Source organism: Saccopteryx leptura, chromosome 3 (genome assembly GCF_036850995.1).
Source record: "Saccopteryx leptura isolate mSacLep1 chromosome 3, mSacLep1_pri_phased_curated, whole genome shotgun sequence".
In the NCBI taxonomy this organism is placed as follows: Eukaryota; Metazoa; Chordata; class Mammalia; order Chiroptera; family Emballonuridae; genus Saccopteryx; species Saccopteryx leptura.
This window is the reverse complement of record NC_089505.1, coordinates 149,075,779-149,219,957: the sequence shown is the minus strand read 5'-3', so window position 1 is coordinate 149,219,957 and position 144,179 is coordinate 149,075,779. Positions and strand designations below refer to the sequence as shown.

Genomic DNA, 144,179 nt, shown 5'->3' with positions numbered 1-144,179 from the left:
TTAGATGGAAAAACATGTGTTTCGCTCACAATCTTGTCTAAGGGAAATGTGAACTCACAGCCAATTGCATTCACATGCAGTCCCTTTTTTTTTCCTGCTGAGATTGCTTTCAAATGTAAGTATAACATATGTTGTTCTGTTAGAAAAAAAAATAATAAAGTGAACTTTTACAATGTAAATTCCTAATATATAGGATTATGGGAAAGAGTCATATTGTATAAAACAATGCATAGTTTTCTATCGAGGTCGATGCCCAGGGATGGGGCTGAGAGAGGAGTGATTTGACCCCCACATAGTTTACATTACCCCACGGTGCCTGCCTCTGTGTCAGAACAACTTTCCTCCGTCAGGGTGGAGAGAGTCAGGCTCAGTAACCACATTAAGAAGAATAATAGGCCAATGGTACATGTGTTGACAGATGTTTCTTACCCAGTGGAAGAGAGATAGAGGAAATTAGATGATGAATTTTAAGGACTAAAGCATACATTGGAGTTTTTCTAAATCTCTAAGTATTGTGTTCTTCCTGAGGTCACCAACTATGTGTTGGCTGCTTTTGGTGATGCTGAAAGGTCCTCAGAGGCTAAATAAATGAGCTCTGGAATTGCTCCCATGATGAACCACTAACCAATTTGTCTCAATTGGCACTTGAATGTAAAATTAAAAATAAAGGTCTTCTGGACTGCATTGTGGCTTGTGGAGAGGACTGAATGATTTATCCTCACTCATTTTCTCCACTTTCCATGCTAAAATATTTTTACATGGTCAATAAATTATGAAGGCTGACATTAACAAGATGAACTGTGGATGAAAATATGTAAACCTGAATATTTATAAGAATATGGAATTGATATTTTAGTTTTTCTCCAACCAGTTCTGGGCTGTGGGATTTCAGTTAAATAAGGGCATCTAACTTAATTCAGATTAATTTAGGTAGAGGCTCTGAAGGTTGATAAGATATGGGTCACTAATAGTGGGAAAATGGGTGCTTAGGTACTTTGGATATTTTAGTGAAAGTTGGAGGTGACATATTTGGAACAAACAGGAAGAGGCACTCTCATTTTGTGATGTTGACTTGGGGCCATGTGTGAGTTCTAACCTGCTGGTGATGTCTACTTACCGTTCAAAGGATCAGGTTGGCATTTGGTAGAGGTTGCTGAGGGCTGACACTGCAAGCTGGCTCAGTGATGGAGACATAGTCTAAAAAAACAAATAGAAGGAAGATTCATTAAGGTATAGTCCTTTAGACAGTGGAGGGAAGCTAAAATAGTCTACTTGAAGAAGGCTATATGACTTACTACTGAGAAAAAAACCCCAAATATTTTGAAAAATCAAAATATTACAAAGGGATCATTAAAAAATGCCTGTTTTAGTAGATAACAAGGAATAGCAGTGCAAGTAGCTAATATTTGGAACTTTAAGTTTATAAGCTTTGTCTTCTGCTTGTTATATTTCAGTTAACTCTTGAAACTACTATGCGATGAGCATGTCTCAGGTCCTCTCTAGGTTTTGGGTTATGGGCTCTGTCTGGCATTTGTGGAAATAATAATAAATATGTGTTGAGCCTCTGTAAGGCACAGTCTCTGTCCTATGTCTTCAATTCAGTATACAGCAGGCAATTAAAAATGTCCGGGAAGAAAATTATTGCACACTTCATACTATATTGACTTATACCTGGATTTTGCATAATAAATAATATGAAAGCTCTAATGTTTTACAGTTCTGAGCAGATAACCTAATATACTTCCTGGAATCCATTAGTATCTAAATACTTTTTATTTTTTAGATACCAACTTTCTAAGCTCAAAGAAACTTACATAACAAACACTTGAAATGTGTTAGATGGTTGTGACCTCATGAACATTGAAATAAGAGATAATGAAACTTATTTTTAGCAGAGTACTGAGAGGGGCCCCATGGACTAATTTTTGCTAATGGCTGCTCATATAAAAATTGAAGGTGTGCTAATACGGCATATTCCAAAGTCTGATTGTTATTTAGCACTTTATTTTAAATGCTTCAAACATCATCCAGAAATATTTATTAAGTGCATATATGTGCAGGGCAAGGCTGTCTGAGTGTTAGATAAACTTTGTAGATCCAAGAAGTGAAAGAAGTGAATAATTTCAGCCTTCAGCACATAGTGAGTGAAGGCCACTGTTCCCTAGTATTGAACAGAACTGAGCATGATTTGCTTAGTTCTTTCCACCAAATGTTTTCAGAGTTTTAAAAACTGGGGATTAAATTTTTACTACCTAAGTCACCTTCTTACACACTACAGTTTAGATATACAAAATTGAGAATATAAAATGACCTAAGTAGTTTCATGACTGTGGGAAGATAGCCCTAGATCAATGTAGTGCAAATTCCTTCCTTTGCTGTATAAAAGTTGTTTGGTGGGATTTGTTTGGTAGGATATGTTGGGTTGTATGGACAATTTTTTTTGAGGCATGTAGTAGACAATTTTATTTGCATTAAAATTTATTAATTGAATTTATTCGGGTGACATGGTTTGCGAAATTTCAAGTGTACAATAAAACATCATTTGTACACAGCATGTATGCCTTCTGCCCCAAGCAAAGTCTCTTTCCATTCCCCTTTTTGGCCACTTCCATCTACTCACATCCCCCTTTCCCTCTGACTATCACTGCACTCTTGTCTTTGTCTATGTGTTATGTATATATATTTATTAACTAATACCTTCATCTTCTTTCATCCAGTTTTCTGACTCACCTCCCCTCTGACCGTCGTCAGTCTGGTCCATACATCCATGCCTTTGTTTCCATTCTGTTTATTAGTTTATTTCATTCATTAGATTCCACATATAAGTGAGATCACATAGTACTTGTCTTTCTCTGACTGGCTTATTTCACTTAGCATAATATTTTCCAGGTCCATCAACGTCATAAAAGGTCAGATTTCCTTCGTTTTTACTGCCATGTAGTATTCTATTGTGTAAACATACCACCTTTTTTTTTTTATTCATTCCTTTACTGATAGGCACTTGGGCTGTTTCCAGATCTTGGTTATTGTAAATAAAATGGCAATAAACATAAGGGTGCATGTATTCATTCAAATTAATGTTTTGGGGTTCTTAGGATATATATCTAGAAGTGTAATTGCTGGATCAAAAGACAGTTACATCTTTAATTTTTTTAGTATATGCCATACTGTTTTCCACAGTGGCTGCACTAGTCTGCATTCCCACCAACATTGCACAAGGGTTCCCTTTTCTCCAGACCCTGGCCAGCACTTGTTGTTTGTTGATTTGCTGATGATAGCCATTCTGGCAAATGTGAGGCGATATCTCATTATGCTTTTAATTCTAATCTCTCTGATGATTAGTAACATTAAACACTTTTTCATGTATCTATTGGCTATCTGTATATCCTGTTTGGAGAAGTGCCTATTCAGATTCTTTGGCCATTTTCTAAATTAGATTGTTTTTATTCCTGGTGTTGAGTTGTGTAAGCTCTTTATATAATTTGGAATACTCCTTATTAGATATTATCATTGACAAATATGTTCTATCACTCAGTGGCTTTCCTTTTCCTTTTGTTGATGGTTTCTTTTTTGTGTGCAAAAGCTTTTTAATTTGATGTAATCCCATTTGTTTATTTTTTCTTTGCCCAGTAGACATACTGGCAAAAATATGGCTATCAGAGATGTTGGAGAGTTTACTGCCTATATTTTCTTCTAGGATTTTTATGGTTTTGTTACTTATATATAAGTCATTTTAAGTTTATTCTTCTGTATGGTGTAAATTGGTAGTCTAGTTTTATTTATTTATTTATTTATTTATTTATTTATTTATTTATTTTTGCATGTCTCTGTCCAATTTTCCCAACATCATTTATTGAAGAAACTGTCTTTACTCCATTGCATGCTCTTACCTCCTTTGTCAAATATTAATTGACCATAATGGTGTGAGTTTACTTCTGGACTCTGTTCTGTTCTGTTGATCTGTATGCCTGTTCTTATACCAGTACCAGGTTGTTTTGATTACAATAGCCTTGTAATATAATTTGACATCAGGTGTTGTGATATCTCCAACTTTGCTCTTCTTTCTCAAGTTTGCTGAGGCTATTTGGGTTTTGTTTGTTTGGGTGGTTAGTTGGTTCTATATAAATTTTTGGAATATTTATTCTAGATCTGTGAAATACACCATTCATGTTTTAATTGGAATTGCATTGAATTTATAGATTGCTTTGGATAATATGGACATTTTAATGATGTTAATTCTTCCTATTCATGAACAAGTATATGCTTCCACTTATTTATATCTTCCTCAATTTCTTTTTTTAATGAACTATAATTTTATATTGACACTTTTTATTTCTGTACTTTATTGTGTGGGGTAGGATTTTCCCAACTAAGAGAGCTACCCTCTATAGACATATAGTATTCTGGTTATTTTTATTACATTGGGATAGAAATACCAGGATATCAAAAGATTAGGCAAAGGACTTTATATGTCCTGAACTCTTAATCAAATTTAGTGCCCTGTAATTTCATATAAAATGTGGAAATCTTAATCATCAGAATAATCTGACATTGTCTCAGAGCTGGTCAAGGTTATTAATGATGATATTGGGGGCAAAAGGTTTTTAGCCATGTATGATAGCCAAAACCCTATAAAAATTTCCTAGTGACCAAAAAGGAGTGAGATGCTCTGATTGTTCTCTGACTTTTTTTTTCTGAGAGAAAATAAAGAAGTCTGTAGAAACATTTGTTTATAACTTCTTTTAGATTTCCTTGGAGAAAGGACAGGTTTCTCCTTCTTCTATCCATAGTTAAAAGCATAACTAAAAAAAGCAAAAAAATAATACACAGCAAAGGGCTTTCACCAAGATATTTGCAGGTATTGCTTTTTCTTCTTCTCTGAAAATAGGCAACTTAAATTTAGGAAAAGGGTTAATGGTTTCAGCATACCTTAAGAATGATGGTGATAATTTAATAGACTCATTATAAAGGGGTGTCACAGGTGTAAAGTCTCAGTCTCTGTACAATTAGTTTCATAAGTAATTTGGCTAAAGTTCAGATGTGTTCTAATCACCAAAAGTAATCAAAAAAAGATCACATTGTCCTTACTTTGATATTTATTTTATTTACCCAATGATTTATTTAATTCTTCTCTAGTAGAGACCCTTAACAGTATATATAGAAAAAAATACATATTTATTCAACAATAAGCCATGTGAACAAAGAATAAGCACAAGCATGCATTATTATTGTACCAGATTTTACTTTTAGTATTACATAAAATAAAAACCAAAGCCATGAATTAAAATAGTTACATTAGAAAAATTTTATAATAATTAAATAAGGTATTTCTGTAAAGCCTTGCATAGTGCTTGACATATGTAGATGCTTAATAAATCTTTAACAAAATCTTTATTTGTAAATGGTATTGATTACCTATTAAGGGACAGTGAACTGCTTCCCTATCTATAATATTTCTGGTGGTAGGGGTTGCATTTTATTAGTCTTCATATCCACTAATGTCCAAAGCTGTTGTTTGAAACTTCCCTCATTTCCCTCTTGTGTCAAAGCCACTAGTTGTTTGATTTTATGACTTTCTTTTTCTTATTTTACTCTATTGGCTAGAACACATACATAATACTTTCTTTTTCTCCCTTTTCAAAATTGTTAATGAATCTCCACCATTCAATTAATTAACACATTCCTGACCTCATATATATATGCATTTGTGTGAGAACATTTAAGTTCTACCCTCAGCAAATTTTAATTACATAATACTGTGTTATCAACTAGTCACCATGTTTTACATTAGCTTCCCCAGATCTTATTCATCTGATAGCTGAAATTTTGTACGCTTTTAACAACCTTTCCTTAGTTCACCCATCACTCAGCTCTAGCAATCACTTTTTTACTTTGTTTCTGTGAGTTTGTTTTTTTTCTTTTAGATTTTATATATAAATGATACCATGCAGTTTTTCTCTGCCTGACTTATTTCAATAACGCCTTCGTAGCTTGTTTCCAAAGCCAAAGCTTTAGTGAATAATGTACAATGACGTGGAACTGCAGATATCTTTTGATATTTTGTTTTTATTTCCTTTGGATAAATACCCAGAAGTGAAATTGCTAGATCATAGGATAGTTTTATTTTTAACTTACTGAGGAACCTCCATACCTTTTTCCATAGTGGCTGCATCAATTTACATTCCCAGCAGAGCACAAAAGTTCCCTTTTCTCCACATTGTGGGAACACTGAAGTGTTTTTTGTTTTATTTTGTTTCATTTCCTTTGCTTTATGTTGTTTTGTTTTAAATAATGGCCATTCCAACAAGTGTGAGGTAGTAGATACCTTATTGTGGTTTTAATTTCCATTGCTCTGCTGGTGAGTGATGTTGAACATCTTGTCCTGTATCTGTTGGCTGTTTGTATGTCTTCTTTGGGAAAATGTCTCTAAAGATCTTCTGCCCAATTTTTAATCAGATTATTTATTTTTTTACTATTGAGTTGTATGAACACTTTATATATTTTGATTATTAAGTCTTTATATATTTTGAATATTTACTGAATATAGAATTTGCAAGTATCTTCTTTCATTCCATGGGTTCCTTTTCATTTTGTTGATGGCTTATTTTACTATGCAGAAGTTAGTTTGATGCAGTCTCACTTGTTTTTGCTTTTGAGAGAAAGAGAGAGAGAAATGTTGAATTGTTGTTCTACTTATTTACATATTCATTGGTTAATTCTTGCTTGTGCCCTGACTGAGGATCAAACTCACAACCTTGGCGTTTCAGGATCACACTCTAACCAACTGAGTTATCCAACCAGAGTAGCTATGTGTCCCTTTTTATGCCAGTGTCATACTGTTTTGATTTCTTTAGGTTTGTAATAGACTTTGAAATCAGAAAGCATTATTTATGCCTGCAGATTTGTTCTTTCTCAGGATTGCTTAGGCTATTTGGGGTCCCTTGTGATTCAATACAAATTTTAGGATTGTTCTATTCTCTGTATAATGTCACTGGAATTTTGACAGGGATTGCACTTAATCTATAGATTGCTCTTGGTAGTAGGGACATTTTAGCAATGTTAATTTTTCCAATCCATGAGTTTGTAATATCTTTACATTATTTGTACTGTCTTCAATTTTTTTTATTAATGTCTTATAGTTTTCAGAGTACAAGTCTTCTATCTCCTTGGTTAAATTTATTCCTAGGTATCATATTCTTTTTGATGCAAATAAAAATGGGATTGTTTTTTAATTTCTCTTTTTTTATTAGTGTGCAGAAACACAACAGATTTCTCTATATTAATTTTGTATTCTGCAACTTTACTGGATTTTTTATTAGTTTTAATAGTTTAGCTTTCAGTGGAATCTTTGGGGTTTTCTATATATAATATAATGTCTTGGCTGCCACATTTAATGGTCTTCCTAAAGCTCTTTCTATTTTTATATTTCCTTTTATAATATCATGTTTTTGTGTAGAAAATATATCTTCAAAAGCCATTCCAAAGGTACCTATTAGAATTAGGTCTATTTAAAAAAATACTTCTTGTTCTTTAAAATAACAACTTTCTTTAGCATTGTTTTTTTTTTCCTTTTTCTGTTTGTATATCTTTGTTTCTGTTTTATGTTCTACAATTTCCTTAAATGTCTGTGGATCCTTCATTGAAAATTTATATCTAAGAAAGAGGTAATAAATAGCTACAGTAGAGCTCTAGATTAAAAAATAGGTCTTGTCAACTATTATGCTTCAGGTTATTGGCTAAGGACCTGTTTATTATATCAATGGATCTCCAAATGTAAGAGCACAGAGTCTTTGCGCTGGAGCCATTCAACTTCTTCAGTGAAGAACCCTTCCAAACCTGGACCTCCTGGGAATGAAGGCATGAGAAGAAAGATGCTTGGCTTCTGGGAGTTCTGTGCCATGGGGGTATAAGAATTTGAAGGCATCACACACAGAGTTTAAATTAGTATCCTTGTTTTCAGTGCCAAGTCCCAAGTCCTGAGCCTCTCCAGAGTTCCGGAAACGATGATTTGCTTTCTGGCTGTATTCCCATCTCTGCATACTCTGTGCTTCATCTATGTTGCTTAATCAGATACCACTGCTCTGTTTCTGTTTTCCAACAATTTCATTGACAACTTGCAACTGTTAAGGGGTCTCCCTCCCCAATCCTCTGTCCTTGTAGGATTATTCTGCTTATTTATTTTTTAAAATTTCTTTACTATGCTTTTACCAGGGTCTCAAAGAATGAGGATATTAGCATGCAGACACCGTACAGTATTGATACAGAAGTCTCAAAAAGGTTTCATATAGTGCACTTATTTTAGTCACTTAATAGTAGATACCTAGGGCACTATGTTTAGAAGAATTTTAAAACAATATTTGGGCTACCTGATGGGGCACAGAAAGCGAGAGAATTAATACCTGTGCAATGTAATGCTGTCCTTATATACGTCATGATATGTACAAAACTAATTACTCATAATGTACATTTCTGCACAGGATGTATGTAAAAAGAAAATTTGAAGCTAGAATAGAATAGAAAATAATTAAAATGTGCAGAGTGGACATACAATCTCATTTATAAGTTTATAGCTTTTTATTATAGAGAGATATAAGCTGAATGAGCAATCAAAAGTTTGTAAGTACCCTTGTAGTTTGAAAGACTTCCTTTTAAGTGAAAAGGTACTGCCTTTTAGAATTGGTGATTGTCCCCAGAACTTATACAAACTTAAAAAATAAATAGAATCACGAAGGGTTTACATAAATTTATGGACTGTGGGTTTTTAGCAGTGAATAAAGGAAAGTGGGGTACTTACTGATTTACTTACTTCTAAGATAAAAGACCTTGTAATTATGAACATGATATATTGATATCACTGTTAATTTTATAAGAATGGGTCTAATCAACATGACATTTTTTTGTAATTATTATCCAGAGATATTAACTTCTTAATGCATCTTTTACCCAGGTAGAAAACCATACAAGCTTTGCAGTGATCTTAAGAAACCATGTAAGGTAATAGAATGGGTACTGAGGTAAGTACTAGAACACGTGGATTCCTGTCTTGGGTAAACAGACAATTCACTAAAAGCCTGGGCTAGTCATTTAGACCCCTCAGCAGGACTTAATATTTAATAAGTGATGAGATTGTTACAATTCTATGACTTTAAGACTTACAGGAAAAATCATACATCCCACCTTTCTTGTCTACAGGCTGCATACCTCGTAGCTAAAAGGCTACATTATACAGCATAGACCTAAGTACTACTAAAATTTGCGAGCGTAACCAAATGCCCCAAATACTTATTACAGTCACTTCTTTATTACCCATGTTAATAGACAGAACAAAAAAAAATACAGTATAATCTTTTTAAAGCAGATGAACTTTTAAAAATGTACTTGGCTTGAGATAGCATCACACTTAATAATATTTTTTATGAGAAATTTCTTTCCAGGTTATGTTTTACTTTGGCTAATATAAAAGTTGGTGGGTATTTCCCGAGAACACAATTTCAGATTTGGAGCAGGCAACCTTAGAATCACTTGGTATGAAATGTTTTAGATTTGCTGTTAATAATCCCCAGAGAGAATGATCTGCAGCTGGATAAAATTAATAATAACAATGCCTATGTTCTATAGCAATTTGTGGTGGTTTTAAAAGATTTCTGCAATTCTTTGACACTCTTCCCATGAATGGGTAGAGTATGAGCCCCCCCATCAATTGGAGGAGGGCAGTGAATAAAAGGCAGAGGAAGTGAAGCTGTGTAACTTCTGAGTGAAGGTTAAGAATGGCTATGCCTCTTCTGCTAGTTTTTCTTGAGATACTATTTGCTGAAGCTTAGTCATCATGTAGAAAGTACAGCTATCCCAAGGCTGCCATGTGGAGAGTTGGATTGGAGTGATGACATTTGCAGAGAGACAGACCCAGCACCCCTAGTCCCAGATGTATGCATCTTTCCAGCCCAGGCATCCTTAGTGAAGAAATTCTAGAGCCGACTGAAGCCCTAGTCCAGTAGTGGGATTCAGCCGGTTCACACCAGTTGGGCAAAACCAATACCTAATTTTTTATTGAGTTTGGCGAACTGGTTGTTAAAGTGGCACTTGTAGTCAGGGTTCTCTCTAAGGTGCGGCTTTTCAAAGATGAACATAATATGTTCAGAGAAGAGAAGCTGCCTGTTTCTAATATATCAAACACAATGACTAGTCTAATCGGCCTACCTCTAAAGGAATGGGATCCTACTAGTACAGTGAAAAAATGGTTAAGGATAAATCACACAGATGATGATGCTCAGATAAAAGCAAAGAAAATTGCAAGTGAGGGTGCCACTCAAGAAACAATATGAAAATATCTTAAATAACATTTATTGCTGTCAGGTATTATTTAATATTTTTTCATTAATACTTTGAAACTCTTATAGCAAAATCTAATTTTGTGTACCTCTTTTATTGTTCTTATTTAAGTATTAAATGCATGAAATCATTAACTACCTTTCAGTATATTGCTTTTTTTTATACTTAAAACAGTCATTAGAGCAGAGAACTAGTTGTTAAATTATTTGAATTTCACCACTGCCTTGTCCCTGTCTGACTTCAACCCCATGAGATAACCCAAGCAAAAATTGTCTAAGTAGGCCTTATCAAAACAAAGATTATCAAAATAAAAAATTGTTACTGTTTTAAGTCATTGTTTTAATGGGTTGTTTAGCAGCAATAGTTCACTAGAAGACTATTTAAAAATTTCTTTTATCTCCTGATTTTTCCTGGACAGGCAAGCTTACATTCCTATTTCCTAGATAAGGAAATTGAGACTCATCTCAAGGGGCTTAAAGGGACTCATCCCAGAGAAATTAAATGGATAGGTGCGCTAGTCTGGTCCAAATTCCTCTTTCCACCAATGAGGACAGTGAGGATCAGAGAGGTGAGATGATTTACAAAAGTCACAGAGCCTGTCAGTGGAAGTACTGAGACTTTTTTCAGTCCTCTTTCCAGTATGTAATTAGCTTTGTGTCCCCTGCTCTATAACAACCACAGTCGCTTTTCTTCCAGGGAAATAGAAGTGGCCAGGATCACTTTTATATTCAGGTCATGTTTTCATCAAATCCTTAGAAATTGTGGAAAGTGCACAGGCCGTTTGGTGACAGAAGAATTTAGTTTCAAATCACCTTGCTGGCTGCGTGCTCACAGTTACTTAATTTTTCTAAACCACATCTTTATTATCTATAAAGTTGGGGTTAACATGCTTCCTTTGAAGTATTATTAGGAAAACAAGATATAATAAATATTAGTTGCTTGGCACAATATAAGTATTCAATAGATGCTTCTAGTAAAAAGTGTCTTATAAAATAATTTTTATTATCATCATTGTAGTGATAATAAAAAAATTTTAGGCCCTCAGAGGGCCTAAAATGATACTATTATAGTATAGTTATATAGTAACTGTGGTTTAGTTTATTTAATCTTCACAGTCAGCACAGGAGGTAGGTGAGGAATTAAGCATGGAGTGGTTAAGTAATGTATCACTGTTGGTTGGGATTGGAATCTTGGCAGAGTAGTAAGGAGAAGAAAAATGATATCTTAGCATAGTGGTAAAACTATATATTTTTGTTAGTGTTTGACCTCCCCTTAAGCCCCTTTTTGGGAAATTAAGATTAGTATGCCTGATAACAGCCAAGTCTTTCACCAAACCAGATCATTTGCCAATCTTGCTGGGAAGTAAATCAGATTCTATGTAATTGCATCTCATATTCATGTTGTATTAGAGAGGGTCTTTCTGGGATGTGCTGTCTAAGGTCTTCGGTGTAATTTTCATGCTCCAGATAAGGGCCCCTAACCTGAAGTGTGCAGACTCTAATAACTTTAGAGGTGTGTTTGCAAACTGAAGCAGCAAATACCACCATTAGGGGCTATTCAGGCTCAGGGTAAACCTGAAATATCTGAATTGCACTATAATTTTTAGATTTATGATCCAAGATTTTTTAGTAACTTGTCTTTATTGTGATATTACAGCTGTCTAATACATGTAGATTACATTACTTTAAAAAAATCTTGTGGTCTTTCTATTATTAAAAAACCCAGCCATTGGTCAATGGTCACATTGTTCTTTAGTACATAATGTAATATGGTTATTATTCTAGTGCAAATTTCTAGTATGCAAGTATCTTATAAAGTTGTATGTTGTCACAAAGTGATTCTAATAGTTTTGATCATTTCTTATAGCAGCTTACCAAGAATTGCTCTCTGGAAAAGAGTCTGGGAAAATCAATAATGTACATTTTACTTGCAAGTTCTTGATTACTCAGAACTCAATTATTATAAGAACTTATAGATTATCCTATATATCCTGCTTTCCATAAACATATTCAGACCCTTATTATTCCCTGTAGCTCAGATTGTAAATAAGAATCCATTGCTTGACTAATAATGTGTATGCTTTTAATTCAGGAAAGGGAAACTTATGATTTAGCATGTCTGTAAATCAATACCAGCCTGTTACTTTGCTAGAAACAGTTGGTGTTTATATGATATCATCTAAGAACCCTGGGAAGCTAAGTGTTCCCCTCTAAATTATTTCCCTAAATAATTTAGTCATGTCAAAAATTTTGTTAATGAAAATTAATTCCTACAGTTTTGACAACACAAACACATAGAAATACTGGGTAAATAATTTAAATACACAGAAAACAAGAAGAGTAACATACATGTGTTAGAATTAAGAATGAACAATAGCCATCATGATAATCCGGTGACCCCATGAAGCCATGAACCAGGAGGACATAGTACCTAGAGGACCTAAAATCTACTCATTAAAAAAAATGTTGACTACACAAAGAAATTATTCATCAAAAAATGGAGAAATAACAAAACAAAAAGGAGAATTTGTACCCTAAAAACCTAAAAAGAAAGAGCCATTTCAAAAATCCTATAATTAAATATATTTAAAGTGATTCAAGAGATAAAATAAGTAAGGATTTTTATAAAATTATAAAACACTACAAGAACAGAACAATAGTATTTGGAAAAGGTCATTTTGGAAGTTTATTATTATTTTTCCATTGATTTGAAAGAGAGAGAAAGAGATGAGGGGACAAGAAAGAGGGAGAGGAGAAAGAGAGAGAGAGAAGCATTAACTTGTTGATCCACTTAGTTGTTCCATTTAGTTGTGCACTCATTGGTTGCTTCTCATATATGCATTGACTGGGGGTCAAACCCACAACCTCAACTTCAGTGCTCCACAAAATGTTCTGTCCCTGAGCTACCTGGCCAAGGCCTAGACATGGAAATTTAAAAGTCAATGACCATCCTGTGAGGAAACTCACACCATCATCCCCTCTAACAGAGAAAGAAACTAAGACTCAGGTGGTTAAATAATTTACTCAAGTTCACATAGCTTATAAATGGCAGAGCTAGACTTGAACCCAGATCTCTCTGACTCCAAAGTTTATCTTTGTAACTATCATGCTAGAGTGCCTAACAAAAGTATAAATTCTATAACCAGCATAAGAGTGTATATATAGAAATATAACCATATGTATATATATATCTTTATATGTTTATCTATATAAAGATGTACATATGCAGACACCAGGACATAGTAAAGTAATAGTGGTTGATTTATTTGTGATTTTTCTTGGAATGCAGAATTTTCTACATTATACATTATAATAGAATAATATACATACCTTAAATTTTCCTTCGGTAGATATATTGGATGAAGCAAACAATAAAAATTGAAATAAAACAATAAAAACTCAATGATAAGGATTAAAAGCAGATTGGATTCAGCTAGAGAAACAATGTGTGGTACAAAAAATAGACTTAAGAAATTATCAGGAGGAAAGAAAGGTAGGTTATGCATTCTACTTATAAGTTTAGTGGCTGCCCTTATACTTTTAACATGTGTGCGTGAATTTTACATAATTTAAAGTTAATATCCTTAGCTTTTTCCCAAACAACACAAGTTCCAACTTTTAATTCTGATTATTTTTTTGTTTCACATATAATTCTTGCAAGCATTTTATTTCTACTTTCTTAATATGGCATTATTGTTATTATTTATATTTCTTATACTGTCGATTCTTGTTTAGAGTTAATCACTGCTTAAAAAATATAAATCACAATTTATATTTTCACTTTTTATTCTCTTAAAATATACTGTAGAAGTATTTCATAGCAGTGTAACAAGTAACAACAAACATAGTAGTTTAAAACAGTAGTATATCTGCCTGACCAGTGGTGGTGCAGTGGATAGAGCATTAACCTGGGATGCTAATGTCTCAGGTTTCAGATCCTGAGGTCACCGGCTTGAGTGTGGACAGGATCATCAACATGATACAAAGATTCCTGGCTTGAGCAAGGAGTCACTAGCTCAGCCTGAGCCCCTCAGTCAAGGCGCATATGCAATGCAATCAATGAACAACTTAACTGACACAACTACTAGTTGATGCTTCTCATCTTTCTATTTTCTTGTCTCTCTCTTTCTAGCAAAAAAAAAAAGTAAAGCATACATCTGTCATCTTTGCTTCTGCAGATGGGGAGTCCAGACACAGGCCAAAAAGGCTGAACCTCTGCTCACTTTCTCAAAAGGTTAAAATCAGGTTATCAGCTGGGTTGCACTTCTTTCTGGAGACTCTAGAAGAGCGTGTACTTCCAAGATACTTTAATATGTTGGCAGAATTCAGGTCTTTGTGGTTATAAGACTTAGATTTCTATTCTATTATAGATGTTGGCCAGGGGTCACTCTTAGCATGTAGAGCAGGGGTAGTCAACCTATTTATACCTACCGCCCACTTTTGTATCTGTTAGTAGCAAAATTTTCTAACTGCCCACCGGTTCCACAGTAATGATGATTTATAAAGTAGGGAAGTAACTTTACTTTATAAAATGTATAAAGCAGAGTTACAGCAAGTTAAAGCATATAATAATAATTACTTACCAAGTACTTTCCTGCAGATTTTCGCTATTTTTGGCAGAATAAATCTTTATAAAACAACTTACTATAGTTAAATCTATCTTTTTATTTATACTTTGGTTGCTACGCTATCGCCCACCATGAAAGTTGGAACGCCCACTAGTGGGCGGTATGGACCAGGTTGACTACCACTGATGTAGAGGATGCCCACAATCTTTTGTAACATGTCATTTCCACATACCCTTGCATACTTTGACTGTCTTTGACTTCCTCTGTCTCTGACCCTGGGCCCAGATTTTAAAAACTCATGTTATGTTCTCCATATCTTAAGATCAGCTAATTTGGGGGATGACAGTACATCAACAAAATTTTATTTATTCATTTATTTATTTATTTTTGAGAGAGACAGAGAAAGGGAGAGAAATGAGAAGCATCAACTAATAGTTGCAGCACTTTAGTTGTTCATTGATTGCTTCTTATATGTGCCTTGACCTGGAGCCTCCAACCAAGCAGTTACCCCTTGCTCAAACCAGCAACCTTAAGGCTCAAGCCAGTGATCTTGGGCTACAAACCAGCATCCTTAGGGATCAAGCCTGTGCTCAAGCTGGAGACCTCAGGATTTCAAACGTGGGACCTCAGTATCCAAGGCTGACACCCTATCTACTGAACCAACCAAGCTCAACAAAATCTTTTGACAGAGTACTTAATTTTTTTCTTATAATATTTTTCTTATATAATTTGTATAATGTTATGTTAACAAAAATCAACCTTTCAAAACATTCTTTAGTCACTAGTTTTAGGCATCTTTGGATTCAATAACTAGAAGGTGTGTTTACCACAAGGATGAGTAGCATTGGGCAAGTTTAGAATTCTACCTACCACATAACCTTTTAAAGTTTCTTTTATAAAAAAATAATTTAATAGTAAAATCTCTCAGTATTTTCTTGTCTTAAAGTCTTCATAGAATTGCACTCTTGAATGATTATTTAACTGGATATAGAGTTTTAGGTTGACAATTTTTAGCTTGAAAATATTATTCCATTGTCTTCTGAGTTCTGTTGTTGCTATCTGAAAGTGCTGTCAGTTAAATTTGCAATCATTAGCAAATCTGTTCTTTTTTTTTCTAAAGACTATTCTTTAAGTTTGTCTTAGTTTTTGATGTCCTGAAATTTCACTAAGGTCTAGCTAGTGTGGATTTAGTTTTAGTTATCTTGCTTGTTACATTTCCTGAGTCTGGGGATATGTGCCTTTTAACAACTTTGAAAAATCCTCAGCCACTAGCTATTGAAAATTCTTTGTTTTTCTTTTTTTCCTTCTAAAACACTGTGGAGTGAACAGCTGTGTTAAGCTTGCTCACTGATTTACCAGTTACAAGCATTTGCCTGATTAGTGCATGAACACATGGCAGCACTGTGTGCTTATAATCTATGTAAGGCCATGGGTGCTTTGCCTTCCATCAGGGGCAATTCTCTCAGGTTGCTCTCCTGCCACTGCGTGGTGCAGTTTTCCTGATCCCTTGCCCTTCACTGCAAAAAGCATCTTTTCCTTTGTTTATTTGCTCGCCTATCTTTGTGAGTCTTCAATAAATGGGTAATGGCCCAATGCTTTCTGGCTCTGCAATTCCTCTATCATCTGGCCAAATTCAATGCAAACCAGCCTGGCCTCAACCACCTGGCCTCAACCACCTGGCATTACCTCTGGCATAGTGGGCAGGATTTGGAGCAGACTGGTATGGAGTCACTAACACCCTTGAAGGGGTAGGTTAGAAGAGTGGTCATTGTTCTCTAGAATATGGTTCCCTGAGGCTTTCCTTTTTGTGGCCTTGAGCTGGGTGGTTTTTTTGTTTGTTTTACAGCCTTGCAAGAAGAGACCGAGCACTAGCAAGGGTGTGAACTGGAACAAGTACTGGAGAAGGAGGCCAACCGGGTTTGAGAGTTGCAGCATGAGATGCAGGCTGAACATCAATGGTACCTGGGACTGGGGTGATCTGTGGAGAAGGAATTACAGGTTTGCAAGCTGCAATTTGCCCTTGAAGCTGAACATTGGCAGTAATAGTTTTCAGAGAAACAACTGAGGGTTCAAGAGCTCGAGTGTCAACTTCAGGCCAAGAGCCAGCAGCTACAGGAGCTAAAAAGGTTGCTGAAGAAGGAGCAGCATGTGTGCTGGCAGAGTGACTCTGAGTCAGTGGTAGCAGGCATTTCCAACTCCTCTTCTTCTGAGGAGAAGGTTCGGGCTAAAACTGCCATCCACAGACCCAGAGCCTGGCCAGCGGTCACCCAGCAGGTAAAAACCCAGCAGCCAAGGGTTCCTTAGGGGCAGGCACAACCCCCTCCACAGGTAGTGGAGCACTCTGTGGTCTGGCCCTACATGCAGGCAGAACTGATGGAGTTGGGGGATACAATTCAGGCAGAAATTTACAGAGCCCCTGACAGATTGGTTACTGCAGTTCTGGGACACAGGGGTGGATGACATCATGCTCTCCAGAACAGAGATGGAGAAATTGGCTGTCATCACCACACACTCCTCCTTGAGGCAGCGTCTTCAGAACTGCCATGACAGCCCAGGAAACCATACCCTATTAGAATGGTGATGGCTGCCATTCAGATGGTCTGGTCTGGCAGAATGCTGGGGACTTGCTGGGGGCAGTGAGTTGGTGACAGTCCTGTAGAGAGCTGCCCCTGATCCTTTGGGAACTAGACATGAAAAATACTGCTTTCAACCTGAGGTCTCATGGGCCAGATGAAGGTTTTAGGGCATGAAGGACCTTATTCTCTGTAGCACCCTGTCAGCCCTTTTGGGTCACTAGTGGATATCTTGAGCCCCTGTGTGGGGTAGCCCGTCAATGCAGTTATACAGATGGTAGCAGATTTAGGGAAGCTGGAGGCAGCACAGAATCATAAAGCTGTGAGGGCTGCTGCCCATGCTGCCCCTCCTCCAACTAGCAAGAGGAATGGGCCTGTAAAGATTTCTCGAATACAAATGTGGTTAGATTTTATTGTAGCTGGGGCAGATAGGAAGAAATCAGATGGTAGGTCTAACAAAGTTTTTTTGGAGCTTTGACAGTGGCTTAAACCAAAACAGAGGTTCCAGGCACTGAGAAGAACAGCCCCAGCAGCTACTAATAAAATGGTTGGTGCGCAGGTGGCACGGTTACAAGATTATATGTTGGAGACAGCTGAGGGAGAGGAGGATCCCCAAGACCCACCGTTCCAGTTTGAATAGGGAGAAGGCTGAGGGACCCATCTAACAGGGCTGGGCAGGGACCGAAGGCCCCATGTGAAATTGGGAATCCACTGGTCCCTTTAATGTACAGTGGGTGCTGGTCTTGGTGGGTACAGGTGCACAATGTTCCCTCCTCTATGGGAACCCAGAGTGGTTCGCTAGGACCTCAGTGGCCTGGCATCTGCTGAGTGATCTGGTTACAGTTTCCACAGTTGCATGCAGCACAGGAGGAAAAGCAAGCGATGTTGTGTGGGCACACTCATCTGGCATCATCGAGGGCAGATGTGAGAGGCGCACTACAGCAGTGGAGGGCTGTGCTGCAGCTGCTGGAGCTCTGTGTGAAGTGCTGACGTAACTTGCTGCCCTATTAGAGCTTGACCAGTTTAGAGCACATATTAGCGAAATCACACAAAGAAAAACTTTAAAGAAGACTCATCTAGCTGTAATTCCTGGGGGTCTTACCAGCCAGTTGCAACCTCTCGACATTTCCATCAACAAACTGTTTAAAGTCTTTATTTGAGAAGAGTAGAGCAAATGGATGGCTGCTGGTAATCATGATCTGACATCAACTGGACGAATGAAGAGACCCACTATCACTCAGGTTTGTGAATGGGTGGAAACATCATGGCAGTCAGTGAAGAATGAAACCGTGGTACGGTTATTTAAAAAATGAATGCCTTAGATGGCATTGAAGATGGAATCATACATGAAAATAACAGAGAAAGTGATACCAGTTGATTGTGAGCAACTGAGTTTCTTGAATTCTGACACTAGCAATGATGAGTTCCTGGGGTTCCCGGACAACTAGAAGAGTATTTGAACATTAAAGTATCTTCTCATTTGTTTATAACAGTGCTAATGGTTGTTAATACTGCTGTTGAGTTTACATTGTTGAAATATTATTATGGTATATTTTATTGAATATTTTAACACACCATTTGGTTCAGAATATTTTTTTTCTTATTAAAACCCTAGGTGTGTCTTATGGTCAGGTGCATTTTATGGAGCGAAAAATATGGTACCACTTTGTGGCAGATTTGGCTAACACCTTTTTCTCTATTGATGTAGCTGTAGAGAGTCAAGACCAATTTGCCTTCATTGGGAAGGGTGGCAATGGACCTTTACAGTATTTGCATAGCCCCACCTTGAGTCATGGACTGGTGGGTGCTGACCTGGCTAAATGGAAACAGCCAGAGGCAGTTATATTATGTTAACCGGTGACTTACTTCCAAAATTGAAGCAAGCAGTCCCTACTCTGCTATCCCATTTAAAAGCGTGTGACTGGGTGGTCACGAGGGCAAATTACAAGGGCCTGAGTTATCTGTTAGGTTCCTGGGGCTTGTCTGGTCAGGTAAGACAAAAGTTATCCCTGATGCAGTTATAGATAAGATCCAAGTGTTCCCCATGCTTGCTATGGTAAAGCAGTTATAGGAATTTGTAGGGCTGTTGGGGTATTGGTGAGCATTCATACCCCATTTGGCTCAGTTACTGTGCCCCTTACATAACCTTATTGAGAATGGGGGTCGTTGGGATTGGCCTGAGCAGGCACAAGGTGCATTTGCAGCAGCTAAGAAAACTGTCAAACAGCACAGGCCTTGAATGTGTTTGATCCTGCCAGGCCCTGTGAGCTGGATTTTCATGTAACCCCTGAGGGGTTTGGATGGGGCTTGTGGCAATGGACAGAGTGCTTATGGCAACCTATTGGGTTTTGGTTCCAATTGTGGAAAGGTGCTAAAGTCCATTACTCATTAGTGGAGAAACAGTTGGCAGCTGTGTATGCTGCCCTGCTAGCCACTGAGAGTATTACAACCACAACTCCAGTTATGGTCAAGACAACATACCCTATTGCAGGATGGGTGAGAGACTGGGCAACCAAACCGCATAGTGGTATGGCCCAAACCCCCACCCTGGCCAAATGGGGTACATACTTGCCACAACGCTGTGCTCTGAGCACCAGACCATTGAGGGCAGAACTGCAGGAAGTCTTGGATCCAGTCTCCTATGTGACCTTAGATTTAGGTGCAGTTGGGGCTCAAGAGGCAGAACCTGAAGTCAGTCCCTACCAGGAGGAGTGAATGCCCATCCCTGAGGATGTCTGGTATACTGATGGTTCTAGCAGGGGCCAACTTGCCAAGTGGATGGCCATAGCCTTCCATCTGGCCACTGAGACTATTTGGATACACACGAGTACAGGCCAGAGCAGCCAATGGGCAAAATTAAGAGCCGTAAGGCTATATGCCCATAATGAAGTTTCACCTCTGGTGATTTCCACAGACAGCTAGGCTATCTCTCATGAACTCATCCTTTGGATTGCTACTTGGCACATTAATCAGTGGGTAGTAATGCACCATCTGCTATGGGGTCAGGCCATGTGGCAGGACTTATGGATAATAGGACACTAGAAGCAGGTGACAGTATATCATGTCACGGGGCATGCCCCTTTAGCCCATCCTGGGAATGATGAGGCAGATACGTTGGCAAGGGTGCAATTGTTGGAGACTGTGCCTGCAGGTGACATAACATAGTGGCTCCATCAGCATCTGCTCCATGTGGAACAAGTAACTATGTGGGCTACTGTTAAGTCAAGGAACTTGCCTATGTCCTATGCAGAGGTACTTGCAGCCTGTGAGCAATGTGCAGTGTGTTCCAAGAGCACCCTCAAAGACAACTGGTGTCACCTGGACAGATCCAGAGAGGTTGTGTTTCACTGACACAGTGGCAACTAGACATCATTAGACCCTTACCAAAGCTGGACGAGTACCAATATGCGGTCATCTGTGCAGATACTGTCACCAGTCTGCTTGCTGCTTACTCTGCCCATAACCCAGACCAGAGGGCAGTCATATGGGCTCTAGACTGCCTGAGTGCTGCATACAGGTGGCTGCCGGTCCTTGAAAGTGACAATGGTACCTATTTCACTGGTTCTGTGTTAAAGCAATGGGCTCATTACTTGGAGTGAACTAGAAGTACCATGTCCCCTACCACCCTCAGGCTGCTGGTATCATTGACCAGCATGGGTCAATATAATGACCTCTTAAAGCAGGGACTGCAACAGGAGAGGGGTACTGCTCCCTTAATGGAAGAACACACTGCTTGTGGACGGTGCTCTAGATTTTGAATGAGAGACCTCAGTCGGGGGGTCAGCCCCAGTAGAGGCCTTCCTGCACCAGGCAGATGCTCCCATCTGGTTGCAGATATGCACCAAGGATGCTTTACTCATGCCGGGTTTTGGATGACAGGGCAACGTGCTCCTGCCTGCCCCAACAACCCTCCTTAAAGGTCAGCACCTTCAATGGACATGGCTCTGGACAGTATAGGCCCCTCGCCTGCAATGGGTGGCCTTGTTGGCACTGTGAGGTAAGGGGCTATAGTGGGTTTCCAGTTTACTCCCTGGGCAACCAACATGTGGCTGCCTAAGGTAGAAGTGTATTATCCCTTGAGTGCTCAGGAAGATAGCACCTTTTTAATTTTTTTATGGCCAATAATGAGTTCTCTCATTTTATTACACACAGAACCAGCAGGTCCTGGTGTATAGGCCAATAAGCTTTGGTCCTACCTGGGGCAGCCTCTGGTATCAGCTACTGTGCTGTCTGTGGACAAAACTCTGGTCTGTATTCTGCCAGAAGGGTGAGATTTGCCTCTCTTGGTGCCACTAACCACTCTCTCATTTCACTCATAACTTGTACTTTGTAATTCTGTTGCTTTAGTCTGTACTGTTTATGTAATATACCTCACACCTTGCACAGGGACCATCACAACAGATACTTATCGAGTAGATTAGGAGGCGAGCAACACTAAAGGGATGGTATGTGGGGAAAACAACAGTGTTAGTCTTGCTGGTTTACCAGCTGCAAGCACTTTGCCTGACTAGTGCATGAGCACATGGCAGCACCACGTGCTTATAGTCTATATAAGGCTATGGGTGCTTTCCCTTGGAGGCAACTCGGCTAGATTGCTCTCCTGCCACTGCGAGGTACGGTTTTCCTGATCCCTTGCCTTTCACTGTAAAGAGCAGGTTTTCCTTTGTTTATTCGCTCCTCTGTCTTTGAGAGCTTCTAATAAACAGGTAATGACTCAATGCTTTCTGGCTCCACAATTCCTCTACTGTCTGCCCAAATTCAAAGCGAACCTGCCTGGCTTCAACCATTAGCATTACAAACACCTATCAAACTTTTGTTTGAAAACATGTGTAATCCTCTTATTCTATCTTTCATTTCTCTGCATTTTACTTTAAATTTTTCCATCTCACTGGACTGGGTTATGAATAATTTCATTGCTCTACATTCCAGTGTATTAATTCTCTTTTCAGCTGCACTTAGTATGTACATAATTCACCCACTGACTTGTGAATTTAAATGAAGTTGTCTTTTATTTCTAGTCATTCTTTTTGGTTCTTTTTCAAATCCACTTGATATTTTTTCTGTTTATTTTTTTTAATGTTCCTTATTTTGGATCTTAATAAATTAAAATATACTAAATTATTATCACATGGAAACTAATGTAGTAACAATTGTTTCAGGCAAAAATTATCAATCGATTCTAAAACAAGTCAGTAAAGTTTGATAAGAAATTAGATATTTGCATAATCTTAGACTGTCTTCCCATAGAAAAATTTTAATTGATTTTAATTTATTGTGTTTACATAGATTCTAGTGTTCCTCTAAATGCACCCCCCTCCCCCACTTTTATATCCACATCCCCCTTCCCCCCCTTCCCCCAGAGCCCTCCCCCTTCCCTCCAGGATTTGCTTTTCTGCTCCCTATTAAAGCTGTGTTATGTATATATAATTTCACCAATCTCTTTCTCTTCTCTGATCCCATCCTATCATCTCCTTTCCCTCTGTCCTCTTTTCCTCTGGTCGCTTTGATCCGGCCTCTGTCTCTATTCTGTTCCTCAGTTCACATTGATCATTGGATTCCTCAAATAAGTGAGGTCATATGATATTTTTCTTTCTCTGCCCGGCTTATTTCACTTAGCATAATAGTTTCCAGGTCCATCCATGTTGTTGCAAAAGGTAAGATTTCCTTCTTTTTCATGGCCCCATATTATTCCATTGTGTATATGAACCACTGATTTTTAATCCACTCATCCACTAATGGAGACTTGGGCTATTTCCAGATCTTGGCTATTGTAAACAATGCTGCCATAAACATGGGGTTGCAATTCTTCTTTTAAGTCAGTGATGTGGTGATCTTGGGATACATTCCTAAAAGTGGGATGGCTGGGTCAAAAGGAAGTTCCATTTTTAATTTTTTGAGGAATCTCCATACTGTTTTTCACAGTGGCTGCACCAGTCTGCATTCCCACCAGCAATGCAGGAGGGTTCCCCTTTCTCTACATCCTCGCCAGCACTTATTTTGTGTTGTTTTGTTGATGAGCGCCATTCTGACTGGTGTGAGGTGGTATGTCATTGTGATTTTAATTTGAATTTCTCTAATAATTAGTGATGTTGAACATTTTTTCATCTGCTTATTGGCCATCTGTATGCGCTCTTTGAAGAAGTGTCTATTCATTTGTTTTGCCCATTTTTTGGTTGGATTGTATATCTTCCTGGTGTTGAGTTTTTTTTTATAAATTTTGGTTATTAACCCCTTATCAGATGTATTGTCAAATAGCTTCTCCCATTGTGTGGTTTGTCTTTTTATTTTGTTCATATTGTCTTTAGCTGTGCAAAAGCTTTTTAGTTTCATATAGTCCCATTTGTTTATCCTGTCTTTTATTTCACTTGCCCATGGAGATAAATTGGCAAATATATCGCTGCGAGAGATGTCAGAGAGCTTACTGCCTATATTTTCTTCTAAGATGCTATGATTTCATGACTTACATTTAAGTCTTTTATCCATTTTGAGTTTATTTTTGTAAATGGTGTAAGTTGGTGGTCTAGTTTCATTTTTTGCAGCTGGCTGTCCAATTTTCCCAACACCATTTGTTAAAGAGACTGTCTTTACTCCATTGTATGCTCTTACCTCCTTTGTCAAATATCAATATTAATTGTCCATAAAGGAGTGGGTTTATTTCTGGGTTCTCTGTTCTGTTCCATTGATCTATATGCCTGTTTTTATGCCAGTACCAAGCTGTTTTGAGTACAATGGCCTTGTAGCATAACTTGATATCAGGAAGTATGATATAACTGGCTCTATTCTACTTTTTCAAGATTGCTGAGGCCATTTGTTTTCTTTTCTGGTTACATATAAATTTTTGGATATTTGTTCTATATGTTTGAAGTAAGTTATTGGTATTTTTAATAGAAATTGCATTGAATTTATAAATTTCTTTGGGTAATATAGACATTTTAATGATGTTTATTCTTTCTATCCATGGACATGATATATGCTTCTACTTGTTTGTATCTTCCTTGATTTATTTTATCAATGTTTTATAATTTTCCAAGTACAAGTCTTTAACCTCCTTCATTAAATTTACTCCTAGGTACTTTATTTTTTTTTGTTGCAATAGTGAAAGGGATTATTTTCTTAATTTCTCTTTCAGTTAGTTCATTGTTGCTGTATAAAAATGCCTCTGATTTCTGAATAATAATTTTATATCCTGCCACCTTGCTGAATTCATTTATCAGGTCCAGTAGTTTTTTGACTGAGACTTTAGGGTTTTTTATGTACAGTATCATATCATCTGCAAATAATGATAGTTTTACTTCTTCTTTTCCAATTTGGATACTTTTTATTTCATCTTGTCTGATTGCTCTGGCAAGAACTTCTAGAACTATGTTAAATAAGAATGGTGAAAGGAGGCACCCCTGCCTTGTTCCTGATCTTAAGGGGATTGCTTTTAATTTTTGCCCATTTACTATGATGTTGGCTGTGGGTTAAGATAACCTTTATCATATTGAGGTATGTTTCCTGTATTCCCACTTTACTGAGAGTTTAATAATAAATGTGTGCTGGATTTTACAAATGCTTTTTCTGCATCTATTGATATTATCATATGATTTTTTTCCTTTCTTTTGTTTATGTGATGAATCACATTGATTGATTTGCTAATATTGCACCAGCCTTGCCTCACCAGAATAAATCCCACTACATCATGATGTATGATTTTTTTTCATGTATTGCTGGATCCAGTTTGCTAATATTTTGTTGAGAACTTTAGCATCTAAATTCATTAGGGATATTGGCCTAGAGTTTTCTCTCTTTGTATTGTCTTTGCTTGGTTTTGTAATCAGAATTATGCTTGCCTCATAAAAAGAGCTTGGAAGTTTTCTGTCCTCTTAAATTTTTTGAAATAGCTTGAGAAGGATAGGAGTTAGTTCTTCTTTGAATATTTGGTAGAATTCACCTGTGAAGCCATCTGGCCCAGGGCTTCTGTTTGTTGGAAGTTTTTTGATAACCGTTTTGATTTCATTTGTTATAATCAGTCTGTTTAGGTTTTCTGATTCTTCCAGATTGATTTTTTAAAAGATTGTATGTTTTAAGAAATTTGTCCATTTCACCAAGGTTGTCTAATTTTTTGGCATACAGTTCTTCATAGTATTTTCTTACAATCCTTTGTATTTCTACTGTGTCAGTTGTTACTTCTTCACACTCATTTCTAATTTTATTTATTTTAGTCCTCTCTCTTTTTTTCCTGGTGAGTCTGGTTAAAGGTTCATCAATCTTGTTTACCTTTTCAAAGAACCAGCTCTTGGTTTCATTGATCGTCTGTATTGTATTTTTAGCCTCTATGTCATTTATTTCTGCTCTGATCTTTATTATTTTCTTTCTTCTACTTCCTCTGGGCTTTACTTGCTGTTCTTTTTCTAGTTCTTTTAGATGCTGAGTTAAATTATTTATTTGAGTTTTTTCTAGCTTCTTAAGGTATGCCTGTAATGCTATGAACTTCCCTCTCAGGACTACTTTTGCTGTGTCCCATAAATTTTGAGTTGTATGATCATTTTAATTTGTTTAAAGAAAATTTTTTATTTCTTCCTGATCTGATTGTTAACCCATTCATTATTTAATAACATGCTATTTAGTTTCCAAATGTTTGAGTGTTTTTCAGTTTTCCTATTGTAGTTGATTTCTAATTTCATGCCATTGTGATCAGAGAAGATGCTTGATATGATTTCAATCTTCTTAAATTTATTGAGACTCGTTTTGTGTCCTAGCATGTGGTCTACTTTAGAGAATGTACCATGAGCACTTGAAAAGAACGTATATTCTGCTGCTTTAGGGTGAAAGGTTCTGATGATATCTATTAAATCCAGTTGATCTAGTGTGTCCTTTAAGACTGCTGTTTCTTTGTTAATTTTCTTTCTTGAGGATCTGTCCATTGATGTTAGTGGGGTATTGAAATACCCTACTATTATAATATTGCTGTTGATCTTGCCATTTATGTCCATCAAAGTCTGCTTCATTTAGGTGCTCTTATATTAGGCACATAGATATTTATAATGGTTATATCTTCCTGTTGGATTACTCCCTTTATCATTATGTAGTGACCTTCTTTATTCCTTACAATAGCCTTTGTTTTAAAGTCTATTTTGTCAGTATAAGTATTGCTACCCCAGCTTTTTTTCATTTCCATTTCCATGAAATACTTTTTTCCATCCTTTTACTTTCAGTCTATTTGTATCTTTTGTTTTGAGGTTGGTCTCTTATAGACAGCATATGTATGGGTCCTTTTTCTTATCCATGCAGTCTTTGGATTGGAGCATTTAATCCATTTACATTTAAGGTTATTATTGATATGTAGTTTTTTATTGCCATTTTATTCTTTAAATCTACATTCCTCTTTTACTAGATTTCCTCCTTTGTTCTGTTTACAACAGGCCCCTTAACATTTCTTGCAGCAATGTAATGAATTCCTTGACTTTTTTTGTTTTGTTTTTGTCTGGGAAGCTTTTTATTTCTCCTTCAGTTTTAAACAATATCCTTGCTGGATAAAGAAGTCGTGGTTGTACGCTCTTGTTCTGCATTACTTTGAATATTTCTTGCCATTCTCTTCTGGCTTCAAGTGTTTCTGTTGAAAAGTAGTATGTCATCCTTATGGAGGCTCTTTTCTTTTGCAGCTTTTAGTATTCTTTCTTTATCTTTTAGCTTTGGTATTTTGATTATGATGTGTCTTGGTGTAGGTCTTTCGGGTTCTGCCTTAATGGGGTTCTCTGTGCTTCTTGAACTTGTGTGACTTTTTCCTGCATCAATTTAGGAAAGTTTTCAGCTCTGATTTCTTCATACAGGTTCTCTATCCATTGTTCTTTCTCTTCTTCTTCAAGAACCCCTACTATGTGGATGTTTTTTCTCTTTATGTTGTCACAGAGCTCTCTTAGAGTTTCCTCAGACTTTCTGATTACCTTTTCTTTTTGCTGTTCTGCTTCCATGATTTCACTTATCTTGTTCTCTAAATCACTGATTCGATCCTGTGCTTTATCCAGTCTGCTATTAATTCCTTCTAGTGTAGTCTTCATTTCTGATAATGTGTTTGTCATTTTTGTTTGATTCCTTTTTATGATTTCAGTGTCCTTTTTGGTGCTTGCAATTTCTTTATTTAAGTGTTCATTAAGTTCATCCATTGTAGCTTTGAGATCCTTAAGCATCCTAACAATCATTATTTTATACTCTGCATCTGATAATGTGATTACTTCTATATTATTCAGTTCTTTTTTCTGGAGATTTTTTTGTGTGTGTATTTTTCTGAAGTTGGAAACAGGGAGGCAGTCAGACAGACTCCTGCATGCGCCTGACCGGGATCCAGGGGGCGATGCTCTGCCCATCTAGGGCATTGCTCTGCTGTAACCAGAGCCATTCTAGCACTTGAGGCAGAAGCCATAGAGCCATCCTCAGTGCCCAGGCCAACTTTTGCTCCAATGGTGCCTTGGCTGTGGGAGGGGAAGAAAGAGAGAGAGAGAGGAAGGAGAGGGGGAGAGCTGGAGAAGCAGATGGGTGCTTCTCCTGTGTGCCCTGGCCGGGAATCAAACCCAGGACTCCTGCATGCCAGGCCGATGCTCTACCACTGAGCCAACCAGCCAGGGTTGGAGATTTTTCTTGTTGATTCACATGGTTTACATTCCTCTGTCTTCCTATTGTTTCTGTGTTTGGTTTGCAGGCTTGTTAGAGTTGTGGGTCTGAGGTTAGTTTATTTAATTTGGCTTCTCCTCCAGGCCTTTTTCCTCTGCCTCTAACTGGTTGCTTGGATTTTAATTATCCTTAACTAGTAGAGCCACATTAAAGTCTTGACTTCTCTGCTCTTTGTTTGCTGAACCCAACAGGGAGCTTCTTATGTTTGTTGATCTCAGCAGGGGCCTTCTATATTTAAGAGGGGAGAGGTGGACATATCTTGTTTTTTGTTGTCTTTGCTTTTGTTTTTGGCTCTAGTTGAAACTGTATCCAGAAATGCAGTGGGTGTGACCTCTGAGAATCTGAAGGTGTATTCTGCCCAGTTACTCTCTGGGGGCAGGGTGCGTTCTCTGTATGAAGAGGGAGGTGTAGCTCAGGTTTTTCTGGAAATATGAGTCACTGCCCCTCCCCCTTACTTCCTTCTTTCTGGCCTTTTGTGCTGGTTGGAGCTGAAGAGCTTTTTGGAGGTGGGTCACCTGGTTCCACTCTTGGCTTGTGCTGGGTAAAGGGAATGATCCCTTCCCCAGCTATGGCTGCCTTGGCACTGGAGAATGAGTTAGCTCAGCTCAGTTAGCTCAGATGTTCTCCCTGTCACCATTTGTGTCCCTGTGTCTCACTCTCCCCACTCTCTTCTCATGAAAGACCCGTCCTCTCAGCCCTCCTCACCCTTGGAGCCCCAGGCAAGTGGCTGTGAGTGATATTTTCTGCTCTTTTCTTCACTAGTCACTTCCCACAGGCAGAACTCTAGTCCGTCTCCCCTCTCAATGCTGTCTCCTCTGGCTGTCTCCTCCAGTCCCTGGGTTTCTAGGCTGGGTCTCCAGTCCTGACACTGAGGACTCCTGCCTCTCAGGATCTCTCTGCTTGTAATGAGAGCCATTCTGGACCCTCAGCCTCAGCTTTCCCTTGCTTCTGGGAGTGGGGGAGCCCCCACCATGTCCCCGCACTCCCTAGCAGGGTCAGTGTAGATTCTTCTGTGCTCCTTGGTTTTCAAGTCCTGTTCTTTTAGTCCAGAGTTGGTTTTTCATGATGATTGTTCTTAAATTAATTTGTAATTCTATTTGGAAGTGGGAGGTGGCAGTCTGTGCATCCGCCTACTCTGCTGACATTTTGGAATCTATCTAGGAGATTTATTATGAAGGAGAAATAGTAATTTTATGGTGAAGAAATTTGGCATACATTACTCATTGCTGAAAGTTAACTTTCACAATAATAGGAAAAATAGAAATGTTATCCTCTCTTTTGTATAGAGAAGGATTCAATATTACCTTTGTGGCATTACAGCCAAAAATGCCTAACCTAACTCTAGTCATAAGGATTTGTTCCCTTCCAATTGTAATTTCCCTTTTGAGGGCTATCAAGCTCTATTAATCTATCATTATGTAGTATATACTGCCTACTTATTCACAGTACATGACTTGAAGTTGTGTGGGCCTGATTTTGAGATCTTGAGCTATAACTGACCTTAAAGATATACAAAATTGAACATGAAATTGCCCAGAGAGGGAATTACTCTGGAGAAAGCTGTTGATATGTTGTGAATTTCCACTCCTGTGGTATTAAAGGGGTGATTCCTCTTCCCTCTTGATCTAAATGAGAAAGATGGGTTCAAGAAAATTATTTGAAAGGAATGTCCTATCATCCTTGGGCTTGGAAGCACAGAAATGGCAAGAGAAGCTGGAAAAAGATTGGCTCAAGGCAGCAGAACTGAGAGAAAGAGGACTGCCTTTTGAATAAAAATTCCTTCTACCAACAACTTGGTAGGACAAGTATATATGAGTTTTTCTTATGGATCAGACACAGGCCACTTGGGAGCTACTAGAAATTCCACCCCCAACCCAAGAAACTTCATGGATAACAGAGTTAATTGCCACATGCTCAGAGGCTGAAAGAAGAACTTTAAGCAGCCAGCAAGCAACAAGTAAGCATCAAATAAGTTGCAGTTGAAAAGATTCTGTGAGATAACATTGAGGAACTCACAAAAACATCCTACTCAAGAAAGAATCAGCTGTGGAACACTGCCACACTCAGAGGTACCATCATAGATGACTTCCACACCACTCTGGTAGGGAGTTTTTGTTGCTTACCTGTCTACTCTCATCACCCCACCTCAACCCCAATGGACTCAGAGAAGGACTAAAAATAGTGAGACCAGGAGAAAAGAGAAACCAAGCATGCCCTTCTGCCATTTTGGACTCTCAGCCTAAAACAAGACCAAGATGGGGTAGAAAGGTGAGAAAAAGGATGTGGCAGTGATAAGAATAAGAAGCAGTGATGACATTTTTAGTCCTATAATGAGATTATGATTATGCATAAAAGTGACTGGAGTCTTTGCATTAGCTGAACATACTGAAAAGACAATTTTACACCCTGGCCAGCTGCCTCAGTGGTAGAGTGTTGGCCTGGCATGTGAAAGTCCTGGGTTTGATTCCAAGCCAGGGCCCACAGGAGAAGCACCCATTTGCTTCTCTACCCTTCCCCCCATTCTTCCTCTCTATCTTTCTCTTCCTCTTCCACAGCCAAGGCTCCATGGGAGCAAAGTTGGCCTGGGCACTGAGGGTGACTCCATGGCCTCTGCCTCAGGCTCTAGAATGGCTCCAGTTGAACCAAAGCAATGCCCCCAATGGGCAGAGCATTGCCCCCTGGTGGGCTTGCCGAGGTGGATTCTGGTTGGGCGCATGTGGGAGTCTGTCTCTCTGCCTCTCCTCTTCTCACTTCAGAAAAATACAAAAAACAAAACAAAACAAAAAACCAATTTCACTGAAGCAATGTGGAAAAACGGCTGTGAAGTGGGTTTAAAGAGATAGCAGTGAACAAAAATAAAATTATATTTTTCTTTGTTTTATTTTGGTTTGTTATGTTTTCTTCTCATCTATTGAGTTCAGTCCATTCAATATCCAGATATTATTCTCAACTTGTTCCCCTGACCATGTGGTGGTTAACTGGCAGAACCAAAATGGAAATAACTCAGGTATTACTTACACTATATGATCTGACTTCCTTTTTGTTTTCTTTTTCCCAGAGAGAAAGAGAGAGAGCAAATGATTAAATATTTTGTACTTATTTGCATAATTTGAAAGCTTAGTTTCACTTCTGTATAATTTTGACCTAAACACATGCTAAGTGCTGGATTCGCAAAATCTCTCTAAGAAGGACAAGCCAAGTCCTGACTAGCTTGGGTATGGAATTCCCCAGACATGAGGCCAAGATTTTGAGAAGCCAGAATTTCCCTGGGGAGCCAATAGTCATGGAAAGAGCAGATGGTTTCCAAAGTAAAGCCTAGAGAGAGAGCTCCCCAAAGGGGACCAGATCATAGAATTTTGGCAGAGAGGAGTTTGTTTCCCTAGTAGAGTGAAAACATCCCCACGCCCCCAAGTTCACTTCCCTGCATACACACACTTGCAGAACATTTACTCCACCATGACAACACATGGTGTGGTGTTCACCACTAAAGGATGATCATATTTTCCTGTTGAACGCAGTGGGATTTTCAAACCGATTATAAGGAGTCTGCATTTTGTCGATAAACCTCTAGTAAGACCCAGAGGGAAGCCAGAACACAGACCTGGGGTTTGAGACTGCAGCTTGGCTAGTGACAGGAACCAGGCCTGGACCGCCCTCCACTGTTGAGGGGCTGGCAGGGAGGGGGAGGGGAAGCCAGGTGCAGCATGGGAAGGGGATTTTGTGCAGGATCTGCTTTCAGCTCTGCATCAGTCGGAAACATCACTCTCACTGGAAACCGTGTTAATGAGGGGCAGTCACAGCACACAGGGGTGTACTGGTTTATAATACAGTGTTTGTTTCTCAGAGCTGCTGGCCCAACTATTTGTGTGAAATTTGTGTTTTAATGTAATATGGCCCCTATAAATTGTGAGGGGCAGGACACCAGGCATAAATTGGATGTGAGTTTTCTGCAAGAAATTTGCCATCTGAGCACTTTGCCAACTATAAAGCTTTGAAAACCAGTATGTCAGTTCTCTTCAAGCAAACTGTGAGAAGCTGACTGGAAGATTAAATATTGACAGGAGGCTTTGAAATTAGGGTAATTATGACTCCCTCTCCTTTTTTAAATTTTTTTACAAAAGTTACATCTCTGCCTCACTTCTCCAAAAATACCTGCAAGTAATTTTTATCTATTTGTAGATATTAGGAAGGAAAATGAATAAAACTGATAATAATAGCCAGTGTTCTTTTTGTTTGAAACTGTAAAACATTCTTCAAGAACACCTATTCCCAGCAATCATTCTTCATTAATGGCAACCTTAATTACTTGGATAAAATTTGATAGAGGTTCAATGTTTAATTACAAAAATCTACCAATAAAGGTATTAATTATGACATAGAAAGAACTATAATAAACTATAATAATAAATATTTGTTTGAATAATGACCCAAAATATATAATCTACTTAATAATTTCTTTATAGACTCTTTTATTTTCAGCACTCGATATAAAGAATCACCAGTAAAAAATGTTGATCTTTTTTTCCATCCTGATTCTGACTTTATTATTAAGATAGATGGTCAAATAATATTCTTTCAGTTTATACAGATTTGATGTAATAAAATAGGAGACTGATGGAGAGGTTGATTGAAGACAATTTCACTGAAATAGCCTTTCCTCTCAGACCTGAACTTCGTGTGAATAGTACATAAAAATGATCATTTATGTACATGGGATTCACACAAAATATTAAATGTGAAATCTTGCTTTTTCTTTCCTTCTTTTCTCAGCCATTCTCTGAAGGTATCTACAATTAGTGGACTTGCCTCTCCTAAGTCTAGGAAAAGTCAAAGTGCTATGCTAAATCAAAGAAAATATCTGATGAGAATATGAACTATTTTAATATATTGAAAGATACAAAAATGCATTCATGCCTAACATCTATCAAAAACAATACCCCATTTTCAAATATCTGAGAACAAAAAAATATCACTTCTACACAAACTCAGAAAACCAAAACAGAGGGGATATTTCTCAGCTCAGTTTATGAGGTGCACATTACCCTGACTCTAAAAGTAGAAAAAGTTTTAAAGTATAAAGCAATAGTCTTTTTAACAGAAACTCAAAATTCTTTAACAAAATATCAAATTATATTCAGCAATACATAGGAAGATACTAAAGCATGACTATGTTGGTTTTATCACAGTTATGCAAAGTTGGTTTAACATTTGAAAATCAATCCATGTAATTCATCATATTAATTGAATTAAAAAGAAAAATATATTATTATTTTAATAGATATTAAAAAAACGTTTGACAAAATAAAATTCCCATGACTGTTCTCAAACTAGGAATGGAAAGAAACTTCCTGAGTTTGACAAAGTATATTTACGAAAAACCTGCAAGTAATATTATACTTAATAGGGAAGGACTGAATGCTTTCCTCCAAAATTTTTTTCAACATAGTACTGGAGTTCCTAGTCATAGGAATAATAAATCAATTTAGCAAGTTCTAAGGACATTAGATTAATATACAAAACAAAACATATTCTTATATACCAGGCAAACAATTAGAAATAACATGTTTAAAGTTTTACTTACAGTCATGCCAAAAAACAATATACCTAGGAATAAATATATGATGCCCAAGCCCACAAAACATTGCTGAGAGAAATGAAAGAAGACCTACATAAGCATAGAGGTATACCATTTTTATGAAGTGGAAGACTTGATCACATTGCAATTCTCCTCAGATTGATCTATAGATTCAAGTTTGCAATTCTAATCAGAATTCTACCAACTTTGATGTAGAAATTAACTATCTGATACTAAAATTTATATAAAAGCAAGAAAAAACTTAGAATAAGCAAAGCAATGTTTAAAAGTAAGAGCAAAGCGGAGGACCCGGGTTCGATTCCCGGCCAGGGCACACAGGAGAAGCGCCCATTTGCTTCTCCACCCCTCCGCCGCGCTTTCCTCTCTGTCTCTCTCTTCCCCTCCCGCAGCCAAGGCTCCATTGGAGCAAAAGATGGCCCGGGCGCTGGGGATGGCTCTGTGGCCTCTGCCTCAGGCACTAGAGTGGCTCTGGTCGCAACATGGCGATGCCCAGGATGGGCAGAGCATCGCCCCGTGGTGGGCAGAGCATCGCCCCATGGTGAGCGTGCCGGGTGGATCCCGGTCGGGCGCATGCGGGAGTCTGTCTGACTGTCTCTTCCTGTTTCCAGCTTCAGAAAAATGAAAAAAAAAAAAAAAAGTAAGAGCAAAGTTATATCTTATTTCAAGACTTTCTATAGCACTGTTTAAAAAATGTTTCTATGATAATGAATATGTTCTCTAATTATGTATTGCCAATATATAGTCCCTAGCTACATGTAGCTGTTAAGCATTCAAAATGTGGCTTTTATACCTAAAGAACAAAAGTTCTCATTATATTTTATTAGCTTAAATTTAAATAGTCAAGTTAATGACTACTATATTAGACAGTGCAGACATATTTTAAGGCTACACTAATCAAGACAGTTTGGTATTATTGGAAAAAAGAAACTTAGAACTCAATAGAACAGATAGAATCTAGAAATAGATCAATGGATATATGATCAATTGTCCACAAAGGAGCCAAGGCAATGCAATGGAGAAAAGACTTTTCAACAAATGGTGCTATATCCACTCAATATCTTCATGGAGATTAAAAAAAAAAAAAGAATGTTGATCTAAAGCTCTAAAATTTTGAGATAAAACATAGGAGAAAATCTTTGTACTCTAGCATATGCAAAGGTTTTCTAGATAAAACAAAGAAGCACAAAACATAAATGAAAACATTAATAAATTGGACTTAGAATGTGAAACATTTGCTCTTTGTAAAGCATCATTAACGAAACAAGAAGGCTATGTAAACTCGTCGAACCAATAAATATGAGCAAAATATTTCAATAACACTTTACAAACAAAGCAAATAATACTAATATCTAATTAACACATATATATGTGCCAAACATTGTTTCAGGTGCTTTGTCCTTATTAATTAATTTAGTACATTTACTGTATTATTTAAGGGTACAAGCTCCTGAGTCAAAATGCTTAAGTTCACATTGCAGATCCACTCTTTGCTAGCTTTGTAACCTTGAATAAGTTTCTTAGTTACTCAGTTATACAGATTCCTCATTAATAAAAGAAGATAATAATATATAGTACCTCCCTCATAAGAGTTCTGGAAGGAGGAATGACACTATAGCTAGAGTGCATTTAGAATAATGCTTAGCATATAGATACTAAGAGCCCAGTAATGTAAACTGTTACTATTTTCTTTGAAAGCAGACATCGTTGTTTAAAACCTGGGATGAACATTAGTTCTTTCATTTACTTATTTCTCAAATAAGAATACTTTAATATCAGTCCTATCTCATAAAGTTGTTCTTTCATTGATTCACTTGTTCATTCAAGAAACACTTACTTAGCACCAGCTCCTCAGTAGTACTGTGCTTGATAATAATCATATAATAATAAACAAGATACATGAAGTCCTTGCCTTCATGGGAGGTATGGACAACAAACAGACAAACATGCAAGCAAATAGAGATATATATATATAATTTTGGGGACTCTGAAAAAAATAAAACAGAGTAAGAGCATGGAAAGTGACTGGGAGGAGGTGCTAGCATAGTTAGATTAGGCCTCTTCGAGGAGATGACATTTGAACAGAGATATGACTGAAGTGAAGGAACGAACCATGCCAGGCACTGGTGTAAATACATCCTAGGCTGAGGGCATAGCAGCATAAAGACCCTGATGTGGAAACAAGCTTGCAAAGTTTCAAAGACAGAAGAAAAAAAAAAGGCCAATATGTCTATTGAAAGACAGGACCTGGGAAGAGAAGATGTCAGAGAGGTAAACAAACCAGATAACATAAAGGCTTGTAGATTTTTTTCTAAGTGTGGGCACTTTTATGTATGGATGCACCATTCTCTATTTCAATATTAAAAAGAATTTCACTGACATAGAAGGCAGGGAAGTTGGACTGGGAGCAGAAAGACCTAATAGGAGGCTTCTGCAGGAACCCAGATGAGAGTTAATGATGGCTTAGAACAGGATTAACAGTGGAAAGGAAGAGAGGAGGTGACATTGACATATATTTAAAGATACATGTAATCAGAAGAAGCCAATGAGAATTTTGGTACAGGGTATGAGTGGGGAATCTTCATGTTTCATTTGAGAAACTGGGTTTATGGTGGTGCTATTTTTTATGAAAAGATGGGGCCCTGGCCGGTTGGCTCAGTGGTAGAGTATAGGCCCCGTATGTGGATATCCTGGGTTCGATTCCCAGGACAAACATAAGAAGTGCTCATCTGCTTCTTCACCCCTCCCCTCTCACTTCTCTCTCTCTCTCTCTCTCTCTCTCTCTCTCTCTCAATTTCTTCCCCTCTTGCAGCCATGGCTCGATTAGCAAGTTGGCCCAGAGCACTGAGGATGGCTCCTTGGCCTCCACCTCAGGCGCTAAGAGCTTGGTTGCTGAGCAACGGAGCAACACCCCAGTTGGACAGAGCATCACCCCTTAGCGTGCTTTCCCAGGTGGATCCCATTGGGGCACATGCAGGAGTTTCCCCTCTCTGCCTCCCCTCCTCTCACTGATTTAAAACATCACCAAAAAAAAAAAAAAAAAAAAAGGAAGATGGGAAAGAAATATCTTGTAGTGAATAGTCAAGAGCTCTGTTTGAATATCTTAATTTTGAGGTCCCTACCAAACATCAGAATAGAAATCTAAATATCTATTATAACAGTCAAGAGAAAATTATGGTAGCTTGGATTGGGTGAGCTTATAAGAAATAAACTAACTGAAAATATTTTTATAAATTGGTAAATATTGGTGATATATGGGTTGTAGATATGAGGTATATTGAGATGTCATAGATAATACTAGCTTGCACAGCTAGATGAATGGTGGTGCTTTTGAATGGAGAAAGACAAGATTTGGAGGAAGATCATGAATTCCATACTTGAACATCGAAAGTTTAAAATGTTTGTGAGACATCCAAGATATTATGCCAAGCAAGCAGTGTATAGATACCTCCGAAGATATAAATTTGAGTATTACTGGGGAATGTACTAGGTAATTGAAACCATGGTCCCCAAAAATGGGAAAGAATATAAAGATATGAGAGAAAAGGATCTAAGGCTAAGCCTGAAGGGATTCCAGTATTAAAAATGTAGGTAAATCAGGATGAACGTAGAAAATATTGAGAAGCCCAATGACATAATTTATGTACAAGGTATTATACAAGTTGTAGAGTTCCAAGCAAATAATAGCTTTAGTAATTAAATTAGGCCCACACCTCTCAAATGGGAATATGAGTGCCTTCAGATGTAATCTGACTGAGTCAAGGGGCTCTCAAACCCCAAAACAAATAATGATGCTTTCCTTGTACATTAATTTTACTCAAGAGTAGATAATTGTAGGTATTATTTTTATATGGAAACAAACAGTTGTCTGTTATGGAGTAAAATGGAAAATCAAGTCACTTGAAAGATTACAATATAAGATTTCAAAGAAATTTTATACTGGAGATAGGATACCTTTGCTTAAACTCCCAGAAATTCCTTTCACTTCCTACCTCTTCCTCATGTCGCTGTGTTCCTAGGAGTATTTATTGAGAGCATTTGACAAGTACTTGGTGAATTAGAGGTAACACCCTGGGAAGACCCTAAGAGACAACACTAGTATGTTTCTAGAATGGCCGTCAAGGGCTTAGAAAAAGTGATAGCCCACATTAAATGAAGACATAGCCCCGTTGCTATGGGAGGTGGTAGGAAAAGGATGTTCTGTCAAAGCAATAAGGAATGTGCTATTGAAGGGGGAATGAGCATCTTTGACAAGATGAATGGTGGTTGTCCTCTGTGATTCAGGGCTTTTACAGAACTAGGCTCCCTAGTAGCAATGGGGATAAAAGGATTCTGAAATAATAGAAGCAAAGTGGCAGCACAATGAGTAGAATCATCATAAGTAGCAATTTCAGAACGACAACCAAGGAGCCTGACCTGAGTAGAGCTACTAAAGATCATTAACAGAGCATGGTGTTTCTAAAGGGATGATAATGAGCAGCTGGTAAAGGTTTGCTTAATTTATTTAATCATAAGAAATGAAAATGGTTGATTAGAAGGCTGAGGGCCCAGCCTTGGCTCGTGGCTCAGTAGATAGAGCACATGGACAATCCCAGGTTTGATTCCTGGTGAGGGCACATATGAGAAGTGACATCTGCTTCTCTCCTCTTTCCTCTTCCTCTTCTCTTCCTCTTCCCCTCTTGCAGCCAGTGGCTTAATTGGTTCAAGCATGGGCCCAGGCGCCGAGGATAGCTTGGTCTCCAGCATGGGCCCCAGACAGGGGTTGCTGGGTGGATCCTGGTCAGGGCACATGTGGGACCCTGCCTCACTGTCTCCCCTCCTCTCACCTAAGAAAAAAAAAAAAAGACTGAGGGCCCAAGCCCCAATTCATGGATCATGATTTAGACCTGAATGAGGCCGCTCTCAGAATTGCCTGAAAGAGAGGATTTGGCTGATAAAAAAGGAAGCTGGAACAGCATGGCAAGAGTTTACAGTAATGATTTCCCCATCCTTTTCCATAGGAACTTAAGCCTTTTACTTAGTTGGCCATATTTTGAGAAATAGGAAGTATTTAGACATTTGAAGGACTATTGGACATAATTGTACAAGGTGACTTTAAAGGAAGTGTTACAATAGCCCCTCCCATTAGAGCCAAATAGAGTCTTTATTGTTCACATTGGGTCCATTGTGTTCACAAACCTATCCAGTGGCCATTATGGGCACATAATGGAAATGCACACATCCTCTTATGGGTTCCTTGACCTGTGTGATAAGGAGCAGCACAGTGACAACAACCCCATGGGAGCATTTGAAGCTGCTCCCTCCCCTTGGCCAAGGAATCAAAATTATCAAATTCTGGGTTGGATTTTTAATGGCCTTAAATATATATAGTAACTTTGGAATAAGTGACATTGTTATGATATCCATCCTTCAGTTCCCAGAGAGATAAATACGCCTTTCCAATTAATCAAAGTTTCTTTATGTTTCAGTAAATGTTGTTTTCTACATATAAATATCACATTTCTTGAGAAAGTTATTTCTAAACATTTTACAGATTCAATTGTCATCACAAATAGGATAGTTCATTATATTTTCTGAATGTTTCTGGTTTCTGAACTGCTATCCAGCTGCCATTTTAATTCTTTCGTCCAGGATGGGAATTGTCCTCCAAGATTCAGATAAACACTCAGATAAGGAACACACACAAGGACATTTAATTTTCTTTTATTTTAGAGAAAACCAATATTTATTCAGCAAGTATGATATTTAGTGAATGAACTAGTTGTTTTTTAGGTAAACAAGAATGAGGCCCTGGCCAGTTGGCTCAGTGGTAGAGCATCGGCCTGGTGTGCAGGAGTCCCGGGTTCAATTCCCGGCCAGGGCACACAGAAGAAGCGCCCATCTGCTTCTCCACCCCCCCCTTCTTCTCTGTCTCTCTCTTCCCCTCCCACAGCCAAGGCTCCAGTGGAGCAAAGTTGGCCCGGGTGCTGAGGATGGCTCCATGGCCTCTGCCTCAGGTGCTAGAATGGCCCTGGTTGCAACAGAGCAACGCCCCAGATGAGCAGAGCATCGTCCCCTGGTGGGCATGCCAAGTGGATCCTGGTCGGGCGCATGCGGGAGTCTGTCTGACTGCCTTCCTGTTTCCAACTTCAGAAAAATACAAAAAAAAAAAAAAAAAAAAAAAAAAAGAATGAATATGTGGACCTTGTCCTCAAGCAACTTATTAGTTTGTAAGAGATGTCTTCATAGCAATAATAATAAAAATAAAAATGACAACAACAACAAAGATAAGGAATTATTAGGTAAGAGATAAAGGGAGAAAGGAGAACAGAGGGAAGGAGAATGATGAGAATTGAAGGGGAGGGATTTGTCTTCTGAATGATGCGATTGCACGTGGCATCAGGCACAGGGCACACTGTCAACTTTAGGTAGGAGGTTCTTTTTTGACTGATAGAAAGAGGAGTTGCAAGAGTAATTTGGGGGAAAATAGAGACATTCTTAGTGGTTGTCAAGGGATAAAAACTGAAGAAATTTAGTTACCTTGTTCTCTGTAAAACAGTATGCAAGATCTATAGATAGTGGATATTGGGATTTAAGGAGAAAGGAAGAGGTGTTTTTACTTATTTATTTTTAGAAAGAGAGAAACATGAATTTGATTTGTTGTTTCACTTAATCATGCTCTCATTGGTTGATTTTTGTGTGTGCCCTCCCTGGGGATTGAACCTGCAATCTCGGCATGTCAAGATAATGCTCTAACCAACTGAGCTATCAGGCTTTTTGGCAACATGGGAAGTAGTATTAAGATTAATGAAAGATGAGTGAAAGCAGGATTCACCAAGTGTGATTATAGAGTACTTGTGGGTATTTGGTAAAAATGAAGTATCCCTAGTCCCACCCTAAATCAAGTGTTCAGATGAAGTTAGGTGACTTGAATTTGTATATGAAATAGTCAATTAGTACAAATTTTATTTAAGACTAAGGAATAAGAAACAAAAGCTATCTTTAATGCTGATGGCTAATAATAAATATATTCTTAATATTGGGATAAAGCCCAGTTAATGACTTGTGGGACAGTGACAAAAAAACAGGAGGTGGGTGGGCAGAGACATAAGAAATTAAAGAAAAATGGGAGAAGGAAAAAAAGGATGACAAAAGAGAAATATTGGAGAAAACTAGAAAAACACAAGAAAAAAGGAATTGGAAGCAGAAAAGGAAAATAAGTACACAGTTACATAGGAAGAAATTTTAAAATGTGGGAAGAGGTTAAGCATATTTTTGTTTAGTAATAGCATTGACTGCTTTTTAACTTAGACTTCAGAATAAAGTATTCATTCCCATCATCTTTGAAATTCTGATTAGTAAATTTGCTACCTTTTCTCCTACATTAGGAATTTTGGCTAGCAATGTGTTGGCTAAACTGTGGAGTTTCTCAGAGGGAGGATGTTTTTGTGTAGCACTTTTTACCACAGATTGGTAAAATTACACCCAGATCTGGTGCTCCTGGAGATTTCATAATCTGATTAGCCCTAGGACTCAAAATAACAGGAGACTGGAAGAAATCTGAGATAGGAGCTATAGATGGTTATCATGGTTGGTAACTCAACCTTTGGTTCCATACAAATCATAGGGTCAGTACTTTTTTCTGTTAGTAACCACAATCTGGATGCTATACTCCAAAAAAACATCATCACATCTGATTTAGAGTCCTTTACAGAATAAATTGAAAATAACACTTTTGTTATCACAAGCCTAGCAATCTTGTGTTAGATCTACAACCTAACAGTGGTTGGTGCCCATCACAGAGAACTTAGTGCCTATGGTGACTTTCTCAGAAAATTTCTAAATGAGGATTTGAAGAGCAGAAGCAAAATTTTGAGATAATTTTTCTTTCAGGTATTATAATTTGGTATAAATAAAATTGTGTATTTATGTTATGACCTTCTATGGAGTTGAGTGTAATTCAAGAGGAATCTGCTGGAGTAAAAAGGAATTTCTTTCAGCAAAAGGTAGGGAAGGCCTTTGGCCTCTACAATTCACAACCATCTCAGCATTCTTAATCCACCATCTTCATGACCAAGGCATTTCCTTCCTCCCCTAAGGCTTCAGAGTATTCTTTCATGACTTTCCTTTCCCACAGTTTTAGTGTCACCTAACTTCATAAAGATGCTTCCAATGCTACAGGGCAGCTAGTGCAGCTTGTTTCTCCCAGAGATGGCTTCCTTAGCCCCTGAGCAATGGACTCTGTTAAGAGAGTTTTTCTATAGAAGAAACAATGTTACTTGAGTGTTTTATTTGTTTATTGCAGCATTTAGCCTACTTTTACAAATAAATACACTACCAACACTTTAAGCATTGAGAAAGAATTCATGAATATTAGAAAGTAGAAAAAAATGGTTATGTTTTTGCTGATGTAATAGTCTCTATAGAATATTCAAGAGAGCTGCCAAAGTATTAGAAATTATAGCATAGTTCAGTTAGATTGACAGAATCAAGATTAGTTTTCAACATTCACTTATGTAATATCCATACTCAATAGTCAAACTATAAAATAAAGTTATAAAGAAGGTACTGTTTATGATACCAATAAAACCTATATGGTACTCAAGAATAAATCTAGCTCCTGACCTGTGGTGGCGCAGTGGATAAAGTGTCGACCTGGAAATGCTGAGGTCGCCAGTTCAAAACCCTGGGCTTGCCTGGTCAAGGCACATATGGGAGTTAATGCTTCCAGCTCCTCCCCACCTTCTCTCTCTGTCACTCCTTTCTCTCTCCCTCTCTGTCTCTCTCTCTCCCTTTCTCTCTCCTCTCTAAAATGAATAAATAAAATTTAAAAAAAATAAATCTAGCTAGAGGTTTTAAAGAAAGAGTTCAGAAGAAAAATTAGACAAGATCACCTGAATAATTAGAGAACTACACCTTGTTTGTTAGTTATGCTTTTCCAGAGTAACAGAACCTATAGGATATGATATATATGTATAAGAACTGGAATTTTTACACACAATTATGGGAGGCAGCCAGTCCAAGATCTGCAGGGTTAGTTGGCAAACTGAAGACTTGAGTAAACTGATGGTTGTTCCCGTCCAAAGGTAGGCTCGAAATCTAAGAAGAGCTGACGTGTAAGTTTTGAGTCTGAAGGCAAGAAAATAATTGATGTGCCAAGTGGAAGGCATTCAGACAAGGAAGAATTCTCTCTTCCTCAGGGAAAAGTCAGACTTTTTCTTCTGTTCAGGCCTTCAACTGATTGTATGAGGCCCACCCACATTAGGGGAGCAATCTGCTTTATTCAGTATACTGATTTAAATATTAATCTCATTCAAAAATACCTTCACAGAAACACTCAGAATAATGTTTAACCAAATATCTAGACACTCTGTAGCCCAAACAATGTGACACATAAAATTAACCACTACACAATGTTTATGGATAGAGTTAATATTATAAAAATGGCAGTTTTGCTAAACTGGCTAGACTTTACTACAGTTCTTTCCAAAATTCCATTTTTCAGACAATTTGATAATCTACATGGAAAAGTGAAGGGCCCACAATAACCAAGGCAAGTTAAAAAAACAAGAGAATTGTTCTTATACTTTTATTAGCTGTAAATAAATAGTTGTTTGCTATAGCAAATCTGCAAAAATCAGTGGGTTAAAATAGCTCAAGTTTATTTTCTTACATTTTGTAGATTAGAACCAATCTGGGTCGATTAGAACCAATCTGGGTCTCACTGGGCGTAAGCAGGGCATCCGCAGGGCTGTGCTCATTTCTGGAGGCTTTGAGAAACAGGTTCCTGGGCTTTCTCAGCTTCTAGAGGCGGTTGGCATTCCTGGCTCAGGGCCTCCATCTTCCATCCTCAAACACGGCAATGCTGTGTGTGTCTCCCTCTCTCTGTGCTCTCAGCTGGGAAAGGTTCTCCCCTTTCGAAGGATGTGTGGATTAGATTGAGACCACCTGGATAGTCCAGCTAATCTCCCCCTATCAAGGCCCTTGGTTTAATCATATCTGCCAAGTTCCTTTTGTGATGCAAGGTAACATATTCACAGGCTTCAGGGATTAGGATGTGGACGTCTTTGGTGAACCATTTTACTACCTATCACAATGCTTGTCGAGTTTAAAATTGTATTATATAAAACAGTTTGATATAGGTATAAGCCTATAGGATAGAGACCTAGAAAGAAAAGATATATATATTTAGAAAGTTAGGGTTTTAGCTTTTTATTGAAGCTTTAGGCCTTCCATAAGAAAGGAGACTTGCAAGTAATCTCATGAAGAATAAATTATTTGATACTTGGCACAGGGACAGGCAAAAACTAGATTCCTATATTTTATTTTATGCATAAATAAGTTTTTAAATAATAAAAAAGTAACTGTATACCTTTTAGAAGAAAATATTAGAGAATAATTAGAGACTACCTTCACAGAATTTTTAAGGAGAAGCATTTCTTTAACAATGCAAAAAGCAAAAATCATAAAAGAAAAGATCAATAAGTTTGAACACTTTTAAGGTGAAAGCAATTTTCATAAAAAAGACATCATAATTAAAGTGAGAAGACTAACCCAGACAGGGACATATTTTGTAGCTGATATCTTAAAAAACAGTAAGAAGAAAAGGACATGTAAGCCAAAAGAGGAATAGGTGAAGGATATGAACGGACAATTTGCAAGAGTGTAGAGTTGATAAAAATATTCTCAATATCAGTAGTCAGGGAGATTAAAATCAAAACCTCAATGAGATATAACAACTATTACATTGACAAAAAAATTAATTAGTGAGATAACATCAGTATTAGTAATGATGTAAGGAAACAGTAATTCCTTTATTAACGATGGTAGTGTTAACTGTTACCACCATTGTAGAGAGCAGCTTAGCTATACTTGTAAAGGTGGAAGATGGTCATTTTATAGGGTTTAGTAACTTGATTCCTAGATTTTTCCCCTAAGAAAACTCTTACATGTGCTCAAGAGAACATGTACAAAACTGTTTGTTTTAACGTTGTTTATAATAGCAAACCAATCAACAAACAATAAATCCTGCCATCAGCAGTCATATTTTTCTGTGAACTCCCATACATATATCTGTTAATGAAAACAATTAATTAAAAAAACCCTGCCATCCTTTTAAAGGAGACCAATCTAACAGGGACTGAGGACTTACTTGGACTGGTCTCTCAGGAGAGGAATGGGTTAAGTACACATAAAGGAATGCTATGTTGTTACTAAATTGAATGAACTAAGTCTACATATGTTAATATGAATAAATCTTAAAACTATGTTAATTGGAAACTTGCAAAAGGATAAATGCAGAACAATGACATGTATAAAGATTGTTAAATAAAATGAAGTGTATACTGTTTAGGAAGACATACTAATATAGTAAAAGTACAAACACATGTGCAAAAATGATACAAAACAGTTTCAGATAAGTTTGTACCTCTGGGGAAGAGTGAGGAGAAAACGATAAGGAGGTGAGGATATATTTATGTCTATAAAAGAGGGAGATAACAAGCATTTGGTGAAAAGTGTTAACATCTGCTTAATTTGGATGGAGGAAAACAGAGATCTGTTATATTATGTTCTGTACTTCCCTGAGTATTTGATATTTCATATGGAATGTCTCATATTTTTTTTATAAAGGAAAGAAAAGCAGAGATGTGCAAGAGATGAGAGAAAGACCAAGCAGTGAGAGAAAACAATTCCTTGGACTGCATATTATTTATTACTTTTTTCAACAGGTATTTATTACAGATTTGCTCTGTGACTTATTTTTTTGTGTTAAGAATTTGAACAAAATCCCATTTTTTTTTCCAAAAGTCATGCCAGTAGTAATTACACCGGTGTTATTTAATAATGGAACACGTTGCCTATGACTTCAGCCAGCTGAAGTCAAACCCAATAGGGATGCTTTACAGAGTTTATTACAGACCAGTCCAAGAGTTTAGTAACTGCTGGATTGTTCCTGTGTAATTGGATGGCTGCTGAATCTTTTAAGGACATACTGCTGTTCATTCACTCAGCTTCTTCCTCATCGTTCAGTGAAAACTAAACCATCTGGTGTAATGAATATAAGGCTTCCTGCTTTCAATTCTATCTTCTGATTCCCCCACTAAATGCTGGTTGTCACTTTCAATTTAGAAAAACATCATTATGCTCTCCAATTCCTCCTTCAGAATTTTCCTGCGAGGATCTCAAAGCACTTTATCCGTTCAAGGGAGGCATTGCAGTTTGTCCAGGGGATTCAGTGGTGGTGTTAGCCTCGTTTTTAGACTGGACAAATGAAGATTTGAGGGAGTCCCAGGGTTTTATACCTGTCACTTTGAAAGTGAGTGCCAGTCAAGAGGCAAAGTATGAGTTGCTCCTCCTGCACCTAAAATTTCAACACCAGGCAGTGCTCTGTGGAAAAATTTCAGAAAACTTCCATAGCATTAGAATCTAACCTGATGGAATCTGTGTCAGCTGGAGCTGACAGGTTTTCAGCACTTTGCTGCTTGTAAGCTGTGGGTGGTCTCCAGGCCTCAGACCCTGGTAGAGCCAGCTAATGAGTTGTATGCAAGCAGAGGAGAGAAGTCTACAGGGAAGAGGTCTATGGATGGTGAGCTGGTGATTAGGGAAGGCTTTTCCCAGTGCAACTAGACATTAGAGTGGAAAGTCTGGACCTTAGAAGGGAAAGCATGTTTTTTAAAAACAAGCCATTAGTGAACGAAGGAGCTTGTATTTAGAGTTGCAAAAGAAAAGGCAGAAAATTCTCATTATAGGAAATGGAAATTTTCACCTTAGTGTTTATATAGCAAGGAGCTGAAAAGTGAATTAATCCGTTCTCCTAATAAACATGTTTCACACCTTCCCTCCTTTCTTCTCCTCTTTCCTTCTTTCCTTTGTTTTTAGAAATCTCTCTACTACTCATTGAACACAATCCATGCCATGTTGTCAAGAGACAGCTCAGCAGTCCCACTTCTCTGATCCTGAGCCATGAGCTGCTCCCATTGATTGTTCTTTGAGACCCCAAGTTAGATGATTCATTCCACTCAATTCGGAAATGTAGCTTCTCATCTTCCACTCTGTATTAAAACAAAAAACAAAAATCTCTTAGCAATCAGGGACACAGCTAGATTGTGACAACTGAATCCAACTCACTGTTTTTCAGAAAATATAACCTGCATATCATGTTTAGATGTTAACCTGATTCAAATTAATGAGAATATATAAAGAACAAAAGAATTAGTGGCTTCACTGTGCAAGCAAAATCTTCTGATTTGTTAACAAACTTTTCATTCTGAATGACCAAATGCCCCTCTTCTGGGATATCCTAATCTAGTTTCTACTCTAACTATGGCCACTCGGTGTAAACCTTAGGAGGTTCTGGCTTGCCCTTTTTATTGACAGATTCAGATCTCAACTAGATCAGGCCTGTATCTTAAGTCTCTTTGTTAAGGACCAGCAATAAATTACCTGAGGTCAAGTTCTGTTTATATAGTGGACTGTTCAGAGAGAATTACCTTCTTGACTTAATAGCTTCCTTTTGGGTGACATTTCTCCCTGAAAGAAGACAAATTGTCTAAGGTCAGCTCGCAGATCAGCTCCGAGTGTAGGAGGAAATTGTAGTGGATCAGCCAAATTGCCCCAGCTCTACCCACCAGCATCAGGCAGCACACGGCCAGGCCAGTCGGGAGGCCGCCCTGAGGGACCACAGCCCGGGGCTCCTCCCTGAAGAGCAGAGTTTTCAGGTTTTCTTTCCGGGCTGCTCTTGAATCTCATCTCTCCCCACCCCACCCCATCAACAATGAAACGGTTCAGAGCTGAGTTGCTTTAAACTTTCACTTCCCTCCATCTACTAAGGCTGACTTGGGAGTCGTAGGGAAATCAGTGTGTGTCAGACTGAACTTGAGCTTGAATCCACTGGCATGATGGAGCGAACTCCAAACTGTCATTTTTAGAAATGAACTCAAAGTAATTAATAAGTTTCAGGGCACTAGCAACAGGGTAAGTTACTCTTAAAAGTAATTGCCTTGTCCAGGAAGCAATTCAAAAAAACAATTTCTTCATTCATATTCACCTACAGAGGAATTGGTGGCTTTGCCAAATAAGTGGGTTTTTTACTCCTCTTTTGAAGGAAAAAACACAGAGAAAGGGAGAAAAATAGAAATACAAGTCTCTTTTTAATTAAGCATTTTATCCTTTGAAGTTATTCTGATTTTTTTCACATTGATGATGTAATTTATGTAAATAATCATCTATCTATGAAAGGAGTGTGTCTGTCAAAAGCCGAAATAAAAAACATCCGTCATTTTGAAGTGATTAACATTCTCCAGATGTTTAAATCATCAGATTTCAGGAGTTTCTCTTTGTTGTGATAATGATATAGTATCCAGAACAAGAATGTTTACTTTTTTGTATGGGTCAAACGCAGATTTTTCACAATCCTATTAAGGCATGCAGTTCATTGTAATTGTATGTGCAGATGAAAGCATATTCAGTTATTATTATTCCCCTTAATTGTAAACTGCTGCTGGTAATTTTACTGTAAAGCTCAAACAAAAGGAGTGTACTTGAAAGGACCACCACTGCCCACTTATGTAATCAATTTATATATGTCAAGTTTGTACTGGGATGGTTATCCCCTTCTGTTACCAGACATGTGACACGCTACCACCCTGCAGCTCGGGGCCATGCACGCATGCCGCTGGCTCCCTTTGCAGGCTGCTTGTAAATACAGTACATGTCGGTGATAATGTTAAATGACAGGTTCCAAACTATTTCCCCTAGGCCTGTTTGACCCTTGGGTTCAGGGTAAAACAGGAATGGTTCCGCTTACCTTCGAGGCCTGAGCATCCTCACTGCTGGCAGATTTAACTCGGGGGCTTGGAGAAGCTCCCTGGAGGCCCAATTACCCTTGTTAGGGAACCTATTGAAACATTAATGACATGTAGGAACTTCATTCATAAAATTGGGCTCAACTCATGTCTAGCATTACCCCACACACACCCTTGCCGGCTTCAGATCTGAAATGCTTGTAGGGATTTATTAAAACCGCTTGACTTGGGCACAAACTGACTACACGCTTATTATGTGCTACCTAAATGCAGACAAAGCTGAGAGGGGGAGGGCATCTCTAATCTCCATATGCCCAGCTCTAACCTGTAGAACTGCATTAATTAAGAACAAGAGATACAGAATAATTTCTCAAGAACGGTGCATTAGTAATAATATCCGTGGCCTTTTGTTTGTTTGTTTGTTTGTTTGGTCTATGGAGCTTTTAATACGTATGTTCAGGAATTTAATGCACCGTTGTTCTATCAGTGGCCACACGATTCTCTCTTGAACATCAGAGAGATCTCTTGGCATCAACAGAGGGAGGAAATGTCTTCCTTTACTGTTCTTACAAGAAATCAAAGCATTACAAGGGTTAGATGATAATGAGTCAGACATAGAATACCTTCTTTTTTACTGCACTAAGCTTTGGTAATAGGCTAATAATTAATAGTTACCATCTGCTATCCCTTGTGCCCAACCTTCAAATCATTCTTTATTTGTATTTGAACACACACATTCCTTTTCATCATCCCATGACCATTTAAGTACTTTGATAAGCCTTGGGTCCCTAAAATGTTTCCAAATCATCCCCATGTGACATAGACCCTTGAATTAGAACTTTATTAAAGAGGAAATATGTATAATAAGTGACAAAGGGCTGTAGCATTAGGCTGGGAATCGGGTAACTTCTGCTCTCCTCCTTGTTATGTTCAAGCATCAAAGCCAGTGCCAAGCCAGTCCATTAGCATTCTTGTCCCTGCCTTTCCCAAAGAATTTTAATGGCTCCTCTGTCATCTAAAGATGAATGTTTCAACCCTTCTTCCAAGGAACCTCTCATCTTTACCCCATCTACAAGGATGTTGGGCCTGGGATCATCTCGGGACCTGAATATAATTTTTTCTTTAAATTAGAGAAAAAGATTAGCTTCAAGATGTATATACCTCTATTCTGCCTCTATTCTGTTTCTTTTGGATAGTCAAAGGATCCAAATTTCCTGGGCAAATGAAAAAAAAATGTGCAAAAGAAATCTGGGTGCATCATAATACCATTCTTCATTCATCACCATCATCACATTGAGTCAAAGTCAACATCATTCATAATAGTGGCAAAGCACATTTTATCTCTTTGTATCAAATCAAAATAATAGTGTAAAATAATATTATTTAGAAATTTAAAAATTGATTCAAATAGGGTAAATGACTTATCCAAGGTCTTAGCTTTGTTCACTCATTTACTGAGCACCTGTCATTGCTGCTTATAATAGAGCAGAAATAAAGTTAAAACCCCCTGTCCTAAGAAGGGAGTAGAGCCAAGACCAGAAATTTAGCAGCAGGAAAAACTGTATTTGATTCTACCTCTGACATTTTACCCTCACACCTGGACTCATTATTGTTTTTAAACATTAAAAGGGTTTTCTGTCATGTTCTGGTTCTATTTTGACAACCTCATAGTGTAGGGGGTAATCACAATTCTGCAAGCAGATGGGTGGTAACCATAGAGGGGAGGAAGTATACACAATTTATTTTTTCAAAGTAGTATCCCACCATATTCTGATATTGTTTTTACCTGAGACCCACCACTGATATCTTTGTTGGCACTAAAAACCAAAGCCTAGTATTGCCACAACAGATTTTTTTAAATAAGCCAAGAATTCCTTACCCAATTTTAGGCTCAATGAACATTTTGTGACAATTTGCAGAATAAATCTGAAAAGACTAACAGCAAACATTTTATCTTCAGCAATTTCTCACCAACAAATTGGTACCAAAGGCCAACGATGCTTAAGAGCTTCAAAGGTCATGAACAGGTGAAGTTGGACAAACAATGGGGAAGATATCAACAAGATGTTCTCAGACTAGTCAGTCCTCCTAGAATCCCCAGGAAGTAATGCAACAAGAGAGAGAAACAAACTTACTTATTTTTATAGCAATACTATACTAAATGTTTCTTACCAAAAGCCTGTAGGTGTCCCTTTCCTTGGCTTTTGAGGCTCATAAATTAATGTACTTGAAGTCTCAGTCAATCTTTCCTGTTTCATTTCCTTGATCAAAAAGTGTGATGTTCAGTTTAAGCCTAAGTATTTTTAAAATTTCAGTGTGACTCACTATAGCCTGTTAACATAATAATCTTTTTGGTAAATGAATCCAACAGAATTTATCTATCTCTCCCTCGCATTCCTTTCTCTCTCATTCTCAGATTTTCTTTCCTTTCCTCCTCTCACTCCTTTCTCTTTCCCACCATTTGTTTTCCTTGCTGTGCTGCTCATGAAGACCCACCCACAGCCTCTTCCTCCTTACTCCGTATTAGACCTGTTCCTATTAGCATACCCAGGCTCTAGCACACTTCTTAGCTCTTAGCTTAAAGTTTGTTTATTTTCAATCCACTGAATCACTGCCAAATTAATCTTCCTCATATTCCATTTTCATATTCACTAGCTATTATACAGCCCAAAACCTTACAAAGTTTTCCATCACCTCACCCTCTTAGAACTCATTTCTAGGTAAGTATCAGGTAGCGCTTTACTGTTTACAATGTATTTCACATCGGATAGCCCATGAGAGCCTCATAAAAATCTTAGTTATAGCTCAAAGAAGTTCAGTAACTTTCCAAGGTCTCAGAGATACTGAAAGAGAGTGCTCAGGCTTGAGCCTTGGCTATGGCATCCAAACCCTACATACGTGTAAAAGGGTTGGCAAACTATGACCCTAGGGCCAAATACAGCCTGCTGTTTTTGTGAATTAAGTCTCATTGGAACATAGCTATGACCATTTGTTTTTCCTATACCATAACAGAGTTGAGTAGTTGCAAAAGATACTGTGTGTAGCTCACATAGCTGAAAATGTTTAATATCTGGCCCTTTATGGAAAAATCTTGCTAACCCTTGGTCTAAAATATCAGAATCTCATCTTTCAGATAAAAAATATACCCCCAACTTGACTTGGAGGGAGATGAACACACAATACAGTGTGCAGAGATGTGTTGTAGAATTGGGTATCTGACACCTGTATAATTAATGTTAACCAGTGTCACCCTAATAAATTCAAGTAAAAATATACCCCTAATACCATCCTTTAAAAAGTTATAAAAGTAATACAGGTTTATTATCAGAACTTTGCAAAATATCAAAAAAAATTTATTCTTATCCTGTTTTTCTTTTTTTTTTTTTTTTTCTCTTCCCTGACCAATTGGATCTTAGAGCCATTGTGTGGGGCAGAGCAGACATCTGCACCTGGAAATGGAAAGTTGCAGTGGCCTAGAGCAGGGTCTCTCCATACTCCATCGTCTTGGAATCCTAGAGGGAATAGGAGGGCATCTTCATAAGAGGGCTTCCCTGTGTGGGGAGTCAGCCCAAGCTAGGTGAGTAGGGCATCGCTGACGATGGGCAGTCCAACATGAGCTCCAGTGGGCTGAGGAGGGGTGGGACGTGGGTGGGTTGTCATAGGGAGTTAGAACCCTATGACAGATATAGAACAGAATATTAGTTATATTACAGGGGTGTTAGTCATATAGGTAAACACACTAGGAATAGTGAGAGCTAGGTTCTCAATGTCAGAAGGGATTTGAAAATATGAAAAGGGAAGGAACTGGAAAGAACCTTGTGATGTTTGGAATTCAAGGCACTGTTGTGATTTCATAGATTACAATAACTATGATAGATAAACTAGTATATATAAATGTAAATGTGTATGTAAATACCTTCGTCCCCCAGCTCTGTACTCTGATAGGGCCTGACAACAGTGACACACAGTAACAATGAGCACATTTAGCTTCAAGATCTCGGCTTGTAAATTCTATTCTTCACTAAAAGAATCCAGGGTTTCTTGGAGAAATGACTGATTCTAAGACAAGGGCAAAGAAAGTAAAAAACGAACCCAGAACCGGTTGTAACAGAAAGCAAAGAAGTACTCAGTGGATGATGGAAGAATGCCAAAACACACACAGAACCAGCTTGAAGAAGCCCACTGCTCAAAAGGAGACAAACTAAGCATCAAAACAGAAATATTAATGAATTATTACAAAATAAGAACAGTGAGTCTTTGGTGATATAAATTTAAAAGTTGAAGTTTCATGAAGGACAGGATATTTGCATAGCCACAATATATCTCCCTACAAAAAATACTGTTAAATTATAAATGAGGAGAGAGTAACTTTACAGTGGAGAAACGAGAAGACACAATCTTAAGTGATCAAAGGAAACATCCTTGTAATGATGAGAAATCTAAATCATGAGCTACCTGGTAGGATGCAATGAGAACACATCATCACTTTTCAAAATTGTTTCCACAGACACTTAACCAAAATCTGATTATGAAGGAATACCAGGCATGCAGCAACTGAGAGATACTCTACAGAAACACTGGTTAATAAACTTCAAGTGTCAATGTCATGAAAGTCAAAGAAAGACAGAGGAACTATTCCAGAACTAAAGAGATTAACGGGAAATGAGGACTAAATGTTACATGTGCTTCTGAACTAGATTTATTTTGCTACAGCATGTATTTTGGGACATTTAGTGGAATTGAATGAGATTGAAGATTAGATGGCAGTAACGTATCAATTTATTTCTATGATTTTGATAGTTTTATTGTGGCTGTGTATACGAATTTTCTCATTTGTAGGAGATACACCCCTAAAGTATTCAGGGGTGTTGGGGAAACGTGTTGGCAAGTGACGCTCAAATGGTTCAGAAAATAAAATTTCTTTTTGTAAATTTGAGTATTTCAAAATTAATAAGATGTTTTAAGTTAAAAAAAAAGAGAACAACAGTTACCTGTGAGTTCCTTAGATGAAGACATACATTTATAATCATTGGTAACCTTGATTTATAGCTTTCCAGCTTTTGCTTCTGTATCTATACTTAAAAATATTATTTCATTGTTTATTATTTTAGTGAATCTGATAATACCATTCTTAATTTTTTATAATTTTCTTTTTCACTTAACAATAGCATGATCATCTTCTTTTTTTTTTAATTTTAATTTTTTATTTATTTTTATTTATTCATTTTTTTCAGAGAGGAGAGAGAGAAGGGGGGAGGAGCTGGAAGCATCAACTCCCATATGTGCCTTGACCAGGCAAGCCCAGAGTTTCGAACCGGCAACCTCAGCATTTCTAGGTCAACGCTTTAGCATGATCATCTTCTTATTAAATGTTCTTAATATTAAATAATATAAAATGTCTGCTACTGTTTTATCATTTTTATTACAGGTCATCTTCTCATAGATCTTTTAGGTTGTTTTCAATTCACCTCTGGTTGTTTTCTTATGGAAATTTATGGAAATAAAATTACTGAGTCAAAGAATATTGATAATTTTAATTTTTTAAAATTATTATTATTATTACATACTAATAATTATCTTCTAGAAAAGCTGAACCAAGTTACGTTATAATTATCAATTACTAGTGCATATTTTTCACAAGCTCAGCAGTGGTGGCGATTATAGATCATATGTCTTGCAGCAGAGTCACACAAAATATAATATTAATTTTATTTTAAATGGATTATATATTTTATATATATACTGTTCACAAAAATTAAGGGATATTTTTATCACTTCATATTCATTTTGAAATATCCCCTAATTTTTGTGAGCAGTATATTATTAACCATTTGTATTTCTTCTTTTGGATATTTTTCTTTTCTTTGCTTATTTTCTGTGACAGTAACCTTTTCTATTGAATATATTTATAAATATTCTGTATATGGAATGTCATGCAACTTTTATCTCTCACTTATATTGTAGGCATCTTCCATTTATATCAGCATGTTCTTTCTTTTTTTAATTAAGTGAGAACAGGGGAGGGAGAGAGACAGATTCCTGCATGTGCTGGACTGGGACCCAATGGGGAAGCTCCCTATGGTGCTATACTCTACCTATCTGGGGCATTGCTCTGTTGCTCGGCAACCACTAGCACCTAATGTCAGGAGGCCAAGGAGTCATCCTCAGCACCTGGCCCACTCCCTCAAATCAATAGAGCTATGGCTGTGGAAGGAGGAGAGAGAGATGCCAAGAGAGAGAGAAGGGGAGGAGAGGGGGTGGAGAAGCAGAAGGTCTCTTTTTCTGTGTGCCTTGACTGAGAATCAATCCCAGGACATCCACATGCTGGGCTGACACTCTACCACTGAGCTAGTGGGCCAAGGCCTTATTGGCATTGATTCTGTTTTCATTATTCTTATAAAAAAGACCTTCTCAACTGTAATTTGTCTTTCTTATGTTGCCAAATCTATTTATTTTGTTTAGAGTCAAGTTTAGAAAGGCATTTATCACCTAAAGATCATATGGATATAAATATGGATACAGGAATCTGCAGCTGTATGTCAGGTATCTTATTTCATTTAGGACAGCTGGCCTTTTAAAGGAAGATTTAGACATGCATGCAGTGTGAAGAAATCACAAAAGCAAAAACCTTCTTGTTTAACATCAGAAAAACTAATTTTGAGTCTTGGTTATTCTCTTGAGCCTAATTTTCTTAAAAGAAAACAATATTACTTATTTCACAAAGTTGCTGTGACATTTCAAAGGATAACACATACTAACTGTATAGCATGGGTAGATTACTAATTTAAGATGTCAAATAGAAACTTTACCTGAGAAATCTGTCCCTTAAGACAAAAAAACAAAACAAAACAAAAACAAAAACAAACACCACTACAATAATCAAATAGGAAAACAATTAACAAACTTCAAAATCTAGCAAACACGAATAAGAACTTCACAGTCTAAAGTGTGTTGATTCCCAAACAACCACCCTCTACCTTCTACTCTGCTTGAAGACCAATCTGGTAAGTGAACTGATATGGGCCAGACCTGAGGGTGTTTCTTACACAGGATGGCACAATCCCTCCCACTCCCCAACTAGTTTAGTAATCCCTATGCAAAGCATTTCATAAGATCTCAGAAAAGAACTAATGTTCAAATTATTTTCCTTATAGTAGACAGTCCAATTAGAATAATTTAGCAAGATAGAAAGCATGAAAATGTTGCTGAATAAACTAACATTTGAGTTGAGTGAATAAAAATTTTATACCTGGTTACTAGTTTGAGTAGTATACATCATCAGCACTCTTAATGGAGAGTTTTCATTTATTTAAACCACTACTCTCGCCTGATCAGGGTGGCGCAATGAATATAGTGTCAGACTGGAATGCAGAGGACCCAGGTTCGAGACTCTGAGGTTGCTTGAGCGCGGGTTCATCTGGTTTGAGCAAAACTCACCAGCTTGGACCCAAGGTCGCTGGCTCGAGCAAGAGGTTACTCGGTCTGCTGAAGGCCCTTGGTCAAGGCACATATGAGAAAGCAATCAATGAACAGCTAAGGTGTTGCAATGAAAAACTGATGATTGATGCTTCTCATCTCTCTTTGTCTGTCTGTCCCTATCTGTCCCTCTCTCTGATTCTCTCTCTGTCTCTGTAAAAAATAAATAAATAAATAAATAAATAAATAAAATTTTTTAAAAAGTTAAAAAAAATTTAAACCACTACTCTCATGTTATTGTTATACAGTGTAAAATTTTTGATTGAGAGTTTCCATAACCCAAAAACATATTTCCTGATGCCCATGCTATAAATATTTAAGGCTAATTGTGCCCTTGCTTTTTTTTTTTTTTTTTTTTTTTTGCTACAGGTTAAATACTGTGTATACTCAAATTCACTTTTGCTTGTCCCCAAGCTGACCATGACAATCACCTAAATAGTATATAGGCCTATGAAATATGATAGTGAAAGAACATTATTTTTGTCTCTGAAAACGAAGTAGGACAGATTTCTGGTAAAGAAGTAAAAAGTTATATGAAAACGTTTTTCTCTACTAAATTACCAAAACAAACTGGATAAGATTTAAAATCATTGTAGAGTTGAGAACACAAAGAATTTTAAATTACCCATATTCCAGAAAGTAGCATGCCTTCATCAAAGAGACACCTGGCTGCTCTGATACCTATTGAAACAGCTGGAGGAGGAAAAATTTATCAGAGATAAGGATAAGGAAAAAACAACCAAACTTCCAAAGAACTTATAATGGCTATAAATGGACAGGTATGACAGTAAAATTCCAAGGGGCCTCAAACACAGACACATCTGCATCCACACTCCTGGTCTTTGCAAAGGTCTTCACTAACTGGGGGGTAAGAGGGGAGTCTGCAAAAGCCTGAGGGTAGAGCAGGAGAGGTGACAAAATGCCAAGTCATGCAGCCACCTGAAAGAAGAGGACAGAGCAATAGCATAGAAGAAACCCAGTCACGAAACTCTGGGATTTCAGCGACCCACACGGGGTGAGGCAGGAGAGCTAAGCTAACAGGGAAGAGAGAAGTCTGAGGTGCATAAATCCTTAGGCAGGCCTAGAAAGCAGAGAACTTCCAAGCAACTCCCAAATCTAGCATTTTTGCTGTAAGCAGAGAGAAGGATCTCCTATAGTTCAGAAATCAGAGGCATTTCTGTAAAGCACAAAGAGATCCAGGAGTCTTATCAGCGCTCAAAGCCTAACTCCTACTGATGGGAAAATCTTGATCCCATCCTCAAAATATTTAAAGCCAATAGTGAACTGAGTTCAACTAACACTGCTAAGAAGATGAGCTCCACCTCAACCACTAGTCAGAGTCACTCAGCACCCCTCATTTCTCATGCAGTTCGGCAGGAAATAGGGTGTGCACTGTTTTCTAGAGGTAAATATTATTTTCTTGTTCACATTTCTCTTTCATTAAAAAATATCTGGAATGCACTAAGACATTACCAGGTACACACAGAAGCAAAGAGAAAGCAGTCAGTAGAAGCAGATTCAGAGGTGACTCAGTGGGAATGGAATGAACAAATCAGAACTTTAAATAACAATGACACAAATGATACTAAAGGATCTCATAAAAAAGGTGAAAACCATGCATGAAGAGATGAGAAACTTAAACACAGACATGGGAACTATAATATAAAATTGAGTCAGACTGGGATAGAGGAGCAAATCTGAGCAGACTGGGTGTGGTGCTTGGCACTTAAATCTATACCCAGATAATCCCTATGGAGAGAGGGCTATAAATTAAAGAAGAAGGAGGAGGAGAAAGAAGAGTTAGTGATGTTTGGTGTACACTATGGTACCTAACACCCCATGGGAACAGAAGTGCAAATTTCTCAAGATCATTAACTTAATTTATTCATAAACACACAATATCGTCTGGGGAATCCCAACAACAGGTACTGAGGCCTTTACAAGGCTCTGAGGTCTTACAGATTATGTGTGGGCATAAAACAATAAAGTCTCAGTGAATACTGTTAATATTCCAGCTGTAAAATAGGTTGATGAGCCTGACTGTGGTGGCGCAGTGGATAAAGAATCAACCTGGAACGCTGAGGTCGCTGGTTCAGAACCCAGGGCTTGCCTGGTCAAGGCACATCTGGGAGTTGATGCTTCCTGCTCCTCCCCCCGTCTCTCTCTCTCTCTCCTCTCTATAAATGAATAAATAAAATATTTTTTAAATAATTAAAAATAAAATAGGCTGATGAGGTTTGCTCAGATTTTGAGAAATTATAACAAATCTATTTCCATTTTCCCAGAATTTTCATGATAGACAAAAGTGGCTTAATACCTTCTTATGAAAAGTTGCTTAGTTGATATAACACAGTCTCTTGAGACATCAAAGAATATTCACTTTGTTTTACAATAAATCTAATGGATCTAAACTACTTCTTCTACTAAGGTTGCATTTGTTCCTAGGAGAAATAACGGTCTCTCCTTCTATTTGACATTGTTTTCTTTGCAGAGCACAGCTTATTGCATGGGGCTATGCCTTTTATATTTGCATTTTATAAAAGCTACAGGGAACTGTTTTAGTTACCTGACATTCATGTAGACAATTTCTTGTCCTCAACTCACCTGTTTTAATTTCTGGTGTAAGTTGACTGTATTTAATAGGCCTTTCTATTTTTTTTCTAATTAATTACTTATTAGCACTGCATTTCAACTTCACTAGGTTGATTGCAATCAATAACCTTAACTTCACCATCCTTCATTTAGTTATCCATGTATTAATTTGAACAAACATGCAACTCTGTCAAAAATAGGTTAACTATGTCCTTAGGAGTCAGTTATATTTTTAGAGGAGTCTCAATTGAAAGTCTCTTTTTTAAAAGAGAAAACCAAGCGACATGTGGTAATAAATTAAGCGTAAAAACAATATAGATAATGACTTCTTGCTTGTGTACAAGAGAATTTGATGGAAACTGTTTAGGCCATACAACAGTGGGCATTTTTAACACTATATTTGCAACAACATTTGCATCTATATGTAAAATGTAACAACAGTTAACCAAATTCTTAATTATATTGCATTTTTATTTTTAAAAAATCACACTGAAGTTTACTGTAAAATCAAATAAGAGTACTCCTCAGTATTTTTGAAATTCTTTGCGCTTATTAAATATTGGTGGCTAAATCCATAATAGTACAAAAAGTGGGAAAGAAGTAAGAGGCAACCGAACTGCATTATGGGTATGTCTTGTTTATGACACACAACAAATGCCAGATAAAAATCTGGACTTGCAAAGTCAACTTATTAACAGTTAATTATTTGATTTTCTGAAGTTTTCATTGCTAGGTACTTGTAAAATGTAGTTTCTGGAAAATGTCATTTTATTGCTAAAAGCAAAGCACACACACCTCTGCTGCGCTAGAACTGAGCTGTAGGTATTACACACAAGTTTTAGGTCTGCCTTCCAGGTAGGATTCTTTACTCTCCCCCTCTTTCTTTTTAAAGAAACTTCTAAATGAATGAATTTATTGATAATAGTTATATCTACATCTCTATATCAAATTTGTCTGGAAAACTTGGCCTTCGGCAGTGGTAGTCAAATTGCTGCTGTTATTAATCGCTTATGTGGGTGGACTTAAGACGAAGGCATTTTACAAATAAGGTAAAACCATGGGCCTGGGAGGGCAAAAATCAGGGTTTGTGCCTAAGAATAAGCTTCTTTGCATCCTGAATTTTTCTTCAACCATTTACCATCACTCAGAGGTGGATTTACAAGGACTAGAATTTGTGGCTTAGGGTTCATCTATATATGTGCATTGTTCAAAACCATTTGTATCCTGGGCAAGGCTGAATTTTGAATTTCTGGCATCCTAGTTAAGAAAAGATTCAAATAACCCATGTAAAGTTAGCAATGATGAATTAAAAACCAAACAAAACTGTTTCTCCTGGTGAAAGCTTTCAGATTATTTTAAAAGGATATGAAATAGTGAAACAATTATTTTTCTTTTCTCACACTGACCCAAATATAATTATCGCTTTTGTTTTTCACCTTTTACTTCTCTTTTTCTCTGACTCTTTCAAGAATTACATTCAGAACTGATGGAATGTTGTGCTTCACTAAGAGTTCAAAAGAGCCTGACCTGTGGTGGTGCAGTGGATAAAGCATCAACCTGGAATGCTGAGGTCACTGGTTTCAAACCCATGGCTTCCCTCATCAAGGTGCATACGAGAAGCAACTATAGTACTACAAATTGGTGGGGGGTTTTTTTGTTTCTTCTCTCTAAAACTTTTTCTATCTCTAAAAGTCAATAAATAAAATCTAAAACAAAATTTTTTAAAAAAATTTCAAAGCAGGCTTGCTCAAAATTAAAAAGTTTGTTCAAAAACATTAGCAAGAAAGTGAAAAATCAACCCACAGACTGGGAGAGAAATAATTGTAAATCAGTATCCAATAAGGCACTTGCAGCCAGCATATATAACGAACTCTTACAGGTCAATAACAAGAACATAATCCAATTAAAAATGGGAAATGGATTTAAATAGATACAGTATTTCTTAAAAGAAATATTTAAATAGCAAATAAGTACATGAAAAGATTGTCATCATCATTAGTCATTAAGAAAATATAAATTAAAACTACCATGAAATAAGTTTTTCACCCACTAGAATGACTATAATAAAAAAGATGAACCGTAACAAGTGTTGGCAAGAATGCGGTGAAACTGGGACTCTCACACGTTGCTGGTGGGAATAAAAAATGATGCAGCCATTTTGCAGAACAGTCAGTTTCTTAAGCCAAACAATAGATTTACCATATGACTCAGCAATTCTATTCCTAGGTATCTTAAAATTCATTTACACTCGTAGCAGAGACTATAGACCTTAAATTTGGTGCAAAACTTATGAAATGCCCTTCAAAACAAAAGCAAAGAACAAAAGCCCTTATTTCTATTATCATTTCCCAGAGAACAAAGACTAGGGTAGTGCTATGGCTAAATGTGTCCTGGAATGCCTTAATATCACCTCTGTATACCTACAGCTATCCCGCCCCCGCCCCACCCCCCGCCTAGGATAAAGAAATGGAAAATAAGCTTTAACAAGCAAGTTTCAAGTCTCTGCCCAAACTTATTTATCAGGTGTAGAAGTTCCAGTTCCAACATGATTGTTATTGAGTAAAAAAGTTCTCTCTGAAAATATAAAATAGGCATGAGAAGCCAAATGTACATTAGTTATCTGCCCCCATCCCCCACATCCTTTTTTTAAAGAATATATTCTGCATGATGGAGGCTAAAAGGTGGCAGCTGTGCCAAAGTAGTGGACCCTAAATCGCTGAGCAAAAAATGAGAGGGGGAGGCTCTGATTGCTCCCAGTACAGGAGTGAATGTGCACTCTCAACCACAAATCAAGCAAGCTGAAAAAAAAAAAAAGGCCCAATCAAGGCAGTAATGGCCTCCACTTCACAATCAGACAAGTGCTTCTTACTTGAAAAATCCTACCATTTATAGCTGATTGCTAACCCTGGCCTCATTTCTAATCTAAAGGGCGAGTAATAATTTGGGAAAGGAATTATAACAACTTCCCAACAATTTAGCAAATTGTTATTATTTCAGGGGGAGGGAAGAAGGTGGAAAGGAGCTGCTTTTGTAATATGTTTCTCTTGGGGGCCACCATTTTTATGACATCAAATCCTGTTGCTGCTATGCTAAAATAGCAACTCATACATACTGGAAATATGTTTTTTAATGATGATATTTTATGCCATGTCACATGTTCCAAAATGGTCAGAGTTATGAGTCTCTAAAGAAAAAGGGAAAAAGAAGAGTTGTTGATTTTTTAAAATACACATTTACCTACAATATTCCAAAATAGGTGTGAGCAAATGTCCTTGACTATCATTGCTTTAGAAAGAATTTTGACTTTTTTAGAGAATTTGACTTTATAAAAAATAATACTGTTAAATACTCCACTGGGTTTTTCTTTCAATGTGGCAATGTTGATGGATTTGGCTCAGGTACGATATCTGTTACTAGAAATATAGTAATATATAGTTATCTTTTACATTCTTATTTTTGAACTTCTACATTAGAATAAATGTATCTGCTAATCACTTCATTAACAAGTTATGTTCATAAAATTGAGGTAGCTTTTATATAGGCACTGTTAATGTAATTATATCTACTGGGTAGGATACTCACACACATGGTGTGTATACAATATTCTCATTACAAAGCAACTGAGCATGCATATCTAATGCCATACTGTACAAAAGAGGTTAGGGCCATGCTGCTTTCTGAGAAAGTTAGCAAAAAATAAAAAATAAAAAAAAAGAAAAAGAAAATGAGCTGTGAAGAGTATAGGCCAGAAAAAGATACTGAATCACCAACACAGGAGATAGTAGGGACCACAATTTTCAGCTTCTTCATTATTATGTAAATGAGGAAACAAAAGCTGGGAAAGGCTAGGAACTTCGTAAAGGTCACACATTTGGTCAATGACAGAGATTAAATTAAAACTTGGCTGTCCTTACTCCCACCACCACACCTTTTGCATACTATCCTATTCTTCATCATCATTCTGCCAGACGGCTTTGAATTGTGGGCTTTTTTTAGGAATGTGGCGTGTTAGTCTCATATAGTACAGACATCAGTGGTTTCTGTAACAGGATATGCTTAACATCAGCATGCACCCTAAGCCTATCGTGTGAGCAATAATATTGTTTCTGCATGTTTTGCCACTTTCCATTAGCCTTGTAATAAAACTTCTCTGTAGTTTAGAAACCTTTTGTCCTTAGGGATGAGAACATGAAAACTTCACCTATTGAAAATATATTTTATCTTCTTTTATTTTTCAGATCAAGGCCAGTTCCTTGAAACAGAATGAATAATTAGGAGAAGAACCCAAACACAGTATGGTTCTTCCGTTTTTCTTTACAGGTAGGCAGGCAGCCGAAGGATTCTGCGGGCAGCACACAGCCTCCGCGGCTGCTGCTCTGAGCAGCACCACTGACCTGTCTGGAAATTCAGACCATAATTCTGATTCTAAGTTAAAAAAAGTGGAACTCCATGTCATTTGAATCCTTGTAAGCTTAATGGACATTTTTTATCATCTGTTCGTTTTTATTAAAAAAATAAATAAAAAAGTAACTTTCTTTTTGTATTTTCTATAGGTCTAACAAATACTAGAAATGGAAAACATATCTCTATTTGAATCAAAAGAAATACTTTGATTTTCAACTGTAAATGTTAAACAGAATATGCAATGCTTTCTGAAGCACAACAGATTTTAAGCAGATTTTTTAAAGCTGGATTTAGAAAAACAAATATAGCTATCTTTATTTATGTGTGTAACTAAAGTAAGAATGCTAAATTTCTCAGATACCTAAAAATGATTTATAGCTTGCAATTACACACTCCATTCAATATAAACAAAATCATAATTCATATTACATAATCTACAGTGCATTCTAAAATACAGAATGGTGCTCTGAAAAACACATTTTCCTTATATCAGCTTTCATGTCCAGCACTATGGCCTTAAAGTAAATTTTTACAAAGAAATAAGAAATTAATATTATTAAATCCCACAGAAGGAACACAAAGTACTTTTAGAAAGGAGCTTCAAATTTTTAAAACTTAAGAGTAGGGAAATCTGAGATAGCATAACAGAAAGTATTCATTTTGTTATGGGAAGGAAAAAAACTCTATTCTAATAGAGGCATTTGCTAAACTTAATAGCATTTTGAAAATTAGTGAAAAACACAGAAGAGTTTCACTGGGGCTCGGAAAGATTGCAATGTTGTCTGAAGAAAAGGACTAAGCAAACCCAAAAGCTGACAAAATATCAAATAGTGACCATAGATATTATGCCCTCAAAAGTAGCCTGAACATTTTAGTAAAATTAACAAAAATGAACTTTAGATAAGAAACCTAAAGCACACTTTAGTTTGACATTTTTAAAATTAGACCAAGCAATGGAATCTTATTCACAGTACAACTAGGAGTTAAACTAGGGATCTTAGCCCAAGAAAATGTTTTTCCAGGATAGCACTTTTCTAGGAAATATCGTATTCCTGACCTCCTCTTTTATTAAAACTAAATATCTTACAATACTCCCACAAGCTAAAATGACCCCTAGTGTTAGGAAATAGATTTCTTAGAGTGAATCATCAGCACCAAATATCGTTTATAAACATCGTAATGTCACACATACATTTTGTATCTAATGCTTAGATCCACTCAAGCAATATTAGATTTTTGTCATTTAGAAAGGAATTTTTTCTCATTATAAAGTGTATATTTATAGCTATGAGTTATAGCAGATGTAGCTACAAGGGAGGAAAAAAGCAGGCTTTTTTTTAATAAAAATTCTGGTAGCATCGTCAAGGACAACGTGTGTGGAACAATTTCAAGGCAGGCTTCTTGAGCAGTAAAGTTACCTATATATAGGGAATTCTAGCTTTTATGAACTAAATGGAAAAGTACTCAAGTTGTGTTAGCTGTGTAAATCATTAGACACCTTATAACGAGAATTGAAAATTTATAAGTATTTAAAAGCTTTTATATCATTAAACCTATACAAATGAATTTGGTAGCTATTTAATAGTTAATTTTTGTATTTTAAAGAGTAGATATTGGGGAGAAAATGTAATATTAAGGAATACAGTTCCCACATAGGCATCAAAGAAGCGCAACACATACGTTGTAAAGGGATCTCTTTACTAAGAAATATATTCTTGAAAAGGAGTTGCTTTGAGATTCAAAAATGAATAACTAAACCCTATTATGATTTTTTGTGTTTGTGACAAATAACTAAAACTAGTAAATACCAGTCTTTATAGAAGAAGCAAGGAGTAATTAGAACAAAAATTAACAGAAACCCAAACTCATTGCAATTACTACAAAAAGAAAAATTAAAATATGAAATCGAGGCATATGTTTAAGCTTTTTCGAAACTATTGATTGTAAATGATAGACACTTATTAAAAATAGGAGGTTTAATTTGCATTGCATTATTTATTAGTAAAAATCAGAAAAAAAGTGAAAGTAAGAGCTAATAAAATACAAATTTATAATACAAGTTGAAAAATAAAAGTCACTTACCTAACATCCAAGCACAATGTAATTAATATTGGAAAAAAAATTAATACTACATTTATATGCGTATTAAAAATATACAAAACTACTTGCAAATATATGTTTTGAATTCTACTCTGAGCTTAATTTGTATGTTTCCCTGGAAGAAAAAAGCACCATGCATCTTCCTACATGCTTATTGCTTCCAGTATAATTGTCTAAGAAGAATATGCCATGATAATAAACTTCATTACTCAATAACATTAGTAAACATTAAAATGTTTAAAGAATATTGTACTGCATTATGGATTATTCTATTTAAGTATCACAATTATAATAGCCTTTTTTCTTGTATTTCTCTAAGGATGAATTGCTGGGATTTGATAATCTGCTGCTAATGTGAGCTGATATTACAGTCATATGACCTAATTAAACATCAGGATTCATATTTAAAGTATGTAATTACCAGAATGTCATTTTTCAAAATGTAATTACTGGTTTCTACTTTCATAGCAAAAAATAATGTTCATGTCAACAGACTATGGAAAGTTTTCTGAAAAATGTTTTTCTTCTCTGATTGTAAAGAAACAACGGAAAACCTCAGTGTTGAAACTCATTATTAATATTATTTTCATGGGATAAATTCACTTGTCTTTCGTCATGTGGAAATTTCTGCTTCTGGGGGTATATTAATGTCATTTCTTACTGTCACTTATAATCTATTCATTTTTCTTTAGAGGAACTTATTTTCAGTTTGGCATTTAAGCTACCCATACACAATACTAGAATGATAGATAGGTAAGTAAAGCAACAAACTTCCATTTTTAAAACAAAATAGACTCAAAGATTTGGGGCTTTGGAGAGGAATTTTTTGTTTGTGAATTGCTCAAAATCATTCATAATTACCTCTTAGTGATTTCAATATCACAAATCCTTTCTGATTAGCCCTCTTTAAAAAAGAAAAAAGACAAACCCCCTTCAGAATTGTTTGGCCCTGTTGGAAGCCCTGTCTAAAAGAATGACAGATTATGTAATTAAATGGAATCATGTATTTTCCATAGAAACAAGGCATGATACTGGAACTGATGCAAGCTATATGCTCATTTCTATATTTAGACTGTTCAGCATCAACAGGGAAGCAACCCATTGATTGACCAACCAAGAGTTAAGGCATCATATGCAGCTTCTCAGTTTTAAAAATATGGAAAAGCAGAAAAAAGAAGTGACTACAGACACAGCTGATGAAATATAACCTCTTTAAAGAACTATTATTCATTCCTTGAGTGAAAGAATGTCCCCACAAATAGCTTTCCATGTAGAAGGCTTGATTTACTTAGAGTACATTATAGAGAAGTCTGGGGAAACAGTTAAGTTTAGGATCCAAAAAGGAGATCCAAGCAAGAAAGCCAAAATGTAAGTTCACAAAGAAACACATGCCAAGTACCTCCAGAAGTTTGTAAGTGAAAACACTAATGTAATATTTAAGAAAAATGTTCCTTTGTTTTTTCAAGTGCAAAGTGTAAACTAGAGATTACAAGGATAAACCGGAAGTTACTGCAACTGTATCTAACACACAACAACAGTAGCAGGAAAACAAATCGTTAAACTTTCTCAGCATTTGATTATCTTTATCTTTGTGTTAAGAGACTACTTCTTACCGGGCTTCACTTCCCTAGTCTCTTAATTTATTTTACTTTTTTCACCACCAAACCACAATGTAGTCTTAAGTACCCAGCTGTGCTGTATTTTGAAATCCTCAGCATGGCTCTCTAAATTGAATGTGTACTATTTACATTTTACATACACAATCATAAGGAAAATTCAGTGTCACAAAAGTCCCTCAAAATCAAGGGATCAAAAATAATCTGTCAACGATTGTACAAAATCAAGAGTTTGCTGTCATCAGAATCAGTGACCGCCAATATTAGAATGATTGTTTTAAAACAACTACAATGGATTATGTAAGGACTAGGTGACTGAATGTAGATATTTAAATTTTATAATGACTTGTCTAAGTATTGAACATTATGTTTAACACAAAGAACAAACAGGATGGCACGAGGAATAGTAACATTAAAAATTCTAAAGAAGCCCTGGCCGGTTGGCTCTCGGCTTGGCGTGCAAGGGGTCCCGGGTTCGATTCCCGGCCAGGGCACACAGGAGAAGCACCCATCTGCTTCTCCACCCCTCCCCCTCTCCTTCCTCTCTGTCTCTCTCTTCCCCTCCCGCAGCGAGGCTCCATTAGAGCAAAGATGGCCCGGGCGTTGGGGATGGCTCCTTGGCCTCTGCCCCAGGCGCTAGAGCGGCTCTGGTCACGACAGAGCAACGCCCCAGAGGGGCAGAGCATTGCCCCCTGGTGGGCAGAGCGTTGCCCCCTGGTGGGCGTGTCGGGTGGATCCCGGTTGGGTGCATGCGGGAGTCTGTCTCTCCCCGTTTCCAGCTTCGGAAAAATACAAAAAAAAAAAAAAAAATTCTAAAGAAAATAATTCTGATAAATTTAACTATATACGTAATTACTCACTCTTTTTCTAGGACAACTGTAGATTTCATACAACTATACAGAGGGAGAGACAGAAATTTGCTTAGAGCACTATGTACAAATCAATATATAGATTCATTTTTGGAATTTGTAAAAAAATGTTTATTATGAATTTTTTATGCAAACATTTTATTTACGTGTGAAAATATTTAAAGACATGACCATTCTAACTATATATAGGTTTTAGACTCAAGCCTATTAAAATTTGAAGTAAATATTGCTTCCAATACCTCTTTTATTTTACACCTTACAATCATTTTAATGGCATACTGAAACAGCAAAAATGAAACTTCTGGATATATTGTTTTTGTTATTAAAATGCCAAGAGACTAAAATATAATTTGATGTAACATGATTACATTTTTAGAAGAGTAAGTGGCAGAATTCTTTCTTTTTTCTAAATAGTACTTTAAAATAAAAATATCAATATATGCTGGGTGTGGTTTTTATAAAGAAAATATATCAAACCAAAGCCTACACTTACGGGCTCTATCTTAAATGAGGCTCAAACTGCATTACGGGTCTACTGTGTGTGGTGTTCTGCCACCTTGTGGCTGCTCGTGAAAAAATCCTGACAATGTGGGCATTCTGTCTCTTTCTTTACTCTCTATAGAACTAATAAATTGAACTTCAGTTTGACTACATGTCTGTTGCTGTGGGAAACACTGACTAGTTCACATGACCTACTAATTTTCTTTCCCCTCATTTTAAAGTATCAATACAATTTAGCTGAAGATTAACAGGTGGTTTGAATAAGTTACTGGCAATTGTTAAATAAAATAAAATTAGCTAGAATTTTTTTTCTCTGCATAGTACTTTTCTCCAAGGGGTTAAGAACAGTTTAGTTATGTCTTACCATATCCTGGAAAATGCTTAAGGGTAGTATTAAGTCGTGAAAAGCTGAGGAACAAACAATTCAATGCATTTCCACGTAATATGAACATTCCTGTGGCTACATCATAGAGAAATGAACTTAGTAGGCAGTCTTAGATGTCATTGCTGTCAACATATCTCATGGATTATGTAAACTGCAAGATCCAACCTTTGAATAATTATCTTGTACTGATTATTACACACTGATGAATCATCCCATAATTATTAAAAAAAATTGTCACGAACACACTTAGTGTTCAGAAAGAATTTCTAAATACAAGGAACTGAAGCTCTCTGACTGATTCTGTGGCTGGGATGAGCCCGAAACATCATGTGTGAAGTATTCAGGAAATGCTCAAAACCTGAAGGAGGCATGAAAAGAGCACACACAGGTGCCAATTTGAAGTGACTCCCACTGTCAATCTGGGACAATATAAGCATTAAAATAAAGAATGATAGCAATAGATTATAACCCACTGAATAAAATAAGAATTCATAAATCCATATTGATCACATACATGGTGAAGAGGAATCTTTCTCTAGAAATAGAATGTCATAAATGTAGCCTGACCAGGCAGTGATGCAGTAGAGTGTTGGACTGGGACGCAGAGGATCAAGGTTCAAAACCCAGGTTGCCGGCTTGAGCACAGGCTCATCTATCTGGCTTGAGCACGGGCTCACCAGCTGGAGTTCAGGGTTGCTGGCTTGAGGGTGGGATTACAGACATCAATCACCCCATGGTCGCTGGCTTGAATCCAGATGTCACTGGCTTGAAGCCCAAGGTCACTGGTTTAAACTCAAGGTCGATGGCTTGAGCAGAGGGTCACTCACTCTGCTGTAGGCCCCTAGTTATAAGGCACATATGAGAAAGCAATCAATGAACAACTAAGGTGCCACAACAAAGAACTGATACTTCTCATCTCTCTCCCTTCCTTCCTATCTCGCCCTCTTTCTGACTTTCTCTCTGTCTCTGTCAAAAAAAAAATTGATAAATGTAGAAGGGATAGTGAAAATAGCAAATTACTATTTTGCCATTAAAGCCATCATAGTAATAACTGTTTCAGACAAGAATTGTCAATAGATGCTAAAATTAATAAAAGTTTGATGAGGAACACATCATTTACATATTCTCAAAATATAGCATTCTACATATTTCTTTTTTTTAATTAATTTTTTAAGTGAGAAGTGGGGAGGCAGAGAGACAGACTCCTGTATGTGCCCCAACAGGGATCCACACAGCAAGCCCCCTATGGGGCGATGCTCTGCCCATCTGGGGCTGTTGCTCCGTTGCTTGGCAACTGAGCTATTTTAACACCTAAGGCAAGGCCATGGAGCCATCCTCAGCACTGAGGGCCAACTTGCTCCAACTGAGCCATGGCTACAGGAGAGGAGGAGAGGGATAGAGAGAAGGGAGAGAGGGAGTGGAGAAGCAGATGGTTGCTTCTCCTGTGTGCCCTGACTGGGAATTGAACTAGGGACATCCACAAGCCAGGCCGACACTCTACCACTGAGCCAACTGGTCAGGACCTACACATTTCATATTACTATAATAGAGAAAAATATTTTTTTTAAAGTGGAGAAATCTGGAAGAGACCACATTAACCAAATGATAAAAGTTAATGTCACCAGTAGTGGGATAAACTGAAGTTTTGTGCCTGTTGAAGTGATACATCGGCATGAACACAATACTTATGTAGTGTTCTTGACAAAAATGCAGAGCCTAAATCTAACTACAAATAAATACAAGAAAAATATGGTGATCCCTATTAAAAAAAAAACCCAAAATCTCTCTTCGTGTATTTCTTAAAATGTCAATATTATGAAAGCTAAAGGCTATCATTATTAATTAAATGAGACTAAAGAAACCTGAAAACTAAATGTAATTCATGTTCCTATAATGGATCCTGGAGTACCAAAACAAATTACTAAAAGCAGTATCATTGGCCCTGGCTGGTTGGCTCAGTGGTAGAGCGTCGGCCTGACGTGCAGGAGTCCTGGGTTCGATTCCCGGCCAGGGCACACAGGAGAAGCGCCTATCTGCTTCTCCTCCCCTCCCCTTCTCCTTCCTCTCTGTCTCTCTCTTCCCCTCCCACAGCCAAGGCTCTCGTGGAGCAAAGTTGGCCCGGGCACTGGGGATGGCTCTGTGGCCTCTGCCTCAGGTGCTAGAATGGCTCTGATTACAGCAGAGCAACACCCCAGATGGGCAGAGCATCACCCACTGGTGGGCATGCTGGGTGGATCCTGGTCAGGTGCATGCAGGTGTCTGTCTGACTGCCTCCCCATTTCCAACTTCAGAAAAATACAAATCAAATCAAATCAAATAAAAACAGTATCATTGGGAAAATTGGTGAAATTTGATAAAGATTGGTAGATTATATAATTGTGTTGTATAAATGTTGAATTTCCCTATTTGTATCATTGTGCTTAGACTAGCCTAATTCTAAGAGAAAAAAAAACACACTGACATATTTAAGAGTAAAAAGGCATGGTATCTTTAACATTTTCATTAAAAAATGTTTATACACATATGCAATTACTTTTCTGTAGATTTGAAATTATTTCAAAGTAAAAGTTATTTTTTTAAAAGAATTGATGTAAGAAAAACAACTCACTACCTTTAGTCACAAAGTATATCTTGGAATTTTAGAATGCTGGGCTTGAAAATTTGGGTATTTTGTCAGATATAAAGCATGATATTGTACACCCAGTGTGCCATGAACTTACTTTTAACACTACTAATTTTATCAACCATATTATGAATATTTTTCTAAGAAATAAATAGTAATAGAATTTGATTGGAAATTTTGTCATTTGTTTATAAAATAATAAATTAGATAATAATCTTGAACTCTCACACGTACAATGCATTTATGAGTGGAAATAGTTTAAGACGGATCACATGCCACGATCAAGTGGATTTTATTCCAAGAACACAAGAGTGATTCAGTATGCAAATCAGTATGATATACCACATAAACAAAATGAAGAATAAATAAAAATCATCTCAATAAATGCAGAAAAAGCATGTGACAAAATTCAACATCCACATATGATAAAAAGTGTCAACGAAGTGGATATAAAAGGAATTCACCTGAACATAATAAAGGCCATTATGACAAGCCCATAGCCAACATCATGATCAATGATGAAAAGCTAAAATCTTTTCCTTTGAGATCAGGAACAAGACAAGGCTGTCACTATCACCACTTTTATTCAACATAGTATTGGAAGTTCCAGCCAGAGCAATTAGCCAAGTAAAAGAAATAAAAGACATCAAATTGGGAAGGAAGAAGTAAAATTATCACTATTTGCATATGACACATTATATATAAAAATAAATATTTGAGGAAGGTATATGGGAACTCTCTGTACTTCTTATTTTTTTCTGTAAACCTATACTGCCCTAAAACAATTTTTTAAATTAAACAAATGAATGGTAACATGTACAATTTAAAGTTTAAATTGAACCATTTTAAAAACAAAAAGAGGCCCTGGCTACATAGCTTGGTTGGTCAGAGAGCATCGCCCAGATATGCAAAAGTTGCCAATTTGGTCTCCAGTCAGGGCACATACAGAAACAGATCGATGTTTCTATCTGTCTGTATGTCTCTCTCACCCTCCTCTCTCTCTAAAATCAATAAATAAATTTTTAAAAGAAAAAGAAAAATGGCTGAGAAATAAACCTTTTGCAAGAACCAAACACATAAAAATTCAGGACATTTCACTGTTGAGTTTAAGAGTGTTGATGGGCATCAAAATTCATTTTCATGAAAACAAGCTTAGGCCCTGGCTGGTTGGCTCAGTGGTAGAGCATCTGCCGAGCATCTGGATGTCCCAGGTTTGATTCCCGGTCAGGGCACGCAGGAGAAGGGACCAGCTGCTTCTCCACCCCTCCCACTCCCTCTTCTCTCTTTCTCTCTCTTCCTCTGCCACAGCCATGGCTCAATTGGTTTGAGTGCCGTGGCACTGAGTACGGCTCCTTCATGGAGCCTCACCTCAGGTGCTCAAGATGGCTCTGTTGGAAGTATGGCCCCAGATGGGGGTTGCCGAGTGGATCTGGGTTGGCGTGCATGTGGGAGTCTGTCTCTCTATCTCCATATCTCCCTTCCTCTCACTTGGGAAAGAAGAAGAAGAAGAAAAAAAAAAGACAAGCTTAGCCTGATCAGATGGTGGTCCAGTGGATAGAGCATGGACCTGGTATGCCGAGAATTCAGGTTCAAAACCCCGAGGTTGCCAGCTTGAGCAGGGGCTCATCCGGCTTGAGCACGGGGTCATGAGCTTGAGCGTGGGATCATAGATATGATCCCATGGTCACTGGCTTAAGCTCAAAGGTCACTGGCTTAAATCCCAAAGTCACTGGCGTGAGTAAGGGGTCACTAGCTCAGCTGGAGCCCCCCAGTCAAGATATTGTACATATGAGAAAGCAGTCAATGAAGAACTCAAGTGATGCAAATATGAGTTGATGCTTCTCATCAACTCTTTCCCTTCCTGTCTGTCTGTTTCTCTCTCTTTCTCTGTCTTTTTTTTTTTTTTGAAGAAGAAGAAGACAAGCTTTCATGTTTAGAGCAGTACGTTAGAGCAGAGAAAAGAGAGGCTTGAAGGTCAAAGTCCATTTTTAAGGGCCAAAAATCCTAACCAAAAAATATTCCTTATAATAAGCCTTATAAAGTGTGTTAGATTTATTCCCCCAGCTACAACCAAATTAAAGCCAGTTCAAATCCCAGCCAGAAGGACGACTGCCATCATATCTCATGGTTCCTCAATAGGTTCCTTAACTTAGGAACATAACTCCTGTCAAAATGAGGAAAGCCCTTTCCAACCATGGTGGTCCTCACTGCTTTTGCTCTCGTTTGAAATCAGGTGACTCTAGAGAAGACTCCATTTCACTTGTTCTAAGTTCAGCTACTGAGACTTTTGTCTTAGCTTCCAAAACAGCAGGAATGTGTACTCTGTCCTTGCAGGCTCCTAAACAGCTGCCATGGTCCTTGGGGCTGTTGTATGAGAGCAAGCATCAAGACCAGGCGCATCACAGAATCTATAGAACTCACTCCTTTCCTAATGGGGGGAGGGCCAAACACCCTGGCACCCATGCTCGCCTTTTGAAGAGCCAAGCCTCCAATCCAGGGCTGCTTCATGAGTGTTATACCCTGTGTAGTTGCACAGGGGCCCCATGCTTAGAAGTGCCTCTCACTTGACTTAATGCTATATTGTTGCCATTTTGTAATTCTTAAATGATTTTTTAACAAGGGCATTTTCATTTTGAACTGGCCTTTGCAAATTTTGTCACCAGTCCTGCTCAAATTTCTTATTGTATAATATATTAATTCCATAATGTAGTTTAGTTCTCCCTCAAGTTCTAACCAGGGTCTGTGAACACTCCTGCCCACATGACCCGGCAATGAAGGTGGAATCATTGTAGCAGGTAAGTCAGGGAGCCAGTAGAGGTGCTGTGACTGTGGCAAGCAGGAAAACAAGCCTTTTCCAAAGGGACAGCCAGTACTTGCCTCTGCTAAGTGTCGTCATGTGAGAATGTGGGTTTATTGTAGCCAGATCTTCCAATATTTTGAAGAAAAACTGAAGATGTACTTTGAAAAAAATGAAATCATCATATTTTTAAATATTGGCTCAATTAGGAAATATACTCTCTATGTGGGCCAGATAAAACACATCTGCTTGGCCACTAGTTTAGAACCTTGGCTTAAAAATTTAAAAACAAAAGCATGTTTCTTAGTTTCCCTCTCCATTTCTCAGCAAATATGACAACACTTTTTTTTTATCTTCTAGAGGACAAAAGTACAGCTGATCCTTGAAGATCATGGGTCTACTTTATGTAGATTTTTTCAATAAATACTATAAGTGTATTTTCTCTTATAATTTTCTTTTTCAAAAATATTGGTTTTGGAGAGAGAGGAAGAGAGAGAGAAAGAGACACATCAATTTGTTCCACTTTTTAATGCATTCTTTGGTTAATTGTTGTATGTGCCTTGACTGCGAATTGAACCCACAACCTTGGTGTATTAGGACGTTTTAACCAACAGAGCTACTCGGCCAGGGCCACAAAGAAATTTCTTGTGACTGGGATTTTTTCATATACAAAAGGACTCTTACAATTTTCTTAATAGCATTTTCTTTTCTCTAGCTTACTTTATTATAAGAATACAATATGTAATACATATTACATACAAAATATGTGTTAATCTACTGTTTAAGTTATTGGTCAGGTTCCAGTCAACCACAGACTATTACGTATATAAGTTTTGGGTGAGTCAAAAATTATATTCAAATTTTCACTGAGCATGGGTTTGGTACCCCAACTCTTGCATTGTGCAAGAGCCAACTGTAGTTAACTCACTGGTGATATGGAGAATGGAGTCAGGCCTTAGGAATAAAAATGACTGTCTCGCTCCTAGGGAAAGAAAATATTTTTTTTTTTTGGGGGGGGGGGAGGTAGATCAACAAGAAGAAATGTAAACCACAAGGTCTTTCTCTATAAATCAGCGGTTCTCAACCTGTGGGTCGCGACCCCGGTGGGGGGTCGAATGACAAAAATATGTATTTTCCGATGGCTTTAGGCAACCCCTGTGTTTTGGTCGTTTGACCTCCGCCGGGGTCGCGACCCACAGGTTGAGAACTGCTGCTATAAGTGATCTTATACATGAAATATTACTAAACTGCCCACTTTCAGTTATTAACATTTTTGATCAGGCATGTGGATTGAAGATGTAAATGAAATATATTTAGGGATGCTAAGGAATGAGTAGGAGTCAGTATCTTCTTGGTGTGCTGGCCGGCCCCTGGTTTCTCTTCTCTGCTAACCTAAGAGGGCCAGGGTGGCTCTGTTACCCTAGGCAGCGCCCCGCTTCCAGATTCTCTGGTGTCCACTCAGGTTATAGAATTTGGGAATACCTAGGTCCTTCAGAGATCAGTTTCAATGAAGGAAAGTCAATGAATTAAGAGCCCTTTAGAGATAGTTCTAAAGAGCAGAATGCAGTCATTCCGCCACAGACACCCCTCCCCAGCCGCACCCCACCACTTTGCCTATAGTTCCTATGTATGGATGGCTTATTTTTAAATCGACTCGCTTCTCTTTCCATCTACCTGTGTTGCAGGTTTTCCCATATTCTATTCATTAAATTAAGTTAAATGTTCCAGACAGTCTAAGACTGTAACATTTTCTTTTTCCTGGCCGAGTTCCCTTCTGGCAGCCCTGCTGTATATGTTAGTATATAAAAATGACTACTGCACAAGTTCACGGAGTGTTGTTCCTATTGTCATCAGTGGGGAATGTCCCCTCCTGGAGTTGTGCAGTTTAATTTACACAGCTGTATGTATTGTTATTTCTCCCGGCAGCTGCCTTAGCCCTAAGGATAAGGACAGTGATTTAACTAATTAATATATTGGAAGCTACTGCTTACCTTTCTATAATGTGTATGCACAAAGTCTGTGATATAGGTATGCTGCAACGTCTGATCATGTCCCTTTTTTTTTTTTAATTTAAAAAATTCCTCTTTCGTGCATTCAGGATTAAGTCTGTTACCAGTGGATTCTAAAAGTGCTGGGCTGATATTTTTCAGAATCACTTGGATGAGTTGTTTCAAAAATAAAGATTCCTAGATTCCAGACTGAAGATTCTGGCTTGAGAGATATGGGGTAGGCCCTATCTAAAACACAGGAGCCAGTGTTTTAGAATGCAGTCCCCCTTGCTCCATCCTACCCTGGGCTATCCTGAGTCACAGCCCTGCTTAGGAAACACTGGTCTACCTCCACCCTGGACTACAAAGCTTCCTCATTGGGCTTCAACCTGCTTCACTCACTTCATGCCACATATTGTACATCAGTTGTTCTGGCATGGTCGCCTCACTGAATGTATCATGCTATTTGGTGAACTGATTACATATTTCTTCTGCCTGCAAGGACTCTTCTTGGACTTCTATTGAGTGACCTTGTTTTCTTATTCTTTAAGACCTGAACAATAAGGTTTTCTCCCTGAATTGGACATCAGATACTTCCTCACCTAGAATAAATTATTCCCATGTCTAGGGTCTTATAACAGTATGTTTTATAGATGTGATCCTTAAGTTGTTCATTAGATAATGCCACAAAAGAATTTTTAAAACTTTGTACTTAACATCATAAATTTATTTGCATCATGTTTACAGCATGAGTTTAAATACCAATAACTTCTAGCATATTAAAAACACCAACCCCTTCAAATAAATGTATACCATCACTTTTTGTAATACATTCAAAGTAATCTCAATGCCCATCCTAGGTCAGTTTCTTCCAGAAGACACCATTGCAAACGATCTATTAATCAGGCATTCCCAGGAGAAACGGGTTAGGGAGTAGAAAAAAACATGATAGGATTCCAGTGACGTCCCAGCCTCCGCCTGATGCTGCCGGGAGCTCCAAAGGCAATTGCGCGTCCAAGTTTACCCATTTCTAGGCAACGGAGTTATTATCTTGTGAATCCGCACTTGCCCTTATTGGCTGTGAGACAGTGGGTGTTGGGAAGAGGACAGCAAATGGACTTCTAGGCTTCTCCTTCTCTAGTTTAGGGTGGAGAGGCTCCAGCCGTAGCAGCAGAGCTTGCAAGCTGGGAGATGGGGCAGCACTAACAAGAAGCGTCTGTGGCTACTTGGGTGGGTTCCATTCCAAGGTCTTCAACCTCGACAGGGGACATTATCAGTGATTAAGAACACCTAGACTTCTGATTCTGGGAAGAGGAGTATACTCTTTTCTGTTCCTTCTACTTAAGTGTAACTAAAAACTCAACACTATATAAAAAATGGAAGAGGACTGACTGCTGAAGAGAGGAAGGAGGAACAGCTAGGGATCTCAGGACCAGCGAAGACAGCGGAGAGTACTGAGTTTTCCTTTCACTTTGCCTATCCCAGACGGGACACTGGAAAAGCTGCCAACAGCCCAGAAATGCTGACGGACTCAGACAAAAAAAAAAAAAAAGTTTGCTTTCTAGCCAAAGAACTAGGAAAGGAAAAGTCTAACAAGAACACTTTTAGAAAATAACAGCTGTCCTGAAGAGGCCCCACAGCGAGCTGGAGCAGAGGAGTCTGGTCAGGGCAGGAGAGCTGGGAGTCACTTTCAAAGTGCAATAAATGTTGAAAACTGTTAAAGGGTTGGAGAGACAAAGAATCAAGGACTTGCTATAAATGGAAAAATTATTTGGAAGAAAGCTCTTAGGATGCCCAGCAGAGCCAGCTCCATGGGTTCGAGGGTGGTCGACAGCACCAAAGCTGCAGGGTGGCAAGGGGCTCGAGGACTCGGGGGTCTTTCGGGAACAGTGCAACGGAGGAGTATGTTAGAGGACTTCTTTCATGCTGTAGGAATTCCAAAATAAACTGGAAAAGTAAGTATTAGTCTTTTAAAAGCAAACGAGAGCAGTTCAGAACTATGACAAAAGTAGGAGTAAAGAAAATCTAATAACTCTGGAGCTATCTGGACACTATCTCTTATAAATTTTATTTGGGGGACAACAGATGTCTATAAAATCAATTGACTTTTAAAATGAGTGCATAAAATGATATGTCAGAAGGAAACAGAGATGCAGATCTAATCTATATAGTTAAGCAAATTATGAAAACATTAGGAAATGACCAAATCACAACTCAATGTTTACTACCTTCTATGTTTCCCACTTGACATTCTGGTATGTTTTTATAATTAGTTCTTGACTAGTAATTTCTCTTTAAATAGATAATTCTTATAATTTTATCTATTCTGAAAAACTAGTACAAAAAGCATTTTCATTTAAAAATGAAAATAAATGGGAAATGGTAACACATACACAAAATGATCTCTTCTCTACTGCTTTCAAATTATTTAACTTGATCCTGTCAAAACTCCTACTAGGGCTAGTATTACAACTATTATATATTATATAGGAGAAATGGAAATTCAGTAGTTTGCTCAAGGACCCCGCCTTCTGTGCAGCAGTCAGCACTGACACCCACGGCTCCTGACTCCTTGCAGTTCCCCTCGGCACACGTTCCAGGCCCCCGGGGTCTGCATTCGTCATTTCTGAGCAGGCTGAGAGAACACTATAACACTATGCCCACTGTGGTAGGAGGACTGTGCCAGTGGTGAGCCTACTATGAGAGAAATAAACAGGAAAGATGGTTCAGATATTTTTTCCTCAACAAAAAAGGTATCACTTGTTTCATCCACAGGTCAAAAGAAAACTTGTCGTTGGAGTCCACAGCAATGGGCAAACTCTTTTGACATGCCTTTAACGGCCGCAGATTTCAAAGTTAAAAATAAGTCAAAAGTGCTATGATTTTTCCCCCTAAATATTCCTAATGTTCAGATTCCCCTGAAATGGTTTAATGGTTTTCCTGTTTAGCAGAAGTATATATTATAACTTAAAAAATGGATGCATTAAAAATCATAATTTTCTTTTTGTAATGAACTTGTGATTTAAAAAATGGTACTTAATGAGCAAACATTATACACAGCTATTTTAAAAAGGCATCTATATTTACAAGATGGGTGTCTCTAAAATAGAAAAATTAAATCTTGCTTTTCTGAATGTCTGATACACTCAACAAACTAAAATACTCTTATAAAGAGCAGCTTTATAATTATTAGAAATATTCTTCTACAAAAACACTTCAGAATCAAATCTTAGTAATCTTCAGGGAAGATAAGAACACTGATATCTGGATCATCTTTTTCAAGTTCTTTATCATTTTCCTCAGTAATACATTTGCCACGTGCTTTTTCTCGGTTTCTTTTCTTCTTATGAGAATATGAATTATTTTTCTCATTGACTTTCCCTTTGGGATGTGAGTTAGTAATAGCTTCTCTTTCCAAAGCATGTTGTAGGCAATTATAAAACCTGTAAAGAAATAAGTACGACTGTTATTATCAGTGTGTTTTGAAACTAAATAACTGAAAGACAACTAGAGCTTATAAACTATATATACTTGATGTCTTATACTAACCTTAAAATATAAAGAAATAATATACTTCTTGCTTTTATTCTTGTTTAATTAGAAAAAGAAATACATTTTCAGTTCTTTAAGAACAGTCCTGAATTTGAGTTGGAATAACCTTCTGACAATTTCTATTTTATCTCAACTTCTATTACACATATAGGTGATCAAACTTAACATTTTTTTCTTTATATAAAAATCACACATGTAATAGAAGCTCATTTTAGAGAATTTGGAAAATATGTATATGAAGTTACAAATACAGATCTTCCACATAACTATGTAGAAATAGCCACTCAATATTTTTATTCTTTCTAGTTTACTAATGTATTCTGAATTAATGTATTTATACATGCACACATATACCTACTGTCTTTTACACAATTGTGATATTACATATACAGTTTTATACTATTTTTTCAAATTTAATGTTTATTGAAAACATTTTCTATATCAACAAATGAACTATGAAATAACCCTTTTTAATGGTAGTATGACATTATGTCATCTTATTTTCAAGTTTTCCCTAATACAAATAACAACGCGACATTTTTGAAAAGAATGTCATCTGAATTCCTAGCTCTTTCCGAATAGAGACCTAGAGATATGACGACATGGTTAATAGGTATAAACATTTTAGGGATCTTGAGAAATACTGTTTTCCAGAATGGATTTTAAAAATATATGCTTCTAAGGGCAATACCTGAGAGAGTACTTTACCCATATATTTAATATTATCATATAAAAAAAACTTTGTTTTTTGAGGTGACAATGGTATCTCATTATTTCAATTTTCATTTTGTTCGTAAGTGAAATTGAATTTTTTGCATTAGCTATCTGAATATTTTTAATGTAAATTGCTATTTCCCTTATTTTTCTACTGGAGTTTTAGTGTTAATTTTGTGGTACAATTAACTATTTTCTCGCTGAAAATTAGGCTTCATTTCTTTTTTACTCCCATTCTAACACCCACCACTAAGAATGTCTGTTCAACACAGCAGTGTCCGGCGTCGCCGGAAGGCACGGAGCGGCTGGCGTGGCGCCTGTGCGTCCCGCCGCACGGCACTGGGAACACTGGGATGGCCAAGTCAAGCCTTCTTCGTCCTAATTTCTTCATTTATAAAATTAGATATTATCCTGTACTAGCAGGGTTGTCAGAGGTTTAGGTGATAAGTGTAAGTACCAAGTACAGTGCTTGATACAGAATAAATTCTTTAAACTGACTATTGTTATAGATTATAAACTCCATGAGACCAAGGATCCTCATCAATCTTGGTTTCTCTTATATTCTTAGCATGAGTCCAATGCTGACACACTCGGTAAAAATATGCCAAATAAGTGAATAAATAACTACTAAGCAAAAAAGGCCACTTTTTAAAAATTATCTTAGGTCCCAAATTAGAATGAACTGGGGATTGAGAGCTCCCCTTCCATTGTAGGTATCCCGTCAGGCTTAGATAGCCTATTATAATAGGAAGCTATGACAGGAAATTTTGGACTTCTACAGAATAGATTGTTATTTAGACCAATTTTCTTCTTTCTTTACTTCAATAAACAGGCTTAATTTTTCTTGTAAAGACTCTACAACTTCTCTTAAGAAACCAAATATTCACTTATTTCCAAGTACTCCACACTACCCTAACACATACTTAAAATGACTACTACATATCTGTCCATATTTCAAGAACTTAACACACTCACCACTCTACACCTTGATACCCAAAACCATGCTTGGCATATAACAGGTGCTCATACACATTTCTTCAATGAATACAATCTCAAAGAGGGTGGTATCATAAAAGAAAAAAACTGTACAGCAAAAAGCTTTACAAAATTAACTGACATAGTTTTTTAGACATTGTAACAATTTCATGTAATGACCCCTGTACCACCTCACTTCCCTGAAGCTGCCTCTCCCTCCAAGACACCACCTGCCCTGCATTCTCGCAAGTGGGGACTGCCGGCTCTCTCATACCCCATCCACCGCAGGGGTCAGATGAGGTCAGAATTTAACTGGTTCACCAAGACTAAACTGCATCTGCCCCTTGTGTCATCCACCAGAATTCTATTCAGGTCCTGATATTTATGAAAACTACACTTGGTTTGATCTTTCCTCTGGGTCTTACCATCATCCTGGGTGACTTCAATGACAGTTTTTTTTTTTCCTCATTTACCAAAATGCCTGTATTTAGAATGGCTTAAGAGAATAATGCAATAGAATGACTCATTTTATCTAAAACTGTGATGGCGAACCTTTTTATAAAAACTGCCCACTTTTGCCGTGCTGGTCAACCTGGTCCCTCCTGCCCACTAGTGGGCATTCCAGCTTTCATGATGGGCGGTAGTGGAGCAACCAAATGGCACCGCAGTTGGCCCACCATGAAAGCTGGACCGCCCACTAGTGGGTGGGAGGGACCAGGTTGACCAGCACTGCAAAAGGCACTGCAAAAGTGGGCGGTTTTTATAAAAAGGTTCACCATCATGGATCCAAAACATAAATCCAAGCATGCCACAAAATGGTATGAACTGCCCGCCCTTTGCTGATCCTTAGGGGCTATCCACCTGCAACTGCATCTTCTATCATTCTCTACACAACCCTGCACTTTAGACTCAGGTAACCAAGGTTTTTTTATTTTTTTTTCAGGATTAAACTTTATTCCTAGAAAATTACAGATAAGATTATAGTGCTTTTATGATCACAGGGAATTAAATACTGTAAAATATTTTGTTAATCATACACCACAAAAAAAAAAAAAAAAAGGGAAGAGGAAGTGGAAGTGGAAGAGGTAGAACCTGAGATTTCAAAGCTACAGCCTACATCCTTGGGGAACCACAAAACAACTGGTAAATGAAACAAAGACCCTTTTGTACTGAAAGTCAAGAATAAAAACTTCAAATACTTTTCCTTTTTTAAGGGAACTTTTAAAAAATCCTTTGGGAAACTGTCATACACATGAAGTCAGAAATTTAACTGTCATACACATGAAGTCAGAAATTTGTTTTTCAATTGCATGTTCTCCCCTCATACAATTCTCAAAGTGTAATTTCCTTAGCTCTCACAGGCAACAAAAAGAGCTGGGACTGTAAAAAGAAATGTGTACTCAGGCAATTGTTTTTTTTCTGCCCTCAAAAGAAAATCAAATTGTCTTCAGTTTTTCTACCGCTCAGTCAAGATTATCATGCCATAAGGCAACTTGTACTCAGTTCTCTTCATGAGAGAACTTTTCAGGCCAGGACTGTGAAAATAAATTCTTGTTTTCAGGTCAGTTATAAGACCACTTGCAATAAAAAGCTGACATTTCTTTGACTTCTAAAATGAGAAGGAAAAATTAATGAAATCAAGACACAATTTCCTACCCTGTTAGGGCTTCCATTATTCACAAATAACAAGGAAGGCTGGTTTCATGTATTGTGTATTTAGATTTTAACCGATTAAGCTCTGGCATTTTTATTTAAAAACATGTATGTGACAGCCTGTCTCAGGTGCTGGAAACAGAGGTAAGAGACACGGCCTGTGCCCTCAAGGAGCTCAGGGTCCAATGGGAACTGCAGAGCTGTAATGACACATTCAACTTGCCACAGGAAGGACAGGGAGCTCATGGGGGTGGGGGTGGGGGGGCACTTTGCTCTAAGCAGATCATGAAAAGCTCTTCGGAAAAACCCAATGCCCAGGCTGATTGCAAGTGGATGGAAAGCTGGCTGGGTGACGGGGAGGATTTCTGATTGGAAAAACTGAAGAAAGGGGTATCCTGGGGGAGTTATCAGAATATAAAATACGTGTTTTCACTTTACATTATTTACTCTATTGATTTTAAGTATTGATATATAGGGAAATGTGCAAGTTACTTACTTGTTTTAGTTCCCTTTTTAAAAATAAGACTAGCAACTCTGAGGAGTCAAAGACACCTGTTATCCTTGACTCTTTCTCCTCTACCAATTCTAAGCTATTGCCACTTTGGTGGCTATTCTGCAGTATCACTCTCACTCATCTTGTCACTTAGGGGCCTTTTCACCTAGACTGTGCAGCCAGAGCCTACTCCTGCTCACCCCACACCTAAGCCATCTTACATGTGTTCCACAGTAATCAGTATAAGGCTTTGAAGCCTTCCAAGTAGCACACTGATGAAAAAGGTCAGCCAACTAAATACAGCAAACATTTATTAACCACTATTCTTATGCCAGACACAGAAAATAATGATTAATAAGAAATTGTCTTTGCCGTTGGGAAACTCAATATGTGTTAAATTTTAAGTTCCATGATTGTTTATGATTAATTATATAAACACTGGGTTTCCACTATGAGCCAGACACTATATAAGGTTTTAAGGTAAGATAAAGGATAAGAGATATTTAGAGTATGTGTGTGTGTGGTTGGTGGGGGCGGTGGAGACGTTAGTCTTATTTTCAATGGGACCATGTTACAGTGAAAATAAAAAGATACACATGCAATGAAATAACTGCAAGGCAGTATGGTTCATGTTTTTGCTCTGCACTGAGGTATAAACTATAATGATAATAATAAATGATAATGTGAGTTTGAACCAAGAAATGACTATGAGGTTGAGACTAGACTAGGAAAGACATTAAGGAAAGACTGATGGGATATTTTAGTTATATACGTTTAACAGCTTATTGAATATACTGACCCATGACTTGGGAAGGATTTGGAAGACCTACCAGTATATGAGGAAAGAGCTAAAGCTATAGGCCAAGGACAGAATCCTAGAGAATGATATTTAACCAACAGGCAGAACTGTAAGAGAAATGTGGAAGGAAGTAAAGAAGGAAGGGAAGCAGGCAGGAATGCAGGAGTGATATAAAGGAATTCTCATCAATTGGTACATGAAAAACTACTCAAATCACTAATCATTAGAAAAATGCAGATCAAAACCAAAATTAGGCCTGACCTGTGGTGGCGCAGTGGATAAAGCGTCGACCTGGAATGCTGAGTTCGCCGGTTCAAAACCCTGGGCTTGCCTGGTCAAGGCACATATGGGAGTTGATGCTTCCTGCTCCTCCCCCTGTTCTCTCTCTATCTCTCCCTCTCTCTCTCCCCTTTCTCTCTAATAAAAATGAATAAATAAAATCTAAAAAAGTAAATTAAAAATTTTTTTTTTTAATTAAAATAAAAAAAAAACAAAATTAGATATTACCTCACACCTGTCAGTATGGCCATCATAAAAAAAAAAAAAAAAAAGGAACCCACAAAAGGAAAAAAAAAGGCAACATATGTTGGCAAGGATATTAGGGTACCCTTGCTCATTGCTGATGGGAATGTAAAATTACCATATGATCCACTAATTCCATTTCTGGGTATATACCAAAAGAATTAAAAGAAGAGACTCAAACAGGTATCTGTACACTCATGTTCATAGCAGCATTATTTACAATAGCTAAAAGGTTAAAAAAAATTCAAATGTCCATTGACAGATGACTGGATAAATAAAATGTGGTAAATAGCCTGACCAGGTGGTGGCGCAGTGGATAGAGCATTGGGCTGGGATGTGGAGGCTTTGAGACTCCGAGGTCGCCAGCTTGAGTGCTGGCTCATCAGGTTTGAGCAAGACTCACTGGCTTGAGCCCAAGGTCGCTGGCTCAAGTAAGGGGTCACTTGGTCTGCTGTAGCAGGGCACATATGAGATAGCAATCAATGAACAACTAAGGTGCTGCAACGAAGAATTGATGCTTCTCATCTCTCTCCCTTCCTATCTGTCTGTCCCTATCTGTTCTCTCATTGACTGTCTCTGTCACACACACACGCACACACAAAAAAATGTGGTAAATAATCCAATGAAATATATTCAGCCTTAAAAGTAAAGGAAATTCTGATGCATGCTACAACATGGATGAACCTTGAAGAAATTATGTTAAGTGAAATAAGTCAGACACAAAAGAAAAACTATTGTATGATTCCCTTTTATGAGGCACTGGAATCGTACCTCATAGTGATTACTAGGGGTTGAGAGTTTGGGGGTGGGGGGGTTACTGTTTAAAGGGTACAGAATTTCAATTTGGGATGATGAAAGGTTCTGGAGATGGTGGTAGTTACATAACAATGTCAATGTACTCAATGCCACCAAACTGTACACTTAAAAATGGTAAATAATATGTATATTTAATTACAAAATAGTAAAAAAAAAGTAATAACAAAAATAAACACAACAAAACTAAAAGACTGAGCCACTGGAAATAGATTCATTTACTTTTTCTCTCCAATTTGCTTCATTTTTATAGACAATATTATATGCCAATATATTCAGTCTTTCCATTTTATATTTATTTAACATATATTTTCTTACTATACAATTGGTGAAAAGCACACAGCTACTTCGCTGTACTCAGAGCCAAATGGCTGTTTCATCTGACTCAGGTCAGTCCTATCTCTTCTAAAGACAATCAAAGAAAACCTTCCTCTTGTAATTGGTAGGGAGCTCTCCAAACTTTCCACTTTTCACTAGAAATCATTATGTATAAACTTATCTTGCTCTTTCCACTAAGAAGTGGGCTAGGAAATTGATTTTCACAAACAAGACCTTTTCTCTACTGAAAATATTTTACTCTTTGACTTTGATTTTTCATATTTGCATAAAATTTCTTATTGATGAAATGTTACTCATTTGGATGTTGACTTTTAAAAATTCTTATGATAGCTATTTTAATTGTGAAAGTTTGGTCCTATGACAAACCAATTTTAGTACTTAAATGTCTGATTGCAGAACTCATCACCTCCAGTATTTATTATTTTTTCTCTTTTCAACATCAGAAGAGTGACTCTTTCTCTGCGTTTGGTTGAAAGTACAGCTGTTCCCGAAGGAGCTCTCTAATTTGTACAGCCTTTCTGTATTCACATGCAATCTTCTAATCAGTATCTTAAGACACTTTTTACTCTTCTTTAATTTTTCACTGATTTTATATGATAAGCATGGCTCTTTTGATAGCAGAATGCACACTATAATCTCAAAACATATCTCTGAATCAATGGATTTAAAGCATAATTTGATTTTATAGTTAGTGAACGTGGCTCAATTAACTTCACCAGGTGTATAGTTTCTGGATCTTGGGCTATATTTAAAATCTTGCTGAAAATCAAGTAAGGTAACAGAAAAATTGATTTGTTACCTACTATGTTTTAGCAAATAACCTCTCTGGAATACTATGTAAAAAACGTGGTGAACTGTTGGATAAGCACCTACATATCGTCCAAGCTCTACAGTCTGGCGGAGTGGCAGGGTGCACTTCAGTTGCTTACTTGAAATCCATTACTTTATTTAGAATGTTTGTTCAAAGTACTTTATGGTCAGTTAACCTCTTGGCTTTTTACAACCACAGTTCTATTAGAAAATTCAGCCCTAATACCCTAAGACATCCACTGTATATAATAAATTAACTTCTCTTTAATGTATCTAGAATGGTACAAGTTACATACCACTGTTGGGAGAAATGAGAAATAGCCACTTGAATAATTTTGTGAATCCTGTTGTTTAAATGAGGAGTCCTGGTTGAGAAAGCCTGAAGGGTGATACTGATGTGATTACTGATTTGTTCTCTATATGCATCACTGAAGAAGGAAAAAGGCTATCTCAATCTGAGAGTCCATGGCATGACAAGGTCAGGGCTAATCAGTACACATATATTATCAAATGTATTCTAAAACTGTTCTTTAAGACAAGTATTTCCCCCTGGTTAGATAAAAAAAAAAATGAAGCCAAGAGTTAAGAAAGTTGTGGTAAAACCCGGATTTGAACTCAGTTCTAGCTCTGGAGCCTAGTTCAACTTCTTTCCACCATGCGACAATGCAGTCATTGGCACTTCTGCCCTTAACTGCTTCAAAAAAAAATTCTAGTCTGACCTGTGGTGGCTCAGGGAAGAGAGCATTGGCCTAGAATGCTGAGGTTGCCAGTTTGAAACCTTGGGCTTGCCCAGTCAAGGCACATATGAGAAGCAATCAATGAACAACTAAAAGGAAGCAACTACAATCTCACGCCCCCTCCCTCTCCCTCCCTCTCTCTCTCAAATCAATAAATAAAATCTTAAAAAAAAAAAAGGAGATCAGATGACGTCAGAGTAATGGTGGGGTAGGAAGCGATACCGATAAATCTCCCCCAAAACTCAACAAGATCTTCAACCAGAAACAGAAAAACCTATACTTGGAGCCTCCAGATGCTTCGCAATACACCCAAAGGTATGGTCGAGTGAAAAATTGGCTAAATATATAACCAAACCCCGAAGGAAATAGGGAGTAAGAAATGCTCCACCTTCCTTACTAACCTAAAAAGGGCGGCTTTCTCTGGTAACTGTGAATATAGAAACTGAGGCGGGCAAAGGGGGTGAATAGATCCAGGCCGCGGCACAAACGGCCAAACCAGGCTGTGGCACGGAGATCCAGGCCGAGGAAAAACTGATCCTGTGGCAACCCAGGCAATACAAGCTAACACTCGCGCCAAACCCAAAGAAAGAAAGACAAGCGGGGCGGCCATTTTACCCGGTCTCCTGGTCGGCGTGCGCGCAGTTAGTGGGCGAGAGATTACTTCCCAGGCCCCGGGAGTGGGTGCCCGTGTTGCCCCACGGAGAGGCAGGGTCAGAGGCCTTTCTGTGGGCCGAGGGCAGAGTCTCTGGGCAGCCCCAGCGCCCTGGGAAAGCCACGCACGGGAGGCAGTGAGAACTAATTCCAACGGTGGAGATTTTTCATGCTGGAGGGGGTTTCACTCAGAGGGAAACGCGGCCGGCCTCATATCCTGGTCTGTGCGCGCAGATAGTGAATGAGAGATTCCTCCGAGTGCCTCGGCAGTGCGCACCCGTGTTATCGCACAGAGGGGCAGAGTCAGGGTCCTTTGTGTGGGCCAAAGCGGAATCTCGGGCCGCCCCAGCGCCTTGCAAAAGCCGCGCACAGGGACGGAGCGAGACTCAATTCCAACGCTGCAACTTTTCCCTACGGTTGGGGGTTTCACTCAGAGCGTGAGACTGCTGGCCGGATATCCTGGTCTGCGCGCGCAGACAGTGAGTGAGAGTTTCCTCCAAGCGCCCCGGAAGTGGGCGCCCGCCTGTGTTACCGGACAGAGTGGCAGAGCCAGAAGTCTTCGAGTGGGTGGAAAGCCCACCTGATTATGCTAGCAGCTCTGACTGACTGAGCCTTACCCAGAGCCCTGTGCTGAGTGGAAATAGAATGGGGAGTTGCCAGCTCTTTGAGCCTCTTACTATCCAGGCAGAGGCAGCAGCAACCCCATAGCTGGATTATCAGGCTACTAATTGAGGAAGGAAAGACTAGGAGAAAGGCTCCAGGAACACGGACTCTCTCACTGTCGGAGCCTATAAAAGCTAATGAGCCTCGACTGCCAACGAGACTAAAGCACAATACATGACATTGCCATAGAGACTTATCAACTGCAAACCTCTACCTGAGCGTGCCAAAGGGGCAGAACCCGGGGTACAGAGTCACCGACCAGGAAGAGGGAAAGAAAAGAAAAAGCAAGAAGATAACCTCTCAAAATCAAGAATAATCTGCAGACTTTATAACCTATCCCATTTTATTATATTTGTTCATTTGTTTCTCTTATCTTCATTCTTGATACTTTTTTTCCTCCTCCAATTTGGCCGATTAACTCTCTGCCAGTCTTACTCTCTCCTCTCCTTGAACTACACTACCCATAAATGTTACATCTCCCATTATCTTTTCTCTTCTCTTCCTTTCTCTCTATGAGGGTTGCACTCCAAAACCCTTAACTCTCTCTCTCTCTCTCTCCTTTCTTTTTTCTTCTTTTAGTGGTTCCCTCTTTTTTTCTCTCTCTCTCTTTCTTTTCTCCCTCTATATTAGTTTCTTCCTTTCTCCTTTACATCTCCTCTCATTCAAACCTCAATAACAAACAAATTATCTTATCTGGGACTCAAACTTATGTTTGTGGCATTTTGGGGGGTTTTTACTTCACCTTTTTAACTCACTAGCAGTGTTCCCACCCCTGGCACTCCATTTATCTAGTTCTTGTTCCACTAAATACAATAGTAATTTTTTAATTTGTCACCCCATTTTTCCATTTTCCTCTTATTCCTCTCATCATAACTCTTAGACAACCAACACCTAAAAGCAAATCATTTTATTCTTGACCCAAATTTTTTTCCTTATTTGCTTTTTGTGGGTCCATACGCTCTTTTTTTTTTCTTTTTTTTTTTTTTTTTTGCCCCTTTATTACTTTTCCCCAATTCAGGCCCTCCATCACAGGCATTGTTTGTTATAATTCACAGTTCACCACAAGATTTTCTCAAGAAAGAGGGGAGAGGAGAGGAGAGGAAAAAAGGAGGGGGGGAATAATTTCCTTTTTTTAAAAATTTTTATTTTATTTTATTTTTCTTTATTTCATTATTAATTTTTTTTAAAAAAAAACAACTTTTCAATTTTTTATTTTTTTATTATTTTTTTTATTTTTTTTTAACTTTTTATTCTTTATTAAATCTCATTAATACTATCAACAAAACCACCCTCAGATGCCATTAAGGAAGAGAAAATCGAATATCATGGATACAAAAGAAAGAGAGGTAACAGATAGATGAGGAAAAATCTATGGAGAAAAAATTTAATATATTGGAAACCTTGGAGCTAAATGACAGAGAATTCAAGATAGAAATCCTAAAAATCCTCCGAGATATACAAGAAAACACAGAAAGGCAATTTAGGGAGCTCAGAAAACAACTCAACAATCACAAAGAATATATTACCAAGGAAATTGAAACTATAAAAACAAATCAAACAGAGATGAAAAACTCAATTCACGAGCTGAAAAACGAAGTAACAAGCTTAGCTAATAGAACAGGTCAGATAGAAGAGAGGATTAGTGAAATAGAAGACAAGCAACTTGAGGTACAACAGAGAGAAGAAAGAGACTCAAAAATTTAAAAAAATGAGATAGCCCTACAAGAATTATCTGACTCCATCAAAAAGAATAACATAAGAATAATAGGTATATCAGAGGGAGAAGAGAGAGAAAATGGAATGGAGAACATACTCAAACAAATAATAGATGAGAACTTCCCAAGCCTGTGGAAAGAACGAAAGCCTCAAGTTCAAGAAGCAAACAGAACTCCGAGTTTTCTTAACCCCAACAAACCTACTCCAAGGCATATCATAATGAAATTGACACAAACCAACAGCAAAGAAAAAATTCTCAAGGCAGCCAGGGAAAAGAAGAATACAACATATAAAGGAAGGCCCATTAGATTATCATCAGATTTCTCAGCAGAAACTCTACAAGCTAGAAGAGAGTGGACCCCAATATTTAAAGTCCTGAAAGAGAGGAACTTTCAGCCACGAATACTATACCCATCAAAGCTATCCTTCAAATATGAAGGAGAAATAAAAACATTCACAGATACAGAAAAGATGAGGGAATTTATCATCAGAAAACCCCCACTCCAGGAATTACTAAAGGGGGTTCTCCAATCAGATACAAAGAACAAAAAAAAAACAGAGCCACAAGTAAAAGCTCCAAGAAGAACACAATAAAACCAAATTTAAACTGTGACAACAAAAAGAAAGAGGGGGAGAAGATGGAGATTAACAGTAGCAAAGGACGATGGAGTGCAAAAGTACTCACAAAATAGTTCGCTACAATGAACAGGGTAGGGACCCTTTTCATTACTCAAAGGTAACCACCATTGAAAAAACCACCACAGAAGCACATGAGATAAAAAAGATAGCAACAGAGGAAAGATGTATGGAATACAACCAAATAAAAACAAAAGATAGAAAAACGAAAGAGAAGGATCAAACAAGACACAAAACTAACAGAAAGCAAGATATAAAATGGCAATAGGGAACTCACAAGTATCAATAATTACACTAAATGTAAACGGATTAAACTCACCAATAAAAAGGCACAGAGTAGCAGAATGGATTAAAAAAGAAAATCCAACTGTATGCTGCCTACAGGAAACTCATCTAAGTAACAAGGATAAAAACAAATTCAAAGTGAAAGGCTGGAAAACAATACTCCAAGCAAATAACATCCAAAAAAAAGCAGGTGTAGCAATACTCATATCGGATAATGCTGACTACAAGACAGGAAAAGTACTCAGAGACAAAAATGGCCATTTCATAATGGCTAATGGGACACTGAATCAAGAAGACATAACAATTCTTAATATATATGCACCAAACCAAGGAGCACCAAAATATATAAGACAGCTACTTATTGATCTTAAAACAAAAACTGACAAAAACACAATCATACTTGGAGACCTCAATACACCGCTGACGGCTCTAGATCGGTCATCCAAACAGAGAATCAACAAAGACACAGTGGCCTTAAACAAAACACTAGAGCACCTGGATATGATAGACATCTACAGGACATTTCATCCCAAAGTGACTGAGCATACATTTTTCTCCAGTGTACATGGATCATTCTCAAGAATTGACCATATGTTGGGCCACAAAAACAACATCAGCAAATTCAGAAAAATTGAAGTTGTACCAAGCATATTTTCTGATCATAAAGCCTTGAAACTAGAATTCAACTGCAAAAAGGAGGAAAAAAATCCCACAAAAATGTGGAAACTAAACAACATACTTTTAAAAAATGAATGGGTCAAAGAAGAAATAAGTGCAGAGATCAAAAGATATATACAGACTAATGAAAATGACAATACGACATATCAGAATCTATGGGATGCAGCAAAAGCAGTGATAAGAGGGAAGTTCATACCACTTCAGGCATATATGAACAAACAAGAGAGAGCCCAAGTGAACCACTTAACTTCACACCTTAAGGAACTAGAAAAAGAAGAACAAAGACAACCCAAAACCAGCCGAAGAAAGGAGATAATAAAAATCAGAGCAGAAATAAATGAATTAGAGAACAGAAAAACTATAGAAAAAATTAATAGAACAAGGAGCTGGTTCTTTGAAAAGATCAACAAAATTGACAAACCCTTGGCAAGACTTACCAAGGAAAAAAGAGAAAGAACTCATATAAACAAAATCCAAAATGAAAGAGGAGAAATCACCACGGACACCGTAGATATACAAAGAATTATTGTAGAATACTATGAAAAACTTTATGCCACTAAATTCAACAACCTAGAAGAAATGGATAAATTCCTAGAACAATACAACCTTCCTAGACTGAGTCAAGAAGAAGCAGAAAGCCTAAACAGACCTATTAGTAGAGAAGAAATAGAAAAAACCATTAAAAACCTCCCGCAAAATAAAAGTCCAGGCCCTGACGGCTATACCAGCGAATTTTATCAAACATTCAAAGAAGACTTGGTTCCTATTCTACTCAAAGTCTTCCAAAAAATTGAAGAAGAAGCAATACTTCCAAACACATTTTATGAGGCCAACATAACCCTCATACCAAAACCAGGCAAGGATGGCACAAAAAAAGAAAACTACAGACCAATATCTCTAATGAATACAGATGCTAAAATACTAAACAAAATACTAGCAAATCGAATACAACAACATATTAAAAAAATAATACATCATGATCAAGTGGGATTCATCCCAGAATCTCAAGGATGGTTCAACATACGTAAAACGGTTAACGTAATACACCATATCAACAAAACAAAGAACAAAAAACCACATGATCTTATCAATAGACGCAGAAAAGGCTTTCGATAAAATACAACACAATTTTATGTTTAAGACTCTCAACAAAATGGGTATAGAAGGAAAATATCTCAACATGATAAAGGCCATCTATGATAAACCATCAGCTAACATCATATTAAATGGCACTAAACTGAAGGCTTTCCCCCTTAAATCAGGAACAAGACAGGGTTGTCCACTCTCTCCACTCTTATTTAATATGGTACTAGAGGTTCTAGCCAGAGCAATCAGACAAGACAAAGAAATAAAAGGCATCCATATCGGAAAAGAAGAAGTAAAGGTATCACTTTTTGCAGATGATATGATCCTATACATCGAAAACCCCAAAGAATCCACAAAAAGACTACTAGAAACAATAAGCCAATACAGTAAGGTCGCAGGATACAAAATTAACATACAGAAGTCAATAGCCTTTCTATATGCCAACAATGAAACAACTGAGAAGGAACTCAAAAGAATAATCCCCTTCACGATTGCAACAAAAAAATAAAATACTTAGGAATAAACATAACAAAGAATGTAAAGGACTTATATAATGAAAACTATAAACCATTGTTAAGGGAAATCAAAAAAGATATAATGAGATGGAAGAATATACCTTGTTCTTGGCTAGGAAGAATAAATATAATCAAGATGGCTATATTACCCAAAGCAATATACAAATTTAATGCAATTCCCATCAAACTTCCAATGACATTTTTTAAAGAAATAGAGCAAAAAATCATCAGATTTATATGGAACTATAAAAAACCCCGAATAGCCAAAGCAATCCTAAAGAAAAAGAATGAAGCTGGGGGCATTTCAATACCTGACTTCAAACTATATTATAGGGCCACGACAATCAAAACAGCATGGTATTGGCAGAAAAATAGACACTCAGACCAATGGAACAGAATAGAAAGTCCAGAAATAAAACCACATATATATAGTCAAATTATTTTTGATAAAGGGGCCAACAACACACAATGGAGAAAAGAAAGCCTCTTCAATAAATGGTGCTGGGAAAACTGGAAAGCCACATGCAAAAGAATGAAACTGGACTACAGTCTCTCCCCCTGTACAAAAATTAACTCAAAATGGATCAAAGATCTAAACATAAGACCTGAAACAATTAAGTACATAGAAGAAGACATAGGTACTCAACTCAGGGACCTGGGTTTTAAAGAGCATTTTATGAATTTGACTCCACAGGCAAGAGAAGTGAAGGCAAAAATTAATGAATGGGACTACATCAGACTAAGAAGTTTTTGCTCAGCAAGAGAAACTGATAACAAAATAAACAGAAAGCCAACTAAATGGGAAATGATATTTTCAAACAGCTCAGATAAGGGCCTAATATCCAAAATATACAAAGAACTCATAAAACTCAACAACAAACAAACAAACAATCCAATAAAAAAATGGGAAGAGGATATGAACAGACACTTCTCCCAGGAAGAAATACAAATGGCCAACAGATATATGAAAAGATGCTCATCTTCTTTAGCTATTAGAGAAATGCAAATCAAAACGGCAATGAGATACCACCTCACACCTGTTCGATTAGCTGTTATTAGCAAGACAGGTAATAGCAAATGTTGGAGAGGCTGTGGAGAAAAAGGAACCCTCATACACTGTTGGTGGGAATGTAAAGTAGTACAACCATTATGGAAGAAAGTATGGTGGTTCCTCAAAAAACTGAAAATAGAACTACCTTATGACCCAGCAATCCCTCTACTGGGTATATACCCCAAAAACTCAGAAACATTGATACGTAAAGACACATGCAGCCCCATGTTTATTGCAGCATTGTTCACAGTGGCCAGGACATGGAAACAACCAAAAAGCCCGTCAAGAGATGACTGGATAAAGAAGATGCGGCACATATACACTATGGAATACTACTCAGCCATAAGAAATGATGACATCGGAACATTTACAGCAAAATGGTGGGATCTTGATAACATGATACGAAGCGAAAAAAGTAAATCAGAAAAAACCAGGAACTGTATTATTCCATACGTAGGTGGGACATAATAGTGAAACTAAGAGACATTGATAAGAGTGTGGTGGTTACGGGGGGGAGGGGGGAATGGGAGAGGGAAAGGGGGTGGGGAGGGGCACAAAGAAAACAAGATAGAAGGTGACAGAGGACAATCTGACTTTGGGTGGTGGGTATGCAACATAATTGAACGACAAGATAACCTGGACTTGTTATCTTTGGAATATATGTATCCTGATTTATTGATGTCACCCCATTAAAAAAATAAAATTATTAAAAAAAAAAAAAAAAGGAAAAAAAATCTAGGTATTCAAGAATTTTAAGCAGGTAAGTTAAGCAATTTACAGACAGGATTCTGAATGTGATATGGAAACTGGCTTAGCAGAAAGGCACACAAGAGGCATTCTATGCTGAGAAAAGCTAAAATTGGAATGGTCTTGAATGTAGAAAGTAGCAGTAAGGTTGGAGAGAGAAGAATAATTCAAGAGTTACTTGGACAGAGACTGACTGATTAAGAGGTGACCAAAGGCGTTAAAAGAAAGGCAAAAGGAAATTATAAATGATATCAAATTGGCCATCACCACTTGAGTAACTCAAAAATGTAAATCTTATTGTTGATGCTAGTCAGTGGCATTATAATAAAAGCAACATAACAGACTTCTTTATATCAAACACTAGTCTTAGGAAAAAAAAGCACTGTAAGAGTTTTATCTACTATGAGGTGAAATCTAAGACCAGGAGAAGAATAAAGATGAGAACTAACAGCCACAATCCCTTACTACTAGTACAATTCTGGCAATTCTAGATCTAATCCATAAAAGATGGGTTTGAACTCACCAAAGTGTAAAATAGTTATCAGGCTCCTAAAGAGGAGATCGTAGGTAGTCTACAGTAGATTACATCCAGGGGCCAGTGTGTACCTCTTCCGTGGCTGCCTTCAACTTGATCAGATATAGTCCCTGTGGCTATTGGATTCTCTGACTGAGTGATTATGTTTCTCTCCTGTATGCCTGTTGCTGGCAGTCATTTGTCCTATTCTCCTCCATGGAGCTTATGCTCCATTTAGTACTCATTACAGCCTGGCTTACTTTCATCTATTACTTTGAATATCTTTTTATTATTCATGATAAAGCTACAAGCAGAAAAACAGAAGTATAAACTGAAGATGATCTATTAATATATTCAAAGTTGATATAGGCATATAAAATTAAATGATACTATGCAATTAATATACCTTTCAATTCTCTTCTTGTTTTCCTCCATTTTTTGATTTGCTATCTTTAATAGGAAGTCGATATATTCCTCTGTCACCATCAGTTTTCCTTTATGGCATAATGGTACTTCTAAGCCATGCGTGCTCCGGACAGCCTACAAGGAACAAACAATTTAGATACATGACTTATGTAGAGACACTGAAGATAACTAAAGAAAATCCCTAGTCAGGGTTGTGTTTAAACACAGTACAGTTCCATTATAGCATTTAATTTGTGCTTTGATATAATTTAGCTAAACACAGTTGGATCCAAAAAGATTAAGTAGATTTTCCCATTATATACAGTCATTTCTAAAGAAAGTCATTCTACACATTGTCTTTCAGTGAAGCAGATACTGTCAAAGAATCCAATCATTTTCACAGTTTCAATCTCACTAAAGCTCTGAAAGCTTTAATATACTATTTAAGAAATAAATCTCAACAGAAGCTTCAAGGGAAAAGCACAATAAATCAGATCTGAAAGAACCTCTTAGCTCCTTGAGCAGTGTGGTTATAAGAATATACCACGCCTGTTTTATCTCTGAAAGTGGCTGTTTTCTCAATGCTTTAGAGCCAATCTTAGTAACCCTGCTGATGAAACAGTCAACATGTTACAAGTAAATCCAAACACTAGATATAGATTAAGAACAACAAAACTATTTCAGGAATAAAAATTAATTCAGTGAAACTTTACCAAGCATATGCAATGTAGGCCCTGTGTAAGATGTGAAGATATAGGATGAGTGTACCATAACATGGTCCCTTTAAGAACTTACACTTTATTTATTCATTTACTTAATTTTATTGATCTGAGAGAGAAAAACAGGAAGGGAGAGAGACAGGAGAGATGAGAAGCATCAACTTGCAGTTGCTTGACTTTAGCTATTCACTGATTGTTTCTCATATGTGCCTTGATGGGGGCGGGGCTCAAGCCGAGCCAGTGACCTTTGGGCTTACACCAGCAACCCTGATGTCATGTTGATGATCCTGTCTGTGCTCAAGGCAGCGACCCCATGCTCAATCTGGCAAACCTCTGCTCCAGCTCACAAGCCTGCACTCAAACCAGTGACCTTGGGGTTTTGAACCAGAGACCTCAGCGTCCCAGATCAATGTTCTATCCACTGTGCTGCCACAGGTCAGGCAAGAGCTTACACTTTAGAACAGAAAATAAACAAGTGAACAAAAATTTCTAATATAAAATAGGTGCCATGGCAGGAAGAACAGATATGTCTGTGTGCACATACACAAGCACAAAACATTAGGGAAATGTAGAAAGCTGTAACTAACCAAGACAGGCCTCAGCTTTATGTGAAAGGTGGCATTCGAGTTGGGATTTTAAAGGATAAGTGAAAATATACCAGATTGCACTTGTAATCTGTAAAAATGAGGGAGGAGCAACTTATCAATAGTCATGGAGACACGAAAGAGCACAGGAATTTGGGAAACAATGAACAGTTTCCTATCTGGCTGGACTATAAGTATGCTAGCAGGAGATGAGCATAAATGAGGTAGATGGAAAATAGTTTAGGGAAGGTCTTGAATTTCAGGGAAAATATCTGGTGACTCTGACTTTCTAAAGATGGACAGAGGAAGACCAGTCAGGAGGCCACCGCAAAGACTGAGCTGAGGGACAACGAAGGTTTAACCAGAGGCAGCGACAGAGGGCTTGGAGAGGTGGCTCAGGAGTGAGAGATCAGAAGCAGACGTGACAGCAGTTGTAACTGACGGATTACGGAAGACAAAGGAGAAATGAAGAATGGCTCTGTTCTCACTGGGCCACTAGACCCAGTGGGAAATGAGATGGGGACACAAACCAGTACTACGAGCTTTGTTTTTCCATTTAGTCATGTTTTACAGGAGTCTTCTTTTGTAAGCCACTTTTATTTGCAAAATAGGCTATTTGTTAAAAATATTTATAGATAGAAAATAGGAAAGTCTAGTCTGACCAGGTGGTGGCACAGTGGACAGAGCGTCGCCTGGGAAGCAAAGGACCTGGGTTTGAAACACGAGATCACCTGCTTGAGCACGGGCTCACCAGTTTGAGCGCAGGGTCGCCAGCTTGAGCGTGGGATCATAGACATGACTCATGGTCGCTGGCTTGAAACCCAAGGTCACAGGCTTGAGCAAGGGGTCACTGACTCAGCTGGAGCACCCTGGTTAAGCTTCTCATCTCTCTCCCTTCCTGTCTGTCCCTTTCTGTCCTCCCCCCGCCTTGCTTAAAAAAAAAAAAAAAGGAAAGTCTCAGGAGCTAGAATGGAGGACAATATGAAATTAGTTTAAAAGCAAATACACGCCATGCCACACAGTAAATATAATCAGAAAATACTACATCAGATCAGAATAGGGCAGTCACTGGGAGCTGGCTTGGCAGGAGAAGACAGAGGATACAGAACTTCAAAGTAGATGTAAAGAGCACCCAGTCCAGGTTCAGCAAACTGTTGCTGTGAAAGGATAGCAAACATTTTTAACTTTGTGGATCATACTGTATCCGTCACCACTACCCAATTTTACCACTGTAACACAAACCCAGCCGTAGACAGTAACTAATCGAATGGGTGTAGAGGGATCTGGTCCCTGTGCGCTGGGCCTGGCCCTAGGCAGTAGTTTGCCAGATAGGGTTGAGAGAATTCAGATCCTGAGGGATTAAGGAGCTTGCCCAAGTTCACACGGCATAGCTGGGGCCACCCAGTATTCATGCAGAGCACTTTAGACCTATCTGTGATTCTTTCCACGATATCATGGTGCTAATTCAATTTGGGCTCTTTAGGAGGGCTCTGAGAATCAGGTTAAAAGAGGAGGAAGAACTGTGGTGGTGCAGTGGATAAAGAGTAAACCTGGGACGCTGAGGTTGCCGGTTCGAGGCTCTGGGCCTGCCTCATCAAGGCACACATGGGAGTTGATGCTTCCTGCTCCTCCCCACTTTCCCTCTCTCTCCCCCTCTCTCTAAAAATGAATGAAAAAAAAAATCTAAAAAAAAAAAAAAGAGGAGGAGAATACGGTACTATAAGACCTCAAATGTACATCTAACAACTCTGGACTCTGCCCTGTAGGAAATAAGTCACTGAAGGTTTCTGAGCAAGGGAATGGCAAGACGCTCTGAGTGAGGAAAGACTAAAGGCAGGAGTCTAATTAGAAGTCTAAGTTATTTCAATAATCTGGGTATCTTCATGCTCAAAGAATTGCTTTCTGCCAACAGTTATCTTACCAACATGGTCTTTCCTCTCTTTCCCACAGTTATGCCAGAATTCCTGAAACCAGAATCTATCGCCACTGAATGCTGTAAGGAAATAAATTTGTTAAAGTCTGATAATCTGACAAATCAGATCAACTGTTAAAGCAGGGGTAGTCAACCTTTTTATACCTACTGCCCCTTTTGTATCTCTGTTAGTAGTAAAATTTTCTAACTGCCCACCAGTTCCACAGTAATGGTGATTTATAAAGGAGGGAAGTAACTTTATAAAATTTATAAAGCAGAGATACAGCAAGTTAAAGCATATAATAATAATTACTTACCAAGTACTTTATGTCAGATTTTCGCTAAATTTGGCAGAATAAATCTTTATAAAACAACTTACTACAGTTAAATCTATCTTTTTATTTATACTTTGGTTGCTCTACCACCCACCATGAAAGCTGGAACGCCCACTAGTGGGCAGTAGGGACCAGGTTGACTACCACTGTGTTAAACTATACAAGCTGCAAAAACACATATAACCCCAAACCTATAACTAAATTAAACACTAGTTCATTAAACTAACACCACATTAATTTTTGGTAGGAGTTTTAAGGCTTAAAATTAAATCCACACATATACCTTATTCAAGTATAAACAGTTTTACCAGAATCTGTGCATCCTGCAACTGTCGACACTGCACATGAAGAACAAAGGGTTCAAACTTCAAAACGGTGTCACCATTTGCTTTTTTCAGAGCTACGATCTAAAAAGGGAAAAAAGCTAGTATCAGACCCAAATATATGACCCTCTTCTTTGATGCCCTTTAACCTATGTAACTTCAGGTTTCCCCAGGAACCTTCAGACTCCTTCCGCACCCTTTTTCTAAAATAACTTTTCAATCTGCTTTCTTGGTCCTCTTTCTCCAAAAACTTATTAATCTTTTTATTTTTTAAAAAGACCTGATTTCTAATTCTCCCATATGATGTCTGTCATTCTTTTCAACCATATCTGAAAAAAGTAAACTATTATTACTGCATTTAATTCTGTAACAGAGTTTTCATTCAGGAATATTATATGTAAAGACTGCACTAGAAGGCCTGTTTAAATATTTTGTTGTTAGATTGAGGTTTGAGACGTGTACTTTTATGTCTGGGCTAGAATTCATATAAGGCAGTTGTTTTTTCCATCTGCCTAATATCCCTGGGCCGCATCCTCCCTCCTTCACGCCATTTCATTTTCACAGGACTATTGTCAAGGGGAGTGCTAACCTTCTCTCCTTTCATACAACACTTCATGGGACTATTAATCACAACCTGTCACTCATCACTCCCACTGTCATAATACCAGAGATGCCAAAATCCTGGGTCTGATCAAGGAGAGCGTTCCATCGTACTGCCTATAATAGCTGATCTTGGGGAAGGACGCCTAACCCAGACAGGAGGATTCAGAATCCTTTTTTTGGAAGAAGTCTTTTTCTGCTGGGTTTGCTGGTAGCTCTCTTTCCTGCCACAAAGATAATCAACAGTAGAAGAAAATAATGGCAAATATGCAGAGAGAACTAGCACTGAAAGAAGAGGATGGAGGGTGAATGAGTACTCTGAGGACATCTGAACACCTGAATCCTAGTATAAGTGCTTGACTAATACAAACTTCTATGAACTCATCTAAACATTTCAATTTAGGAAACTAAATAATCCAGCACAGATAGAAAGATTTTCAAGAAGCAATCCAGGTAAGAAATATATAATTTATTTCTATCAGTCTGTTGGTAATACAGATAGTGCTAATCCCTTATTCCTAGCTCCCTTTCTTCCTTTTCCTTCTGTAATTTGCACCAGGTTGCAGTTATAAAATGGCAGAGATGAAATTCAATCTCTGGATCCAAAATGTGTCCAATGTCCGTGAACTCTCTGCTATGTCCAAGAGAAAATGTTTTATTGCAGCTATAGTAGTTTTGCATACATATTCCTAGTTTTATTTCCTTTAACTCAAAAAGGCCATCATAATAAATTCTCTTTAGGCTTTATGAATAATCTTCAATCACATTATGCACATAAATCACCTTGAATTTTCTATTTTTTTATCTGTATTTAAAGTGATTGTAAATTAAAAACCTTCTTTAAATTTATATAAGAAAACTTACCACATCCTCTTTTATACAAGGTTTGTGTGTAACTAGTAGCCAGCAACAGTTTTGTTTCTGAACGTCAAGGCCACTTATACTCTAAAATAAAAAAATAACATAATTTAATTTAATCATATATTTACAAAAATATTAAATACAATGAATAACATATTGTAGGATTTTGTAAACCAATAATCTCAAGTGGTGATTTTTAAGTATTACTGAGAACAATTCAATAGGCTTTGGGATAAAGTTGACCAAAACAAACATGAAAACGAGGTACTTGAAACAGAAATAAAAATACCATATGATTTCTCTTATATGTAGAATCTAAAGAAAATAAATGAACCAAAGAAACTGAAGCGGACTCATAGACACAGAGAATAGACTGGTAGTTACCAGAGGGAGGAGGGTTGAGGAACTGGGTAAAACAGTTAAGAGATTGAGAAGTAAAAATTGGTTGTTAAATATACTCATGAACAGGTGAAGCACCGCATAGGGAGCACGGTCAATAATACTGTAATAACTATGTGTGGTGCCAGGTGGGCAATGGAAATACCAGGGGGAATACTTTGTAAAATATATGGCTGTGTAACCACAATGCTGTACACCTGAAACCAATACAAAATTATACGGAAAGTAAACTAGAATTGAAAATATAAATAAATAAAAATTTTAAAAATGTTTATGAAAGTAAACAAACAATATTTTCTGAAATATAGTCATGATTTTGTCAGGAAAAAAGAAATTATTCAAGGGACTGTACACTCGCAGGCCCTGAATTGTCCTCTAGCTGTTTTATGTCCCTAGCACGATATTTAAAAAAAAAAGATAAAGAATTTGAATTACTTTTATAAGAAAGCACTGTTGTCACATTCCCTACCACTTGCCTGTCACCTGAGCTGTTCACACCTTTGTAATATTTCCCTAGTTTATGGGCATAAATTTGTGACCTCTTCACTAATTTACATGTAGTCCCAAAGGACAAAGCTAGGCCTAAAAGGTCAAAGTTGCAAGAAGGCAAATATTTAACATCAGACTCTTTGTTTATTGACTGGAAAAAGTGTTTATTGGCAAAGTTCTAGTAGTTTCTTTGGGTGTAAACAGATCCTACCCTCAAGGATACTGGAGGCAGGATGCAGGAAACCACACACACTTTTAATTCACTGTACTCCACAAAGTAACTACTCACACAGTGGGCACAAGGGGGACTTTGTTGTCTGGCCTTGGTCGTGGGAAAGCCTAAGCTTGTCCTAAATAACTAGTCAGTGACTTTTGTATCTCATTTTATGCTGGCTGCTCTAAATTGTAGAGCCACATATGTGGCTCACCTCTAGCAAATTTACAGAATCTGGTGGCATGATTTAGGAATTAATGTAATCACTGGCTTCACCTTATCTATACTCCTTTTATCCAGATACTCTCACATAATTTTTTTTCTTCATGTGTTGCCTTTTTGTAAGTTGATCCAAATCCTTTTTCCTTTGAAAAAAGGCAAAGTGAAAATAACTATAATACCAAGTATGTGATAATACATAAAAGGAAAGGAGGTTCAGAAAAAGTCCTAATAAGGCAGTTCAGAAGCAGCCAGGTATTACTTCCAAGTATGTGTCTGTGTTCAGGTGAGAGAGGGGAGTTTCGGGAGGCATGTGTTAGATATGCAGAGATGTGGAAAAACATTTCAGGAAAAACAGACACGAGCAAAGACAAACATAGGTAAGTATAAAATAAAAAAGAACTTATTTCACTTTCAGCAAATAGAGAAAGATGAACAGAAGGAGCAGAAAGTAGGGTTGAAAGGTATACTACAGTAGGAATTTGATTTTTCTGATATAAAAAAAAGGTATAATAAAAGATTTCCACCTAGATGAGTATAAAATTGTGCTTTAGAAAGATGAATCTATTAACAACGTGTAACATGGTTTGAGTTAGAGAGACTGGTAGTTTAGTGACCTCATAGGAAACCACTGCATAAGGCAGTAAATATGGGGGAAGAGAGAGCAAGGCCAGCAAGAATGCCAGTGCTCAGAAGATAATAGAAGAAATCTAAAAATAAACAGGCCCTGCGTAACCTGGTGAGGGAATCTGAAGAACAAGTTCATGAGTGTGCTGTCTTTCATGCTCTTGTTATAAAGTACTGTCCTTTAATCCCTGGGTTACACAGAGACACCAAGGCAGGTTAGAGAAGAAATTTTAGGAGGAGATTTATTCATAAGCTGGCTACATATGACTTACATGGGGTATAGCTAACCCAAATAGTGCTGCCTCGATCATAGTCCTGAAGCTGGTTATATAGACATGATCACATACTGGTTGGGGGAAAAAAAAGGGGGGAGCATGATACCAAAGTCATTTACTGATAAGCTTACAACATTTATTTACAGCAGGGGTCAGGAACCTTTTTGGCTGAGAGAACCATGAACGCCACGTATTTTAAAATGTAATTCCTTGAGAGCCATACAACGACCCGTGCACATTAGGCATTATCCAACAAAACTTTGGTGTTGTCCCGGAGGACAGCTGTGATTGGCTACAGCCACCCGCAACCATGAACATGAGCGGTAGGAAATGAATGGATTGTAATCCATTAGAATGTTTTATATTTTTAACATTATTTTTTTTATTAAAGATCTGTCTGTGAGCCAGATGCAGCCATCAGAAGAGCCACATCTGGCTCCTGAACCATAGCTTCGTGACCCCTGATCTATAGGATCTATTAAAAGGAAAATCATTCTTACACATCAAGACCATAAGATAGCACGGTAGTGATAAATGTTTTACATACCCAACACAGTAGCAGTAAATGTTGTTTTACATTTCAATGTAGTAGGGATAGTGTTTTACATATCAAAGACATTCCCAAATCTTCTAGGGTCTACCACCTAACCCTGTTGCCACAACAGTGGGAAATGAAATGTTTAGCTTAGAATAAGGAGAGAAGCTAAATGAAATTACCTTTGCTAAAAGTGTTGGGGTTAGTTTATTAGAAAACCTAGTAAGCTAGTCCCTGCTTCCTTAGTTTACAAATTTTATACATGTAAAGAATTTCAAAAGGGATTAGAAAGCATTTAAAATGTTACAGAATGCAGGTTTTTCAAGCAAGGGGAGTGTGCTCGTGATCCCTTTGTCTAGAGCAGGGGTAGTCAATCTTTTTATACCTACCGCCCACTTTTGTATCTCTATTAGAAGTAAAATTTTCTAACCGCCCACCGGTTCCACAGTAATGGTGATTTATAAAGTAGGGAAGTAACTTTACTTTATAAAATTTATAAAGCAGAGTTACAGCAAGTTAAAGCATATAATAATAATTACTTACCAAGTACTTTATGTCAGATTTCGCTAAGTTTGGCAGAATAAATCTTTATAAAACAACTTACTATAGTTTTTTTTTTTTTTTTTTGCATTTCTCTGAAGCTGGAAACAGGGAGACAGTCAGACAGACTCCCGCATGCGCCCCACCGAGATCCACCCGACACGCCCACCATGGGGCGGTGCTCTGCCCACCAGGGGGCGATGCTCTGCCCATCCTGGGCGTCGCCATGTTGCGACCAGAGCCACTCTAGCGCCTGAGGCAGAGGCCACAGAGCCCTCCCCAGCGCCCGGGCCATCTTTGCTCCAATGGAGCCTTGGCTGCGGGAGGGGAAGAGAGAGACAGAGAGGAAGGCGCAGCGGAGGGGTGGAGAAGCAAATGGGCACTTCTCCTTTGTGCCCTGGCCGGGAATCGAACCCGGGTCCTCCGCACGCTAGGCTGACGCTCTACCGCTGAGCCAACTGGCCAGGGCAACTTACTATAGTTAAATCTATCTTTTTATTTATACTTTTGTTGCTCTGCTACCGCCCACCATGAAAGCTGGAACGTCCACCAGTGGGTGGTAGGGACCAGGCTGACTACCACTGGTCTAGAGGTATATATCACTCTCATGACTGCAGGAGGAACGGAGAGAGATGAGAAGCATCAATCATCAGTTTCTTGTTGCGCGTTGCGACTTCTTAGTTGTTCATTGATTGCTTTCTCACATGTGCCTTGACCGCGGGCCTTCAGCAGACTGAGTAACCCCTTGCTCAAGCCAGCGACCTTGGGTCCAAGCTGGTGAGCTTTTACCACAAGCCAGATGAGCCCGTGCTCAAGCTGATGACCTGGGGGTCTCGAACCTGGGTCCTTCCGCATCCCAGTCCGACGCTCTATCCACTGCGCCACCACCTGGTCAGGCGTTATGGGAATTTTTAATTAAGATATGTAAACATTGTTTCCTAAAGGCTCTTAAGGAAGGGGAAGAGGAAGTTTTCAGATAAGTTCTACCTTCTTTGCTCTTGTCTAGCAAGTGGCCTCAGTCCTTCCAGAGAACTCTAGTTAAACTATGATTACTAACTAACTTTTGCCCCTTTAATCTCCTTCTCTTGAGTTTTTTTTCTCCTCAGAAAGAAAGGGTAAGGGGGGTGTAAGGTCGGAGGATAATGGGAAAAGTCACATGGGTGGCTCAGGCCCAGGAACTCTGGCTAAGACCGCCCACAACCAAGCGCGCCAAAAGAAACTTCCCAGTAGCCCTTTGGAAAAAAGCGACCGTCTGCCAGCCAGTGAGATTTCACCACGTCATATTAGCTCGACCACCCAAGGGACCCTTAAAATATCTCCCACACGGGTCACCACTTGCGACTTCCTTGGCTTCCATATTTCCTCGGGGCCAGGGAACCTCATCAGGCGGGATGCGCACTCTGTACTCAATAAAGCCTTTTATTATTCCACACTTTGTGGCTCCGGCTCCTTCCTTCCTTCCTTCCTTCTCGGTGGGGATAAATACCTTACAGGGGGCCTGGCTCTTATTTTTGAAATACCAGTATCAACAGTTTTGCAGTTCCTTTACACCAGGGGTCCCCAAACGTTTTACACAGGGGGCCAGTTCACTGTCCCTCAGACCGTTGAAGGGCCGGACTATTAAAAAACTATGAACAAATCCCTAGGTACACTGCACATATCTTATTTTAAAGTAAAAAAACAAAACGGGAACAAATACAATATTTAAAATAAAGAACAAGTAAATTTAAATCAACAAACTGACCAGTATTTCAATGGGAACTATGGGCCTGCTTTTGGCTAATGAGATGGTCAATGTGCTCCTCTCACTGACCACCAATGAAAGAGGTGCCCCTTCCGGAAGTGCAGCGGGGCCGGATAAATGGCCTGGGGGGGGGGGCGCATGTGGCCTGTGGGCCGTAGTTTGGGGACCCCTGCTTTACACCTTATCACACTCTGAATTCAGAACTAAAGCAAAAATTAAAACAGCTTTTACCACGCTCTTAATATGGGCCAGGCGCAACACTGTTTCAAATAAATTATTCCATTTCCTCTACACCAGCGATTTTCAACCTTTTCCATCTCATGGCACACATAACTACTAAAATTCTGCAGCACACTAAAAAAATATGTATTTTGCCCATCTGATATACAAAAAAAAGTATAATTTTGATTCATTCACACCACATGGCTATCGTCATTTTTTTACTTAGCAATCTATGGGAAAAGAGGTCATTGCCCCTGACTAAACAGTCAGGTACTGCATATTTTAAAAACTCTTTTGGCACGCTGGTTGAACATCCCTGATCAAAATCCCTATGGAGATGATACTCTTTATTACCCTCAGTTCATGAAACAGGGAAGGAATGAGCCTCGATAACTTTCCTAAAGTCACAGAGCCAATAATTCCCATAACTGGGTTAAAATCGACGCGGTATCACTCCAAAGCCTGAGGGCTTGACCAGAGTCTTGTACTTTCTCCGCCTAATTACCAAGGCTGAAAATTACCAAGGCTGTAATAACGGAGTGGCCGCTAGGAGGCAGTGAGCACCTTAACCGAGGCGACGTTCAGGGAGGAAGTTTGGATTTGGTCAAGCGCCTGAAGGGAAGCCACCAGCTTTGCCTGGTTGGAAAGTCTTTAAATTCCCTTCGTATTCGGGAAATCAAATTTTTTAGTTCTTGCAAGTCACGATCTGAGGTCATCTTTGCCAGCAGCTTCGCATCACTTGGGGTTTGTTAGTAATGCAGAATGTCAGGCCCCACGCTAGACCTACAGAATCGGGCTCTGTCCTTAAGGTCTCCAGGTGGTTACAGCCACATTCAAGTTTTAAAAGCTCTGGCCTACTTTCACAGATAAAGCTTCTCAGATAAAGAAACCGAGCCCACCCACCAGAAGACAGACACAAACAGGTTGCACTGGGGTGTGGCACTAGGTAGGTACAAGGCCCCCGGTGTTCCCACAAGGGAGGCTCACCGCTTCTAGGAGGATGATGCGGCCGGCGCAGGAACTGGTGGTAAAAAACTGTTCTCGCCCATTCAAGAGCTGCACAAGCTCAGCCACATCCTCGTCCACGCTGCCCTTCCTGCTGAGGTCCGCTTTGCTCAGACACTGCGCCTTCCATCTGTTGAACTCTGCGCGACGATCCATGCCAGGAGGGTTTGAGGGTCTTCCTTTCACGTTAGCTCTCGCCTTCTCATGGGGGCAGCCATGTTGAAGCGAGTGGTGCCGCGAAGGTTCAAACTTCCTCGTCGTGACAAACTCGTGACATTCACGTGAGGTGTTCGCGGGGCGCGGAGAGGCGGAGCCAGCAAAAGTTGGAGACGGCCGGGTCCGCCCCCCCTTCTTCTGTGGACTCTGTGGGAGCCCTCGTAGATTTTGATTCCCCACTTAGAACTGGGTAAGTGGTTTTCAAACAAACCCTTAGATGTTCAGGCCGCGGACCCCCCTGGCGCTAGTCCCCATTGGGGAAAACTGGATTTGGGCTGCGCTGCCGCCTGCGCACTGTATCGGTGAATACACAGAGCCCTGGCCGAAGTCATCCTCTCCAGGGGCTGCAAGCTCCTCATGCGTTAATCGGCTGGGGAGATTTACCTGCCTGGCCTGAGTTCCCCGCCCTGGTTTCTAGTAGGATGTACCTTTCGACCCCACACCGCGGGGCACGGGTTGGTACTGCCCCGCACCCCCTGCCGGCCACCGGATTTATGCTTCCGGCGGCCAGGCCTGGCATCGGCTCCCATGGCCGTGCCCAGCCATGGGGACTGCTGTGGTTTGGGTTCCTGCAACTGCAGGGGTCCCGGAGCTCTTTCTGCCCCGCCTTGCTCCCGCTTTATCATCAGATTTGCCACCTTACTTTGGGAGAGAAATGTGTAATTTTTTTTTAACCTTTTTCCTCTGATCACCCCCACCTAGAATAATCTTCAAAGGAAAAAAAAAGTTACAAGACACACTGTGAACACAGTTCCTCCAGGAGACATCTCAGTGACCAGGGAAGATGTGTTAATGATTGAACCATTTCAAGGCTGATGGACTGTTTGTCCGCAGCTAGTGGACGTTGCTGTGTGAATGCCTGCCTGGTCAGCAGCAGCAAAGCCCCGGGGCTCAGGTCCCCAGCACTGGAGAGCAGATTGCCCAGTCTCATCCGATCTTTGTCTCCCAGAACCTGCAGGAGTATAGAATGGCAATAACTGCTCCTCCGCTATCTCTTACCAGAAGTGGGCACTGAGCTCCAGACCAGCAAGCCTCTGGACCAGTGGTAGTCAACCTGGCCCCTACCGCCCACTACTGGGTGTTCCAGCTTTCATGGTGGGCGATAGCGGAGCAACCAAAGTATAAATAAAGAGATATATTTAACTATAGTAAGTTGTTTTATAAAGATTTATTCTGCCAAACTTAGCGAAAATCTGACATAAAGTACTTGGTAAGTAATTATTATTATATGCTTTAACTTGCTGCAACTCTGCTTTATAAGTTTTATAAAGTAAAGTTACTTCCCTACTTTATAAATCACCATTACTGTGGAACCGGTGGGCGGTTAGAAAATTTTACTTCTAACAGAGATACAAAAGTGGGCGGTAGGTATATAAAGGTTGACTACCCCTGCTTCTAACGGAGCCACATAGCCAGGAAGAGATTCATCCTTGATCACTTTTAATTTTTTTAAAATTTCTTCTGGGTTAGGGATAATAAGTAATATGCTTGCATGAGTAATTCTTGATCAACAGCAGCATATTATGTAATGATTGATTCTTTGTCTAAGTTTTATTTTTTTTCTTGCCTAAATTTTTTAAAATTTTTACTTCTGCCTATCATAATGTGCTTTTGTTCTGGTTTGTAAATTGATCTGCACATTCCATGTTAAAACCGATTTCTAACACTTTCTCTATTCCTTTAATTTTCTTTATTGATTAATTTGAGAAAGAGAGAGAAACATTGATTTGTTCGACTTATTTATGCATTTATTGGTTCATTCTTATATGTGCCCAGAGCTGGATGGAGTGCGACCTGGGTATTAGATTGACACTAACCAAGTGAGCTACGGGAGCAGGGCCTCTATCCCGTTAATTTTAAGGGATTCAAGCATAACCAATGGATTCAAACATAACATTGAAAAGGTCACTGGTGGAGGAAAAACGTTAAATTCTGTATTTCCTAGATTTGCAAAGTGGTTGGCAACCATTCACAGGTTAAAAAATAAAATAAAAAATTAAAACCAAGGTACTGTTGGTGAAATTTTTTGAAGTTTATATTTGATAAATAGAAAAACCTATTTGATTGAAGCACAGTTTAATTAAAAAAAATACACAAGCAATGTGACAGGTGCACTGATTGCAAATGATTTACTCTGAATAATAGAGTTTACTCCATGTGAGGAGACTGTGACACGCCCACCCCGTGCTACTGCTGTTCATTTTCACGAGGATCCTATGCTAAGGAGTATTGCCTCCCCATTTTACAGATAAATAGTTTTCCTAATAGAATAATGTCCTATATTCTCTAGTAGGTTCTTTAACTTATGGCATTTGAGATATTTTCAATTGTAAGCAGATGCCTTGATCCTAAAATACATAATCCTACCTACAGTTTAATTGAATTTCATATTTCAGCATGTCTCACTCTTATCATAATAAGGTACATACCTAAGAAATTAAGGGTCCTCTCTGCCAAAATTTCAATGGAGATAGAAAAGTATTATATGGTAATGGAATAAAATTACCCAACAACATTTAAGGTTTGTAGGACTTGGGTTCTAACTTTGTGTCTGTGTGACCTTTGTGAGTCTCTGTAACCTCTTAGAATGTTTTCTCATCCATAAAGTGGATAATAATTTTATTTCCACTTCTGCATACAGTTAAGCGGTGGTTTAATAACTGTTGCTTCTCTACCTATTGTGAAAATAATTTTATCAGTATCTGTGGAAGATATGCTTTTGAGAAGAAATCAGGTATTGCAGGGACTTAAGAATTATCATAATTACTATTTATGTGTTGTGTTATTTTATTCTTTTTATTATACCTTCTGACATTAGCACCTGTGTTAAGAAGCCAATCATGATCCTGTGGGTAGCTGAGGGCACGGAGGACAGATTGCAGCCTGATCAGTCAGAGCGGCAAAAGCTCAGTGGGAAGTAACATCACCTGAAGCAAAGTAGAAAACAGAGCTGTCAAGGTCATGCCTTTCTCCTTACAGGTGCCCCAGGATAATGTGATAGTTTGGGATGAGGAAGGGTGTCTTTGAAATCCAGTATTAAGGATGAGTCTTCTCCCTATATTGTTCTTTTCTCCCAATTTAGCAAATGTCAAAATATAGGGGGAGAAATGTACGTGTTAGATATTTTTGACAGATCCTATTTCAGGGTAATTTTGCTTTTATTGTTCTATAGTTGGTTTTTTTTTGGGGGGGGGGTTGTATTTTTCTGAAGTTGGAAATGGAGAGGCAGTCAGACAGACTCCCGCATGCGCCTGAACGGGATCCACCCAGCATGCCCACCAGAGGGCGATGCTCTGCCCATCTGGGGCATTGCTCTGTTGCAACCAGGGACATTCTAGCGCCTGAGGCAGAGGCCATGGAGCCATCCTCAGGGCCTGGGCCAACTTTGCTCCAGTGGAGCCTTGGCTGCCGGAGGGGAAGAGAGAGACAGAGAGGAAGGAGAGGGGGAGGGGAGGAGAAGCAGATGGGCGCTTCTCCTGTGTGCCCTGGCTGGGAATTGAACCCGGGACTCCTGCACGCCAGGCCGACGCTCTACCACTGAGCCAACTGGCCAGGGCTTGTTTTTTGAGGATAAAACAGTGATGCTTGTTGGTGAAAAGATAAGGTATGAGTGCATGAAAGAAATGAATAGGTAGGAAGTGGGCAGATACTAAGAGTGAGAAAAGAATCACAAATCTTACATGTTGTGTGTGTGTGCATGTGTAAGAGAATGAGGGCGAGCAGGACCTGGGGAGGGGCTGAGACGTTTTCTCTCTGCCCTCCGTGTTCTCTGAGTTTAGCACAGTGCCTCCCTTACAGTTAATGTTCAAAAAAATAAACATGTTGAATGAATACCAACCAGTATTTGGTAGTAATATTTTGTTTAAATCGTTCTCTAGACTGAACTTGCTGGGCCTAAGGACTTTTACAGCCAGAGTCCTGTAAATATCATTTTGTTAAATCAAAGATGATTATAGAGTTTTAGAATTGAGAATCTTTCCATGAGTGAGAAATGGAGGAGGAAATAGGTGGGAAAGGAATAACAGTGTCTATTATACAGGAGTCAACATTGGCCAGGTTCTGTGCTTGATGCTTGCCATGTCTCTAGCACAGTAACCCCGAGTGGAAGGAGCCCAGTTTTCAGATGTAGAGGCTCAGAAATGATGACTGCCTTGCCCAAGGCCACATGCCTAGTAAATGATAGAGCTGGGGTTCATACTGAGAGCTGTCAGATTCCAAAGCCCACACTTCCCATAACACCATGCTGAAGATGGAAAAAAAAAAGTCATGTTCTTATTTCCAGAGTGGAAAACTGATCGAGGCAACTTATTTTTTTTTTCTGTTTTATTTTCTTTATATTTTCAGATTCTTGTGTAAGAGGTACCTAGCCTGAGTGAAGATAGGAACACAGTAGTGAGCCTGTGGAGTAGGCTCTTCTCAGGTCTCTCTGCTCGGGGACTGCTAGCTGCCCCACAGCGCTGCTAGGTGTATGCCTTTGCCTGCTTCTGCACCCTTTTATTTGAGGGCTGCCTTTCAGGACCTGTCATTGCTAAATAACCTTTTCAGCCATGGAAATTTTACTTTTCCTCTGTGCTAGGTACTATATTAAATCATTTTAAATAAAGGGTTTTAAAGTGATACAACTTTTGACTAATTATAGTAAGAGCTTTCCATTAATAACACCATCAAAATGCTTTGACCCTCCCCCCCATGGCCTGGAGTTTTTCAGTTAGCATGGGTTCTGTTCTGAGGAGGCCTGTGTTGGCTTCAGTATGGTCAGAATCATTCCATCTCAAGTCCTAGTTTCTGCAACTCTTTCTGAAAAGAAAACGGAGTTTTCTTTTTTAATGTTAATTTTTATGCTACATTTTACTGTTAACAGTGGTAGGACAGAAAGGTTAACTATAAATTACTCTTGTGATTTATAAAAGATTACAAAGCAGTGTCTTTAGTTTTTATTATTTTCCCTCCTTTGTTAAAGTGAATGAAGTTCATAAAGCCAAGTGTTTCAGCACTGATAAATCTCAAAAACATAATGCTGAGATGGAAAAGCAAGTTGCAGAATTAAGTGCGGTGTGATCCAATATAAAGTTTAAAAACATGCAAAACCAATAGCATATATTGTTTGGTAATACATTTACTTGTAGTAGTGGGATAACATTATGCCTAGGAATAATGAGCACTGAGTTAATGGTAATAGTTACTTCATGGAAGGGAGGGGCAGACATGGGTTTGGTTATATCTATAATGTTTTAGGTTTTTAAAATGTTAAGATTTGCTAAAGGTGGGTGGCAGATAAATGTTTATTATATTCTTTGTATTTCTTTATGTATTTGAAATAATTCATAATCTAACAAAAGAGATCTATTTATATAATGTTAATAAAGCTTACATCAGCTCCTAAAATTTCCATGATGTTGCAGCCTTCGCTTACACAAAAGGACACCTACGATATTCATTATGCTCTACCTGTCCAGATGTTTTTGTTTGCATGTTTGACTCCCTTGTTGAAGGCATTGAATCTCTACAGGAAGTAATATGAAGTATTTTGCTTTTAGCTGAAGGATTTGTAAGATGAAAGGTTTTATTTTTTTTAAGGGATTTGTAAGATGAAAGGTTTTTAAACATGTAATGAGATCAGTGGTAAGCTTGTGATTTAAATTGTCATTTGAAAAATTGTTTGATCTGACCCTCTAGGGGAAAAAAATACAGTGATAGCCTAGATACAATAGGACAATGTATTAATATTATTTTCTCAATCTTTAGATCTCTATGGCGACTGGACAGAAGTTGATGAGAGCTATTAGAGTTTTTGAATTTGGTGGACCAGAAGTGCTGAAATTCCAGTCGGATGTTGCAGTACCAATACCAAAAGACCATCAGGTGGAAATAATTACTTAAAAACAGACTAGATTTACAGAATATGAATCTTTAGCACATCGAGTTACTATTCAAAAGAAGCAGACTCATGGTGATTTTAAAGATAGTGAATTAGGACAAAGTTTACACTGTTTACATCTATGAGTTCTGACAAAGATAACATAATTCTTAGTGAAATAGATATATGAAAAGGAATAACATCTTGTTATAAGAAAATTTTGAAGTTGAGAATCATCTATTCAGTCTAATAGTTGGATTTTTCTGATAGAGTCATAAGTAGTTTTGAATAGTTTTTCTATTACAAACTTTATTGATTTTTACTTTGGGCACAATAGGAAAATAATTTTCTACATTCATTTTCACATATGATTTAAGAAAATTTAAATGTAGAGCTTAATTATTTCTAATAATTTTAACAATATATTTTTCAATAAAAATTTTGTACTTTTATTACTGCACCTTCCATTACTCCTGAGTCTCATTTCTTTAGCAGGCCTTATGAAAGTTTTTACAATTTGGCCATAGCTTACTTTTATAGATTTGTTCCTTATCACTCCTTTTTAATAGACTATGCTGTGACAGCATCAAACATGATTCGATTTCTTCCTGAGGCTCTTTCATTCCTTCTGTCTTTGCACGTAATAGTTCTTTAACTTGAAATACCAGTTTTCTCCAATTCCCATAGAATTTCTATTCATCCTTTAAGGCCTACACCAAATACCATTTCCTTTGAAATGCCTTCCCTTTCAGAAGAAATAATTCTATATTAATTAAGGTAAAATAAGCTTCTATAGTAGAAATAACCTCAAAATCCCAATGAATCAACAATAGAAAATCATTATTAACTAAATTCCAGAATTCTAAAATATCATTGGGTAGCACTCTTCCCACAGCCATTTAGGGACCCAGGCTTCTCCCTCCTGTGGCTCTGCCACTTTCAACACCTGTCTTCCGAGGTCACCTGAAAGGGCAGACGCACAGTGTGAATGTCCTGGGAAGGTCTTTATGGTTAAGCCTGGAAGTGTCTCTCATCACTATTGTTCACCTTCTCTTGGCTGGGACCCAATCATTTGGCTACTCATCACTGAAAAGGAACCAGGAAACAATGTTCTTCCTGTGTACCCAGGAGGAGAAAATAGATTTGATGAGCACATAGAGGTCCCTGCCACACATCCCCTCAAATATTTCCACCACTCTCTTCTCAAAGTGTTTTTAATATAGCACATAAGCCATTTTGTCTTACATTTTTACTTATATATGGGTTTGCAAAATCGGAATGTTAACTCATTTGAAAGCAAGGTTTTTCCTTCTATTTTTATAGCTCCCAAAATCATTGCAGTCTTAGCATAATGCCTGAATTCTCTGTAAACGAATACATTGTCATTGCAGGTTCTAATCAAAGTCCATGCATGTGGTATAAACCCAGTGGACACATATATCCGCTCAGGCACTTACAGTAGGAAACCACTCTTACCTTATACTCCTGGTGTTGATGTGGCCGGGGTAATAGAAGCTGTTGGAGATAATGTATCTGCTTTCAAGGTATTGGATTTTTAATTATTTTCATTTTAGCTTAATATGTTTTCTTAAAATATTTTAACAGTTTTAAAATGTGTCTGTAGTTAAGTCTTTAAACACAGTTTCTGCCCCATGGGGTCTCTCCTCGTAACAAAAGAAATTACTTTTATCAAGAGCCCTTGTTTACATCTGCTTTGTTGGGAATAACTTCAGAGTGGTGTCTGTGTCTGCACATCCCCACAGACTTCAACTGTGAGCCTTTTGATTGAACAGAAATATGTGAGGAGGGAAACAAAGAAGAAAGTTATACTGTTTCCTAACTCTTGGTAATACACAGAGCGACATAATTTTTAATACTTTTTATAAATGTAGCTTCACAAAGTAAAGGGAATGCTATTTTTTTTAATAAGTAAAATTGAAAAAACTACAAGGTCACTGTACTTTATCTGAGCTCTGGCTCAGATAAAGGTGATGGAGTCAATGAAAATGTTATGATCAGGGCTTTTGTTATGTATATGCCAAAAGGCTTTTAAAACATAGAGTATATTCATGTGCTAACATCTTGCCACCTAATTCCTTGACCTGCTCAACTTTGGCCACTCATTTATCCCAAATTGGACTGAGCCAGAGAAGATTAACGTGGCCCTTGGACAGGAAGACTGGCAGATTATGGCAGCCTTCCTGTTCTCAGCCCGTGGTGATCTGGCTTCTGCCCCCGTTGCTCCACTGAAATGATTCTTGCTAATGTCACTAATGGCATCTGTATTGCTGGAGTTAATGGGCCCTTTTATGGCATTATCTCTCTTGACTTCTTCATGACATTTGACACTCACTTAACTTTTTCTTGAAAAAAGAAAAACTACTTTTTCTAAAGCTTCTATGACATCATTTTCTCCTGTTCTTCTCCCGACCCCCGCCCTTTCCTTTCTGGGCATCCTTTTTCAAGCCTTTTTTTCTCTGGATGCTCCTCAAATCTGAGTGTTGCCAGGCACCCCCAGTCCTATTCACTCGTCTGCCTTTTGTGTTGTATACCTTCTTCATGATGATCTCATGCATGCCTATATTTTCCATTATCACATGTATATCTTTTGTTTAGAATTTTTTTAAATATATGTCTTACTTTTTTTTTTTTTTAAGAGACAGAGAGAGGGACAGACAGGGACAGACAGACAGGAAGGGAGAGATGAGAAGCATAAATTCTTCATGGCAGCCCCTTAGTTGTTCATTGATTGCTTTCTCATATGTGCCTTGACTGGAGGGCTATAGCAGACCGAGTGACCCCTTGCTCAAACCAGCAACCTTGGGCTCAAGCTGGTGAGCCTTGCTCAAACCAGATGAGCCTGTGCTCAAGCCGGCGACCTCAGGGTTTTGAACCTGGGTCCTCCACATCCCAGTCTGATGCTCTATCCATGGTGCCACCACCTGGTCAGGCTCTTTTTTAATATAAAATTTTTAAAATATTTTATTGAGGCAATATTTTAAGCCCAACTGTATGGCCAGTAATCACTGCCATTGTGGCCATTCACATGCAGGTTCCCATTAGATTTGGACAGACGGTAAAGAAACAGTGGAGCCAAAAAATAGTGGGCCATTTTTTTATTCAAGACTCACACTAGCTGACAAGCAAAAACACAGGGCTCCCAAAGCCACTGACACATTCTCTGGTTCCACAACCAGGAGAATCTTCTCCAGTTTCTCCTAGAATCAAAGGCTCCATCAGTCTCAGTGAAGCTCAGAAAAGCTCCTCACCTCTGTTCCCCATCTCCTTCTCTCTGCACAAACTCTGCCAACATGGCTTCTTACTCTGCAAAACTGGCTTCTCTCTCTTTCCCTGCCATCTTGGCTTCTTTCTCCTACTCCTTCTTTCTCTCCTTTCTTTTTAAAACTTTTCTAGCCTTGAAAACTTCTCCTCCAGCAAACGTTAGCATAACAATGGCCCTTCCCAAGCAGGAAGGCAATTAGCAATTTCACAGATCACATACCTGGCACTGCCCAGCACCGTTTTTTTTTTATTTTAATTTATTGTGTTTACATAGATTCAAGTGTCCTGCTGAATATATCTCCCCCCATCCCCGTGTTCCCCTTGATAACCTCTTTGCCTCCTCCCTCCAATACCTTCCCCTCTTCCCTCCAGGATTTGCTGTCTTGCTCTCTATAACACTGTGTTATGTATTTATATTTTCACTAATCTCTTTCCCTTCTCTGATCCCATCCTCTCATCCCCTTTCCCTCTGACTGCTTTCCCTCTGGTCCCTTTGATCCTGCCTCTGTCTCTGTTCTGTTCCTCAGTTCACATTGTTCATTGGATTCCTCAAATGTGTGAGCTCATATGATATTTTTCTTTCTCTGCCTGGCTTATTTCACTTAGCATAATAATCTCCAGGTTCATGCATGTTGTCGCAAAGGGTAAGATTTCCTTCTTCCTCACAGCTATGTAGTGTTCCATTGTGTATATGTACCACAGCTTTTTAATCCACTCGTCCACTGACGGACACTTGGGCTGTTTCCAGATCTTGGCTATTGTAAGCAATCCCAGTGCCATTTTTAACAATAAAAGTGAGCAAACTCAAATAACACAAATTTTATAAACTGATTTGCCCAACATTCTACCCTTTTGCTCACTTTGCAATCCACACCACAGGCATTCCTGTGCAAGGAATGAGGTATATTATACAAACAAATTACAGTCACAGCACAAGTCATACAATTTCAACAATTACAAAGTGCCCTTCACCAGAGCTCCTCTCCCCCATCAGGGTCTCTCATATTGTCCAAGAGCCACATGTCCATCCAACAAGGGAGCTGGTGCCCCCTCTGGTCACAGTCCATGAGTCAGTCCACGCTCATGGGGCCTCAGGCCTCCCCCCTCATCCCTGCCATTTTGGCAGCTCTTAAGACGCTGACCCAAGGAGGAGCACGTAGCAATGGCAGCCAACATTTCCACCTTTGCTCCAGAGATCATGATGCCATCCACCCTATGCCCCACAATTGCAAACCTACCAGGTACTTAGTAGGTACTTTTTGCTGCTGGGCTTTTACTTTCTGGAGTCTGCGGATGGCAACTTCAGAAATGCCTGCCTCTGCCGACTCAGAGCCACTCTGCCAGCACGGTTCCATCTTAGGCTCCTGTAGCTGCTGGTTTTCGTGAAGCTGAACCCACAGTTGTTCCTCCAACAACTGCTTCTGCCAAGGTTCAGCTTCCAGGGCAAAGTGCAACTCATTAACCCATGCGGCCTCCTTCTCTAGCACTCGCTCCAGTTCCTTCTACTGTGGCCATTCTAACTACTTCCACTCCTCAGTTTGCAGGCCTCAGGCAGCCTCTTCCATAGCACTCTTGGTTTCCTCTCACAAGGCTGCAAAAATCAGCGAGGTCACGATCCCCTAAAGGACAGCCATGGGGAACCATAACAGCAACCAGACCTCTACCCCACCCTCAAGGGTGGTGGCAGCTCCATACCAATCTGATCCAAATCCTGCTGCAAACTGTGCCAAATGGAGTGCCAGTAGTCACCCCCATCGTGGCCACATATGTGCAAGTTTCCGTTAGATTCAGACAAATGGTAAAGAAACAGTGGAGCCAAAGAATGGTGGGCCGGCCTTTCCTTTATTCAAGACTCACACCAGCCGATGAACAACACATACAGGGAGAAACACTTCCCTCTTTCAGAGCTCACAAAGCTACTGACACACTATCCAATTCCACAACCAGGAGAATCTTCTCTGGTTTTTCCTAGAATCAAAGGCCTCACCAGTCTCAGCAGAGGTCACAAAAGTCCCTCACCTCTGTTCCCCATCTCCTTCTCTCTGCACAAACTCTGCTTCTTCTTCAGCACTGCATTCTCTCTGCAAAACATGGCTTCCTACTCCTCCAGCACACATTAGCAAAACAATGGCCCTTCCCAAACAGGAAGGTAATTAGCAATTTCACAGATCACATACCTGCACTGCCCAGCGCCATTTTTAACAAGAAATGTGAGCAAACTCAAATAACACAAATCTTACAAACTCATTTGCCCAACACCAACCAAATATTAATCACATAAAAGAATTATTTCCTATTCTTACATAAGGGGCATACTGAGTCTTTTAGATAATGAATAGTTTTCTAATATTTAGGCTCTTCTTATTTAAAAAAATTTTTTATAATTATTATTTCTTAATTGGATGAACAATTAAAAATATTTTTTAATTGAAGTTGACATTTAATATTTTATATTAGGGTCAACTATATAATATAGTGATTAGACATTTATATAATTTACAAAGTGATCTCCCCGATAAGTCTGGCTACCAAGCTCTGGACCTGTGGTGTCCAATATAGTAACCACATTTAAATGGCTAGGGGCTATTTAAAATTTAAATTTAACTTAAAATTAAAAAATTAGTTCTTCAGTCACACTGGCAAATTTCCAGTGCTCACCATGCCCATGCATCTATCTAGTGCCATCCTAGTAGACAGTGCAGAGGTAGAGCATTGCTATCATCATAGAAGGTGGTGTTGGAGAGCATGGAACCCACATGTTCAATCCCAGAACTTCTTCTCAGGAGTCTAAAACCTTCGTTTCTGCTCCTCTCTCCTATGACTGTCTTGGTGACTTCTGGAGTGTGAGGCTGACCTCTTCACTCTTCCTCACTCAGTTCTCCCTTGTAGAACTGTTTTCTCTCTCTTTCCATCCCTACTCTCTGTTGTTGAGGTTATCTTACCGAGGCCCTTACCGGGATTTCCGTAGTGAACACTTACCAACCTTCCTCCTTCCTCCCTGAATCTATCCTTGCTCTGTAAGGGGTGTTTTCTAAAATGTAATCCTGATTGTTCTACAGTTAATTATTGCATTCATTTCATCTAGATTTCAGGGTATTCTTGAAACTGCTTGTGTTCTGAAAGAAGGCATTTTATGCTCTCTCATTTGTCTTTCTATTCGTATCTTCTATTCCCTGCCTCCCTGTAGTTTAGTAATAACTTCTCATTCTTCCCTGCATAGCTCATGTTCTTTCATCTCTGACTTTGTTCATATTGATTCTTCTGCTTAGCAGAATTAAACTGAAACTTATAAATACAGGTTCAAGAAGAACTAATGCCTATCTTTCTCAAACTATTCCAAAAAATTCAAGAGGAGGGAAGACTTCCAGCCTCATTTTTACGAGACAGGCATTTATCCTAATGTTAAAACCAGGTAAAGACACTACAAAGCAAGAAAATTATAGGTCAATATCCCTGATGAACATAGATGCTAAAATTCTCAAAAAAAATTAGCAAACTGGATTCAGCAAAACATTAAAAAGATCATATGCCATGATCAAGCAGAATTTATTCAAGGGAGGCAAGGCTGGTACAATATTTGCAAATCAATATGTGTGATTCATCATATAAACAAAATGAAGGATAAAAATCACATAATCAAATCAATAGATACAGAAAAAGCATTTGATAAAATCCAGCACACGTTTATGATAAAAACTCTCAGCAAAGTTGGAATAGAAGGAACATCATAATAAAGGCCATTTATGACAAACTGACAGGCAACATCATACTAAATGGGCAAAAACTTAAAAGCAATCCCCTTAAGATCAGGAACAAGCAGATGTGCCCCCTTTCACCACTCTTAGCCAATGTAGTTTTGGAAGTCTTAGCCATAGCAGCCGGACAAAAAGAGAAATAAACATCCGAATTGGAAAGGAAGAAGTAAAAGTGTCGTTATTTGCTGATGACATGATACTATACATAGGAAACCCTAAAGTATCCAACAAAAAACTACTAGACTCGATAAATGAATTAGCAGAGTGGCAGGATATAAAATTAATATTCATAAATCAGTTGCATTTTTATATACCAATAATGAACTGCCATAGAAATTAAGGAAACAATCCCAATTACAATTGCAACAACAAAAAAATTAAGTACCTAGGAATAAATTTAACCAAGGAAGTAAAAGACTTGTACTCAGAAAATTATAAGACATTGAAAAAAGAAATTAAGGAGGATACAAGCAATTGGAAGCATATACCGTGTTCATGGATTTGAAGAATTATTTTATTTTTTAAGATTTTATTTATTGATTTTACAGAGAGAAGGTGTGGAGCGAGAAATATCAACTCATAGTTGTTTCACTTTAGTTGTTCATTGATTGCTTGTCATATGTACTTTGACCAGGCAAGCCCAGGATTTCAAACCAGTGACTGCAGCATTCCAGGTTGATGCTCCATACACTGCTCCACCACAGGCCAGGTGGATAAGAAGAATTAACATCATTAAAATGTCCATACTACCCAAAGCAATCTATAGATTCCATGCAATTCCTATTAAAATACCAATGGCATACTTCAGATCTAGAACGAATATTCCAACAATTTATGTAGAACCAGAAAAGAACCTGAGTAGCCTCAGCAATCTTGAAAATTAAGGATAAAGTGGGAGATATCACACTTCCTGATGTCAAGGTATTCTACAAGGTCATTGTAATCAAAACAGCTTGGTAATGACATAAGAACAGGCATATCCTGACCAGGCAGTGGTGCAGTGAATAGACCTTTGGACTAGGAAGCAAAGGACCCATGTTCGAAGCCCGGAGGTCGCTGGCTTGAGCGCAGGCTCACCAGCTTGAGTGCAGGGTTGCTGGCTTGAGCGTGGGATTATAGATATGACCCTGTGGTTGCTGGCTTGAGCCCAAAGGTTGCTGGCTTGAAGCTCAAGGTTGCTGGCTTGAGCCAAAGGTCACTGGCTTGAGCAAGGGGTCACTCACTCTGATGCAGCCTCCCTGTCAAGGTACATATGAGAAAGCAATCAGTGAGCAACTAAGGTGCCGCAGCAAAGAATTGATGCTTCTCACCTTTCTCCCTTCCTGTCTGTCTATCTCTATCTGTCTGTCTCTGTCCCTCTTTATGTCTCTGTCACAAAATAAGTCAAAAAATAAAAGAATAGGCATACAGAGCAATGGAACAGAACAGAGAACCCAGGAATAAACCTATGCCTTTATAGTCAATTAATATTTGAGAAAGGAGGCTAGAGTATAAAATGCAGTAAAGACAGTCTCTTTAATAAATGATGTTGGGAAAATTGGATTGGTATGTGCAAAAAAAATCAAACTAGACTACCAACTTATACTACTTATAAAAATAAGCTCAAAATGAATGAAAGACTTAAATGTAAGTCACAGAACCATAAAAATGATAGAAGAAAACATAGGCAGTAGACTCGAACATCTCATGTAGCAATATTTTTGATGATATATCTCCTTAGACAAGTGAAATAAAGAACAAAATAAATGAAATTGTATCAAACTAAAAAACTTTTGCATAGCAAAAGACACTATTAACAAAATAAAAACACAACTCACACAATGGGAGAACATATTTGCCAATACATCTGATAAGGGGTTAATAACCAAAATTTATAAAGAACTTCTAAAACTCAACACTAGGAGGACAATCCAATTAATAAATGGGCAAAGGACCTGAATAGACACTTCTCCAAAGCGGACATACAGATGGCCAATAGGCATATGAAAAAGTGTTCAAGACCATTAATCATCAGAGAAATGCAAACTCAAAGTACAGTGAGATATCACCTCACACCAGTCAGATTGGTGCTCATTAACAAAACAACACACAACAAGTGCTGACGAGGGTGTGAAGAAAAGTGAACCCTCCTGCACTACTGGTGGGAGTGCAGACTGGTGCAGCCACTGTGGAAAACAGTATGGAATTTCCTCAAAAAATTAAAAATGGAACTGCCTTATGACCCAGCTATACTACCACTTGAAATGTATCTTAAGAATCCCAAAACACTAATTCAAAAGAACATATGCACCCTTATGTTCATTGCAGTGTTTGCAAAAACCAAGATCTGGAGACAGCCCAAGTGTCTATCATTGGACGAATGGATAAAAAAGCTGTGGTACATTTACACTGTCGAATACTACGTGGCCATGAAAAAGAAGGAAATCTTACCTTTTGCAACAGCATGGGACCTAGAGATTATTATGCTTAAGTGAAATAAGCCAGACAGAGAAAGACAAATACCATATCATCTTACTTATATGTGGGATCTAATGAGTATATAAACTGAGGAACAAAATAGAAACAGAGGCGGGTCACAGGGAACAGATGGACAGCTCTCAGAAGGAAGTGGGAAAAGGGGACAGGATCAAAGAAGGTGAAGGGATTAACAAAAATACAGAGATTTAACAAATATATACAGAAACAAGGTAGCAATAGCCAGAGGGAAAGAGGGGTGGGAGTAGGGGTGGCGGGGCAAAGGGGTGGACATGGGGGTGGAAAGAGACTGCATGAGGCCTGGGGATAGGATGTGGAGTTTTATATTGAGTGGGACACTTGAAACCATGTCAACACAATAAATTCAATTTTTTTTTCTGTTCTTTAAGACCTACCCCAAATATTTACTTCCCAATGAAGTTATTCCTGATTCTCTCCCTTTTAGAAATAATTCCTTTCTTTTTCTTGTACCTGTCTTTCATGGCTCACCATGTTTACCTTGCTTTAGAATTATTTCTGTGTTATTTTTCTCTCTCTAGGTAGAAGATGCTTGAGATTAAAGAGTGTGTCTTATTACCTGCATCTTTCACAGAACTCAGAGTAATGCTTTCTGTATAAGGGATTCTTAGTAAGGTTTGAATTATATTAAAATCACTGCAACATGTTTTTAAGTTGTAAAAACAGGACTGTTTTAACAGTCATACTTGACCATTAACAGGTGCACTACTAAGCAGTGATGCTTGTCTTTGAATTCTAGATGCCTTTTGAATTTTGTTTGTCTATATCCCTCCTTATAGTGCTGTTACTTTTTCAGATCTCTTAATTATAGGACAAATCTAAGCACACTGAGAATTATCGCCTTAATGTTTTGCTTATTCCAAGGAATATTTACATTTCCTTTTTCAAGAAAGAGAAGTTAAGGCAGGTGTTCATAGCGGGCAGTCTAATTTTCCTAGTGTGCAGGCATTGGGCAGTCCTACGATGCTCGTGTAGTGCCTTATCGCACCCTTGGATATGCAGGGCCACACGGACGTTTATTGGGAGTTTGCTGTTTCTGGCGCTGTGACAAGTGAGAAAGCCTGTCCTGGCTCAGCCTGCTGTCAGGACCCAGCCATCGTGTCCTGCTTTTCGGTGTAAACATGAAAAAGAAAGGAAATACAGGGTTGAAAAAATCCATGGAAAGGATTTAGAGCAGACAATTGGTGTGTGGAAGAAATCTTACATTTTATTTGTTTTCTCTAGTATTTTGGGCAAAAATGGTTTTATTAACGGCCATTTACTAACCGCTTGATCTAAGCAAATTACTCAACTTCTTTTTGCCTCAATTTCCTTATCTGTATAGTGAGGTTAATCTAAAGTGGAGATAATAAAAATACTTACCTCTTAAGCTACTGTGAAGATCAAATTAGATAATATTCACAAGACACTTCATACAGTGCCTAGCACAGTACTCTCTCAGTAAAGGTTATCATTATTATCATTTTACCATTCCGGAGGGTCACTTTCCTCTAATTTTTTTCCATTTCTCATTATTTTTTTCTTCTCACTGATTCCCATTAATAAAAATTAAAAAAATATTTAAAAATGTTTAGTATTTTAAAGTTAATTTTTACAGGACCCTAGCTGTAGAGAACAATATATAAATACTTATTTCTTATGATCAAGATGGCATTAAAAAGGATGTCGCTTGGGTGATCGCTTCATAAGTTATGTAAATGTCTAGTCACCATGTTGTATACCTGGAACACATAGTATTGTATTTTACTGTACTGTAATTGAGAACAAAGGTTTGAAAGGATCATAAAAAAGATTGTGCCCATTTTGATAGCATTTTTAATCCCTGATGCACATATTAATTTTTGCTTCCCCTAGAAAGGTGACAGAGTCTTCACTACCAGCACAGTCTCTGGGGGCTACGCAGAGTTTGCTGTTGCAGCCGATGACACTGTTTACACACTGCCAGAAAAACTGGACTTTAAACAAGGAGCTGCCATCGGGGTCCCCTACTTTACTGCTTACCGAGCTCTGCTCCATAGGTAATAAATAGCACTCTGTCAGTTATCAAGAGAACAGCCAAGGAGGGCAGTACTCATTGCTTTTCTTCCTACCTTCTGTCTATCATGTTTGGGTACCATTTAGTGACCATTAAGCTTTCATGAAACGGAAGCTGCTAATTTGGGAGATTGTTCTAATTACTGAGGGTAAAAAGAAGAGCCTTTGTGTTGAAGATGCTCATAGTCAAGTAAGGGGGGCAGACATAAGAGTAAAAGCAGTTATATACGATGTGGAAAGTACAGTGATAAGAGATGTGCATAGGGATTTGGGGGTTCACAAGGATATGCCTATGGTGATGAGGTAAGGCTTCCAGGGAAGATATAAGGCTTGGATTATTTTAAAGCTGTGGTTAAAAAATCTTGTTGTCCAACCATGAAAACTAATTGCTGCCATTTAAAAGTATAGTATAGGGCTGTGTCTTAGACCCACTGGTCAGCTTCCATGGCTAGGGCAAAAGAATCTATATTTCAATCAAATTCCCTAGGTATTTGTAAAGGGTCAGAGGGAATTAGCCTGGGTAAGAAGCTGGGAGGGGAAAGGTTATTCTAGACAATGGAAATAGTTAGTGTGTGGGGAAAATATGGTATCTGGGGGGAGCTGTAGCAATTTGTTGGATAGAAGATGCTAAGGCAAAAAGTGGCAAAAAAAAATAAGTAATCTCTCAAAAATTTGTTAGGTGTTGTCACCACATATATAGATTTCAGACTGTAAATGTTAGATTATAGAGCTCACACACTGTTCTGTGAGGGGTTGGGCGGTCATAAAATGTTTTAGTCAGGAGAGTGATATTGTCTAATTTGTGTTTTGTTGGTGTCTCCCATCAGCTGTGTGAAGGATGGCTATGACCACAGGAGTGGAGAAGGAGATGGGAGGGTCTTGTAGGAATATTATCTGGGCAGAATTCTCTGGGCCAGAGCAAGGGTCATGGAGGAAGAGCTGGAGAGGAAAGGACAACTACCTTTGGGGTAAAATCAGGAATATTTGATGGCTGGCTGTGGAGAATGAAATAAAGGAAGAGCTTAAGAATACCTCCAGCTTTCTAGCTTGGATAACAGTTAACTGTGACAGAGAAAAGGAGGACGGAGTTTCAAAGGGAAGCCGAGTTCAGTTTTGGACTTGTAATTAAGACAGGCACCCTAATGGAGAGGTCCAGCAGGCCGTTAGATGAAAGAGTGGAAAGCTTGAAGGCTGGGCATATATTTGGGCACATTAGCATGTGGGCGAGAGTTGACAAGATGAAAGGGATCAAAGTCCCCCAGGGAGTGAAAATAACAGTGGAGTGAGAATAGAATATTAGTGAACATCAACATTTAAGAGTGTAATTAGAGGTAAGAGACAGAGTCCCATGGGAACTAAAAGGAAAGTATTCCCAGGCCAAGAGAGTCCAGAAGTCACAGTATTCAGGACGTGAGATTTGAAGACAGGAAGATCTGCATTAGAGTACTGTCTTCACCTGCTACTAGCTGTATGACCTTGGTCAAGTTACTTCCCTGTCTCAGCTTCAGTTGACTGATTTGAAAAACTAATAGCACCTACCTCATAGAGGTGTGGCAAGAATTAAATGAGGTAATGCTCTTATTATAGAGCCTGGCCCAGACTAAGTGCTCAATCAGTGTTGGTAGTGTTAGGGGTAGAGGTTGATTTGCTACTAAGAAGGGAGCCTAGCTGTCAAATGCAGTAGTGAAGTGTGTTTGGAAAAAAAACAATAGTTGGGCTTCACAATTAGGAAGTTATTGTTGACTTGAGTCATCATTTTCAGTAGAGTGGTAGTAAAGAAGCTGACAAATGGGTTGAGGAAGGAACAATAAATTGATTCCTTGAACCGAGACTACTCTTTAAGAGTGAGCAAGACAGGCAGGAGGGAGTGGAAGAGTACTTGCGAAGAGTTTGGGAACAAAAGAGAATTTTTAAGAATGGACGGAACTTGACATTGTTTATTGTTGAGAAAGGATCTAGCAGAGAAGGAGAGATGGAAGATTTGGAAGAGAGAGGGGAGTGACATATGGAGCAAGATCCTACGTAAGGCAATATGGGAAGGCCTTAGGACGGAGGTAGCAAGATTGGCTTCAGATATTGAAAGAACTGCATCTCTGTCAAACCCAGAAGAAATAAACATGGAGTAATTATGGAAGGTGTGTGGGTAAGGAGGTGTGTGGAAGGAACTTTTATGTGACCATCTCCCTTTTCATTGGTAAGTAAAGGGCAAAGTGGTCTTTTGAGAATCAAAACTGAAGTGGCGTCGAAACACACATTGTCATGTGATTTTTTTTCCTACAGTCTTAGCCAAATTATCAAGGAAGTTGGTTTGAAACTTAATTCAGGGCTGGAATATTGGTGGCAAAGTAGAATAGCGCAAGGAATTTGAAAACACTGGGAGAAAGAGAAGTTGGGGTAACCTGCCATGGGTCCAGGCTGCTGGGGGAAGGTGGTGAGGCAGACGTGAGCACTGGGGAGACAGCCGTCTCTGGGAAGTTGAAGGAAAGTGTGGAGAGAATATGGGTTTACAGAGTTAGGCTAGGAGATTACTGTCATAATATTGGTGACTGTTGCCTGAGACTTCTTATCTTAGGTAGAGTGGTTGAAGGTAGTTGCTAGGTTTAACCCAGGGAGAGAGGGCTAATATGGAGAAGTCAGGAATTGTGATGTAAGGTTTTCTTCCCGGTGAATTGAAATTTCCTAGATTGGGGCTGGATTTGGGTGGAAGAGAAAACCTATGTGCTAGGTACTAGCCTTCAGTGACTAGGAGGGAGTAGGGGACATCAGCTTGGAAGGCCAGGCCGGGTGCATGAGCCCCAGGGGGAGGTGCGTGTGTCTGTGTGGTTGGGGCGGGGGGAGGTTGATTTTAAGGAATTGCCTCACGTGATTGTGAAGACTGGGTAAGTCTAAAAAAAATCTGATAGGGTAGCCCAGCAGGCTGGAGGCTTAGGGAAGGGAAGAGTTTCAGTTAAGTCCAAAGACAATCTGCTGGCAGAACTCCATCCTGCTTTGGGAGAGGTCAGCCTTTTGTTCTATTCAGTACTTCAGCGGATTAGATGAGGCCCACCACATTATGGGAGGCAGTGTGCTTCACTCAAAGTCTCCTGATGTAAATGTTACTCTTGTCCAAATAATACCTTTACAGAAACATTCTGAATAATGTTTACCCAAATCTGGCACTCTGGTTCAGCTAGTTGACACAAAATTAACCGTGACAGTGACTTCACACAAAGATAGAAGGATTATAGCTGTGGGATCCCGGAGAGGGTTAGCCTGCTTTTTCTCCACCTAGCACAGGCTGAGGGATTTAGGAAAATGTGCTCATAGTGTTTGAGGGGTTGTTTATAATATATATTTTAAAAAATCATTGGGAAGTATTTCATATTCCATAGTATAACATTAGTACTGTAATCCTGTTCTTTTACATTTGTGTTTTACCTTTAAAATGTCAAATGTTTTAGTAATAGCTATCACAGTTTGTCATTTGAAACCCTCAGTTTAATTCACTATCCTCAATCCCCTTATCTCCAAGCAAGAGAGCTGGAGAAAGCTTCACAATTGCCATTTGTTAGCTGTTGGCACATGGTCTTGAGCAGGGCTCCCGGTAACCGTGGCCTCACTCCTGATTGAACATAATGTCTGTGCAGCCATCCCCTGTTGTTCTAGGAAGTCAGAGATCCTCTCAGAGTCAGACTGGGTCTGACTCTCAGCAGCAGTGCAGCTGCTGGCTTGTGATATTAGTCATCCATCTGGAATAATAAAGGATCCCCCGTCTGTCTTGCTGCATGTTCTTTGTTCTCAGGATATTAGAAAAGTAGTGGTGTGAGCCACAAATAAAATCCATTTGTCATTTCACTAGAGTATCTGGACATTTTAGGGGTAACATGAGAACTTTTGTGATAGGATTTATTGTATTTCTTGCGATCCTATCGATGCTGACTCAGTATTGCTTTCTAAAGTGAGGGCTCAAAGGCTGGTGCAACCTGATGTTTGGAAAAGTAAAAATGTTTTCATAAATAGCTGCAGTGTTTACTTGGGCAGTGCTCAGGGCCACAGAATAAGGACTGGCTGTAATGAGCCTGTTCTGAGATACTGCCTGTGAGAATCAGTGAGAAACCTACTTCCTCTAGCTTCAGCAGTGTCTCTTCACATACTCTACAAGGATGGCAGCCTCTCAGAAGGTAGGCAGCGCATGATATGATCCTGGCGTCTAGCACAGAGCCCAGCACTTACTAGTCTCCCAATAACTTTTATTGAATGAATACATGAATTAAGGTTTTCTTTTATCCTTGGCCCAGAGTAATCCTTGTTTGTCCTCTGGAGCCTGGAGACTGTATCACAGTGGGTTTCCTCTTTGGGTACGTGTTAGCTGGACTGAGGGTAGTAGTTCCTTGAGAATAATTAAAAATGCCTGCACTTCATTAGCTTTAACATGAAGTGATAAGCCCATGCTTTCTCTTGCAGCGCCCAGGTGCGAGCTGGAGAAAGCGTTCTGGTTCATGGGGCTAGTGGAGGAGTAAGTACTATTTCTTCAAGTTTGTTTTTAAATGAGCTTTTATTTGTGGGTTTTACATTTAAGTCAGTTTTAAAAGCCAATTTTATAAACGTAGTCAAGGGTGCTTTTTTCTTCTTTGTAGTAAAGCTTCTTTAAGTTCTGTCTCCTGAAGGTACTCCTTGTCATTAGTTTAGCATTTCTTGGTTAATAAATTCAACAGATTACCTTATCAAAAATGTGTATCTGTTAGGTTTTTCACCTGCATTGAGTGTGGACCAAGAGAAACTGGTTTTATTTATTCCTTTAAGTGGCATATGTTATAAGAATATTTACATAGAATTTTAAACAGTTTTTTAAGGTGAATATTAATTCCATATTCCCTTAGATAAGAAACTAAGGTTCATTAAAGCTTTTATGTAGGTATGTGGCCCCAGACAGCACTGCAAAGCCACACTGAATTCTTTGTCCTTTCTCCCTTCTACTGCCTGCCTGCTGTGCTTTGATGATATTCGAGTGGTGCGAAGTATACAGCTGTGTCCTTAACACCACAACCCATGGCTTAAAATTATAATGGAGGGTGGGGGAAAGTGGGGACTCAGAACTTACAAAATAAGCCCTTTGTGAAGTCACCCAATGCAGTACTGTCAGAAACCTCTCTGAGAACTGGCTGTCAGTCTGCCTTTGAGGAGTTTAGAGGAAAAGTTAGAGCTCTGAGGTCGGAATTTAACAAGAAATCCGTATGACCTCTATCCTGCAAGTAGAGGCTTTAGAAATTTTAGAGACAAGATTTTGGACTTTTTAAAATAAAGGGCCAGGGCCAGACAGCTCACCTTGAGGCCGCTGGTTAACGCTTTCAGAGCACTGTGCATTCCGGACAGTAGCTAGAGAGAAGTAACCTATTAAATGGCACATTGTCTCGGAAATGAGTGGCATCCTGGAGATGTGGATTTACCTTAAGGGTGGCCAGGTAATACAAAGAATGTGGTCCACTGTGTTCCTGTTCCTGTGAGTAAATGAATCCCAAGGCTTCCCACCCTGCTTCCTGTGCACCTCAGAGAGATCAGTTCCACAGGATTTCACAGATCAGACAACATACTAAAAAACAGCAAGATTGTTTTTATGGAGCTTGAACAACTATGACAAATATACCTTGTCAAGAATTCCCATTGTTTAGCTTCACCATAGAGGCTATTTTGGGGTTAAATTTAATTTAACCCTAAATAACTAAAGGCTCTGTCAAGGATACATTTAAATTGCTTTGGTTTTCAGAGAGCTAACCTTGTACTCTGTATAGAAGGGATGAATTTCAGTAGGAAGGAGAGAGAAAGATCTCTTTTTTATTCCCTTTACACTCTTGTAAAAAGCCCAGTCTCTTCACCGTGACTTTTTTTTTGAAGGCAAAACCCACACTGTTCTCTTAGCTGGCTGTCTGATAAATCCTTGGCAGGCAGGGATAGGCTGGCGACCTGGTGCATGAAGCGCTTCTGATCCTCCCTGCCCTGTGCCAGGGAAACAGTGCTTCTGTTGGTAATTGTTGTCCTCATTTAATTCAAATTCCTTTGGGATTATGTTGTATATTTAAACTGATGTGGGACTTATGAACACAGCTATTATCCAGATATATCTGTAAGGAGTGCCCTATTATAGTGTCAGCAAAATAAATAGAAAGAAAGTGGTGGCACATAATGTTATATAATCTTTTGAGGGAATATGACTAGTATTCTTGTTGACAAGAATAGAATAAATAGTGCCTTTAAAATAGCTATTGGGTGCCCCTCTAAAGTAGGGAGAGCATACGGAGATATGTTTACATTAGCTCCTAGGTTAAAGTGTGGTCTTATTAAAGGCCTATTTTTACTGAAATTTTTAATTGAAAATTAAAGTAGTAAAAATTGATCATGCTCATCCCATAGTGTATTATAGTTCATGGGACTGAATGACTCTCACTCAGACAGGGAGTTCCATGTATTTGTTTGTTTTGGTAAAATCCAATTCCTGTTATAACCCAACTGAGTTCAGGCTTATCCTGCCCTGTGCCATACAGTCTTTAAGTTCTGTCTCAGGCCTGGGAGTATGGGGGACTGTTAAAAGTTTTTTTGTTTTTTTTTAAATAAATAAATTTTTATTTTAATGGGGTGACATCAATAAATCAGGGTACATACATTCAAAGAAAACATTTCCAGGTTATCTTGTCATTCAGTTCTGCCACATACCCATCACCCGAAGAGAGATCGTCCTCCATCCAGTTTTCTTTGTACCCCTCCCCCTCTCCCTCCTTCCCTCCCCCCACCCCCCGTAACCACCATACTCACTCCTGTCCATGCCTCTTAGTCTCGCTTTTATGTCCCACCAATGTGTGGAATCCTGCAGTTCCTGTTTTTTTCTGATTCGCTTATTTCACTCCGCACAATGCTACCAAGACTCCACCATTCTGCTGTACATGATCCGATGTCATCATTTCTCCTAGCTGAATAGTGTACCATGGTGTATATGTGCCCCATCTTCTTCATCCAGTCCTCTGTTTTTTCTTACAGTGATTAAAAACCTTTAAGCAAACTCTTGGCCAATACAGCAAGAATCCATAAAAGAGTAGTGTCCTTAACATGTTCACCAAGTCCAAGTTGGCCCATCACCATGCCAAATCCCTGAAAAATGCAACCCAACCACAGTTCAGTCTGTTAGGAGCTGTCACAGGGAGCAGGAGTCCAGGAAAGGTCCACACAGGAAAAGTCCACATGGCACTGGAATTGTTGTCATCATTCTATACTTTGCAGCTCATGTCCAAGTCCCAATGACCACTGCTTCTAGCTGGTAATGATTCAGGTAGACTGGAAAAGCCATTTGCAGCATGCGTGGATATGGAGCTTCTGTTCTCCTCTGCCTGGAGAGTTGAGACCAGGTTGCTTTTCCCTGGAGTTCTGCAACTGTGGCATGGTAAAGAGAACCTTGGGATACACTAAGCTGGGTGGCAAAGGTAAATTCATAATACAAGTTGGCAAAAGGAAGAAAGAGAACTCTAAATTAGGAGTAGGTCCCAGCCTGAAATATGAGTGGGGCATTGAGGTAGGAGGGATAAAGGAAACACTATATATTAAGCAAAGCAGCAGAAAATAGGACTATCAACACCCACAACAGAGATCTTTGAGGGAAGAATAAAAAACCTGACTATTCAGGCAAAACATAGTTAAGTGGCCCTTGTGCAAATGAGATCAGTTTACCTGCTTCTTGGAAGAAATACCCTAGGCTCGTCCACAGTGTCGTAGATGGGGCCGACGGCCCTGGGCACCTTCCGCCTTCAGTGGCAAACCCCAGCATTCTGGGCTAGGTTAGGTCATAGGTGGCTGGAGCAGGGCTGGAAGAGACTGAACCCTCCCTTAGAGGAGCGAGGGGGAAGCCTACCTTCCAGTGTCCCTGTTTCCTCACAGCAGAGGCATGTAAGCCTGGCAGGCTTTAGCTCAATGACCTTCCTTTCCACTATTGAAGCAGGACCCAGATGGCATCCTATGAGACCCCTTTGGGGCGTTGGAGCCTTTAAGGGTGTATCCTAAAAGGTGGTAGTTCCCCTAATCTCTATTGGGCTTTTTCTGCCTCTAGGTATCTTAAAAGCCATGCTCAGAAGATCTCGCCGAGGGGTTTGAGGATCCCCATCCGCCTATATAAATCTTTTCTATATATCTGGAGCTATTTGGAAAAAGACAAAACAATGTTATTAGCTGGATCTAATAAAGAAGGTAGTAGTTTGCAGGTTAAGTTTTATTGCCGATTTTCATTTTACTTCCTTTCCATCGTGTCCAATCCATAATGATTTTGCCTTCCTCTACATCAATTGTTATCAATAAGGATGATGCAAAATTGTGATTTTGCATCATCCCCTCTCCTTGTTCAGGGACATTTGGCAGTGCCTGGGGACATTTTTGGTTATTGGCTCTGGGTGGAGGGTTCTGGCACCTAGTGGGCAGCACCCAGACATTCTGCTAAACACTCTTGGATGCACAAGATAGCCCCACAACAAAGAATTATCTGGCCCAAAATGTCAATAGTGCCAAGTTTGAGAAAACACTACTCGAAACATGTAATGTTTAGCTATACCATTTAGTTGGCATGTTATCAAATATATACAGTTAAATAATTGCTCATATCTATATTCCTAAAATATTTTTTATTTCTCTTTTATACAAAGAACATTTTCCTGATCATTGAATGTTTTCACATAAAGTGGTTTTAAATACCATCTGTAAACTGATAAACCTCAGATTAATTATTTCCAGCTCTAAATTCTTTCAAGTCTATGCCCATATTGATTGAGCTGATTACCGAACATCACCAGTTAGGTGAGCAATATACACTCAGCATGTTCCAAGTGAATTATTGATGCTTTCACAGACTTGATCCTCTAATCTTCCTTATCCCATCAATCTACTCACTTAATCTGGTCAAAGACCTAGGAGATAGTCTTGATTTTTCTCTGTTCCTCATGTCCCACAATCTATGAGGAAGGCCTTCAGTTTGTTTATCTCTAAACTGAATCTGAACTTGTTATTCTTTCCATGTGGCCATCTTAGTCCAAGCCTCTTAGCTAGACTCTTACATCATCTGTTAACTGGTCTTCCTACTCTTATTTCCCTGTAATATTTTTATCTCTCATATAATTCGAGGGTTAAATAGGCTAAATCGGGTCAAATTCTGTTTAAGCTCTCTGGTGGTTCTGCTTGGTTCTTTCATGTAATCCAAACTTTTACCCCCAGGAGCCTCTCTGTGCCCCTCTGGCTTCTACTTCCACTCTCCCCCATGTGCTCCTCAAGCCACGTTGTCGCTCTTACAGTTGAACACCCCAAGCTCATCCCTGTCAGCAGGTTAGCCATGGTCATTCTGCCTGCAGCATCCTCCATGTGGGGTCCAGTATCTGCATGTGGCTTGACCCCACTTCATTCGGGTCTCATCTCTCTAGAACAGCTTTTCCTGGTGACCTAACTAGCCCCTCTCCCTGCCTCTTTCTAATCCAATCAGCTGTTTTGTTTTTGTTCACACTTTTTATTTTCTGAATTTACTTTGTTCATGTATTTGTTTATGTGTTTATCATCTTCCCACTTCTTTAGAATAAGTTTCTTGTGTGAAGTACCATGTCTAGCACATAGTAAACACTCAATAAATGTTTATCATATAGATGTATAAATTAATTTGCCCATGTACCTGTCTCTTCCACTCAAATGGTAGAAGCCTTATATCTGTTATATGGTATTTTTAAAATATGAACAGTAAAAGTATGGAGTCAGTGAACATATAAACTTATATTTTGATCATCTTAAATCCTATGCCTTTGCACAAAACAGATGCTAAGTAAACATTTTGATGAAGTAATTAAAAACTCAAGTTCTACATTTTGATTTGGTCCAGCTCTTATTTCCATCTCTGTGACCCGGGCAAGTTATTTACATTTGAAAAGGTTCACGTTTCTTATGTAGAATAGGGACAGTAATCATTCCTGCTTCATAGGCGTCTTGTAAGGATGAAGGAAAATGATGCATAGAAATTATTTGGTGTGGGACCTGGCATCATATCATAAATAATAATAAAAGTTAGCTATTATTCTTATGTCTTCATTTAGACATGAAGTTCCTTAACAATAGGGTAGGACTTAGAAGAACCTTAAGTTATATTTAATAAATGTTTGCAAGGATGCAAAGAATCTAAAACTACTGGATTAAAAGAATGGACTGACGGTTGCCAGATGGGAAGGGGCTTGGGTGACTGGGTGAAAACGGTGAAGAGATTAAGTACAAATTGGTAGTTGCAAAATAGTCATGGGATGTGAAGTACAGCATAGAGAATATACATTGTAATAACTATGCCTGGTGCCAAGTGGTTACTAGACTTACCTGGGGGATCACTTTGTAAATTATTACAAATGTCACTCCACTGTGCTGTGTGCCTGAAACTAATATAAAATCATCTTGATGTCAACTGTGATTGACAAATACAAAAATGTGGACCCTCCCCCTAAGTAATAAACTATTGAGTTATATTTTGTTTTTCAGGTCGGACTAGCAGCATGCCAAATTGCTAGAGCTTATGGCTTAAAGGTTTTGGGCACAGCTGGTACTGAGGAAGGACAAAACATTGTTTTGCGAAATGGAGCCCATGAAGTGTTTAATCACAGAGAAGTTAATTATATTGACAAAATTAAGGTAAAATTGTCCTACAGTTTTACAGAAGTATAATTTTCTTTCTTGGGAGATGTATGTGTTTTTTTATAAGTTCTTTTTATCAGCCACTCTCTTAGAGTTGTTTGCTTCATTTTTTAAATTCCTATGGTTTTTATGACTGTATGTTTTAACGTTTTGATATAAAAAGCAGAGCTGTCTATTTTTAAACCTTCACTCTCATTTCTGTCTTGTTTATGTTTACCAAATAAAATTTAGTCTCTCTAGCCATATAGCTGTAAAAATTTGTACTCTTTAATGCAAATCTCAGTTTATATTTGCATTAAATATCCACAGCTTTGTATTTGCACCTGTGAGGTGTTATTAGTATAATTTCTATTGGTATAAATTTTCCATGGGAGGTGCGTATCCTCGGGTTACAAACTAGATGTGTCTAAGCTAGGGAGTAATATTCATTTGTTAACTGAGTGCTTTGGAGGAACAATCAGAAGTTCTTCCAAAGCAGTCTCTCTCATTCTCTGCAAACATTCTCTTAACCTTTTAGCTCACCCGTCCTCCTCTCCCTTACCACCACACTTCCTGGGAAAGTAGTGAGAGTGAGCAGTTACTGCTTTTATTTCCTTGCCTCTCCTCACCTCCCATTGCAATTTGGCTTACCCCAGCTTCATGCACTCCCGATCAGAGGTCGCGGATAAGCTCCTTCTTACCAGTCTGCTTGCTCCTCTGTCTCAGTCCTCATCCTGTCTGATTTTCAGCAACAATTAATTGACCATGCCCACACCCCTCCCACAAACTGGTTACTTCCTTAACTTCATTTTCAGTCTCCCTGCTCTTTACATTACTCAAATGTTGGTTTTCCTTTGGCTTTTTCCTGGTCTCATTTTTTCTGGTGCTAGACCTCCACCCTGATCAGTCTCATATGTGCCCATGGCTTCAGTCAGTACCTTATAATGTTGATCTCCAACACTGTCTCTGGCCTGATCAGCCTGCTGGACATTTGGACATCCAAGATAAAAACCCACATTTCACTTTTAATTCCTATCTTTTAATCACTGTTCTCCCTCCTCCCCATCAGATTGCTCACCTCATTATATCAGTTTCATCTCTAACATGCCTTTCAAATATATCACTTTTCTCCATTTTCTTCACCATTGTACTTTGTTTAGTTTTCATCTTCTCCGCTCTCTCCAGAATCATTTATTTGGTTCTCTTTAAATGAAAAAAAAAAAAAAAAAAGATGTCTAGCAATAACTAAAATGGGAGCTCCATGAGGATAGGAATTTTTGTCTCTCTTGTGCCTGACACAAGAATTAATGAATGAACTCTGCTCCCCAAAGTCCAAGCCCTTTAGCACAAAGTTCACTGTATTTTCCCAGTCTGTCCTGAATTACAGACTGGGAATTCTGTAATTCCTATCCTTTCCTATCCTCTCGCTTTCCTCCCCTGCCTGCCTTCCCGAACGCACAGTCCGGGTCGGCTGGACCGCTTTCCCATCTCGACTCGGTCCCTGCAGCTCTGCTCTTCCGTTTTCCCGTCCGAACAGCCTCTGCCTGATGATGAGCTTCCTTCTGCTCCTCTTTCTTCCTTTTTGCTGAAGAAACTCCTGTTCACCCCTCAGGGCCCAGGCATCACCTCTGTGGAACTTTCTATGAGCATTACAGCTGACCAGAGTTGTAACTTTTTCTTTCTTGATAACCCGCCGTGTATTCCTGCTAATGTGGTACTTAGCCATTGCGTAACAGGCACATTGCATAACGTACAAATCTGTATCATCTTAGATGTGTCTCATACCTTGGAATCACATTATCACTCTGCAATTAGATCATTTTAAAATTTGCATTATTAGTCTAAAATATGCATTTTATATCATTCGAAACACGTTTCTATAAAATATGGGACAGTGATAACTATTTTTATAGTTTTTTTGCATATCTTAACTTACTCTGCACTCTTTTATATAGAAATCTGTTGGTGAAAAAGGAATTGATGTTATCATTGAAATGTTGGCTAATGTAAATCTTAGTAATGATTTGAATCTTCTGGCATATGGAGGACGAGTAATAGTAAGTATTCCTTTTCTTTCTTTTTTTACTACTTTGAAATCTTAATATAATTTGACACTATTGCAGGACTCTTTAAATATAGACATGTTGTTCTTCATAATAGGTTGTTGGCAGCAGGGGCCCTATTGAAATAAACCCACGGGACACTATGGCAAAGGAATCTAGTATAATTGGAGTTGCTCTATACTCATCAACCAAGGTAGGAAAAGAGATTATTCTTTTTTTCTTTTAAGAGAGAGAAAAGAGATAGAGGCAGGGAAGAGAGAGATGAGAAGCATCACCTTATAGCTGCTTCACTTTAGTTCATTGATTGCTTTCTCATATGTGCCTTGATCAGCGGGGGCTCAAGCTGAGCCAGTGACCCCTTGCTCAAGCCAGAGAGCGTGGGCTCAACTAGTGACCTTGGACTTCATGCCAGCAACCATGTGATCATGTTGATGATCCCGGCTCAAGCCAGCAACCTGGCACTCAAGCTGGCAAGCCCACACTCAAGATAATGACCTCAGGGTTTCAAAACAAGGACCTCAGTCTCCCAGGTCGGTGCTCTATCCACTGCACCACCAACCATCAGGCGGGAAAGAGATCATTCTGATTTTGGTAACTTAAACACTGCTGCAATTTGTCTAGGTAGGCAGACTGAAAGTTTAGGTAGATGTTAAATTTAGTTATCTGAATAAATGTTTGTGTGAAGGATTAGTCACCAGAAGATAACTAGGAGGACAATTCCATTTGTTTTCCAAGTGAGGAAACTTTTGAGAGAGACAGGAGATACTATTAATAATTATTTCAGGATAGTAAGTATTTTGTAAGCTGATACTGTCTCAGACCAATTAGACTAATGATTACCCTCTAGAGCAGTGGTCCCCAACCCCCGGGCCGCGGACTGGTACTGGTCCGTGGGCCATTTCATACCAGTCTGCAGAGAAAGAATAAATAACTTACATTATTTCTGTTTTATTTATATTTAAATCTGAATGATGTTTTATTTTTAAAAAATGACCAGATTCCCTCTGTTACATCCGTCTAAGACTCACTCTTGATGCTTGTCTTGGTCACATGATACATTTATCCGTCCCACCCTAAAGGCTGGTCCGTGAAAATATTTTCTGACATTAAACCGGTTCGTGGCCCAAAAAAGATTGGGGACCACTGCTCTAGAGAACTACTTTTTCTATAGTTCTGGACAAGTTGAAAAGAGCCACATATTTGTAAGAAACTTTTTATTCATTTTTAGACTCTGAAAATATTTAATGCTTTTGAAAATCAACTTATATGTTCCTCTACAAAAAAAAAAAACAAACAAAAAAAAAACACTTTTCTCTTTCATTTAGGAAGAATTTCAGCAATTTGCAGCAGCCCTTCAAGCTGGAATGGAAGTTGGTTGGTTGAGACCTGTAATAGGTCCACAGTATCCACTGGAGAAGGTGGCCCAGGCTCATGAAAATATCATTCATAGCAGTGGGGCTACTGGAAAAATGATTCTTCTCATATCATGATTCTTTCATATATTTCTCATGTAATTAGAGGTTTCTTACCCCAGTTTTACTTACATTATCTTTGCTTTAATTGGCATTCATTTGATTCAAATGAGTTTCTTTTTTAAAAAACAAGATTTGTCTTTAGAGATCCTGGGCATGGAGTACAACTTATGTTACAGCTGGTAATACTCTTCATGTCTTCTACCTGCAATCAAGCAGTCACATTAGGAAGTAGAATGTTGTGGTCACCAGCATTGGGTGCATTATAGAAATTCCTAATGCTTAATCATTAATGTCATACTTTTGACTAAAACATGCTAATTAAAAAGAAGACTGCTTTATTTCTAAGCCTACTTCTCCTTATAAAGTTTATTTCATCTTTGATTAGCCCAGAACTGTATGGACTCTGAAGATTTTCTGGACTAAACAAGACCCCTTCTCCAAACTAATCTTATCTGGATCTATGAGTACCTTGGAAGGGCAAGATAAATAGTGTCCAGGACATATGTTATTTTTCCAATATTTACCAAAATACTAGCACATTCACCTTGTTAGTGGTTGATTACCATGATCCCTATATCCTGTGAGGACAGCAGCAGCCTTTTCTTTGATATAATAAGATACTAGGTGCATAGTCTCCAGATAGAGACTACTTCACTGACTTGAATTCAAATTAGATTTAGAATTATCTGTCTGTATGACGGGATCATGTATTTTTAAAATATAAATAAAGTTGACATGAATGCTCTGCTTTTGTTTTCATAACATGGTCACCCACAATGATTCTATAGGAAATTAAAGACTGTGTTTGTCTAGTTTCTTACCAAGTCTTTAAGTAAATGATTGCTTAGAAATCTTGCCATCAATATTATGTCCAAGGGAATGAGGTTTGATTGTTAATTTTGTTCTTGTTTTTCTTCATGTGCACACAGCCTCTTTCTGTTGTTGTGTTATATGGTTCATTCTCTTGACTTGATTTGTCCTTTTGAATGACAGTCATGTTTCAATTTGGACATAGAATCCTGCTTTAACAGGAGGCAGAAAGCACTTCTAATTTCTGTAATTGAGGGGTATCATTGGTTTCTAGCTATATGTGCCATTCTGAAGTGTTCTTGCCATTAGAATTCTTCAAGTTTATTCACTATTTCTTTTATAAGTTATCATCTGTAACTAACATCTTTGGAAAGTTGTATTAAAAAACCAATGTGATGATACTATACACTAGCATGTTATATACATCTTAAAATGAAGGATTCCTTTTTCTACAAAGAGAAAGGAGTAATTATTTTGTAAAAGTCAGAATCTTTTCTTGGTGCCCCAAGGTGGAGCCCATCTCTCAGCCGCATTCAGGCCCTCTGTGAGACCCTCCCAGGCCCAGTCCCCCACCTCCCATGATGGCCATAGCCGTGTGGGCAGCTTGGCATTCAGGGACACACAGGCGCCCGGAAATTCACTTGCAACCCCATAGATCCCAGGACTACAAGGATCAGAGTCCTCGAGGTTTACAACCTATAGAAGTGACTCTTCTCCGTCTCCCTCCATCTCTTGTCTAAATCTGCCTTTTACAGAATAATTACAGAATGAGCTGAAACATACTGCTGACTTAACACTCACAATCCCTTAATACAGTGCAGTGAATAGCCAAACTGTGTATTAACTACTGTGCTTATGATTATGTAGCGTTGGACGCGTCCCCTTGTAGTTCTAGTTCTAGTCCCAGTTTTCAGCCAACTGTATTTACTGCACTGTTGGTGCCTGTAGCCTAAGGTCTGCCACACCAGTCACCAGTGCTGCCTGGCACAGAGTAGAGAGCAGCCTGCAGTATCAACAAGAATTATGTTGTGTCTCAACTGTCTGAATTTCTGCTCCTGATTGCTTTGACCTTGGAATCATATATTGTGTTAGAGATAAATTGATAAGTCACCCTGACCTTAAGAAGGTGAAATGACATGTCAAGGTTGACGTGACTAGTATATTCAAACTCCACCAACATTTTTTTAGTAGGCTTTTTATATAAAAACCTGAGTTAATTTCCAGACCTGTGGCTTGCCTGGCTTGCTGCAGCTCTGGCTACCGCAGGAGTGGAGCTGCCTGCTTGGGATCCTCGTTTTGCCTCAGATTCCTAGTTTCTGACCCTGTTGTAGTCATCCTTGCCTCAGTGTCACTTACCTCCTGGTTTGACTTTTATGAAGGGATTGTTCTATTCATATGTTAATTCAAAATATTTATTGAGTACTTAAGCCTGAGAAAGCATTGTGCTAGAATTTGAGGATACAAAGATGTGTAAGACATAGAGCTTATAGTTGTGTAGGGACAAGAGCCACGCAAAACACTTTTTAAAATATTGTACACACACACATTATGCATATATGTGTGCATATATAAAGAGATTTGTTTCTGAAAATTTCCCTCATGCAGTTATGGGGGCAGGCCAGCAGGGCTTGTATGTTTCAGCATTAAGGCAGATTTCTTTTTCTGGGAAACCTCTGTTTTTGTTCTTAGAACTTTTGACTGATTGAAGCAGCCCACCTGCATTATTGAGGATAACCTCCTTAAAGTCAACTGATGACTTTTTTTTTAACATAAAACTAACCATCACAAGGGGTGACCTGGGACACCAATGAGGAGCACTTAGTCTAGCTTGGGATTTCCAATTATGCATTTAATGTTTTGATGCATTTGTTAGCTCTTTTTATCCATAATAGCTATGGCCATAGAACTACAAAATAACTTTGGTACTTTTGAAAGGGAATGAAAAAATCAGGTAGCATTTTTTAATACCCTAAGCTCAGCTTTACTGCGGCAAGAGATTCAATGTGTGCTGGGGTTTTTTCACAATTTACAGTGTAAAGAGCTTTTTTCCTGTTCAAGATAATTCTGAAGAACAGCAAAACCTGTGGGGTCACTCTAGCCTGGCGCTCACAGTGCCCTCAGCCACATTTTACAGACAGCAAAACACCTTGGCTTAATCCTTAATTCTCTTTCCAATAGTACTGTTTTGTAGTACAGTGATTTTCTAAAATGTCATTTGCAAATTGTCATAAGACAATTTTACTAATCCATCGAGCTTTAGGAATAGCTCATATTGTGAGAATTTCCTACGTTCAAGGAGTCTAGGAAACATACTATCAAAAGAAATCCAGAGTCGCTTTGGCTTGTGGCCATGACCACTGACACAGGTATTGATGGGGACACTTTATGCACTTTAAGAGTGAGTCTAACAGTGATCCCAAACCAATTGTGTGATTCAGATGCTCATTAAAGTGTGTTAAATGTGGCCACAGATTAGCAGTCCTCAATTTATCCTTGGCTGGCTTCATGTAAAATGTCCACCAAGACAGCAACGATGCTAGAAACTAAAGATAAGAGGAAAACCCTATGCGAAAGTCCATTGGGAATTTACGCTAACTCCAGTACCAGTCATTTGATACATTGATCCAAATTAGCTGCAAAGTAGGTAGGAAAAAAGCCTCAGTTCAGTCACAGCTTCTAACTCAAGACACAGGAGCTACACTACCTAGAGAATCAAAGTCCTTATTGCCCAGAAATATTTGAGCTAGCTAGAAATTTGTGCCCATCCACTACTATTCCTCAGCTTCTTGCTTTCACTTGCAATTTATGGACTGCAGGATTCAATTTTTGATACAACTACAGATTCAGGAGGCAGGGGCACTCTGTACCCTTGGATGTACAGTCACAGAGAAAGCCTTGCAGATAGGTGGAGAGGAATCCCTGGATTGCAGTGAATGCTGGAGAGTGCACAGCACATGTACAAAGGACATTTGCCCGACTCTAGCAAAGCCAGATTATCTAAGAGCAGAAGTTGCTCATGCCTTAGTCCAGCATATAGGATTGACACAAGGTTCTTATGATACCAGCTCACCCCAGATATAGATCTGAAAGGAACTGAGCTCCCTTGTGAATGGGGTGGGGTGGGGGGTAAGAGCATATGCAACTTGTGGTCGAGTTGTTGAAAGCATGGGTTATAGAGGCAGAAAGCCTGGCTTTAAATCCCAGCTCTACTACAGACCAGCTGTGGAGTCCTGGGCAAATGACCCTAGTCATCTGGAGTCCCAGTGTCCTCGCATGTAACATGGAAGTAATAGCTACCTCTGAGTAGAAGAAGTCAACAAGATAATGTCTGAAATACTCAGCACTCTATCTTGAACAAAGAAGTGTTTAGAAAATTATTCTTTCATTTTTATGAGCTGTAAAGAAAGAATAAGTTGAGATACAGGGGAGGAATGAGTACCCTAAAAATACAAAAATAGAAGGAAACCCAAATGCAGATTCTCATAGAAGGTACTAATCAGCGTAACTGACACTATGGAAAACATCATTGGTCATGTGGGTAATTTGATCACTCTCCAAAAATGTTGAGAAAAGAGGTCAGCAAAAAAAAACCAAACAAACAAAAAAACCTAGAGCAAATGAAAAATGAAAACAAAGCCTTTGGATTATAAATGTGCCTCCCCAAAATCCAGAAAAATAAAAGAGATAATTATCAAAACTTTCCTGAGCTAACCAAAAGAGTTCAGTTTATTCACTGAAAGTATTATGTCT

The 144,179-nt window shown here is 38.4% G+C and overlaps 2 protein-coding genes and 1 pseudogene across 2 annotated transcripts; 1 reads left to right on the top strand and 2 right to left on the bottom strand.

Annotated features, from left to right (window-relative positions):
• Positions 1 to 76,562: 76,562 nt before the first annotated feature.
• On the bottom strand, positions 76,563 to 107,959 carry TYW3 (tRNA-yW synthesizing protein 3 homolog). Its single transcript, XM_066376580.1, has 6 exons — positions 107,786 to 107,959; positions 101,538 to 101,618; positions 100,059 to 100,157; positions 99,425 to 99,496; positions 96,202 to 96,335; positions 76,563 to 79,289 (listed from the first exon to the last, which is right to left on the bottom strand). The coding sequence occupies exons 1-6, from the start codon at positions 107,957 to 107,959 to the stop codon at positions 79,076 to 79,078; spliced, it is 774 nt and encodes a 257-aa protein (XP_066232677.1). The 3' UTR covers positions 76,563 to 79,075.
• LOC136401683 (U6atac minor spliceosomal RNA) lies at positions 100,642 to 100,684 on the bottom strand (annotated as a pseudogene).
• A 102-nt stretch (positions 107,960 to 108,061) lies between the features above and the next one.
• On the top strand, positions 108,062 to 139,730 carry CRYZ (crystallin zeta). The gene is made up of 9 exons (XM_066376579.1): positions 108,062 to 108,209; positions 113,765 to 113,881; positions 115,268 to 115,420; positions 125,261 to 125,424; positions 129,884 to 129,935; positions 135,950 to 136,099; positions 138,037 to 138,138; positions 138,242 to 138,337; positions 139,470 to 139,730. The coding sequence occupies exons 2-9, from the start codon at positions 113,771 to 113,773 to the stop codon at positions 139,632 to 139,634; spliced, it is 993 nt and encodes a 330-aa protein (XP_066232676.1). The 5' UTR covers positions 108,062 to 108,209; positions 113,765 to 113,770; the 3' UTR covers positions 139,635 to 139,730.
• Positions 139,731 to 144,179: the final 4,449 nt, after the last annotated feature.

Excerpts from the sequence above, each read along its gene's own strand:
- CRYZ (XM_066376579.1), top strand. The coding sequence starts at position 113,771 with ATGGCGACTGGACAGAAGTTGATGAGAGCTATTAGAGTTTTTGAATTT. Across the intron at positions 113,882-115,267 it reads CAATACCAAAAGACCATCAG|GTTCTAATCAAAGTCCATGC; the intron begins GTGGAAATAATT and ends TTGTCATTGCAG. Across the intron at positions 115,421-125,260 it reads ATAATGTATCTGCTTTCAAG|AAAGGTGACAGAGTCTTCAC; the intron begins GTATTGGATTTT and ends TGCTTCCCCTAG.
- TYW3 (XM_066376580.1), bottom strand. The coding sequence starts at position 107,959 with ATGGATCGTCGCGCAGAGTTCAACAGATGGAAGGCGCAGTGTCTGAGC. Across the intron at positions 99,497-100,058 it reads TGCAGGATGCACAGATTCTG|CATTCAGTGGCGATAGATTC; the intron begins GTAAAACTGTTT and ends ATTTCCTTACAG. Across the intron at positions 79,290-96,201 it reads AACAAGAAGAGAATTGAAAG|GTTTTATAATTGCCTACAAC; the intron begins GTATATTAATTG and ends ATTTCTTTACAG.